This window comes from Anomaloglossus baeobatrachus, chromosome 1, assembly GCF_048569485.1.
Source record: "Anomaloglossus baeobatrachus isolate aAnoBae1 chromosome 1, aAnoBae1.hap1, whole genome shotgun sequence".
Lineage (NCBI taxonomy): Eukaryota > Metazoa > Chordata > Amphibia > Anura > Aromobatidae > Anomaloglossus > Anomaloglossus baeobatrachus.
In genome coordinates, this window is record NC_134353.1 from 338,060,248 (window position 1) to 338,177,160 (window position 116,913).

At 47.2% G+C, this 116,913-nt stretch overlaps 1 protein-coding gene across 1 annotated transcript; it reads left to right on the forward strand.

The window, feature by feature from the left end:
- The first annotated feature begins 17,704 nt into the window (after window positions 1-17,704).
- GSR (glutathione-disulfide reductase) lies at window positions 17,705-73,885 on the forward strand. Its single transcript, XM_075337745.1, has 13 exons — window positions 17,705-18,200; window positions 28,124-28,150; window positions 28,241-28,329; window positions 34,885-34,954; window positions 42,329-42,476; window positions 46,083-46,137; window positions 47,206-47,305; window positions 48,331-48,417; window positions 55,217-55,375; window positions 62,142-62,253; window positions 64,962-65,093; window positions 66,029-66,162; window positions 73,114-73,885. Exons 1-13 carry the CDS (start codon window positions 17,763-17,765, stop codon window positions 73,261-73,263), a joined length of 1,701 nt encoding a protein of 566 aa, XP_075193860.1. The 5' UTR covers window positions 17,705-17,762; the 3' UTR covers window positions 73,264-73,885.
- The last annotated feature ends 43,028 nt before the right edge of the window (window positions 73,886-116,913 follow it).

Genomic DNA, 116,913 nt, shown 5'->3' on the forward strand with positions numbered 1-116,913 from the left:
CCTGATGGATACGGAGCAGGAGTACAATCAGGGACATGGCCCTGCATCATACAGGTACTCTGTGTCCCCGGCAGGCACAGACACACTCCGGGCTGGCTGGGTGTTGTAGTGCGCCGGGGACCGTAACGTTGGAGTTAGTGTTCCTACAGTTTACTGGGGGACTTTGTGTTGTGGGAACGCAGCGCCGACCCCCACTGGACCGGGCGGCGCTGCTGTGACTTGTGGTGCGCCGGGGACACGCCGACCGCGCTTTTACGGCGGCGGCGTTTATAAATCCAGTCCCCGGCTTTTGCGGCCTAGCTCCGCTTCGTTCCCGCCCCCACCCTGTCAATCAGGGTAGGGGAGAGACGCTGTTTCGCAGCAGCGACGAGGGCTGGAGCCTGATTTACATGCTCCAGCCCTCTCACTAGGCACAGAGGGAAGCAGGCTTCCCGCTCTTAGTCAGGAACGCCCAGGGCCCGCCCCCCCTCCTCTCCCAGGACGCCGGCAGCCATTACATGCAGTCTGGCTGGAGGAAGGACGCAAGGCTCTGGGAGACCTGGACTAGGGGGCTTTTGGAGATCACACACCCGCTCTTAAGCGGGCGGTAAGCGGCTTTTCAGCTGGCCCCTCTAGTGCCTCAGTGTGTATTGGTGTACTGTGTCACCAGATATATATATCTAGTTATTTCTTGCACTGTAAGGTCGCTTCCTGGCTGGATACCCCAGATCGCTCTGAGGAAGCAGCAACATGTCATCCACAAAACGCAAGGCTGCCAAGGCTAGGGCTGTGTACACTGCGTGTGCTGCATGTGGGGCTGCTCTACCAGCAGGTTCCAAAGACCCCCATTGTGTGCAATGCTCAGATCCGGTGCTGCTTCGCCAGCCGGAGTCCGGAGGGGTAGTGACCCAGGCTGAGACGCTTGTAAGTCCTGCCCCGGTGTCAGGGACAGACTTTGCAGTTTTTGCTGATGGAATGTCTGTGACTATGGCAAAGATCCTTGAAACTTTGCAATCCATGACTGGGGCTCAGTCTATGGACACGGCGAGGTCTCTGTCCTCTAATCCCCCTCAGTTGGAATTAGTCCAGACTGCAAGGGGGTCCCCGGCTTCCCAGGCTGAGTATTATGACTCAGATGATAGCCCCAGCCACCCTAAGCGAGCTCGCTGGGAAAGACCCTCAACGTCATCACACTGCTCAGGGTCTCAGCGCAATCAGTCGCCCTGTGATGCGTCTGAAGAGAGTGATCAGGAGTCTTATCCTGGAACCCCTCTCAATCTGGATACCCCGGATGGGGACGCCATGGTAAACGATCTTATCTCAGCCATCAATAGACTGTTGGATATTTCTCCCCCAGCTCCTTCTGCAGAGGAGGCAGCAGCAGAGCAGGAGAAGTTTCGTTTCCTCTATCCCAAGCGTAAATTGAGTGCTTTCTTGGATCACTCTGACTTCAGAGAATCAATCCAGAAACACGACGCTCATCCAGAAAGGCGTTTCTCTAAACGTTCTAAGGATACACGTTTTCCTTTCCCCCCTGATGTGGTCAAGCGCTGGACCCAGTGTCCAAAAGTAGACCCCCCGATTTCCAAACTTGCAGCTAGATCCATAGTTGCAGTGGAGGATGGCGCTTCACTTAAGGATGCCAATGACAGACAGATGGACCTTTGGTTAAAATCTGTCTATGAAGCTATCGGCGCGTCGTTTGCTCCAGCATTCGCAGCCGTATGGGCGCTCCAAGCTATTTCAGCTGGTTTAGCAAAAGTGGATGCTATCATACATCCAGCGGCGCCGCAAGTGGCGTCCCTTACCTCGCAGATGTCTGCGTTTGCGTCTTACGCTATCAATGCGGTCCTAGAATCTACCAGCCGCACCTCAATGGCGTCCGCCAATTCGGTAGTTTTGCGCAGAGCCTTGTGGTTAAAGGACTGGAAAGCAGATGCTGGTTCCAAAAAATGTTTAACCAGCTTGCCTTTATCTAGAGATAGACTGTTTGGCGAGCCATTGGCTGACATCATTAAACAGTCCAAGGGTAAAGACTCTTCTTTACCCCAGCCCAGATCAAGCAAACCTCAGCAGAAAAAATGGCAGCAGAGGTTTCAGTCCTTTCGAGGTTCGGGCAAGACACAATTCTCCTCGTCCAAAGGGACTCAGAGGACGCAAAGAGTCTCAGATTCCTGGCGGGCTCACGCACGCCCCAAGAAAGCAAATGGAGGAACCGCTTCCAAAGCGGCTACCTCATGACTTCCAGCCCCCCCCCTCCGCATCTCCGGTTGGGGGCAGGCTCTCCCGCTTTTCCGACATTTGGACGTCACAGGTCAAAGACCGGTGGGTGACAAACATTTTGTCTCGCGGGTACAGAATCGAGTTCAGTTCTCGTCCTCCAGCTCGGTTCTTCAGAACCTCCCCACATCCAGACCGAGCAGATGCCCTGCTGCAGGCGGTGGACTCCCTAAGAGCGGAAGGAGTAGTGGTTCCTGTACCGCCTCAGGAACAAGGGCGAGGGTTTTACTCCAATCTCTTTGTGGTTCCAAAAAAGGACGGCTCGTTCCGTCCTGTTCTGGATCTAAAGCTGCTCAACAAACATGTGCACGCCAGACGGTTCCGGATGGAAACCCTCCGCTCTGTCGTTGCCTCAATGTCTCAAGGAGACTTCCTTGCCTCAATAGACATCAAAGATGCTTATCTCCACGTGCCAATTGCTACAGAACATCAACGTTTTCTACGTTTTGTGATAGGAAACGACCATCTTCAGTTCGTAGCTCTGCCATTCGGTCTGGCGACAGCCCCCCGGGTCTTCACCAAGGTCATGGCGGCGGTGGTAGCAGTCTTGCACTCTCAGGGACACTCGGTGATCCCTTACCTAGACGATCTACTTGTCAAGGCACCCTCTCAAGAGGCATGCCAACTCAGTCTACATGCTACGCTGGAGACTCTACAGACGTTCGGATGGATCATCAACTTTCCAAAGTCGAATCTGTCACCGTCACAGTCGCTAACGTATCTTGGCATGGAGTTTCATACTCGAGCAGCGAGAGTGAAGCTTCCGCTGAACAAGCAGCGGTCCCTACAGACAGGGGTGCAATCCCTCCTTCAAGGCCAGTCGCACCCCTTACGGCGCCTCATGCACTTCCTCGGGAAGATGGTGGCAGCCATGGAAGCAGTTCCCTTTGCGCAGTTTCATCTGCGCCCACTTCAATGGGACATTCTCCGCCAATGGGACGGGAAGTCAACGTCCCTGGACAGGAAAGTCTCTCTTTCCCAGACGGCCAAGGACTCTCTACAATGGTGGCTCCTTCCCACCTCATTGTCTCAGGGAAGATCCTTCCTGCCCCCATCCTGGGCAGTGGTCACGACAGATGCGAGTCTGTCAGGGTGGGGAGCAGTGTTTCTCCACCACAGGGCCCAGGGGACGTGGACTCCGCAGGAGTCCACCCTTCAGATCAATGTTCTGGAAATCAGGGCAGTGTATCTTGCCCTACTGGCCTTCCAACAGTGGCTGGAAGGAAAGCAGATCCGAATCCAGTCGGACAACTCCACAGCGGTGGCATACATCAACCACCAAGGAGGGACGCGCAGTCGGCAAGCATTCCAAGAAGTCCGGCGCATTCTAATGTGGGTGGAGGACACAGCATCCACCATATCCGCGGTTCACATCCCAGGCGTAGAAAATTGGGAAGCAGACTTCCTCAGTCGCCAGGGCATGGACGCAGGGGAGTGGTCCCTTCACCCGGACGTGTTTCAGGAAATCTGTCGCCGATGGGGAGTGCCGGACGTCGACCTAATGGCGTCCCGGCACAACAACAAGGTCCCGGCATTCATGGCGAGGTCGCGCGATCAAAGAGCTCTGGCGGCAGACGCATTAGTTCAAGATTGGTCGCAGTTGCGGCTCCCATACGTCTTCCCGCCTCTGGCACTCTTGCCCAGAGTGTTACGCAAGATCAGATCCGATTGCAGCCGCGTCATACTCGTCGCCCCAGACTGGCCGAGGAGATCGTGGTATCCGGATCTGTGGCATCTCACGGTCGGTCGACCGTGGTCACTGCCAGACCGACCAGACTTACTGTCCCAAGGGCCGTTTTTCCATCAGAATTCTGCGGCCCTGAACCTGACTGTGTGGCCATTGAGTCCTGGATCCTAGCGTCCGCAGGATTATCTCAAGGAGTCGTAGCCACAATGAGACAAGCTAGGAAGTCTACGTCTGCTAAGATCTACCACAGAACGTGGAAGATTTTCTTATCCTGGTGCTCTGCACAGAGAGTATCCCCTTGGCCATTTGCATTGCCCACCTTTCTTTCCTTCCTGCAATCGGGGTTGGAAAAGGGCTTGTCGCTCAGCTCCCTTAAAGGGCAAGTCTCGGCACTATCCGTGTTTTTTCAGAAGCGTCTAGCACGTCTTCCTAAGGTGCGCACGTTCCTGCAGGGGGTCTGTCATATTGTGCCCCCGTACAGGCGGCCGTTAGATCCATGGGATCTGAACAGGGTACTAGTTGCTCTCCAGAAGCCGCCTTTCGAGCCTCTGAAAGAAGTTTCCTTTTCTCGCCTGTCACAGAAAGTGGCGTTTCTTGTTGCGATCACATCGCTTCGGCGAGTGTCGGAGCTGGCAGCTCTGTCATCCAAGGCTCCCTTCCTGGTGTTCCACCAGGACAAGGTAGTGCTGCGCCCCATTCCGGAGTTTCTCCCTAAGGTCGTATCCTCGTTTCATCTTAATCAGGATATATCCTTGCCTTCCTTTTGTCCTCATCCGGTTCACCGGTATGAAAAGGACTTACGTTTGCTAGATCTGGTGAGAGCACTCAGAATCTACATTTCCCGCACGGCGCCCATGCGCCGTTCCGATGCACTTTTTGTCCTTGTCGCTGGTCCGCGCAAGGGGTTGCAGGCTTCTAAAGCCACCCTGGCTCGATGGATCAAAGAACCAATTCTAGAGGCCTACCGTTCTGCGGGGCTTCCGGTTCCTTCAGGGCTAAAAGCCCACTCAACCAGAGCCGTGGGTGCGTCCTGGGCATTACGACACCAGGCTTCGGCTCAACAAGTGTGCCAGGCAGCTACCTGGTCGAGTCTGCACACTTTCACCAAGCATTATCAGGTGCATACCTATGCTTCGGCGGATGCCAGCTTAGGTAGAAGAGTCCTGCAGGCGGCAGTGACACCCCCGTAGGGGAGGGCTGTTTTGCAGCTCTAACATGAGGTATCTCTTTACCCACCCAGGGACAGCTTTTGGACGTCCCAATCGTCTGGGTCTCCCAATAGAGCGCTGAAGAAGAAGGGAATTTTGTTACTTACCGTAAATTCCTTTTCTTCTAGCTCTTATTGGGAGACCCAGCACCCGCCCTGTTGTCCTTCGGGATTTTTTTGTTGTTTGCGGGTACACATGTTGTTCATGTTGAACGGTTTTTCAGTTCTCCGACGTTATTCGGAGTTAATTTGTTTAAACCAGTTATTGGCTTCCTCCTTCTTGCTTTGGCACTAAAACTGGAGAACCCGTGATACCACGGGGGGGTATAGCCAGAGGGGGAGGGGCCTTGCACTTTTTAGTGTAGTGCTTTGTGTGGCCTCCGGAGGGCAGTAGCTATACCCCAATCGTCTGGGTCTCCCAATAAGAGCTAGAAGAAAAGGAATTTACGGTAAGTAACAAAATTCCCTTCTTTCTAGCTTTAAATCACTTTATAGGTACATTTATTTGGGGTGTAAAAACTGAAGGTTATTATAGTAGCTGCACCTCTTCTCCAAATACGATAGGGAAAAGTCCAGGTACAAATCTATATGTTGTAGATCGGTGACCATTTTACTCCACTAAGTTCATTGGAGAAGTCAGTTGGCCACACTCATCACAACTGGTGTTCATGATGGTCTTGATGATGCGCTGTGCTGGAATTAGACGCTGATTCACTAAGAGCCGTAGGCCTCTTCATGAATATAAAGCACCGAAACAGTGGCGTATACCCCGGAGTGCACCTCGCCATAAATCCTACTCCAGTTCCTGCAGGAGTAAGTTTTGTTGCCCAGAAAACAAACGCTGCTGCTCATCACGAATTAGAAGAGCAACAGTCACCACATTCCTGCCCCAACTCCACACACTGGGCAAAAATGACGAGAACACCAAAAAAGTAAAGCTTTGATGAATTTGTTCCAAAATCTGCAACAAATCCCATTTTCTGTACATTAGTCACTGGCACTTTTATGGATAGTTCTATGTATACTTTATTGATTTTTATAACATAAAGTGAAATACTATGGATGGTTCTATGTACAATGTCCTGCAAATGAATGGCGTCTCATCCCATGGGACATCTGCAATGGCCACATGGAACAAGATATAATCACTAGTGATGAGCGAGTACTAAAAAGCTCGGGTGCTCGAGGCTCGGGCCGAGCATCCCAAGATACTCGTGTACTCGGCCCGAGCACCGAGCCCAATGTTATCCTATGGGGGACCCGAGTATTATTCTGAAATGACCACCGGCAGCATGTAGAAACCATAAAACTGTAAATTAAAAAAAAAAACGTGCGTGTGTGTGTAAGCGTGCATATATATATACACGCGGAGTGGAGTGTGGGAGGGGCCGTAGCCGAGCGGGGAAGTGTCGGGCTAAAGGCACGGTCATGCTGTGAGGGCCGGCCAATCACTGCAATTCCACAACAGGGCTGTGGCATTGCAGTGGTCTGCCAGCCAATCCCTGCATAAGGGCTGGCTCTAAAAAGAGCGCCAACATGAAGACCACGAGTACAGCACGAGTATTGCGAGATTACTCGGTCCCCGCCGAGTAGCCCGAGTACAGTGATACTCGTGCGAGTACCGAGTAGTAACAAGCATACTCGCTCATCACTAATAATCACTTGTTCCAGGTTGTACTGGCACTAGAGGACCAGGCTTGGGAGCCACAGAGTACATGGACAGCACATTGATCCATTACAATGTATGAGCTATTAACACGTCCAATGCTTTATGTAGATCTGTGGTCTGTATGAAAAACGTCAGACGTCCTAATCTAGTCTGATTTCTTATTTATGTGAATGGATACACAAAAACGCTGAACAGCACATGGATGCCACCCATGTGCCTTGTTTTTTACAGACCGAGTGTTAGAAAACACTTTTTTTGTGCAAGAGTACGTGAAAAAACGATTTCAAAAGATGGGTTAGTGAATAGGTCCTAGCGAATGACAGACAGTATAGAAATGCCATGCTACAAGATGCTTAGTAATTTAGACCTGCAGGCGCATGGAAAATCACCACATCAATTCATTAGCAACAACTCATATATGATGAGAACAAAGAGGAACGGAGTCTTTAAATTCACTTAATAAAAGAGCCCATACAAGCAAAATTATGAAAATATTAAATATTTTATTAAGGTGCTGTTGGGTACAAAGATATATAAAATACATATGGACCAGAGGGTGCGGTGCTGAAGGGGAAAGAACCCCACGTGTCCCAGAGTGTAAAGAGGAAAAATTCCTCAACCGTGATCTTGAAGGGCTTGTAAGAGGTGACTAATGACCAAGAGCAAGGCTGCGTCATAAGATAGTGGAGACAGGTATACACACAAAATGCAAAAACCTTCCTAAATACAAGCAGCACAACTCACCTCCTCAAATCACTGTTCAGATCACTGCACCACCGGGGTAACCACGAGGGGACCGACGTCCCAACACGTGTTTCGCGTTTAGGGTATGCTTCGTCGGGGGACGGGTAAAAAAGTGTGCAAGTACTGACCTTAAATAGGCACCCAAAGTACCTCAAGAAACCACCCACCATGAGCGCGTCATGCATTTGTGAAGTATTTTGGGGTTTATCTGCTGTTTCCTCTGGAGGGTGGCAGTCTCTGAAGGAGCAAGACTGGATGCATTTGTGAAGTATTTTGGGGTTTATCTGCTGTTTCGGATTGTACTGCGGTGGGCATACCCGCGTGGATATGGGGTGAGCTCTTTCCTGGGCTGGGGATACGGAGGAGCTTTTGCCTACCCTGGTAGTGGGCGGCGCGTTTTGTGCGTGTGTGTGGGGGGGGTGTGATGATGGTGATGGGAGTGGGTGGTATTCTGAGACGCGTCATGGGGCGTGCCTGTTGCTCGGACATCGCTGCGGTGGCGTCCTTAACAGCGGGACCGGAACAATACTGGTGACGTCACAGGAAGTTTTCTTCCGTCCGGTCTTCTCTGTGGACGCTGAACCTGGGCGGATGTCCGGTCTTCAGGGCTCCCTATGATGCGCTCATGGTGGGTGGTTTCTTGAGGTACTTTGGGTGCCTATTTAAGGTCAGTACTTGCACACTTTTTTACTCGTCCCCCGACGAAGCATACCCTAAACGCGAAACACGTGTTGGGACGTCGGTCCCCTCGTGGTTACCCCGGTGGTGCAGTGATCTGAACAGTAATTTGAGGAGGCGAGTTGTGCTGCTTGTATTTAGGAAGGTTTTTGCATTTTGTGTGTATACAAAATAATGACGTCCTATGATATCTTATGATGCAGCCTTGCTCTTGGTCATTAGTCACCTCTTACAAGCCCTTCAAGATCACGGTTGAGGAATTTTTCCTCTTTACACTCTGGGACACGTGGGGTTCTTTCCCCTTCAGCACCGCTCCCTCTGGTCCATATGTATTTTATATATCTTTGTACCCAACAGCACCTTAATAAAATATTTAATATTTTCATAATTTTGCTTGTATGGGCTCTTTTATTAAGTGAATTTAAAGACTCCGTTCCTCTTTGTTCTCAAGATGCTTAGTAAATCTACTTTTGGGCACAGCAATCTGCCCTCCTAGTTGCTTAATAACTTTAACCTTCTAAGTAATCAAAACCAGCAACTCACAAAATTTCCCTGTTCGGTCAGTTTGATACATCCGTGACTCAAAGGTCCAAATAATGGATCGTAACGTACAGAATGACCGCATATCTCCTGATCCAAACCTCATATATGCCTAAGAGACTGTTCGGTTTGGATCAGGAGACCCACGCCAGTCAGTACATGCATGTGTGATGCGGAGCTTGTCCAAGCATGCTTTTATTCTGTAAAGGGAGAGTTATTATTTGTTATTATAGCGCCATTTATCCCATGGCGCTTTACATGTGAAAAATAGGGAGAAGCATTCAGATCATTCAGCGGTATAGTGGACTGAGAGTATGGCAGGTTGTAGGTTTGTCTGAATAGGTGGGTCTTCAGGTACCTTTTGAAGGTTTCGACAGATTTCATCCTTTGCAACGCATATGGTGAAATGTGCAGTAAATCCTGACAATTTGGTACAGATTTCACCTGCAGCAGATGTGGTCCATCTTTTGTATATGAAAAAGTGAAATCCACTGTGCAGGTCAAGTGACAGTGTAGCTCAGCATGCAAATGAGATTGTCAAATTGTAATAAAAGCAAAAGCCACATAAATTGAAATCCCCTCCCCCCACCCAAAAAAAAAAGTAACACCGTAAAAAAGGGCAACACTATTTACCTGCCCAGGGCAATCTTTTTTTGTTTTAATACTTGATTTTTTTGTGAATTTTAATTCACATGTGACTCAAGCAGCAATCCACAGGCTAGCAGAAATTAACTCCAGCAAGCCAGATTACAAACAAGAGCACAGCTGGTCAATGCCTGAGCCTGTCTGTGCAACACAAAAGCAGCATCACGTGGAATGTCTGACTCTGCTATGTGAACAGCGTCAGATGTAGTCCTGACACTCAGTGAGTTTTGAGACAGACACTGTGTGACACTCCCACATCAAAATTCCCAAACCATACCTTTATAGACCTTGCTTTACACACTGGAACAGAAAAAGGCCTTCCCTAAACTGTGCCTACAAAGATGGAGGCAAACAGTTGTCCAATATTTTTGCATACCTAAAGAGGTACTCCCATCTACAAGATCCTATCCCAATATGTAGTAGGTGTAATAATAAGGATATTAGAAAATACCTCAAGTAGAAATGTATAGTTCTTATGAAAAGCTATGTCACTTACTTCATGTGCCGGGCATTACAGTAGCTTAGGTATCCAAGGTAATAGCCATGCATATAGGGACAGATAGGTATTCATGGTTACATCCACTAGCAACTAAGTTACTACCATGCCTGGAGTTAAGTGTCATGGCTAATCAGGAGAACTATACTACATTTCTAATTGGAGGTATTTGCTAATATTCTTATTATTACACCTACAACATATTGAGAGAGAATATAGATGGGAATACCCCTTTAACCCCTTCACCCCAGGACGATTTTCCATTTTTCTTTTTCAGTTTTATCTCCCCTTCTTCCGAGAGCCATAACTTTTATTTTTCCATCAATATTGCCATACAAGGGCTTGTTTTTCTCCGGGACGAATGAAATCATTAGTTTGACCATATAGCACACTGGAAAACAGAAAAAAAATCCAAGTGTGGTGAAATTGCAAAAGAAAAGTGCTATTGCACAATAGTTTTTGGGATATTTTATTCACCTTGTTCACTATATGGTAAAACTGATGTGTTGGTATGATGCCTCAGGTCGGTATGAGTTCGTAGATACCAAACATGTATACTTTTATCTAAGGGGTTTAAAAAAAATATCTTAAGTTTGTCCAATCCACCTGCACCTGTTACGTCCTTAGTCGTAAACAGGTTAAGGCTATGTTCACACTAGAAAAATGATTTTTCTTAAGAAATTTCTTGAGAGTGAAGAATTAGCGCACCTGCGTTAAAAAAAACGCACCAATAACGCAGGTGCGTTTTCGGTGCGTTTTGGTTTTTTCAGATTGGTCCCTGCGTTTTTTAATGCTTTTACAGCAATAAAAGCACGTTGAACATGAAAAAAACAAAATAGATAATATTGATAGATATTTAGGGGAATAGATAGATAAGATAGATAGATAATAGATAAGAGAGGGATAGATATTCCAGCTTTATTTATGATGTTTCTGTTCCCCCCAACCCCCACACACTGCAGTTCTCGCGGCCGGTAATGTGTTCTCATCACCGACCATGAGAAATGACCTGGAGTTAACTGCAGCATCGCTAAGGGAGCTGCATTGTGCACTCGCTCACAGACGACGCGGGACATCGCTGTGGATTATGTCGGAGTTGTGTTCGGGGGTTTAATAAAGTGGTGAAAGAGGGGCTTTTTGTCTTTCATTCAAAATAAAGGATTTTTCGGTGTGTGTGAGTGTTTCTTTACTTTCACTTACAGATTAGTGACGGCGTGTCATAGACACTGCCACTACTAATCTTGGACTTAGCGGCAGCTATTGGTTGCCGTTAACTCCATATTACCCTGATTGCCACCGCATCACGGCAACAGATAGAGCCGGTAACACGCCGGGACTGTCGCATAATGGATGAGACAGTCCAGGGGCAGCTGCGGCCCTGATATTCTGGGCTGCGGGAGGGGGGGGGGCATTAACCCTGCCCTCGCTCTCCCCAGCCTAAGAATACCAGGCCGCCGCTGTGTGCTTACCTGGCTGGATGGTAAAAATACAGCGGAGCCCACGTTTTTTTTTTTTTTTTTAGCATGTACGTTTGATTTCAATGTGTGTGTGCATTATATATGTATGTGTCTGTGTGTGAGTGTGAGATCACTACTTTCTGACAACACTGAAAATGGAGGAACGTCCTCTTCCTCTCTTAGTGACATCACTTCCCTACAAAACGCAGGGCAGGGATGTACACTTTGTCACGAAAAACGCAAAATAACGCAGGAATAACGCACCTAATTTGCTACCTGCGTTATTCCCTCTGGGATTTCATGATTACATTACAGTCAATGGAGTGAATAACGCAGTTAGCTGCGGAAAAAAAGTGACATGCTCATTCTTTTTCTTAAGAAAATTCTTTCAGTAGATTTTCTTAAGAAAAAAACTCAGTGTGCGCACAGCTAATTTTTTTGCCATAGGTTTTGCTAGGGAATGTCTGCAGAAAGGTTACAAGAATTTCTCAAGAAATTTCTGCAGCAAAAACGCACCAAAAACGTGGGTAATAAATGCAGTGTGTGAACATAGCCTAAGCATTGAGCCTCATTCACACGTTAATTTTTCATGTCAACCATGTGTTGTCTGTTTTTTCTGATAGACAGGAGAAAGCAGAGAAACTTTTTCTTTTTATTTTTGTTCCATCAGTGAAAAAAAATTGATGAAACTGACCAAACCTGATGACATTCTCGTGAAAAATACTGATGAAATCCGGACCGTTTTTTTTTTTGAACGTTAACAAAATAATATGATGTCTGAATGAGGCCTTAAAAGGGGTTGTCCAGGATTGTGGTAAAAGTCTGCAGGTAGTCTATGTGACCGCAGACATGTGAAGCCTTCCAGTGTGTGCTGTCAGGATTCTCCGGGATCAGCGAGAACATGAGTGCAAGTATGCGATTTACATACATGCAGTCACGTGCCGGCTAGACGTGTTCTCACCCAATACAAGTAAATTGAGTGATGCTACACGTCTAGTTGGAATGTGAACAGAACTGTGCAAATTGCATACTTTTGGTCACATGACCGCCCGCTCCCAGCACGCTGTGGGGATTCACAAGTCTGCAGACTTGAGTCCTACGCCTGGGCAGCCCCTTTTAAGATTTTCACTCACTGGAACCAAGACCCTTGATAAACAATCACTCAACATTATCCCTCTTCCACCAAACGCTGCAAATGTCTGTAAAGCCAGAGGCAAGACTTTATACACCTGCTGCAATGGGACTGAATGAAACACCTGAATTCAAGGGTTTGTCCATATAGTGTATGCCTCCTGAGCCCCCGTACACATGCACACTGAGCTCAGCCGAGCGAGTATGTGTTCTCTGGGGAGAAGAGAGGAAGGGTCCCCAAACACAATAGTGTCACCTGAACCTCCTGATGGTCTGGCCGACCATGTAATGTGTATAGACTAGTGATGAGCGGCATGGTGGCTCAGTGGTTAGCACTGCAGTCTTGCAGCGCTGGGGTCCTGGGTTCAAATCCCACCAAGGACACCATCTGCAAGGAGTTTGTATGTTCTCCCCGTGTTTGCGTGGGTTTCCTCCGGGTTCTCCGGTTTCCTCCCAAACTCCAAAAGACATACAGATAGGGACTCTAGATTGTGAGCCCCAATGGGGACAGCGTTCCTGATGTATGTAAAGCGCTGCGGAATATGTTAGCGCTATATAAAAAAATAAAGAAAGAGAGATTTGATGAGCGAGCACTACGGTGCCCTGTACTCGTAACGAGCAGTTGGATGTTCAGATGTGGCTTGACTCGTGTACCGAGTATACTGGAAGTCAATAGGGAACTCAAGATTTTTCTAGAAGATCTTCCAGAAAAATGCTTGAGTCTCCATTGACTTCCAACATACTCCGGAATTTGAGTCGCACCCATCTGAGTGTCCAAGTGCACGTTACCAGTACGGAGCACCTAGGCATGATAGTGCTCACTCATCACTAGTTACAAGTACTGAGCACCCGAGCATGGTAGTGCTCACTCATCACTAGTTACAAGTACTGAGCACCTGAGCATGGTAGTGCTCGCTCATCACTAGTTACGAGTACTGAGCACCCGAGCATGGTAGTGCTCGCTCATCACTAGTTACGAGTACTGAGCACCTGAGCATGGTAGTGCCCACTCATGACTAGTTACAAGTACTGAGCAACCTGAGCATGGTAGTGCTCGCTCATGACTTGTTACCAGTACTGAGTAGCTGAGCATGGTAGTGCTCACTCATCACTAGTTACCAGTACTGAGCAACCTGAGCATGGTAGTGCTCGCTCATGACTTGTTACCAGTACTGAGCACCTGAGCATGGTAGTGCCCACTCATCACTAGTTACGAGTACTGAGCAACCTGAGCATGGTAGTGCTCGCTCATGACTTGTTACCAGTACTGAGTAGCTGAGCATGGTAGTGCTCGCTCATTACTAGTTACCGAGTACCTGAGCATGGTAGTGCTCACTCATCACTAGTTACGAGTACTGAGCTCCCGAGCATGGTAGTGCTCGCTCATGACTTGTTACCAGTACTGAGCACCTGAGCATGGTAGTGCCCACTCATCACTAGTTACGAGTACTGAGCAACCTGAGCATGGTAGTGCTCACTCATGACTAGTTACCAGTACTGAGTAGCTGAGCATGGTAATGCTCGCTCATTACTAGTTACCGAGTACCTGAGCATGGTAGTGCTCACTCATCACTAGTTACGAGTACTGAGCTCCCGAGCATGGTAGTGCTCGCTCATGACTTGTTACCAGTACTGAGTAGCTGAGCATGGTAGTGCTCACTCATCACTAGTTACGAGTACTGAGCTCCCGAGCATGGTAGTGCTCGCTCATCACTAGATACAAGTACTGAGCACCCGAGCATGGTAGTGCTCGCTCATGACTTGTTACCAGTACTGAGTAGCTGAGCATGGTAGTGCTCACTCATCACTAGTTACGAGTACCGAGCCCCCGAGCATGGTAGTGCTCACTCATCACTAGTTACGAGTACTGAGCACCTGAGAATGGTAGTGCTCATTCATCACTAGTTACGAGTACCGAGCCCCCGAGCATGGTAGTGCTCGCTCATCACTAGTTACGAGTACCGAGCACCCAAGCATGGTAGTGCTCACTCATCACTAGTTACGTGTATGGAGCACCCAAGCATGGTAGTGCTCGCTCATCACTAGTTACGAGTACTGAGCACCCGAGCATGGTAGTACTCGCTCATCCCTACTTACAAGTATCGAGCCCTTGAGCATGGTAGTGCTCGCTCATCACTAGTTACGAGTACTGAGCATGGTAGGGCTCACTCATCCCTAGTTACAAGTATCGAGCCCTTGAGCATGGTAGTGCTCGCTCATCACTAGTTACGAGTACTGAGCTCCCGAGCATAGTAGTGCTCACTCATCACTAGTTATGTGTATGGAGCACCCAAGCATGGTAGTACTCGCTCATCCCTAGTTACAAGTATCGAGCCCTTGAGCATGGTAGTGCTCACTCATCACTAGTTACGAGTACTGAGCTCCCGAGCATGGTAGTGCTCACTCATCACTAGTTACGTGTATAGCACACCTGACATGGTAGTGCCCACTCATCACTAGTTACGTGTATGGAGCTCCCGAGCAGTTTGAGTCCAAATGCCCAATCCCTTTGTCCTCCCTGCTCCCATAAGAAACACATGAAGGTATAGAGGAGTCGGAATAGCTGTTGGCTCGGCTGGCCACCTTGAAGAATTGCCCACACTTTTCTAACATGAATAATGAATTGCACTCATATGACTGAGCCAGCCCATGGCTTTTTACAATCCCCAATCCCTTGGCCTGGAGAGGCAGGGTTCAGCTGACAGCATTCTGAGGAAATATTCAGACCTCATTTTTGCACCTGTTTTTCCACAGATGTGTGCGTTGTAAACTTCACATTGCTTTGTGTCATATGTCAGTAGCTCCTTCAGGCCTGAAAAGTGGGATTTGGTGGCAACCACCATCAGGACCACTGGCTGTAGTGAAGCAGACCGTCACTTTGCACTCTCTTTCACCTCCATTGCGGCAGTCAGCCTTTTAGAGTTGAGGACAAAGCATGGCTGATGTTTTCAATGTTGCGCGTCAACAATGCATAGGGCCCCTGCGCAGGAACAATGCATAGGGCCCCTGCGCAGGAACAATGCATAGGGCCCCTGCGCAGGAACAATGCATAGGGCCCCTGCGCAGGAACAATGCATAGGGCCCCTGCGCACCAACAATGCATAGGGCCCCTGCGCACCAACAATGCATAGGGCCCCTGCGCACCAACAATGCATAGGGCCCCTGCGCACCAACAATGCAAAGGGCCCCTGCGCACCAACAATGCAAAGGGCCCCTGCGCACCAACAATGCATAGGGCCCCTGCGCACCAACAATGCAAAGGGCCCCTGCGCACCAACAATGCAAAGGGCCCCTGCGCACCAACAATGCATAGGGCCCCTGCGCACCAACAATGCATAGGGCCCCTGCGCACCAACAATGCATAGGGCCCCTGCGCACCAACAATGCATAGGGCCCCTGCGCACCAACAATGCATAGGGCCCCTGCGCACCAACAATGCATAGGGCCCCTGCGCACCAACAATGCATAGGGCCCCTGCGCACCAACAATGCATAGGGCCCCTGCGCACCAACAATGCATAGGGCCCCTGCGCACCAACAATGCATAGGGCCCCTGCGCACCAACAATGCATAGGGCCCCTGCGCACCAACAATGCATAGATCCCCTGCGCACCAACAATGCATAGATCCCCTGCGCACCAACAATGCATAGGGCCCCTGCGCACCAACAATGCATAGGGCCCCTGCGCAGGAACAATTCATAGGGCCCCTGCGCAGGAACAATTCATAGGGCCCCTGCGCAGGAACAATTCATAGGGCCCCTGCGCAGGAACAATTCATAGGGCCCCTGCGCAGGAAGAATGCATAGGGCCCCTGCGCAGGAAGAATGCATAGGGCCCCTGCGCAGGAAGAATGCATAGGGCCCCTGCGCAGGAAGAATGCATAGGGCCCCTGCGCACCAACAATGCATAGGGCCCCTGCGCACCAACAATGCATAGGGCCCCTGCGCACCAACAATGCATAGGGCCCCTGCGCACCAACAATGCATAGGGCCCCTGCGCACCAACAATGCATAGGGCCCCTGCGCACCAACAATGCATAGGGCCCCTGCGCACAAACAATGCATAGGGCCCCTGCGCACCAACAATGCATAGGGCCCCTGCGCACCAACAATGCATAGGGCCCCTGCGCACCAACAATGCATAGGGCCCCTCCGCACCAACAATGCATAGGGCCCCTCCGCACCAACAATGCATAGGGCCCCTCCGCACCAACAATGCATAGGGCCCCTGCGCACCAACATTGCATAGGGCCCCTGCGCACCAACAATACATAGGGCCCCTGCGCACCAACATTGCATAGGGCCCCTGCGCATCAACATTGCATAGGGCCCCTGCGCATCAACATTGCATAGGGCCCCTGCGCATCAACATTACATAGGGCCCCTGCGCATCAACATTACATAGGGCCCCTGCGCATCAACATTACATAGGGCCCCTGCGCATCAACATTACATAGGGCCCCTGCGCATCAACATTACATAGGGCCCCTGCGCATCAACATTACATAGGCCCCCTGCGCATCAACATTACATAGGGCCCCTGCGCATCAACAATACATAGGGCCCCTGCGCATCAACATTACATAGGGCCCCTGCGCATCAACATTACATAGGGCCCCTGCGCATCAACATTACATAGGGCCCCTGCGCATCAACAATACATAGGGCCCCTGCGCATCAACAATACATAGGGCCCCTGCGCATCAACAATACATAGGGCCCCTGCGCATCAACAATACATAGGGCCCCTGCGCATCAACAATACATAGCGCCCCTGCGCATCAACAATACATAGGGCCCCTGCGCATCAACAATACATAGGGCCCCTGCGCATCAACATTACATAGCGCCCCTGCGCATCAACAATACATAGGGCCCCTGCGCATCAACAATACATAGGGCCCCTGCGCATCAACATTACATAGGGCCCCTGCGCATGAATATATAGGGCCCCTGTCACTCCAATAACTCATCATAATCTACTATAGGTGGAAATGGCCCCCTCGCCTCTTGGGCCCCTGTGCTGTTACACCAATGATGCCGGCCCCTGCCAGGTTGTATGGTCTCTGGCAGGCACTATAGACAGGCAGGTCGGGCATATGAATTGGCACTGCCCGATCCTGTCAGGGGCACACAGGGGAGCGATGACCCGGGGTGAGGCTCCCAGCACCAGTCACCGTGACTAAGCAGGGAGCCGCCATCACCTCCTCCCCCACAGCCTGTGCAGTGTGCACCAGGACTTCCGCGTTATGGCATTCGTGCTCCGGAGAGGCCTCGGGTCACCAGTCCTGCTGTGCACACGGTCCCGGGGCAGCAGCCACCCGAGCCCGGTAATCCGCGGCCTCATCCTCCGCAGAGGTCTGCAGGGCGCCGCTGCCTCCGTCCTGCCGGCACACGCCAGCTGCACTGCTTCCCTAAGCAAACGGCTTCTCCATCCCCGGGCACATCTACCAGGGCTAATCCGTGCCGGCTTCACCATGTCCCAGCCCCACACCGCTCCTGAAGGCCCGGAGAGGGCACAGAGCTCGGGGGTTGTGTGCGGGAGTCACCCCAAACGGCGCCCACACTGCTCATATGACTTCCTGGTGATCGGAGGAGGCTCCGGGGGTCTGGCCAGTGCTCGCCGGGCTGCGGAGCTGGGGGCCAGGGCAGCCGTGGTGGAGAGCAACAAGCTGGGAGGCACCTGTGTAAGTATCAACACAGCCGAACCCTGCACCACCTACAGTGAGCCTGTGCACTGGCCACAAACATGTACAGCAGCACTCTGCAGAGCTATGTACAGCAGCACTCTGCAGAGCTATGTACAGCAGCACTCTGCAGAGCTATGTACAGCAGCACTCTGCAGAGCTATGTACAGCAGCACTCTGCAGAGCTATGTACAGCAGCACTCTGCAGAGCTATGTACAGCAGCACTCTGCAGAGCTATGTACAGCAGCACTCTGCAGAGCTATACTATGTACAGCAGCACTCTGCAGAGCTATGTACAACAGCACTCTGCAGAGCTATGTACAGCAGCACTCTGCAGAGCTATGTACAGCAGCATTCTGCAGAGCTATGTACAGCAGCACTCTGCAGAGCTATGTACAGCAGCACTCTGCAGAGCTAATCTATACTACCGTATGTACAGCAGCACTCTGCAGAGCTATGTACAGCTGCACTCTGCAGAGCTATACTATGTTCAGCAGCACTCTGCAGAGCTATGTACAGCAGCACTCTGCAGAGCTATACTATGTTCAGCAGCACTCTGCAGAGCTATGTACAGCAGCACTCTGCAGAGCTATACTATGTACAGCAGCACTATGCAGAGCTATACTACATACAGCAGCACTCTGCAGAGCTATGTACAGCAGCACTCTGCAGAACTATACTACCGTATGTACAGCAGCACTCTGCAGAGCTATGTACAGCTGCACTCTGCAGAGCTATACTATGTACAGCAGCACTCTGCAGAGCTATGTACAGCAGCACTCTGCAGAGCTATACTACCGTATGTACAGCAGCACTCTGCAGAGCTATGTACAGCTGCACTCTGCAGAGCTATACTACGTACAGCAGCACTCTGCAGAGCTATACTATGTACAGCAGCACGCTGCAGAGCTATACTATGTACAGCAGCACTATGCAGAGCTATACTACGTACAGCAGCACTCTGCAGAGCTATGTACAGCAGCACTCTGCAGAGCTATACTACCGTATGTACAGCAGCACTCTGCAGAGCTATGTACAGCTGCACTCTGCAGAGCTATACTATGTACAGCAGCACTCTGCAGAGCTATACTATGTACAGCAGCACTCTGCAGAGCTATGTACAGCAGCACTCTGCAGAGCTATGTACAGCAGCACTCTGCAGAGCTATGTACAGCAGCACTCTGCAGAGCTATGTACAGCAGCACTCTGCAGAGCTATACTACCGTATGTACAGCAGCACTCTGCAGAGCTATGTACAGCTGCACTCTGCAGAGCTATACTACGTACAGCAGCACTCTGCAGAGCTATACTATGTACAGCAGCACTCTGCAGAGCTATGTACAGCAGCACTCTGCAGAGCTATGTACAGCAGCACTCTGCAGAGCTATGTACAGCAGCATTCTGCAGAGCTATGTACAGCAGCATTCTGCAGAGCTATGTACAGCAGCATTCTGCAGAGCTATGTACAGCAGCATTCTGCAGCAGCACTCTGCAGAGCTATGTACAGCAGCATTCTGCAGAGCTATGTACAGCAGCATTCTGCAGAGCTATGTACAGCAGCACTCTGCAGAGCTATGTACAGCAGCACTATGCAGAGCTATGTACAGCAGCATTCTGCAGAGCTATGTACAGTAGCATTCTGCAGAGCTATGTACAGCAGCACTCTGCAGAGCTATGTGCAGCAGCACTCTGCAGAGCTATGTACAGCAACACTCTGCAGAGCTATGTACAGCAGCACTCTGCAGAGCTATGTACAGCAGCATTCTGCAGAGCTATGTACAGCAGCATTCTGCAGAGGTATGTACAGCAGCATTCTGCAGAGCTATGTACAGCAGCATTCTGCAGAGCTATGTACAGCAGCATTCTGCAGAGCTATGTACAGCAGCATTCTGCAGAGCTATGTACAGCAGCATTCTGCAGAGCTATGTACAGCAGCATTCTGCAGCAGCACTCTGCAGAGCTATGTACAGCAGCATTCTGCAGAGCTATGTACAGCAGCACTCTGCAGAGCTATGTACAGCAGCATTCTGCAGAGCTATGTACAGCAGCACTCTGCAGAGCTATGTACAGCAGCACTCTGCAGAGGTATGTACAGCAGCATTCTGCAGAGGTATGTACAGCAGCATTCTGCAGAGCTATGTACAGCAGCATTCTGCAGAGCTATGTACAGCAGCACTCTGCAGAGCTATGTACAGCAGCACTCTGCAGAGCTATGTACAGCAGCACTCTGCAGAGCTATGTACAGCAGCACTCTGCAGAGCTATGTACAGCAGCACTCTGCAGAGCTATACTATGTACAGCAGCACTCTGCAGAGCTATACTACGTACAGCAGCACTCTGCAGAGCTATGTACAGCAGCACTCTGCAGAGCTATGTACAGCAGCACTCTGCAGAGCTAATCTATACTACCGTATGTACAGCAGCACTCTGCAGAGCTATGTACAGCTGCACTCTGCAGAGCTATACTATGTTCAGCAGCACTCTGCAGAGCTATGTACAGCAGCACTCTGCAGAGCTATACTATGTACAGCAGCACTATGCAGAGCTATACTACGTACAGCAGCACTCTGCAGAGCTATGTACAGCAGCACTCTGCAGAGCTATACTACCGTATGTACAGCAGCACTCTGCAGAGCTATGTACAGCTGCACTCTGCAGAGCTATACTATGTACAGCAGCACTCTGCAGAGCTATGTACAGCAGCACTCTGCAGAGCTATACTACCGTATGTACAGCAGCACTCTGCAGAGCTATGTACAGCTGCACTCTGCAGAGCTATACTACGTACAGCAGCACTCTGCAGAGCTATACTATGTACAGCAGCACGCTGCAGAGCTATACTATGTACAGCAGCACTATGCAGAGCTATACTACGTACAGCAGCACTCTGCAGAGCTATGTACAGCAGCACTCTGCAGAGCTATACTACCGTATGTACAGCAGCACTCTGCAGAGCTATGTACAGCTGCACTCTGCAGAGCTATACTATGTACAGCAGCACTCTGCAGAGCTATACTATGTACAGCAGCACTCTGCAGAGCTATGTACAGCAGCACTCTGCAGAGCTATGTACAGCAGCACTCTGCAGAGCTATGTACAGCAGCACTCTGCAGAGCTATGTACAGCAGCACTCTGCAGAGCTATACTACCGTATGTACAGCAGCACTCTGCAGAGCTATGTACAGCTGCACTCTGCAGAGCTATACTACGTACAGCAGCACTCTGCAGAGCTATACTATGTACAGCAGCACTCTGCAGAGCTATGTACAGCAGCACTCTGCAGAGCTATGTACAGCAGCACTCTGCAGAGCTATGTACAGCAGCATTCTGCAGAGCTATGTACAGCAGCATTCTGCAGAGCTATGTACAGCAGCATTCTGCAGCAGCACTCTGCAGAGCTATGTACAGCAGCATTCTGCAGAGCTATGTACAGCAGCATTCTGCAGAGCTATGTACAGCAGCACTCTGCAGAGCTATGTACAGCAGCACTATGCAGAGCTATGTACAGCAGCATTCTGCAGAGCTATGTACAGTAGCATTCTGCAGAGCTATGTACAGCAGCACTCTGCAGAGCTATGTACAGCAGCACTCTGCAGAGCTATGTACAGCAACACTCTGCAGAGCTATGTACAGCAGCACTCTGCAGAGCTATGTACAGCAGCATTCTGCAGAGCTATGTACAGCAGCATTCTGCAGAGGTATGTACAGCAGCATTCTGCAGAGCTATGTACAGCAGCATTCTGCAGAGCTATGTACAGCAGCATTCTGCAGAGCTATGTACAGCAGCATTCTGCAGAGCTATGTACAGCAGCATTCTGCAGAGCTATGTACAGCAGCATTCTGCAGCAGCACTCTGCAGAGCTATGTACAGCAGCATTCTGCAGAGCTATGTACAGCAGCACTCTGCAGAGCTATGTACAGCAGCATTCTGCAGAGCTATGTACAGCAGCACTCTGCAGAGCTATGTACAGCAGCACTCTGCAGAGGTATGTACAGCAGCATTCTGCAGAGGTATGTACAGCAGCATTCTGCAGAGCTATGTACAGCAGCATTCTGCAGAGCTATGTACAGCAGCACTCTGCAGAGCTATGTACAGCAGCACTCTGCAGAGCTATGTACAGCAGCACTCTGCAGAGCTATGTACAGCAGCACTCTGCAGAGCTATGTACAGCAGCACTCTGCAGAGCTATGTACAGCAGCACTCTGCAGAGCTATGTACAGCAGCACTCTGCAGAGCTATGTACAGCAGCACTCTGCAGAGCTATGTACAGCAGCACTCTGCAGAGCTATGTACAGCAGCACTCTGCAGAGCTATGTACAGCAGCACTCTGCAGAGCTATGTACAGCAGCACTCTGCAGAGCTATGTACAGCAGCACTCTGCAGAGCTATGTACAGCAGCACTCTGCAGAGCTATGCTACGTACAGCAGCACTCTGCAGAGCTCTGCTACGTACAGCAGCACTCTGCAGAGCTCTGCTACGTACAGCAGCACTCTGCAGAGCTCTGCTACGTACAGCAGCACTCTGCAGAGCTCTGCTACGTACAGCAGCACTCTGCAGAGCTCTGCTACGTACAGCAGCACTCTGCAGAGCTCTGCTACGTACAGCAGCACTCTGCAGAGCTCTGCTACGTACAACAGCACTCTGCAGAGCTCTGCTACGTACAGCAGCACTCTGCAGAGCTCTGCTACGTACAGCAGCACTCTGCAGAGCTCTGCTACGTACAGCAGCACTCTGCAGAGCTCTGCTACGTACAGCAGCACTTTGCAGAGCTCTGCTACGTACAGCAGCACTCTGCAGAGCTCTGCTACGTACAGCAGCACTGTGCAGAGCTCTGCTATGTACAGCAGCACTCTGCAGAGCTCTGCTACGTACAGCAGCACTCTGCAGAGCTGTACTACGTACAGCAGCACTCTGCAGAGCTCTACTACGTACAGCAGCACTCTGCAGAGCTCTACTATGTACAGCAGCACTCTGCAGAGCTCTACTATGTACAGCAGCACTCTGCAGAGCTCTACTATGTACAGCAGCACTCTACAAAGGGTGAAATATGTACAGCAACATTCTGCAAAGCTATACTATGTACAACATCACTATACAAAGCTATAATATTTACAGCAGCACTCTGCAAAGCTACACTATGTGCAGCAGCACACTACAAAGCTATACTATGTGCAGCAGCACTCTGCAAAGCTATACTATGTGCAGCAGCACTCTGCAAAGCTATACTATGTACAGCAGCACTCTACAAAGGCTGAAATATGTATAGCAGCACTCTCCAAAGGTATAATCTGTGCAGCAGAATTCTGAAAAGCTATACTATGTACAGCAGCACTCTGCAAAGCTATACTATGTACAGCAGCACTCTGCAAAGGCTGAAATATGTACAAAAAGCAGCACTCTACAAAGGGTATAATCTGTGCAGCAGAATTCTGAAAAGCTATACTATGTACAGCAGCACTCTGCAAAGCTATACTATGTACAGCAGCATTCTGCAAAGCTATACTATGTACATCATCACTATACAAAGCTATAATATTTACAGCGGTACTCTACAAAGCTACACTATGTACAGCAGCACTCTGCAAAGCTATACTATGTGCAGCAGCACACTACAAAGCTATACTATGTACAGCAGCACTCTGCAAAGCTATAATATGTATGTAAACATTGAATATAGGAATGTTAGCACTGCATTACTGCTATTAGAGAAAATTAGATACTGGGTTTACAAGCTGGCCAATTTGTGTAAGCCCAACAACCATTGTTAAGGCATATCTCTCATTGTTGGGACTCTATCCTGGTTAAAAAACTTACAAGTAATGACTGAGCACTCCACCCTTCAGCTATGACATTTTCATTTTAGCTGGATTCTTCCTGCCCTTTACTTGAAGGTTTTTTAACAGTCACCTGTCCACCACTGTAGTCTTTTCATCCTTCACTGTCACCTGCCCTCTGCAGCCACCTTATTCTTCACTGTCACCTGCCCTCTGCAGCCTCCTCATTCTTCACTGTCACCTGCCCTCTGCAGCCCCCTCATTCTTCACTGTCACCTGCCCTCTGCAGCCTCCTCATTCTTCACTGTCACCTGCCCTCTGCAGCCCCCTCATTCTTCACTGTCACCTGCCCTCTGCAGCCTCCTCATTCTTCACTGTCACCTGTCCACTGCAGCCACCTTATTCTTCACTGTCACCTGCCCTCTGCAGCCTCCTCATTCTTCACTGTCACCTGCCCTCTGCAGCCTCCTCATTCTTCACTGTCACCTGTCCACTGCAGCCACCTTATTCTTCACTGTCACCTGCCCTCTGCAGCCACCTTATTCTTCACTGTCACCTGCCCTCTGCAGCCTCCTCATTCTTCACTGTCACCTGCCCTCTGCAGCCTCCTCATTCTTCACTGTCACCTGCTCTCTGCAGCCTCCTCATTCTTCACTGTCACCTGTCCACTGCAGCCACCTTATTCTTCACTGTCACCTGTCCACTGCAGCCACCTTATTCTTCACTGTCACCTGTCCACTGCAGCCACCTTATTCTTCACTATCACCTGTCCACTGCAGCCACCTTATTCTTCACTGTCACCTGTCCACTGCAGCCACCTTATTCTTCACTATCACCTGTCCACTGCAGCCACCTTATTCTTCACTGTCACCTGCCCTCTGCAGCCACCTTATTCTTCACTGTCACCTGTCCACTGCAGCCACCTTATTCTTCACTGTCACCTGTCCACTGCAGCCACCTTATTTTTCACTGTCACCTGTCCACTGCAGCCACCTTATTCTTCACTGTCACCTGTCCTCTGCAGCCCCCTCATTCTTCACTGTCACCTGTCCACTGCAGCCACCTTATTCTTCACTGTCACCTGTCCACTGCAGCCACCTTATTCTTCACTGTCACCTGCCCTCTGCAGCCACCTTATTCTTCACTGTCACCTGCCCTCTGCAGCCACCTTATTCTTCACTGTCACCTGTGCACTGTAGCCCCCTCATTCTTCATTTCCACCTGTGCATTGCAGCCCCCTCATTCTTCACTGTCACCTGTGCACTGCAGCTCCCTCATTCTTCACGGTCACCTGTGCACTGCAGCTCCCTCATTCTTCACGGTCACCTGTGCACTGCAGCTCCCTCATTCTTCACGGTCACCTGTGCACTGCAGCTCCCTCATTCTTCACGGTCACCTGTGCACTGCAGCTCCCTCATTCTTCACGGTCACCTGTGCACTGCAGCTCCCTCATTCTTCACTGTCACCTGTGCACTGCAGCCCCCTCATTCTTCACTGTCACCTGTGCACTGCAGCCCCCTCATTCTTCACTGTCACCTGTGCACTGCAGCTCCCTCATTCTTCACGGTCACCTGTGCACTGCAGCTCCCTCATTCTTCACGGTCACCTGTGCACTGCAGCTCCCTCATTCTTCACGGTCACCTGTGCACTGCAGCTCCCTCATTCTTCACTGTCACCTGTGCACTGCAGCCCCCTCATTCTTCACTGTCACCTGTGCACTGAAGCTCCCTCATCCTTCACTGTCACCTGTGCACTGTAGCCCCCTCATTCTTCACTTCCACCTGTACACTGCAGCCCCCTCATTCTTCACTGTCACCTGTGCACTGTAGCCCCCTCATTCTTCACTTCCACCTGTGCACTGTAGCCCCCTCATTCTTCACTTCCACCTGTGCACTGTAGCCCCCTCATTCTTCACTTCCACCTGTGCACTGCAGCCCCCTCATTCTGCACTGTCACCTGTGCACTGTAGCCCCCTCATTCTTCACTGTCACCTGTGCACTGCAGCCCCCTCATTCTTCACTGTCACCTGTGCACTGTAGTCCCCTCATTCTTCACTGTCACCTGTGCACTGCAGCCCCCTCATTCTTCACTGTCACCTGTGCACTGCAGCCCCCTCATTCTTCACTGTCACCTGTGCACTGTAGCTCCCTCATCCTTCACTGTCACCTCTTTGCTGCAGCCCCCTTATTCTTCACTTCCACCTGTGCACTGCAGCCCCCTCATTCTTCACTGTCACCTGTGCACTGCAGCCCCCTCATTCTTCACTGTCACCTGTGCACTGCAGCCCCCTCATTCTGCACTGTCACCTGTGCACTGCAGCCCCCTCATTCTGCACTGTCACCTGTGCACTGTAGCCCCCTCATTCTTCACTGTCACCTGTGCACTGCAGCCCCCTCATTCTTCACTGTCACCTGTGCACTGTAGTCCCCTCATTCTTCACTGTCACCTGTGCACTGTAGCCACCTCATTCTTCACTGTCACCTGTGCACTGTAGTCCCCTCATTCTTCACTGTCACCTGTGCACTGCAGCCCCCTCATTCTTCACTGTCACCTGTGCACTGCAGCCCCCTCATTCTTCACTGTCACCTGTGCACTGCAGCCACCTCATTCTTCACTGTCACCTGTGCACTGAAGCTCCCTCATCCTTCACTGTCACCTCTTTGCTGCAGCCCCCTCATTCTTCACTTCCACCTGTGCACTGCAGCCCCCTCATTCTTCACTGTCACCTGTGCACTGTAGCCCCTTCATTCTTCACTTCCACCTGTGCACTGCAGCCCCCTCATTCTTCACTGTCACCTGTGCACTGTAGCCCCCTCATTCTTCACTTCCACCGGTGCACTGCAGCCCCCTCATTCTTCACTGTCACCTGTACACTGCAGCCCCCTCATTCTTCACTGTAACCTGTGCACTGAAGCTCCCTCATCCTTCACTGTCACCTCTTTGCTGCAGCCCCCTCATTCTTCACTTCCACCTGTGCACTGCAGCCCCCTCATTCTTCACTGTCACCTGTGCACTGTAGCCCCCTCATTCTTCACTTCCACCTGTACACTGCAGCCCCCTCATTCTTCACTGTCACCTCTTTGCTGCAGCCCCCTCATTCTTCACTGCCACTTGTGCACTGCAGCCCCCTCATTCTTCACTGTCACCTGTGCACTGTAGCCCCCTCATTCTGCACTGTCACCTGTGCACTGCAACCCCCGCATTCTGCACTGTCACCTGTCCTTTGCAGCCTCCTCCCTGTCGTTGGAGCAGTACTAGCTTGAATAAAAAGTATCTGGGATTCATGCTATGTGCCGGTAAGAATTAAAGAAATACTCAGGCAAATTAATGTAATGAAGATCAGCACTCTTCAGAAATATTGGCGTATCATGCATAATATCAGCCGTTTCTTACATGATAGCAAATTGTAGAATACATAACTGCAGACACTCCCAGCATCCACCCAGCTTAGTTACACCCCTCAACAAGTCTTTGTTTCAATAAGAACTACCACACCTTATGAGATTTTGGCAGGCCTGAAGACGTTAATTAACCCCTTCCTTACTCTAAGAGTATACAATGTCACCTGTGCGCTGCAGCCTCCTCACTGTAAATGGTCATTTCTATATCTAAGTTTAGGTCACTATTATTGCAGATGTAAACATCTTGTTTAAGGATATGTTCACATGGAGGCGTTTTTTTCTTGCTGTTATTATTCTGCAGAAAATAATCTGTTTTTGTTTTAGTACCAACAAAAGCTATGTGATATCAGAAATCTCATGCACATGCTTTATCTGTGTCTTCCTGACTGAATTTGAGAACTGCAGCGTTTATTAAATTTGCAGCATGTCAATTCTTTCAGTGCTTTTCCCCCTTAGAAAGCAATGAGAATGTGCAGAAAAATGCTGCAAATGGATTTAGTTACTTTTATTGCTGCATATTTTGTAAACTAAATCTATTAAACATGTTCTGTAGACAAATCACACATGTAATCCACCCTAAAAAAACACAATGACAAAAAAGCCTCGAAACCTGCATTTTGAATGTATCGTTTTGATTGCTGAATGTGAACAGAGCCCTAAAACTGTGTTCCTTGATGTTGTGTTGTATACAGATCCTAAAGTATACCAGCATATTGACATTGACACTTTTCTTTTCTTTCTCCAGGTCAATGTTGGATGTGTCCCTAAAAAGGTAAGTTTGATTACTCCAGTCCTAAAGGCGCCCGGACATCTTACCCATTATTCCTTTCTGAAAAATATGATATTCTTATATTCTCACCAGATTATGTGGAACGCTGCAATTCATTCTGAATATATACATGATCATGAAGATTATGGATTTCAAACTTCAGACGTGAAGTTTACCTGGAAGTAAGTAAAACATGTTCTAGTAAGACTGGTTCTTATTCTGAAAAATGGGAAAGCCACTATACATGGAAGTGGGTGAGTTACTACTGTGTTTTTCCAAAAATAAGACACTGTCTTATACTTTTTTTTGCCCTTAAAAGAGCGCTAGGGCTTATTTTTGTAGGAGGTCTTATTCTTGGAGAAACACGGTTGGGGGTAAGTTTACCCCACCAAAAAAAGACACCCCTTCCCCCCCCCCCCTTCCAACGAGACTCATACTTACCAGACCCCGGAAGGCTGAGTGACTCCGAAGTCCTCCCTGTGATCTCCAGCGGCCGCTGCCAGCAAATATGCTGCACGCTGCCTCATGCTGCTGGACAGACACACACACATACTCATAATTAACACCGACACTCATACACACACATCAGATATCACACACACACACACACACACACTCCATCCGACCAGCGGTACAGAGTGCGTCCGTTAGGTTATACCTGTCAGGAGCCCATACATTGTAGCATCTACCCCGGCTGCAGGGATGGGAGGAAGTCACGTGTCCCAGGTCCTTGCGCTCCACTGCACGGTTTCTCAGGATTGGTATCGCTGGATGTGGTGAGCGTGTGTGAGCGATCTGAAGGGTGATTGTGTGTGTGATGTGTGATTGTGTGTGTGATGTATGCGTGGGTGTGATCGCTACAGGTCCTACCGCTCAGCGTCGGGTGAATGTGATTACGGGGTGTTCGCTGTCTATAATGAAATGTCCTGCAGCATCTCTAACTTTTTAGCTGCACGGACACTTCATTATTGAACCGCGACTAGGGCTTATTTTCGGGGGAGGGCTTATATTTAAGCCTTGCTCCAAAAAAAGCTTAAAATTCCTGCAAGGGCTTATTTTTGGGGGAGGTCTTATTTTAGGAAAAACACAGTATATAAATACTAGTGCTGCTAGCCAAATGATCGTGTATGTGCTCTCTATGGAGAGAGGAGAGTAAGCTATTGGCAGATTGTCTCATCTATTAACATGTGCCATCCCATCGCCATTAGAGCTGCTCTGTTCCCAATCAGGTAGAGAGCGGAGCCGGGCAACCCTTTACCTTAGGTTTCTGACTCCATTGCTGACCTGTTTGGTGACATATAATCAGTATTCTTCACAACACCAAATGGTGGCGATGCCCTTCACACTGAGTCTGACATGCCAGCATTGTCCATAATTCCTTATTTTGGAAATATACAAGAAGTCCTAGCCAGTAATGGCGGTGACAATAAACTCTCTGGAATAGACAAAACATATAAGCAGTAGAGCAAGGAAATATAGATATACAGAAAATATCACCCCCAAAAGATTCCCTCCTGACGTGTTTCAGCCTCAATAGGGAGGCATTGTCAGCTAATGAGGTGTAATAGTCCGGGCAGTATACCCCGGCAAAGGCGTCCAGAGTGCTGCTCAGCCTAATAAAATATAGGTGGGAAATGTGTCCAATGTCAGAGACTATATGCTAGCTAATCCCACCTGTTCTGCCGTCTTCCACATAGTAAAGTGTTCAATTGTATACTCACGTATAAATAGTGAGGTAACGATGGGGCATGTTGGCGTCCTTTGGATGCCGCACCCATGACCTTCTTTTAGGGGTATTTTTCCATTGTGTGTGGGTTTCATACTTGGATACTGTCCTTGTTAGGGCGGGAGTTATTACACGGGGCACAATAGGGGATATCACATTCTCTACATTCACCCCTCACGCTTCTGCCACCTGGTTGGTCCATCTCCAGCTCTACATATGGGTTATTTTCCTATACTGGCATCATTGGGTAGCTCATTGATTCATACGGTCCCATTTTAGTCACTTGTTTGTTGGCATCATTATTTCATCCTTGTGAGCACAGCTTTTTTTACTAGCTAATATTAAATAAAAGTTAGATTTCTTTGTCGCTCCATTGGGAGACCCAGACAATTGGGTGTATAGCTTCTGCCTCTGGAGGCCACACAAAGTATTACACTTTAAAAAAGTGTAACACCTCCCCTCTGCCTATACACCCTCCCGTGGACCACGGGCTCCTCAGTTTAGTTTGCCTTATGTGTTTCCTCCTCTGGCGATGCTGCCCAGGGTACTACGCAAGATCAGGTCCGACTGCCGTCGCGCCATTCTCGTCGCTCCAGACTGGCCGAGGAGGTCGTGGTACCCGGATCTGTGGCATCTCACGGTGGGTCAACCGTGGGCACTTCCAGACCGCCCAGACTTGCTGTCACAAGGCCCGTTTTTCCATCTGAATTCTGTGGCCCTCAACCTGACTGTGTGGCCATTGAGTCCTGGCTCCTAGCATCTTCAGGGTTATCTCAGGATGTCATTGCCACCATGAGACAAGCCAGGAAGCCAACGTCCGCCAAGATCTATTACAGGTCTTGGCAAATCTTCTTATCGTGGTGCTCTGATAACGGTTTCCCTCCATGGCCATTTGCCTTACCCACATTCCTTTCATTCCTACAATCTGGAATGGACAAGGGTTTGTCCCTCGGCTCTCTCAAGGGCAAAGTATCGGCGCTCTCCGTGTTTTTTCAAAAGCGTCTAGCCAGGCTTCCGCAGGTCCGCACGTTCCTGCAGGGGGTTTGCCACATGGTCCCACCTTACAAACGTCCGTTGGAACCTTGGGATCTTAACAGCGTCCTAACGGCTCTTCAAAAGCCGCCTTTTGAGCCGCTGCGGGATGTCTCTCTCTCCCGTCTTTCGCAGAAGGTGGCCTTCCTGGTGGCAGTCACATCACTTCGGAGAGTGTCTGAGCTTGCAGCGCTGTCATGCAAAGCTCCCTTCCTGGTTTTCCACCAGGATAAGGTGGTTCTGTGTCCTGTCCCGGAATTTCTCCCTAAGGTGGTATCCCCTTTTCATCTAAATCAGGATATCTCCTTGCCTTCCTTTTGACCTAATCCAATTCACCAGTGTGAAAAGGATTTGCACTCTTTAGATCTAGTGAGAGCACTCCGGTTCTACGTGTCTCGCACGGCGCCCCTGCGCCGTTCAGACGCGCTCTTTGTCCTTGTCGCTGGCCAGCGTAAGGGCTCTCAGGCCTCCAAGTCAACCTTGGCTCGTTGGATCAAGGAACCGATTCTCGAGGCCTACCGTACTTCTGGGCTTCCGCTCCCTTCAGGGCTGAAAGCCCATTCTACCAGAGCCGTAGGTGCGTCCTGGGCTTTGCAGCACCGGGCGACGGCTCAGCAGGTGTGTCAGGCAGCTACGTGGTCTAGTCCAGGGCCGGATTATAGGCAGGGCAGGCGGGGCTCCCGCCCAGGGGCCCCCACCACAAGAGCCTCCAAGGGGGCCCCCACCACCATCTGTCTTCGGCTCCCTGTGTTGGCGGCCCCCATGATCATAGCTGGCTTTATCTATATGTGAGTAGTGCAGTTGCACAGTGTGCCGTCCGCCAGGCTCCAGAGGGGGGCGGTGCAGGGAGACAGATGTCATTTTGATTTTCAGTTTCCTCTCTGCCGCGGCTATCTGCCCGAGAGGATTGTGGGGGCGGGAAATTCATCGTCTCTGATGTGTCAGGGCCATCCTGCTGCTGTGGATGCAGCTAGAGCCTGGACCGTCCATGAGAGATGCAGGCTGTGATAGAAGGACGCGCGGGATGTCAGCTGTGAGAGTAAGGTCACTCAGCAGGGCAGGGGAGGGGGGTGTAGAGAGGGCTACAGTGCTCTCCAAGTAACTCCAAAACAGAGCTATCAGTAAGGGGGAATAAAAGTATATAGCTGTACATGAAAGGTGGAGACAGGGACATTTTATTGCAAGTGGTGTATATTTTGTTCCTGGAGTTTGGGGGGGGGGGGTCATTTTACTGCAAGAGGTGAAGTGTGTATGAACGACCTACATAGGAGCTACATTGCAGTATAGTCCCTGACACCCATCATTGTTTAAACCTACCTACACCTCCTTAATTGCACTATTCCCTTTTCATATAATCAGAATGTAAGCCCCTTCCCTAGATTATAATCATATAATAATGCCACCTCCCCCACTAGATTGTAATCATATAATAATGCCCCCTCCCCCACTAGATTGTAATCATACAATAATGCCCCCTCCGCCACTAGATTATAATCATATAATAATACCCCCTCCCCCACTAGATTGTAATCTAATAATAATGCCCCCTCCCCCACTGGAGTATAATCATAGGATAACACTCCCCTCACCTGGAGAGCAATCATAAAATAATGCCCCCCCCCCTTCCCCTGGAATATAATAGAGTAAAACACCTCACTAATGGAGTATAATCATAAAATAAAGCCCCCTCCCTAGAGTGGAGTATAATCATAGAATAATGTCCCCCATCCCTTTGACTATAATCATTATCCCTTTTTGAGTATATTCATACACTACCTTATTGTGATATAAACGCCTCCTGGAGTATAATTACATACACCCCTTGCAGTAAAATGATGCCCCCCCCCCGGAGTTTAATGTGTTCTTTCCGTGTACATGTGCCAGACGTATTGCTGAGTGCCATTCACTGACAGCTATCAGTTTTGTTATTCATATTGACTTCATAAAATTTTGTCATAGTATTATAGTACTCAAAATTTAACTCCTTCACCCCGATTTTCCGTTTTTTTTTGTTTGTTTTTTCTCCCCTTCTTCTGAGAGCCGTAACTTTTTTATTTTTCCGTCAATCTTGCCATATGAGGGCTTATTTTTTGCGTGACAAATTGTACTTTTGAGTGAAATCATCAGTTTTACCATATATTGTACTAGGAAACAGGGAAAAAAATCCAAGTGCGATAAAATTGCAAAAAAAGTGCAATTGCACGATTGTTTTTGGGTTATTTTATTCACCATGTTCACTATATTGTAAAACTACCATGTCAGTATGATGCCGAGTTCATAAATACCAAACAGGTATACTCTTACTTTTATCTAAGGGGTTAAAAAATTCAGAAGTTTGTTAAAAAAAACATTGTGCTTTTGGTGCCATTTTTTGAAACCCGTAGTGTTCTAATTTTTTGGGATGTGAGGCCCAGTGACTGCTATTTCTTTGCGTCTTGAGCTGGTGTTTTCAATTATACAATTTTTATGAAGTTGCTACTTTTTGATCGCCCGTTATTGGATCTTTTTAAAAATTTTGTGGTGACCCAAAAACATAATTTTGGCATTTGGATTTTTTTACCCGCTACACCATTTACCGATCTGATTAATTGATTTTATATTTTTATTGATCGGGCATTTCTGAACTCTGAGATATCAAATATGTGTATATTTTTTTAACTGTTTTATTTTCAGTGGCGCGAATGAGGCATGATTTGAACTTTTTATTTATTTTTTTACATTTTGTATTTATTTTACTTGTCCCCTTGAGAGCTATAAGGATCAGCAGTCTGATCGCTTGTGCATCCCTGTTGATCAGAGCTGTACAGCTCTGATTAGCAGAAATACAGGATTCCTGTGTGAGTCGGCGCTCTATCGACTGACAGAAAATGTCATGATAGCAACAGGGGTCATTACATGGCCTTCCGCTACCATAGCAACCATCGACTTCCCGTGATCGTGTCAAGGGGCCACCGATGGCGGCAGGGAACAGCGCGATCCTCGATCTTTCTGTGTGTAAGTGGACAGCTGTAAGTTATCCTGGACTGTGTCTGTATTGTAGTACTAGAAATCTGAATGTGGTAGAACAGGATAAGACACATGTTCATTGGATTTATATCTAAATGCTACAGTTCGCGCTTTACTGTTATGGCTAAAAATGTTAACGTTATGGGGCCCCCACCAGATTTTCTACCCAGGGGCCCCCACCAACCTTAATGCGGCCCTGGTCTAGTCTGCACACTTTCACGAAGCACTATCAAGTGCATACCTATGCTTCGGCAGACGCCAGTCTAGGTAGGCGAGTCCTCCAGGCGGCGGTTGCCCACCTGTAAGAGGGGGCCGTTTTTGGCTCTTTTTATTGAGGTATTCTTTTACCCACCCATGGACTGCTCTTGGACGTCCCAATTGTCTGGGTCTCCCAATGGAGCGACAAAGAAAAAGGGAATTTTGTTTACTTACCGTAAATTCCTTTTCTTCTAGCTCCTATTGGGAGACCCAGCACCCGCCCCTGTTCCCTTCGGGCTGTTGTTCTTTTGTGTACACATGTTGTTCATGTTGAATTGTTCTTTTGGTTCATGGTTTCAGTTCTCCGAACATCCTTCGGATTGAATTTACCCTAGACCAATTTATAAGTTTTCTCCTTCCTGCTTTTGCACCAAAACTGAGGAGCCCGTGGTCCACGGGAGGGTGTATAGGCAGAGGGGAGGGGTTACACTTTTTAAAGTGTAATACTTTGTGTGGCCTCCGGAGGCAGTAGCTATACACCCAATTGTCTGGGTCTCCCAATAGGAGCTAGAAGAAAAGGAATTTACGGTAAGTAAACAAAATTCCCTTTTTTAGTACATCTATATATCTTTGCTCTCCTGCTTATGTGTTTTGAGAATTCCTTTTTTTCCATAATAATTGATTAAATTAGAGAATTAATTAGCTTAATTTGATCATATAGGTTTAGTTCTAGGCTTGTCTTATATAAACAAATGGTGTTTTCTGATTTTCCCAGGGTTATAAAAGACAAAAGGGATGCATATGTGAGTCGCCTCAATGACATCTATCAAAATAACCTAAATAAGGTAAGTGCTGTTATTACAGTCCAGTACAGTGGAACCTTGGTTAACGAGAACAATCCGTTCTGGGACTGTGCTTGTTAACCAAGTTACTCGTTCAGCAGAGCAAGATTTCCCATAGGAAATCATTGCAATGCAGACAATTCATTTCACAACTTAATAAATGTCCCATCCTGGTCCCCTATTGAGCCATTCCACACGTGCACACACACACACACGTACACACACGTACACACACGCACACGCACACATTATGCTCACCTTACCTACCGTTCCCTCGCCGGTCTCCTGGGACTTGCTGTTCGCTAGTACAGGCTGTGTATCGGTTTACCATGACGACGAGGGCAGAACTTCCGCACCCAGAGCGTTAACGTCAAAGGCAGGAGCCGGTTGCCTCTGATTGGCCAGCGCGCTGTCTTTGAGTAGCGTCTGACAGCCAAAGTTCCTGCCTTGTCGCCATGCTTGCCAATACACATCCTGGAGCGGCGAACTACAGGACCCAGGAGGTCGGCGATGGAACTGAAGGTACACATAAAATGCTCACCTTCCGTTCCATCACCGGCCTCCTGGATCTTGTAGTTCGGATTCCTCCCTCGTCGCTGAGTCGGCGAACTACAAGAACCATGAGGCCGGCGATGGAACAGAAGGTAAGGTGAGCATAATGCTGTATGTGTGTGCGTGCGTGTTTGTTTGTGTGTGTTTGTGCGTGCTTGTGTGTGTTTGTGTGGACTGCAAGTGCGGGTCAGAGCGCGGTGGATGTACGGAACCGGAAGTGTGTGCGGTGAGGATTTTGCTCGTACAGCAAAGCTTTCTCGTAAACAGTTACAAATTTACAGAAAGCTTTGCTTGTTAAGCGAAATTCTCGTTAACTGGGTTACTCGTTAAGCGAGGTTCCACTGTATTTAGGCCTGATTCTGGTATACAGGAAGCAAATATCAACCGTTTAGAAAATAATGTATGAATTGAACACTTATACCCCCCAGGAGTTTTGGATTTGTAGTAGCAGACGTTTCTGAGAAGGGCAGAAGGGGTTTGAGCTCCTACAAAAGCACTTTTATGCGAGATCTGAATTGTGTTCTGAGATGACGAGCTCATTGTCTTCTATGTGTCAGTTACACATCCAGGCCATCTCTAATTATGTTTAAAAGTGAAGTAGTTTACTAATTGACTCTTGTATAAAATTCCCTAGTGTTACATTGTGATCATCTGTAGTAGGAGAGCAGAACAGACCGGCCCCATCACTAATCCCATTCTGCTAATAAACCTGAACTCAACCCCCATTGCAATTCAGGTTATTAGCAGCGTTTCCAAACTTTCTGCTGTTTATTCTTATTTGTTTAGTTTAGTTTTCTGCAAATTCAACACAAAATGCCACTTTTAATGACTACTGCAGTCTCAACAAGTCCTGACAAAAGTCTTTAGTACTTAGTAGAGCACTCTTAGCTGTTATGATCTGCTGCAAATGTTCTTGAGGAATCTTAAGGCTATGTGCGCACGTTGCGTATTTGCATGCAGTTACGCTGCGATCTGCACCGCAGCGTAACTGCATGCGTCCTGCGTCCCCAGCATAATCTATGAAGATTATGCAGGAGACGTGCGCACGTGGCGTATTAGAGCGCAGCGCTTCGGCTGCTGCCCGAAGCGCGCGTTTTAAGAAGTGACATGTCACTTCTTTCCTGCGCTCTGCATGCATCCCCCGCTCTGGCTATGGGAGGGGCTGCACTCAGAGTGCATGGAATAGACTTTTTTTCTTCATTACGGACTCTTTCTGCAGCGATTTGAAGCGCACGTGTGCTGTTCAAATCGCTGCAGAAATTTCTGCAGGGACAGAACGCTACGTGCGCACATAGCCTAAGGGTGCTTTACACGCTGCGACATCGCTAGCGATCTCGTTAGCGATGTGACACGCCAGATCGCAGATAAGATTTGCCGAGATCGCACATAGGTCATGTTTTGTAGCGCCGGTCACATGTGTGATCTCGGTAAATCATATGTGCGATCTGGCTTGTTACATCGCTAATGAAATCGCTAGCGATGTCGAAGCGTGTAAAGTACCCTTATGTCCATTCCTCGCAGGTAGTTGCCTCCAGTTCACTAATATTCTTGGGTTAGTTTGCAGCAGCCACAGTCTTCAAATTTCACTGAAGATTTTCTATGGGGTTTAAATCAGGCGACTATAATGACCACTCAGGAATCTTCCAGGGCCTCTCTGAAATCAGTCCTCGATGGACTTTGAGGCATCACTTGGGATTATTGTCCTGTTGGAAGGTCCAGTGACATCCAAGCTTCACTTTTCTCGTAGGGATTGCTGATACTTGATTACATCCATCTTGCCCTCCATACAGTGCATGTTCGCAGTGTCAGCCGCCACCATGCTTCACTTTAGACAGGGTCTTCTTTTCAGAGTATGCCACATTCTTCCCTTACCAGACACATCAGTGATCTATAGGACTTAAAAATTCCAGTACTGTTTCATTGCTCCACAGAAGAGAATTTCAAAACTTCTGTGGCTTATATATATGGTTTTGAGGAACCCTGGTGTCTGGATATACATTTTGTATGCAGCAGGTTATAATAGCCAACGAGTGCTTTACTAAATACTAAAGGGAATCTGTCACCAGGTGTTTGCTCCCCCAGTTGAGAGCAGCATAATGTAGAGCCAGAGACCCTGATTCCAGCGATGTGTCTCTTACTGAGCTGTTTGCTGTCATTTCGGTAAAATTAATGTTTTCTCTGCTGCAGATCTAGCAGTTACACAGCGCTCATTAATATGCTGGACTACCTGGCAACACGCCAAGTAGTCCTCTAATGATAATCTACTGCTGATTAATCGTGATTTTATCAAAATTACACTAAGCAGCCCAGTAAGTGACACACTGTTGGAATCAGGATCTCTGCCTCTATATTTTACTGCTCTCAGATTAGGTGACAAAAACCTGGGGACAGATTTCCTTAAAGACGCTTGGAATGAAGGTATGAAAAATCGTGAGACTTCATCAGTAAAAGTGACATTTTGTGATGAATCTGAAATAAACACTTGTTATATTACTTGTGTTGAGCTAGTTATATTGGTCTTGTTTCATTGGTTTATTGCACGCAGCAGAAAGTTTAAGAATATTGTTGTTATAGGGAACCTGTCAGGAGCAATATCCACCCAAAACCACGATCTGTTCTGAGTGCATATTGCTATTCCCTGCCTAACCGTCCCTGTATACACTGGCATAGATAAAGGGATCTTTAGAAAAAGTATTTCTAAAGATCATTTTATTGTATGCTAATGAGTGAGGGGATAGTCCCCTGGGCGTTAGTTCCGTTGCATAGTTGGCCCCATTAGCATGCTAATACACCCCTGTAGCAGAATGGCAGAGAGAACGCGTGCATAACGTGCGTAGGGCAGCGCCACACCGTATTTGTCTAACTATAAGACGCACCCAGGTCTGGACAACAGAAAATAGGGAAAAATGTGAATTTTAAAGTTACTCTGGTGATATAAAGATTGGAGGAGGTAATTTGGTGGTCTACGGTTGTGCTCAATTCTTGGTACTTTAGGGTAGAAGAGGGGAATAATTAATTATTTTAAAGTGGTAGAAGTATATTAGGAGGGTTGTACCAAAAAATAATGGGTATTACAAACTGTGCCCAACAGTGATATAACAAGGGCCCAATACAGTTTGTTTTGTACCAAACGTCATAAAGATGACAGGTCCATTTATTGTGCAATCAGCTATGTGTCCAGTGTATTACATGTGTAATGTCTTACATTTATGTCACTTAAACTCCTTACACATTATTTACCTGGCTGTACACTTTAGTAGAAATTATTCTAATATCCACACTATAAAGTGTTGTGAATATATTTTCCAGTTTAGGGCTCCCTCTTGTGGTCAGTGCTGGCAGTTGACTTGTTGATTGGGAGCCTGACTCCTGTGGAGGACTGGCAAACAGGTCATTCAGATTGGGCCTATATAACTGAGTAGTTTCTCCTGTTCATTGCCGGTGCTCAATGTATCTCCTGTGTGCTAAGGACATTCTGAAACCAGCTCCTCTCTCTACCAGAACTCCTCTTAGATAAGTTGGTCTTTTTACCTCTGCTTATTGTTTCTAGTTTCTTGTACTTTTTTCTGTTTTGATACTAATGCTTGATTCATGATTTTTGCCTGTGTAGAGTTCTTGGTGGCGTTGGATCATTTCCTGCTGGGAGTGTCTGTATACCTAGCTCCATGTTCTGCTATGTATTGTGTTTTGTCATGCTTGGCATTAAATTCAGTCCCTCATCTATATTAGTGTTTTTTTTTTATCCCAGTAGCACCAGAGTACTGATTTAGTGGGGGAGAGCCTGTGTGGGCTCAGGGCTTTTCCATATCAGGCGTGTTGAGATTTATTAGGATTTTTACGACTGCAGACAGTGCTGTTTCCTATCCTTTCCTATATAGATAATTTGGGCCTCATCTTTGCTGAATCTGTTTTCTATCTAAGTATTGTGTTTTCCTATATCACCGTAGTCTTTACATGTGGGGGGCTATCTATATCTTTGTGAACTGCTCCAAGGATGATTAGCTTTTCTAATATTCTCTCTGTAAGAATATTTAGTTCTCCGGCTTTGTCGAGGCGACTAGGTCATCGTAGGCTCATCCCATGGCTACTACTAGTTGTGTGTCAGTATTACGTCTGCAGTTCGTTAAGGTTCCAGCCTCTCTGGTTACTTTTTGGGTTTCCGCATTTTTGTCCTTTTTCTGATCCTCCTCGGTCACTGAATCATAACAATAAAGGATGCCTATTGCCGATCGTAAATGTTACACAGACAGAGAATGGATATACAGATCAGCTTTTGTCTGGGAGACCAAGACTCTTCTCCGAAGTGTAAATCAGCTTGCTATCTACATGTAACAGCTTTATATTTCTCAGCCGGTGCACCAAAGATCCATTCTATTAACCCTCATGTGGACTCCAGCTTTCCCTCACCTGCTAGCAATCTCAGCTCAGTCTCTCCTGCTCAGCATTAATTACACAGATGAAGAGCACTATACAGCTGGATATTTATCCCAGCGATAGGAGCACAGCGCTCATGAATGTTCTGCCCCATGATATACGGACGTAGCAGGGAGGCTGGCACTGCTGACCTTACTAAATGCAGTTTATAAAGATGCACATACACTTTAGCAAGACGTTATCTGATGCCACGTGCACACTATTGAGTATTTGCTGAGGTTTTTATTTTACTTTAGTTATTTGTAAGCCAAAACCAGGAGTGGAACAATCAGAGGAAAACTATAATAGAAACACTGTCACCATTCTTGGTTTTGGCTTACAATTACTGGTGTAAAATATTGAGCAGATACTGAATGTGTGAACGTGGCCTTATAGTCAGAAAAATGTGGAATACAGTGGAACCTCGCTTAACGAGTAACCCACTTAACGAGAATTTCGCTTAACAAGCAAAGCTTTCGGTAAATTTGTAACTCTGTTTACGAGAAAGCTTTGCTGTGCGAGCAAAATCCTCACCGCACACACTTCCGGTTCCGTACATCCACCGCACTCTGACCCGCTCTAGCACTCCACACAAACACACAAGCACGCACAAACACACACGCACGCACACACATACAGTATTATGCTCACCTTATCTTCTGTTCCATCCCTGGCCTCCTGCGTCTTGTAGTTCGCCGGTGCATTGCGACGAGGAAGGAATCCTCGCGGCGAACTACAAGTCCCAGGAGGCTGGCGATGGAACGGAAGGTAAGGTGAGCATAATATGTGTACCTTCAATTCCATTGCCGGCCTCCTGGGTCCTGTAGTTCTGCGCTCCACGCTGTGTATCGGTAACCATCGGCGACGACGCAGGAACTTCCCGTCAGACGCTACTCAAAGGCAGCGCGCTGACCAATCAGAGGCTCCTGCCTTTGACGTCAGCGCTCCGAGTGCGGAAGTTCCTCCCTCGTCGTCATGGTTACTCGATACACAGCCCGTGCTAGAGAACAGCAAGTCCCAGGAGACCGGCGATGGAACGGAAGGTAAGGTGAGCATAATATGTGCGTGTGTTTGTGCATGTGTGGAATGGCACAACAGGGGACTAGGATGGGACATTTAACAAGTTGTGGAACGAATCGTCTGCATTGCAATGATTTCCTATGGGAAATCTTGCTTTGCTGAACGAGTAACTTGGTTAACAAGCACAGTCCCAGAACGAATTGTTCTCGTTAAGCAAGGTTCTACTGTATAAGCTTATCTCGGCATAGGAATATATTTTTTTAATCATGGCCAATTGTCACAATTATTTTTATTCCATGATCTGTTGATTAGCGTGTACTGTACTTTGTTCATGGGAAAACACTTTTTAATTCCGTTTCCATCCTGCCATCTAAGTGGGTTATATTGTAGCAACTAACTTGTAGAATAAAATACACACAGGACTAAAGCAATTTCTAATTGAAGAAACATGCTTTTAAGTTTTGCACAAATGAACCGCTCTTCCACTTGAATGGATTACAATCATCGTGGCCATATTCTGATATCTGGTTCCAAAACACTGAAGCAAGTGGAAGACCCTCTCCTCATTCACATTTGTGGTCTCAGAATGAGATCTTCTGTTAGCACTTATTACCGTGTTCACAAGTTTGGGGCTACTTAGTGGCTACAAAACAAGTTTATTCTTTGAGTCTAGCGTTCTATAATTGGTTATATATTGGTCTGTGATGGAGAGCCAACATCCTATTAATGACCTTCAGGCTCTATTGGAAAGTGATATGTGATGACAAGGCTAAAGGGGGCTTTACACGCTGCGATATCGTTAGTGAATTATCGTCGGGGTCACGGTGTTTGTGATGCACATCCGGAGTCATTAACGATATCGCAGCGTGTGACAAGTACGAGCGACCTTAAAGGATCGCAAAAGCGGTCAAAATGATTTGCCGCGGAGAGGTCGTCCTGAAACCAAAAATCGTTCTCTGATTATTAGCGATGTTGTTCCTCGTTCCTGCAGCACCACACATCGCTGTGTGTAACACCGCAGGAGCGACGAACATCTCCTTACCTGCCTCTACCGGCTATGCGGAAGGAAGGAGGTGGGCGGGATGTTACGTCCCGCTCATCTCCGCCGCTCCGCTTCTATTGGAAGCCCGCCGTGTGACGTCGTTGTGACGCCGCACGAACCGCCCCCTTAGAAAGGAGGCGGTTCGCCGGCCACAGCGACGTCGCTAGGCAGGTACGTAGTATGATGGGTGTAAGCGAGGTTGTGCGCCACGGGCAACGATTTGCCAGTGTCGCACAACCGATGGGGGTGGGTATGATCGCTTGCGATCTCGCTAGCAAGATCTCAGCGTGTAAAGTACCCTTAAGTTCTGCATGGAATCAAATGCTAAATGTGTTGCTTGTTTTACACAGGCCCAAATAGAAATTATCAGAGGTCATGCCACTTTTACATCTGACCCAGAGCCAACATTAGAAGTGAATGGTGAAAAATACACCGCCCCACATATTCTCATTGCCACCGGGGGCAAACCCACAATACCATCAGACACAGAGGTGCCAGGTAAGCAGCTATACATTTAAGTGAGATGTGCACTCTTGCAGCCACTGTTATTCTCCCATTCTTTACTAAAGCACCACTCCACAGGGGTTTTTGTTTTTTTTTGTTGGGGGTTTTTAATTGCTGGAGTGGTTTGTGGGTTGTTTTTTTTGTTTGTTTTTTTGTAAGTGCTGTATTGGTGCTTTAAATCTAAGGGGTACTTTGCACACTACGACATCGCAGGTGCAATGTCGGTGGGGTCAAATCGAAAGTGACGCACATCCGGTGTCGCTCTCGACATCGTAGTGTGTAAACCCTTTTTGATACGATTAACGAACGCAAAAGCGTCGTAATCGTATCATCGGTGTAGTGTCTGACATTTTCATAATTTCGCTGCAGCGACTGTACGATGTTGTTCCTCGTTTCCCTGCGGCAGCACACATCGCTGCGTGAGAAGCCGCAGGAGCGAGGAACATCTCCTACCTGTGTCACCGCGGCTCACGCCGCCTATGCGGAAGGACGGAGGTGGGTGGGATGTTTACGTCCCGCTCATCTCCGCCCCTCCGCTTCTATTGGCCGCCTGCCGTGTGATGTCGCTGTGACGCCGCACGACCCGCCCCCTTAGGAAGGAGGCGGTTCGCCGGCCAGAGCGACGTTGCAGGGCAGGTAAGTGCGTGTGAAGCTGCCGTAGTGATAATGTTCGCTACGGCAGCTATCACAAGATATCGCTGCTGCGACGTGGGTGGGGACTATCGCGCTCGGCATCGCTGCCATCGGCTTGCGATGTCGTAGTGTGCAAAGTACCCCTAAGTCCACTGACCCCCGGTATCATACTTGCCCTTCAACCTTTTCATCCTTTTTCGGCGCTGCTTAAGTCCCGCTTTGCCATCTTGTGCCCATAACATCTGACTGGCCGGAAGTCAGAAGTTATGTCACAAGCTCTCGGTGTAACTCTATACGAACCAGCACAAGACTTGTATCGATTTGTCATCTCCAAAACACTGGAGCTGCTAGCAGGTCAGAAATTGCCGGAAACTGACTGGAATGACTGTGGAAATAATAAAGTCGGCAGCAGGTGAGTATAAGACGGGACTTGCATTAGAAGCCACACTCCAGCGCTGAAATAAAAAACACTGCAGTGGTGCTTTACAAGAATCCTACCATTAGTTTTGTACAGTTGCAGACCTATGAATTTCCATGGGTACAGACTATAAAACCTGCGCATAGTTAGACCCTATATTCATGTGTTACCCCCACCCATCTACGTGTTGCCCATATAGTAGAAGAGGAGCAGATAGAAGTGACACATCGATAAAGTTATAAACAGGGTAGATTATTGGTTGTAACCATGGAAACAATTTTTTTAGGAATGGATTGATTAAAAATAATAAGCATAGGTAGGCTCACCTGTCAGTACCCCCAAGAATCCATACCCTTGATAGATACCATAATAATCAGTGGTCTCTCTGTTCCCTATTGTATCAATCATTAATCAATTAATTAATTGTATCAATGAATCAATTGATTAGTCCTGAACATGAATTCTTGGGGAGCAAGGTGAGAAGAAGCCAGCCGTAGCCCGGCCTCAGCTGAGACTCATACTTCCTGTCTGAATTCTTAAAATGTGTTTTCTCTGAAACACCGTGGTTTGAGTGAAGTATGCAGCACTGCAATAATGCAGCCAGACTGTGTGTCATGCTTGCTGTGGTTCGAGCAGGATTTCACCCACCAAACTATTTATATGTGCATGTAGCTTTTTCAAAGGCAAATCCAGCCATACCTTTACATGGCAGTCCGTTCCTCCATTACTGAGAAATTAGTGTTTGAATTAATATGAAAATTAGGCTTAAAGGGAACCTGTCAGGTAATTTGTGTTCTAACCTAGTAGCAGTGTGATGTGTGGCCTAGTAACCCCCTTCCTACCCATCCCTGTGTTGTAATATTGTGTAATATGCATGTATAAAAATATGTTTTATTACTTACGTGTACCCTATGTAAACGTGCAGGGGCTCTAACCCCATAGGCGTCATATCGCCCTGTGGGCGTTTGCATGTTTTCCGTGGTATCACTCCCTTGTTGGCATCATACCATGGATTCACTTGAGCGACGTCACCGTCAGCTCTTTGAGATCCTGTGCGTGCCCGCTTCTCATTCCTGCAGCCTTGTTATCCGGGTACTTGCTTCTCGTCTTCAGACGCGCACTGCGCATGACCGGAACTGTAGGAGTCTTCTGAGTATGCGCAGTGCACGTCTGAAGACGAGAAGCAAGCACCCGGATAACAAGGCTGCGGGAATGGTAAGTGTGCATGCATGGGATCTCAAGGAGCGATGGTGACGTCGTTCAAGGTAATCCATGGTATCATGCCCACAGGGGTGTGATACCACGGAAAACATGCAAACGCCCACAGGGCGATGCAACGCCCATGGGGCTAGAGCCCCCGCTCATTAACATACGGAACACATAAGTAATAAAGCATATTTGTATACATTCACATTACACACTATTACAACACAGGGATGGGTAGGAAGGGGTTACTAATCCACACATCACACTGTCACTAGGTTAGAACACATAAATTACCTGACAGATTCCCTTTAAGGGCTATGGTAGATCTGAAGCCTCTATCACTCCAGCTCTGTTCCCTGCCCAGTGCCACATCCGACAGCTTGACCGACAGTCTTTGTGCTGTGAGACTTAAGGCAAAGGAGCTGTCAGTTAAGCAGGAGGAGACTGTACTGGGCAAGGAATATAGCTGTAGTGACTAAAGCGGGCTTTACACGCTACAACAAATCTAACGATGTGTCGGCGGGGTCACGTCGTAAGTGACGCACATCCGGCATCGTTAGTGTTGTTGTAGCGTGCGACAGCTACGTGCGATTGCGATTGAACGTAAAATCGTTCATCGCATAGACGTCTTTCATTTCCTTAAAATTGCACGTCCGGTTGTTCAATGATCCCGAGGTAGCACACATCGCAGTGTGTGACACCCTGGGAACGGTGAACAGATCTTACCTGCGTCCCGCGGCTCCCGCCGGCAATGCGGAAGGAAGGAGGTGGGCGGGATGTTTACGTCCCGCTCATCTCCGCCCCTCCGCTTCTATTGGCCGGCTGCCGCGTGACGTCGATGTGACACCGAACGTCCCTCCCACTCCAGGAAGTGGATGTTCGTCGCCCACATCGAGGTCGTATGGAAGGGTAAGTACGTGTGACAGCAAATAATCGTTTATGCGACACGGTCAACAAATTGAACATGCCACACATACGATGGGGGCGGGTGCGATCGCCTACGATATCCTATGTGATATCATAAGGTGTAAAGCAGGCTTAAGGCTTCACATCTACCATAGCCCAGCTAGCCATGTAAAGGTATTGGTGGACTTGTCTATGAAAGAGCTACATGCATATAAATAGCTTGGGGTGTGAAATCCTGCTGACAGATTCCCTTTAATTACAAGTCTCTGAAGCATCAATTTTGTTGCTTGAGAATACCTTGTTGTTTTATTTTTTGTTAATAATGACTTAATAGTTTTGTCAGGCTCCCATTATCTATATTGGAATGCAATGTTTTCAGATTACAAGCCCAATCATAGTCATAGCTGAATACATTGTTTTTATGTTTGTTTTTTCAGGAGCCAGTTTGGGAATAACAAGTGATGGATTTTTTGAGCTGGAAGAGTTACCCAGGTATACATTATTACTACTGAAACTATTAGTGATGTATGGACAACAATCATACTGCAACTCTTAAATACCGCCAATACAAATTTCCAATTATGTGATTAAAAGGATTCCCCAGGGATATAAAAAATAGATAATTAAATGAAATGTTTAAATATATGCAAATGATTTACATAATATCATTAATTAACAAATCGCATTCATTAATCATTGTAGTACATTGAAATGGCTGCCGTGTTGATAAACTGACAAAAACTTGTCCAAGAATGTTAACGCTTGTGAGCATGTGCAGTAAGAAGCTCCACTACTGTGATCTGGAGCTAGCAGACATCAGCTGCTCAGCATTCAGTCAGCGTGGATGGTAGTGTGCGTAGCCTTTTCTTACCTCAGTACCCATGGTATCTCTAGTATTAGCTAGAAATTGGGGACAGCAGTGTGAGAAGCCTCTTCTTACCTCAGTACGCCTGGTATCTATAATATTAGATCAGATAGGCGTGTAGAGCAGTGTGAGCAGCCTCTTCTTACTTGAGCATGCCTGGTATCTCTAGTATTAGATCAGAAAGACCAGGTGAACAGCAGCATGAGCAGCCTCTCCTTACCTCAGTACGTATTCCTATTCTCTCTAGTGTTAGATCAGAGAGACACAGTGAATAGCAATATGAGCAGCCTCTTACCTCAGCACCCTTGGTATATCTGGTATTGGATCAAATGGGATGGACAGCAGTGTAAATAGCCTTTCCTCTGTATGCTTAGTATTTCTAGTATTAGATCAGATAGAAAAGGTGAACAGTAATTTGAGCACCCCTAGTATATCCGGCATTAGATCAGCTAGACATGATGGACAGCAGTGTGAGCAGCCTCTTGAATATGGAATTGGACGAGCAAGGGGACTGGAAAAACAAAACAAAACCCCACTGTCCAGCCATTCTTACACGATTTGTAACATTACATTAGGATGATAGAGGCTGTTGTTTTATCTTCTGCACCTAATTTGAAGTTATTCTAGTCTATCCATTCCACACTGAATCTCGCCATTGCTTTTTGTAATACACTTGTATCATATTCCTCTTCCAGGCGGAGTGTTATTGTTGGTGCTGGGTACATTGCGGTTGAAATAGTTGGGATTCTTTCTGCTTTGGGTTCAAGAGCTGCGTTGCTTATTCGTCAAGATAAGGTATCCCATTTTTTTCTGCATTTTCTAGTTACAAGGGTTACATCCCTGCGGGGCAAATATGCAGCAGATTATATATATGTATGTATGTATGTATGTATATGCGTATATATATTATATTAGTATTTTCCGGCGTATAAGGTGACTTTTTAACCCCTGAAAATCTTTTCAAAAGTCGGGGGTCGTCTTATACAGCGGTGCACGGTGCCGTCATGGCTTTACTGCCATTGTTTACACACAATAAAAGATATTGTCACCTGTCCTCCATGCCCGGGGTGCCTCCAGCTGTTTCTTGCAGTCCGCAGGCACACAGACCCCTCCGTGATAGTGTCCGCTGCACAAAGCAGCCGCTCCAGGATGTTATCATGGCTTTACTGCAGTTGAATGCTTTGTGGCGCTGTAAAGCATTCAACTGCAGTAAAGCTATGAAAACATCCTGTAGCGGCCGCTCTGTACACCGGAAGCGATCACGGAGGGGTCTGTGTTCCTGCGGACTGCAAGAGACAGCTGGAAGCACCGCGGGCACGGAGGACAGGTAAGAATATCTTTCATTGTGTGTAAGTAACGGCATAATAGGGGACAAGAAGGGAACTAGCAGGAGGACATTACTAAACAATGGGGACATTACAGCAGGGGATATTACTAAACAATGGGGACATTACTAAAAAATAGGGACATTACAGCAGGGGACATTACTAAACAATGGGGGCATTTAACTGGAAAAGTTGGGGGTTGTCTTATACGCCGGAAAATACAGTATATACAAAAATGAAAAGCATCGGAAGTGAAGGCTCAAGTCAGAATCCTTTATTTGCCCTTCTATAATGGCAACGTTTCACTTCCTTCTTGGGACATTTACCAAGCAATAACGCCTGACTATGCAGATTTCAGCAGTCTCTTGCACTTCACATATATATTTTACTTTTATTTCATATTGTTTATCTTCTATACATTTGTTGTAGTTTGAGGCCATGATTTAAATCCTGAAAAGGCTGATATAAAGGTGTTTTAATCTGTCATATGTGCAGGTGCTAAGGACATTTGACTCCATGATTAGTGCAAACTGCACAGAAGAGCTTGAAAACGCAGGAGTTGATGTCTGGAAATATGCAGAGGTAATGTAAAGATGCCAGTACTCTCTAGAGCAGGGGTGGGCAATTAATTTTTCCATGGGGCCGCATAAGAAATTGGGATGGTTTTAGAGGGCCGGACTAATATAATTACCACGGTTCTACATCTCTATATATATATATATATATACCGTATTTTTCGCTTTATAAGACGCACTTTTTTTACCCCAAAATTGTGGGGAAAATAGGGGTGCGTCTTACAAAGTGAATGTAACTTACCGGGCAGTGATGCAGCGGTGGAGTGAGTCACAGGAGGCTGGTGCTGGTGCTGCCGCTGGAGCGGAGGCGGCCGCCATGGATCCCGCGGCAATCGGCTGTGGTGGCGGCAGCCATGGATCCCCCGGCAATCGGCTCTGGTGGCGGTGGCGGCCGCCATGGATCCCCCTGCAATCGCTGCGGTGGCGGCCGCCATGGATCCCGCGGCAATCGGCTGCGGTGGCGGCCGCCATGGATCCCCCGGCAATCGGCTGCGGTGGCGGTGGCGGCCGCCATGGATCCCCCGGCAATCGCTGCGGTGGCGGGGGATAGCCGAAATCTTTATCTGCGCCTGCGCTGCCTCCAACGCGACTTCCGGAAAATGGCGGAGGTGACGCAGGCGCAGATGGAGACCTCAGAGAAGCGAGATCTCCATCTGCGCATGCGCTGCCTTCCGTAGCCATTTTCCTGAAGTCCATCGCGTCGGAGGCTACGCAGGCGCAGATAGAGATCGCGGCTCTCGAAGATCGCGATCTGCGCATGCGCGGGCTCCATTTTAGATCTCCGCAGCAGACGGAGACTATCATAAGAAAGAGGAGAGAGAGAAGAACGATTCTCCCTCTCCTCGCTAGGGCTGGATGCTGATTGGTGGAGACAACTTCTGCAGAGCTGCCTCCACCAATCAGTGATCTGAGCCTGACAAAGTGTTGTCAGTTGAACGAAGGGTCCTAATAGGTGAGCAAAAAACACTGAAGGGGAACACAACCCCCATCATCAGCCTTCAGAATATACTGTATCAATCGGTGTATTCTGAAGGATGATGGGGGCTGTAGTCCTTTATTGTAAACACTCCAGGGAGGGACTAATGTAGTGGCCAAAGTGTAAATGTAACTACAACCCCCCTCATCTTTCAGAATACAGCCATGTATGGTATACAGTACATGGGTGTATTCCTAAGGATGAGGGGGGTGGTAGTCCCAGATCCCCATAAAAGTGCATCATGCAGGTCCCCCATAGCCGTGTCATCCACGGATCCCACATAACAGTGCATCATCCACAGGTCCCCATAATAGTGCGTCATCCACAGGTCCCCCATAATAGTGCGTCATCCACATGTCCCCCATAATAGTGAGTCATCCACATGTCCCCCATATTAGTGCGCCATCCACAGGTCCCCCATAGCAGTGCGTTATCCACAGATCCCCCACAGCAGTGTCATCCACAGGTCCCTCATAATAGTGAGTCATCCACATGTCCCCCATAATAGTGCGCCATCCACAGGTCCCCCATAGCAGTGCGTTATCCACAGATCCCCCACAGCAGTGTCATCCACAGGTCGCCCATAGCAGTGAGTCATCCACAGGTCCCCCATAGCAGTGCGTCATCCACAGGTCCCCCATAATAGTGCGTCATCCACATGTCCCCCATAATAGTGCGTCATCCACAGGTCCCCCATAATACAACAATGCTGCTATTGACTCCTGTTGAGTCTAAATTGTTAAAATAATGTTATTTTAATTTTATTAAAATATTCTAGCACACTATTTGGCTCAATTTTTTTTTTTTAATTTTCCTCCTCCAAAACCTAGGTGCGTCTTATAATCAGGTGCGTCTTATAAAGCGAAAAATACGGTATATATATATATATATATATATATATATATATATATATATATATATATATATATATATATATATATATATATATATAAAATGATGTAGAACCGAGTTAGTTATAGTAGTCCGGCATCATATACACATATATGTGTGTGTGTGTGTGTAAGTGTATGTGTGTATACACACACACACAGCCGGGCCTCCTACATAAAAGCACGCATGCGCGCGCGCGCACACACACACACACACACACACACACGCCTACAATACACATGCATACATACACACACACACACACACACAGCCAGGCCTCCTACATGCGCGCGCACACACACACACGCCTCCAACATACACACACACAGCCAGGCCTCCTACATACATACACACACACACCTCCAACATACACACACACACACACACACACAGCCAGGCCTCCTATACACATACATATACACACACACAGCCAGGCCCCCTATACACATGCAAACATACACACACACAGCCAGATCTCCAACATACATACACACACACACACACACACACCTCCAACATACACACACACACAGCCAGGCCTCCTATACACATACATATATACACACACACACAGCCAGGCCCCCTATACACATGCATACATACATATATATATATATATATACATATATATATGTGTGTGTGTGTGTATGTATATATATATATATATATATATATATACACACACACACACACACACACACACACACACACACACACACACACACACACACACACACACACACACACACACACAAGCCTCCTACATACACACACACAGCCAGGCCCCCTATACACATGCATACATACATATATATATACACACACACACACAAGCCTCCTACATACACACACACAGCCAGGCCCCCTATACACATGCATACATACATGTATATACACGCACACACACACACACAAGCCTCCTACATACACACACACAGCCAGGCCTCCTATACACATACATACATACATACATACATACATACATACATACATACATACATACATACATACATACATACACGCACACACATCAACAAAGCACAAACACAGAACCACGTATGTATATTTACCTTAAAAAAAAGTGTGTGTACATGCAGTGGAGCCGGCCTCAGCGGAGAGCAGAAACAGTGCAGGAAGTCAGGAATCAGCTTCTTTGAAGTGAAGCTCCGGCCCCGCCCCCAGGTCTGCTCCGTGTGAGAGGCTGAATGCAGCTTCCGTAGAGCAGTGTGTGTGCAGCTGCCGGCCTCCTGTCACTGCAGACAGGGAGCTTCAGGGCTGGAGCGGCCGCACACACCAATGAGACAGATAGTCGGGCGGCCCCCCTCCCCCCATTGTCCCCGCAGGTTACTAGTAACCACTCACTTCTCCCTTCTTACTGTCCCTCCTCAGGCACCTCCGTATGTGCCCCCCTCTGAGCTGCTTCTCTTTTTCATGCCCAGGCTGCGCCTACGCTGTATTCCTAGGAGCCCCCGCCGCTGCTTCTCTCCGTGCGGCCCCGGCTGCTGCAGCTTCTTCTCCTCCTGCCGGGCGGGAACTTTTCAAATCACACGCGCGCTGTACTGACGACATCAGGATGCGCGTGTGACACACAGAGCATCTGCCGGGCAGGGAACAGAGGAGAGATTCCTGCATGCGTTCCGCTGCCTGCACTGTGCGGCGCTGCAGGATCTGTTTGTTCCCTGCACGGTACGCAGCGTGTGATGACGGCGATCTGACCAGGGACCTCCCCGGAGCCTGGAGCTCCGTCAACAGGTCAGATTGCTCTCATCACTGACCAGCCAGCAAGGACGCCCTGAACCAGGCGGACCGGTCACAGAGAGTAGGCGGGCCGGATGTGGCCCGCGGGCCGCTCCTTGCCCAGGTCTGCTCTAGACTGACCTGCATTATGTCAATCAAAGGGGTTGTATGAGATTAGAGAAAGCACACCAATCCTTCCTGAAAGTTTTGTCTGGTACTGCAGCTCAGTCCCATTGAAGTGAATAGGAGCTGAGTTGCAGTATCCAGGACCGGCCACTAACAGCGCTGTTCGGCTCCACTCACTTACATCTGATTGCTGCAGCTAAAATCAACTCCTTACTGTGTCAACCCCTAGCAAACTAGTTATGACCTATTTTAAGGGTAGAGCATCAATATCTTTAGCCCGTAAAACCACTTTAAGGGCCACTGTGAAAAGAGAGCAGTTGTTGAGGGGTTAAATATGCCCTCAACAGAAATCTAAAACTGTAGTTGATTAATATAGTAATATGGCTGTTGTTAAATAGGGACTTGTATAGAAACCTTCTAGTTACATGGAGAACTTTACATTGTTTGTGTCAAATGCCCTTCACGACTACATTATGGAAAATTGCTTCATATGGCTGCAGCAGGTGTAGGGAGTGGGCATAAAAACTGAGCCCACATCATACCCAGTGGATGCCAGCTCACAGTACGCATCTGTCGGTAACCGCAGCGGGGGGAGGGTATTTTGATAGTTGCTGTTGCCAGTACGTGTGTGTATCGGCGCCCACCAGCCCTTCCCGCAACGCAAGTGTGGGATGACGATGGGTTATCATGGCAGTTTTGGGTCTGCTGAAGTCCCACCTGGTTTCCATATTGGTTCTCCTATTAAATCCAGTCATGGAATCGTAATTTAAATACTGTATTTTTTGGACTATATATCGAACCTTACTATAAGATGCACCCCAGGTTCAGACAACACAAATACTTCCTACTAAATAAACTTATTGGGCAATGTAAAGAAGGGGAAAGGTCAATATCACTCATTTTAATGCATGAGGGTAGTATAGAGAGGTAATAGGTCTATTGTTAGTCTTTCGCTGCAGCATGTGTACTATACACTTTACAGCACCAACATTATGCACTTACTATGTAGCTGTCACATACATAAGGACAGACCCAGGGTCAGCTTTCTCACTTACCATCTGGACCATGCACTTTAAATGTAGGGTTTTTTTTTCTTTGGGCACATTAAGGGTTAATTCCTTTACTGGTGCAGCAGCAGACTTGCTCAGCTGTCAGCACTTAATTCCGTCCAGGATATAAGCCCTCTGCTTCCTGGGTATTGTGCTAGTTATTCTCCAATTAGTTGCCAGCCTGGAAGCAGAGAGGACATGGTGGTTGCTGCTGTGCTGTCTCCTGTGGTTTGTGCAAGGTGAGCGCTTGTTCTACCTCCTTTCCCTTATTATTCCTCACCTGTATTTCCTTGATTGTTCCTGGTGTAGGTTTTTGGTGTGTATGAAGTTCTTTGTTACCCCCTTCTGCTGAGCTGTGTTGGTAGGTTGTTGTGCTCTGTCCGGGTCTATCCCTTGGGTGGTGGGGACACAGTTGTTTAGGACTGGACAGGAGACAGGGACACATTGGAGGCTCGACCCTGACTACCACTAAGTCTACTGTTGGGATAAGGGACAGATTAGGGTCTCTAGTCGTAGGATCACCTTAGGAGCCTTGTACCATCCTATCCTCCCATATGTCCCAGTTTCAGTAGCGTACATATACACAACACTGCAACATTCACAGTACATGCACACACACAGCTCTGCTAGATATATATATATATATATATATATATATATATATATATATATATATATATATATATATATATATATATATATATATATATATATATATATATATATATATATATATATATATACACACACCCACATATCTTTCCTACACACACACACACACACACACTATACACTACCACATTATGAAGTTCCTTTCCAGCAGGTGACTGATTACATGACCTGAAAGTTCCTTCAGCAGGTCAGGATCTACAGCATCTGCAGCTTTAATGATCTGCTGGTTCTGGCCTCTTTCTCTACTGGCTCTCACTGATTAGATAGATCAGTTTTGCTCTGGAGGGGAGATCTCCCAGTGATTGGGAAGGAAGCGGTGTCCATGCTCTCAATCATAGGAGGCTGCCATCAGATTATAAGATGCACACACTTTTTAGCAAGATTTATTTTCTTTCTAGCAAATTAATCCTATAATCCAAAAATAAAGTATATACTGCAAAATATAACATTTAAATCACCACCACCTCTTTTGTTCCCATTTAGGAAATATATAATATATATATATATATATATATACATATAATATATTTATAAAATCCATAAAGGTCCGATCGATCAAGATATAAAATTATTTTAAGCATACGTTAAATACGTAAAAGGAAATAATAGCTGAAACACAAGGACTGCTTTATTTGGTGGCTTTACTATCTACAGAACATGCAATAATAAGCGATCAAAGTGTATCAATGACAAAATGATGTCAATGAAAATGTAAGCTAAGTGCACACAAAACAAGCCCTCGTGACAGTCTACATTTTTTTTTTTACAAATTTTTTATTGGCTATTAAAGATTAAAAAAAAAACCCTCACGTTCAGTATTGCTGTACTCATAATGACCAGTTTTACCATACAGTGAGTATCATAAAGACAAACCTCCTCCGAAGAACTATGCATTTGTTTTGTTCGCCAATTTACCACACTTTTAATTCTTTTTTCGCCATCTTTTGGTTCAGTGAGTTGTAAAATGAATGGTTTCATATAAAACTACAACTCGTCTCATAAAAATCAACCACACGTGCAGCTATCTTGACGTACAAATAATAAAGCGCAAAGAAAACATGGAGGAAAAATGGTCATGAAATTAAACCTTAGTAATAATTGGTGCGGTATATTCAGGCACCATCTATTAGGGCCAAACAGACTATGTAAATGGATTAAATTACACCATTTATCCATTTTGATGGGTTAACTTTAGGGCAAATGATGATTTACACTGATGACAGCGGCTCTATGAGTTCTATGAGCATGAGCTCCCATGATCAGAACATAGATAAGTTATTGCTGATTATCATTATTGCTGGTAGGGTTAACCATCTTACACTTCCATTTTATCTGATGGTTCGATGAAACTACAGGTTAAATCCGTTAAGAAGACAAGTTCGGGTCTAGACATCAATGTAGAATGCTCTGTGCCGGGGCGTAAACCTACCGTGCGAACTATCCAGGACGTTGACTGTCTGCTGTGGGCTATTGGGAGAGACCCCAACACAGAAGATCTGAACCTTGAGAAACTGGTAATATTGTCATCTGACTGTAGAGCTGATATCATATACATTTTCTTTGTCGCTCTATTGGGAGACCCAGACAATTGGGTGTATAGCTACTGCCTCCGGAGGCCACACAAAGTATTACACTTAAAAGTGTAAGGCCCCTCCCCTTCTGCCTATACACCCCCCGTGGGATCACGGGCTCCCCAGTTTTCATGCTTTGTGCGAAGGAGGTCAGACATCCACGCATAGCTCCACTGTTTTAGTCAGCAGCAGCTGCTGACTATGTCGGATGGAAGAAAAGTGGGCCCATATAGGGCCCCCAGCATGCTCCCTTCTCACCCCACTCTTGTCGGCGGTGTTTGTTAAGGTTGAGGTATCCATTGCGGGTACGGAGGCTGGAGCCCACATGCTGCTTTCCTTCCCCATCCCCCTCAGGGCTCTGGGTGAAGTGGGATCTTACCGGTCTCCAGGCACTGAGGCCGTGCTCCATCCACAGACCCGGAGAACCTGCTGGATATGGAGCTGAGTATCGTCAGGGACAGGGCCCTGCTACATTAAGGTACTCTGTGTCCCCGTACAAATCGCGCACACACACACCAGCATGCTGGGTGTGTTAGTGCGCCGGGGACAACAGCGCGGAGCGCTTGTGCTATTACTCACTGCAGCTTAGCTGAGTGAGTTTATGTATTAGGAACTGCCGCGCCGGCCGCTGCTGGCTGTTTTTACACTGTGGCGCGGCTGGGACTTGTGGTGCGCCGGGGACTTCCGCGCTGGCCGTGCTTATACGACGGCCGCGCGTATAAATCGAGTCCCCGGCTTTTGCGGCCTAGTTTCGTTTCGTTCCCGCCCCCAGGCCTGCCAGTCAGGGGAAGGGCGGGACGCTGTTCAGAACGTCAGCGCCGAGGGCTGGAGTCTGCTTAGCATACTCCAGCCCCCTCACTGGGCACAGTGAGACGCCAGTTTCCCGCACTTTGTCTGGGGCATGCCCACGGCCCGCCCCTCTCCACAGGACGCCGGCAGCCATTCCTGTTTGCAGTCTGAGCTGGAGAAGGGAGACAAGCTCTTGGAGACCCAGACACAGGATTCGGGCGACCACACACCCGCTTTTGAGCGGGCGGTAAGCAGCACCTGAGGTGCTGACCCCACTAGTGCCGAAGTGTTCATTTGTACTTTATGCTTGTATGTTATACATTGCACTGTACGGTCGCTATTCTTGGCTATATACCCTCCTAGATGGCTAGACAACAGCATGTCGTCCGCAAAAAGCAAGGGTGCCAAGGCACAGGCTTTCTATGCTGCTTGTACCGCATGTGAGGCTGTTCTACCGGCAGGTTCCACTGACCCCCATTGGGTGCAATGCTCCCCTGTAGCACTTGCTCAGCCGGGGTCTCTGCTAGAGGTGGCCCAAGGAGAACCACCTGTGAACACTGTCCAGGTGACAGGGACGGAGTTTGCAGTTTTTGCTGATAGATTGTCTCTGACTATGACTAAAATCCTAGAGACTTTGCAGTCCAGACCGGTAACTCAGACCATGGGCACTGTTGATTCAATGCTCCCTGGCCCCCCTCATTTGGAACAAATCCGTGCTCCGGGGGGGTCCCATGCATCCCAGGGTGAAGGCTCTGACACGGACGACAGTCCCGGACAGCCTAAGCGAGCTCGCTGGGAGCGGCCCTCGACTTCATCACACTGGTCAGGGTCCCAGCAGGAGGACTCTCTGTATGATGAGGCAGAGGTAGCTGATCAGGATTCTGATCCTGAGACCGCTCTCAATCTGGATACCCCTGATGGTGACGCCATAGTGAATGATCTTATAGCGTCCATCAATGGAATGTTGGATATTTCTCCCTCAGCTCCTCCAGTGGAGGAGTCAGCTTCACAGCAGGAGAAATTCCATTTCAGGTATCCCAAGCGTAAATTGAGTACTTTTCTGGACCACTCTGACTTCAGAGAAGCAGTTCACAAACACCACGCTTATCCAGATAAGCGTTTCTCCAAACGTCTTAAGGATACACGTTATCCCTTTCCCCCTGACGTGGTCAAGTGCTGGACCCAGTGTCCAAAGGTGGATCCTCCAATCTCCAGGCTTGCGACTAGATCCATAGTTGCAGTGGACGATGGGGCTTCACTTAAAGATGCCACTGACAGACAGATGGCGCTCTGGTTGAAATCCATCTATGAAGCTCGGCGCGTCGTTTGCTCCAGCATTCGCAGCTGTATGGGCACTCCAAGCTATTTCAGCTGGTCTTGCGCAGATTGACACTGTCACACGTACATCTGTTCCGCAAGTAGCGTCCTTAACCTCTCAAATGTCTGCATTTGCGTCTTACGCTATTAATGCTGTCCTGGACTCTACGAGCCGTACGGCAGTGGCGTCCGCCAACTCCGTGGTTTTACGCAGAGCCTTGTGGTTAAGGGAAGGGAAGGCAGATTCTGCTTCCAAATAAGTGCTTAACCAGTTTGCCATTTTCTGGTGACAGACTGTTTGGTGAGAGATTGGATGAAATCATTAAACAGTCCAGGGGTAAGGATTCTTCCTTACCCCAGCCCAAACCTAACAAACCCCAACAGAGGAGGGGACAGTCGAGGTTTCGGTCCTTTCGAGGCTCGGGCAGGTCCCAATTCTCCTCGTCCAAAAGGACTCAAAAGGATCGGAGGAGCTCAGATTCTTGGCGGGCTCAGTCACGCCCAAAGAAGGCAGCCGGAGGAACCGCTACCAAGGCGGCTTCCTCATGACTTTCGGCCTCCTCTCTCCGCATCCTCGGTCGGTGGCAGGCTCTCCCGCTTTGGCGACATTTGGCTGCCACAGGTCAAAGACCGTTGGGTGAGAGACATTCTGTCTCACGGGTACAGGATAGAGTTCAGTTCTCGTCCTCCGACTCTATTCTTCAGAACTTCTCCACCTCCCGACCGAGCCGGTGCCCTTCTGCAGGCGGGTGCTCTCTAAAGGCAGAAGGAGTGGTGATCCCTGTTCCTCTTCAGGAGCAAGGTCACGGTTTTTACTCCAATTTGTTGTGGTGCCAAAAAAGGACGGGTCTTTCCGTCCTGTTCTGGACCTAAAACTGCTCAACAAGCATGTGAAAACCAGGCGGTTCCGGATGGAATCCCTCCGCTCCGTCATCGCCTCAATGTCTCAAGGAGATTTCCTAGCATCAATAGACATCATGGATGCTTATCTCCACGTGCCGATTGCTCCAGAGCACCAGCGTTTTTTCTACGCTTCGTTATAGGAGACGAACACCTTCAGTTCGTAGCCCTGCCTTTCGGTCTGGCGACAGCCCCACGGGTCTTCACCAAGGTCATGGCAGCAGTAGTAGCAGTCCTGCACTCTCAGGGTCACTCTGTGATCCCTTACTTGGACGATCTACTTGTCAAGGCACCCTCTCAAGAGGCATGCCAACACAGCCTGAACGTTGCACTGGAGACTCTCCAGAGTTTCGGGTGGATCATCAACTTTTCAAAGTCAAATCTGACCCCGACCCAATCGCTAACATATCTTGGCATGGAGTTTCATACTCTCTCAGCGATAGTGATGCTTCCGCTGAACAAACAGCGTTCACTACAGACAGGGGTGCAATCTCTCCTTCAGGGCCAGTCGCACCCCTTGAGACGCCTCATGCACTTCCTAGGGAAGATGGTAGCAGCAATGGAGGCAGTCCCTTTCGCGCAGTTTCATCTGCGTCCACTACAATGGGACATTCTCCGCCAATGGGACGGGAAGTCGACGTCCCTACACAGGAACGTCTCCCTTTCTCAGGCGGCCAAGGATTCTCTTCAGTAGTGGCTTCTTCCCACCTCATTGTCAAAAGGAAAGCCTTTCCTACCCCCATCCTGGGCGGTGGTCACAACGGACGCGAGTCTGTCAGGGTGGGGAGCAGTTTTTCTCCACCACAGGGCTCAAGGTACGTGGACTCAGCAGGAGTCCACCCTTCAGATCAATGTTCTGGAAATCAGGGCAGTGTATCTTGCCCTACAAGCCTTCCAGCAGTGGCTGGAAGGCAAGCAGTTCCGAATTTCCACCATATCCGCAGTTCACATCCCGGGCGTAGAAAACTGGGAAGCAGATTTTCTCAGTCGCTAGGGCATGGACGCAGGGGAATGGTCTCTTCACCCGGACGTGTTTCAGGAGATCTGTTGCCGCTGGGAGATGCCGGACGTCGACCTAATGGCGTCCCGGCACAACAACAAGGTCCCAACATTCATGGCACGGTCTCAAGATCACGGAGCTCTGGCGGCAGACGCCTTAGTTCAGGATTGGTCGCAGTTTCAACTCCCTTATGTGTTTCCTCCTCTGGCACTGTTGCCCAGAGTGTTACGCAAGATCAGGTCCGACTGCCGCCGCGCCATCCTCGTCGCTCCAGACGGGCCAACGAGGTCGTGGTACCCGGATCTGTGGCATCTCGCGGTAGGCCAACCGTGGGCTCTACCAGACCGACCAGACTTGCTGTCTCAAGGGCCGTTTTTCCATCTGAATTCTGCGGCCCTCAACCTGACGGTGTGGCCATTGAGTCCTGGATCCTAGCATCTGCAGGGTTATCTCAAGAGGTCATTACCACTATGAGACAGGCCAGAAAACCCACATCTGCCAAGATCTACCACAGAACGTGGAGGATATTCTTATCTTGGTGCTCTGCTCAGGGAGTTTCTCCCTGGCCATTTGCCTTGCCTACTTTCTTTCCTTCCTGCAATCCGGTTTGGAAAAAGGTTTGTCGCTCGGCTCCCTTAAGGGACAAATCTCAGCGCTCTCTGTATTTTCTCAGAAGCGCCTAGCAACACTTCCTCAGGTACGCACGTTCCTGCAGGGGGTTTGCCGATTAGTCCCTCCTTACAAACGACTGTTAGAACCCTGTGATTTGAACAGAGTGCTGATGGTTCTTCAGAAACCACCATTCGAGCCTATGAGAGTTTTTTCCCTCTCACGCCTTTCGTAGAAAGTGGTTTTCCTTGTGGCAGTCACTTCACTTCGGAGAGTGTCTGTCCGGGCAGCATTGTCGTGCAAGACCCCCTTCCCGGTGTCTCACCAGGTCAAGGGGTTCTGCGTCCGGTTCCGGAATTTATCTCTAAGGTGGTTTCCCCCCTTTCATCTCAATCAGGGTATCCCCGTACCCTCTGTTTGTCCTCATCCAGTTCACCAATGTGAAAAGGATTTGCACTTGATTAGATCTGGTGAGAGCACTCAGACTCTACATCTATCGTACGGCGCCCCTGCGCCGCTCGGATGCATTCTTGTCCTTGTCGCTAGCCAGCGTAAAGGGTCGCAGGCTTCCAAATCAAGCCCGGCTCGGTGGATCAAGGAACCAATTCTCGAGCTTATCGTTCTGCGGGGCTTACGGTTCCCTCAGGGCTGAAGGCCCATTCTACCAGAGCTGTGGGTGCGTCCTGGGCTTTGAGGCACCAGGCTACGGCTCAGCATGTGTGTCAGGCGGCTACCTGGTCCAGCCTCCACACTTTCACGAAACACTATCAGGTGCATGCCTATGCTTCGGCGGATGCCAGCATAGGCAGACGAGTCCTTCAGGCGGCAGTTGCCCACTTGTAGGAAGGGGCCGTTTTACGGCTCTACTACGAGGTATTATTTACCCACCCAGGGATTGCTTTTGGACATCCCAATTGTCTGGGTCTCCCAATAGAGCGACAAAGAAGAAGGGAATTTTGTTTACTTACCGTAAATTCCTTTTCTTCTAGCTCTAATTGGGAGACCCAGCGCCCGCCCCTGTTTTTTTGTATATACATGTTGTTCATGTTGAATGGTTTCAGTTCTCCGATATTCCTTCGGATTGAATTTGCTTTAAACCAGTTTATTGGCTTTCCTCCTTCTTGCTTTTGCACTAAAACTGAGGAGCCCGTGATCCCACGGGGGGTGTATAGGCAGAAGGGGAGGGGCCTTACACTTTTAAGTGTAATACTTTGTGTGGCCTCCGGAGGCAGTAGCTATACACCCAATTGTCTGGGTCTCCCAATTAGAGCTAGAAGAAAAGGAATTTACGGTAAGTAAACAAAATTCTCTTCTTTATTATATTTTATTTTAAAATATGTTAAATATTGACATTGTGTTGGAATTTTGTGAATATAGAAGAAGCTTATTACATCCTCTTATGTAAGTCTGCATACATATAATCAAAGGGTTAGGAAAAAAAGCGTATAGAAGGATATGTACAATAGATTGATATTTGTGTTAGTATAGGTATAAAGTGTTGTTGAATTTGAATTTATCTGATTACTTCCTTTTTATCAATTCAATTGCAAACTATGTTAGTGCCTTTGATCGACCATTTTCATGGTGGTAGTTATACACAGAAAATAATCATCTATATACCTACAGTAGTGTCCACCAATAGCTAGTCTTTGAAATAATTTCATATAGGAATATTCACCCAATAAGTATATAAATGCCTTTGCGCTCTTATTATGCATTGCTTATATAGCACCATCATATTTTGCAGCACTTTACTGACATTATCATCACTATCCCCATTGGTGCTCACAATCTAAACTCCCTTTCACTATATCCTTGGAGTGTGGGAGGAAGTCGGTGTACTCGGCGGAAACTTACACAAACACGGGAAGAACATACAAACTCCTTGCAGAAGTCCTTGCTCTTCATTTGTGTTCCCTGTATCTATGTGCTTCAGATTAAATTTATACAATCCTATGTGGTCAGTGCCGCAAATGAATTTTCCTATATGAAGTTCTCACTTTATTTTATAAAGTTTATATACAAAAATGTAGAGTTTTTGTTATGTTTTTCTCCCCTCTCACAAATCATTGTCAACACCTTGATTTCTTTCAGGGTCTTGAGTTAGATGAGAAAGCCCATATTGTGGTAGATGAATTCCAGAACACCAGCCGGAAAGGAATATATGCTGTAGGTGATGTGTGTGGTAGAGCACTTTTGACACCAGGTAAACAAATGTAAAATAAAGTTATTAACTTAAAGGGGTTGTCTGGTTAAAACAAGTTCTCAAGGTGTTGATCTCTGGGGATCCACAACGTTAGGCAGAACGGGGAACTTTTATCCCATTTAGAATGAAGCAGTGCACATGCTCAAACTCTGCTCCATTCATTCCCTATGGGGCAGCTCTTGGATATCTCCAGCAGCCCCATAGCGAATGAATTGAGCAGCAGTCGGGCGTCTGACCTGCCACAATGTTTTGCACTGGAGATAAAAATTCCACCATCTGAAGATCGTGTGAGTTAGACCCCTTTCACACATCAGTTTTTTTGCTATCAGTCACAATCCGTTGGCTGAACGGATCCGTCGAAGATTGGGGAAAAACTGATGTGACGGATCCGTCAAAATAAACGGATCCGTCGCATCAGTTTTTTCAGCCCAACAGTGTTTTTACACCCCATCTGAGCATGCTCAGTTAAAAAAAAAACTGAGTGAGTCGCCGGATTCCGTCATTTGACGGATTACGACGGATCCTGCACCCATAGGCTTCCATTATACCAAATGACAGACAGCAACGGATCCGTCGCTGTACGTTTTTTAGACGTAGACAAAAAAAACATTACTTTGTCCATTGTCTCCGTCTGACAAACAATTTTCGACGAATGAAACGTGTGGCAATCCGTCGCTAATACAAGTCTATGAGGAAAAAAATGGATCCAGGGGCATCAGTCGCCGGATCCGTTTTTTTTCAAAATTCGACGGATTGTGACTGATGGCAAAAAACTGATGTGTGAAAGGGGCCTTACAGTGGGGAGACCCCAACTGATCATCAAGTTGTCACCTATTCTGTGGCCAGATGATGACAAAACCTTTGTGCCATGGTAAAAGTAAAAAAATGCTGCAGAAAGCTGTGGCATAGCCTTTAAAGTGCCATGGTTATGACACCGGCACTTTACATGTATTTAGACCGATATCTGGCAGCTAGAATAACTTCACCACTGGATGGAAGACCCAGCTACGTACTTTTTCAGAGACTTCTACAGTGGCCACTATTCTGAATACCCAAGGATTATTTCACATTTTGTCAGATTTATTGCATTTTTTTTTTCTATTTTCACCACCAAAAAGATTAATAATAAGAAAAAGTGTTAATAAACCTGAAGACCCACCTCTTCCGACAAACTTACAACCTTCAATAACCCTCAGAGCAGTACATGACTACGCAACCAGCTGTGTCCTCATCTACCCATCCCTTGTAGACTGTGAGCCCTCACGGGCAGGGTCCTCTCTCCTTCTGTACCAGTCTGTTTTGTACTGTTAATGATTGTTGTACTTGTTTTTATGTATACCCTATTCACTTGTAAAGCGCCATGGAATTAATGGCGCTGTAATAATAATAATGTACCCCAACATGGTGCTATGTGTAAAGTATAAGGCTATGTGTCCATAGGAGAATGTTGCTGCGGATTTTTCTGCATCAAAATTTGCGGCTTTCCCGCAAAATCCGCACCTTTTCAAAGGTGCGGATTTACCGCGGAATTGCCGCGGATTTTGGTGCGGATTTTTTTTTTTTTTTTTTACCAATTTTAAAGCCAAAATCCGCAACAATAATTGACATGTTGCAGATTTTTCCGGATCAAAATCCGCACCAAATCCGCCGCGGAAAAATCCGCAGCATGGGCACAGCATTTCCAAAATGCCATAGAAATGGCTGGGAAGTGCCGCTGCTGCAGAGTTTCGGAAAATCCGCGGCTTTTCCGCGAGAAATCCGCGGCAAAATCCGCGCATTTTCCGCAGCGTGGACACATAGCCTAACTCCTTAAATTGACTAGTTAAAAAAAAGTTGGACTTGAAAACTCAAAAATAAATTAGCCTTTAACCCCTTCCCAACATGTGACATACCTGTAAGTTTAATGTCAGGTGTATGTGTATGGAGCTGGCTAAATTATTCAGCCTGCAACTGCCTCCTAATATAAAAGGAATGGACCCATACATTAAACAGTGTGAAGAGAATCTAAAATGTCAAAATTGCCTTTTTTTCTTTTTTTTTTTTTTTTGCTCAATGAACCTTCCACCAAAATGCAAGAAAAAGCAATGAAAACATGGGCGATGGGTTGTGCCTATAGTTATGGTGCTCTGTTGAAATTCAGGCTGCAGCTGGGCTTCAGGGGAGACTGTGATTTTTACATAACAAATAACAATCAGATGACCGCAGCTTCGCGTCCCCCGAAGTGGGCTTAAAAAAAAAAAAAGAAAAAAGATAAGTTTTAAAAAAATAAATTTTTTTTTTTTACTTCTCTGTTTCCCTAATAAAGATAATACAAAAATACATGTACGATATCGCTGCATCTGTAAAAGTCCGGTCTATCAACATATAAAAGTAATTAACCCGATCAATAAACACCATAAAGAGTAAAAAAATAATGAAAACACAGTATTGCGTTTTCTAGATCACTTCAGTGCTGCAAAAAATGCAAAAGGTCAAATCTCTACTAAAATAGATCAGAAAAAAAAACAACTCTTCTCCCTGTAAATAAATAATAAAAAAATACATTGGTTACATTGGGAAGGGTTAATGCATGCACTATGCACATAACGATGGCTAAGGGGGTAGATCATTAAAAAAATGGTAACTTAAAATGGTTAATACAGTATGTTTTTACATTTGTATTTAACTGAGCGCCAATTTACTTAGCTTATTTGTATTCTGTGCCATAGTCGCCATCGCAGCAGGAAGAAGACTGTCCCACCGATTGTTTGAAGGGCAGGAGGATTCCAAGCTTGACTATAACAACATTCCAACCGTGGTCTTCAGCCATCCCCCTATAGGAACCGTGGGACTTACAGAAGGTGAGAACTGCTCAACAATGGCGGATTGTCTTATTGACAACGATAAAATAAGTATGGAACACGTCTCCGATTTTCTAAGTAAATATATTTCTAAAGGAGCTATTGACATGAATTTCTCACCAGATGTCAGTAACAACCCATCCAACCCACACAGGCAAGGAAATCAAATCATAGATGTCCATAAATTAAATTGTGTGTAATAATGAGAAATGACATAGGGGAAAAGTATTGAACACATTTTGTGGAGGTGGCACTGAGCTATAGCTTGTTTGTTCAAACGTAATAAGAATATCTGTGTATATAACTAAATCAAAATGTAGATGTAGATGCAAAATTATCTGTCTGTCTGTGTAGCAATTGCAAGCCTTTATTGGTGATGACAGCTATAAGATGCCGCCTGTATGGAGAAACTAGTCTCCTGCATCGCTCAGGTGTGATTTTTGTACCATTCTTCCACACAAACACTTCAAATCCTGAAGGTTCTGTGAACTCCTTCTATCCAAATTTTCTATTGGATTCAGGTCAGATGATTGCCTGTGACATTCTAACAACTATATTTTCTTTCTCTGAAACCAATTGAGAGTTTCCTTGGCTGTGTGTTTTGGATCAGTCAGCCACAAAGGCCAAGAAATCAAACCATAAATGTCCATAAATTTAGTGATGTGTAATAATGAGAAATGACACAGGGAAAGAGTATTGAACAGATGAACAAAGTGAGGTGCAAAAATCCATGGAAAGTCATAACATTATCTGAAATCTGTCAGTAAGCTGGTTCAACTGATAAAAAAAATCACTGTAACGTCTGCTACTGTCTAAAAGCAGGAGAGTAGAAACTGTGATTTATTAATCCTACGTTAAATGCATAAAGTAGATTGATCACATACTATAATATACTGTATATAAACACACATATATAATATTTTGTTTTCATATAGAGGAAGCCGTGAAAGCCAAGGGTAGGGAGAATGTAAAGATATATACAACTTCTTTTTCACCAATGTATCACGCTGTAACTAGAAGGAAAACAAAATGTGTCATGAAGCTGGTCTGCGTGGACAAAGAGGAAAAGGTAAGCTTGGGTCTTGAACTGCTTCTTGATTTGAAATTTTGGATTTCCATCAGTAGTCAGGGAAGTCCTGCAGAGGCCAAGTTCATACAAGTGTATAAAAAAAATCGTCCTAGTTTCATTCAGAATAAAACAGAATCCCAATTGTCATCCGTATACCTACATCAGCAGTTATTAATCTACCAGACCAAACAGTATCTTAAAGGGAATCTATCAACAGGTTTTTGCTACCTCATCATGCAGCAACATAATGTAGGCAAAGAAATTCTGAATCCAACGGTGTATCACATAGATTACTGGGTGCAGCCGTTCTCACACAATCAAAGAATTGAGTTGAGCTTAAAGGCTGCTTTACACGTTTCAATATGTCGTGCACATTTGCGATCGCACCCGCCCCCATTGTTTGTGCGGCACGGGCAATTTCTTGCCCGTGTCGCACAATGTTGTAACCCCTGTCACACGTACTTACCTTCCAAACGACCTCGCTGTGGGCGGCAAACATCCACTTCATGAAGGGGAAGGGACGTTTGGCGTCACAGCGACGTCACATAGCAGCCGACCAATCAAAGCGGAGGGGCGGAGATGAGCGGGACGTAAACATCCCGCCCACCTCCTTCCTTCAGCATTGCCGGCGGGACGCAGGTAAGCTGTGTTCATCGTTCCCGGGGTGTCACGCGGAGCGATGTGTGCTGCCTCGGGAACATTGAACAACAGGACGTTCAATTTTTAGAAAATGAGCGACGTGTCAGCGATGAACGAGAGAAGGTGAGTATTTCTGCTCGTTCATAGCTGTCACACGCTACGATATCACTAACTATGCCGGGTGTGCGTCACTTACGACATGACCCCGCCGACATCTCGTTAGATATATCGTAGCGTGTAAAGCCCGCTTTAGTCATGTAGCTGAGCCAAGGGAGCTGTCCTCACCACACCAGGCTCTCCATAGAGATTAAACATTGACAGTGAGGTGTCATTCACAACAGGGGCCATGCCAGACTGCCATATACGTCCTAGCTACACCTAGCAATGTTAAACTAATGGCTTTATTACCTTGTAATTAAGTAAATAATTGCATACACCCAGATTAGAGGCATAGTTGCTTTTTGTTTTCTTTTTCGCTCCTAATTGGGAGACCCAGACAATTGGGTGTATAGCTACTGCCTCCGGAGGCCGCACAAATTACTACACTTAAAAGTGTAAGGCCCCTCCCCTTCTGGCTATACACCCCCCCGTGGGAGCACGGGTCCCTCAGTTTTTGCTTTGTGCGAAGGAGGTCAGACACGCACGCATAGCTCCACTATTTAGTCAGCAGCAGCTGCTGACTATGTCGGATGGAAGAAAAGAGGGCCCATACAGGGCCCCCAGCATGCTCCCTTCTCACCCCACTTTCTGTCGGTGGTGCTTGTTAAGGTTGAGGTACCCATTGCGGGTACGGAGGCTGGAGCCCACATGCTGATTCCTTCCCCATCCCCATTAGGGCTCTGGGCGAAGTGGGATTTTACCGGTCTCCAGGCACTGAGACCGTGCTCCATCCGCAGCCCCTGGAGAAGCCGCTGGATATGGAGCTGAGTATCGTCAGGGACATGGCCCTGCTCCGTCAAGGTACTCTGTGTCCCCGTGCATACGCGCGCACACCGCAGCATTGCTGGGTGTGTTAGTGCGCCGGGGACAACAGCGCTGCTGCGCTTGTGCCATTTCCTCACTTCAGCTTAGCTGAGTGGGTAGACTCAGGGAGAACGGTCGCGCCGGCCGCTGGGACTGCGACGCGGCTGGGACTTGTGGTGCGCCGGGGACTTCCGCGCTGACCGTGCATATATCACGGCCGCGCTTATTACTACAGTCCCCGGCTTTTGCGGCCTAGTTCGTTCGTTCCCGCCTCCGCACCTGCCAGTCAGGAGGAGGGCGGGACGCTGTACAGAGCATCAGCGCTGAGGGCTGGAGTCTTTTTTACATACTCCAGCCCTCACACCAGGCACAGTAGGACGCAGTTTCCCGCACTTTGTTTGTGGCACGCCCACGGTCCGCCCCTCTTCACAGAACGCCGGCAGCCATTCCTGTCTGCACGCTGAGCTGGAGAGGGGAGACGGGGAGACCCAGACACGGGATTCTACGGCCTCATACCCGCTGTTCAGCGGGCGGTAAGCAGCCCTCAAGGGCTCACCCCCACTTGTGCCGTTTGTATACTGAGTATTTTGTGTTTGCAAATACTTTGTACTGTACGGTCGCTGGTGATTCTCGGCTATATACCCTCCTAGATTACAAGGAGGCAACAGCATGTCGTCCGCAAAACGCAAGGGTGCCAAGGCACAGACATTATATGCTGCCTGTACCGCATGTGGGGCTGCTCTACCGGCAGGTTCCACTGACCCCCCATTGTGTGCAGTGCTCGGCCCCTGTGCAACTTGCACAGCCGGGGCCTCTGCTGGACGTGACCCAGAGTGTACCACCTGTGAATGCTGTCCAGGTGACAGGAACGGAGTTTGCAGCTTTTGCTGACAGATTGTCTATGACCATGTCAAAGATTCTTGAAACATTGCAGTCTAGACCAGTAACTCAGACCATGGACACTGTGGCATCATTGCTCCCTGGTCCCCCTCAGCTGGAACACTTCCAAGCTCCGGGGGTGTCACATGCACCCCAGGGTGACGATTCTGACTCAGACAACAGTCCCAGACAACCTAAGCGGGCTCGTTATGAGGGGCCCTCAACTTCGTCTCACTGGTCAGGATCCCAGCGGGACGAATCTATGGGTGATGAGGTGGATGTAACCTGGGACCGCTCTCAATCTGGATACACCGGATGGTGACGCCATAGTGAATGTTCTTATAGCGTCCATCAATAGGATGTTGGATATTTCCCCGCCAGCTCCTCCTGCGGAGGAGGCAGCTTCACAGCAGGAGAAATTCCATTTCAGATATCCCAAGCGTAAATTAAGCACTTTTCTGGACCACTCTGACTTTAGAGATGCAATCCAGAAACACCACGCTTATCCTGAGCAGCGGTTTTCTAAACGGCTTAAAGATACACGCTATCCTTTTCCCCCTGACGTGGTCAAGGGTTGGACCCAGTGTCCCAAGGTGGACCCTCCAATCTCCAGGCTTGCAGCTTGATCTTTAGTTGCAGTAGAAGATGGAGCGGCACTTAAAGATGCCACTGACAGGCAGATGGAGCTCTGGCTGAAATCCATCTATGAAGCTATTGGAGCGTCGTTGGCGCCAGCTTTTGCAGCCGTATGGGCACTCCAAGCCATTTCAGCTGGGCTTATACAAGTCGACTCGGTCACACGTACATCTGCCCCGCAGGTGGCACCATTGACCTCTCAAATGTCTGCATTCGCGTCTTACGCGATTAATGCTGTCCTGGACTCTACGAGCCGTACGGCGGTGGCGTCAGCCAACTCCGTGGTTTTGCGCAGAGCCCTGTGGTTGAGAGAATGGAAGGCAGATTCTGCTTCCAAGAAGTGCTTAACCAGTTTGCCTTTTTCTCGTGACCGATTGTTTGGGGGTCACAGGTCAAAGACCGTTGGGTGAGGGACATTCTGTCTCACGGGTACAGGATAGAGTTCAGCTCTCGTCCTCCAACTCGTTTCTTCAGAACTTCCCCACCGCCCGACCGAGCCGATGCTCTGCTGCAGGCGGTGGCCGCTCTGAAGGCGGAAGGAGTGGTGACTTCCGTTCCTCTTCAGGAACAAGGTCACGGTTTTTACTCCAATCTGTTTGTGGTGCCAAAGAAGGACGGGTCCTTTCGGCCCGTCCTGGATCTAAAGTTGCTCAACAAACACGTAAAAACCAGGAGGTTCCGGATGGAATCTCTACGCTCCGTCATAGCCTCAATGTCTCAAGGAGATTTCTTAGCATCAATAGACATCAAAGATGCTTATCTTCACGTGCCGATTGCGCCAGAGCATCAGCGTTTTCTACGCTTCGTTATAGAAAGCGAACACCTGCAGTTCGTAGCGTTACCTTTCGGGCTGGCAACAGCCCCTCGGGTCTTCACCAAGGTCATGGCAGCAGTAGTAGCTGTCCTGCACTCGCAGGGTCACTCCGTGATCCCGTATTTGGACGATCTACTTATAAAGGCACCCTCTCAAGAGGCATGCCAACACAGTCTGGACGTGGCACTGAAGACTCTCCAGAGTTTCGGGTGGATTATCAACTTTTCAAAGTCAAATCTAACCCCGACCCAATCACTAACATATCTTGGCATGGAGTTTCATACTCTCTCAGCGATAGTGAAGCTTCCACTGGACAAGCAGTGCTCTCTGCAGACAGGGGTGCAATCTCTCCTGCAGAACCAGTCCCACTCCTTGAGGCGCCTCATGCATTTCCTAGGGAAGATGGTGGCAGCAATGGAAGCAGTCCCTTTCGCGCAGTTTCATCTGCGCCCTCTACAATGGGACATTCTCCGCCAATGGGACGGGAAGTCGACGTCCCTCGACAGGGATGTCTCCCTCTCTCAGGCAGCCAAGGACTCTCTCCGATGGTGGCTTCTTCCCACCTCATTGTCAAAAGGAAAGTCGTTCCTACCCCCATCCTGGGCGGTGGTCACGACAGATGCGAGCCTATCAGGGTGGGGAGCAGTGTTTCTTCACCACAGGGCTCAGGGTACGTGGACTCAGAGAGAGTCCACCCTTCAGATCAATGTTCTGGAAATCAGAGCAGTCTATCTTGCTCTGCGAGCCTTCCAACAGTGGCTGGAGGGCAAGCAGATCCGGATTCAGTCGGACAATTCCACAGCGGTGGCGTACATCAACCACCAAGGGGGAACACGCAGTCGGCAAACCTTTCAAGAAGTCCGGCGAATTCTGACGTGGGTGGAAAACACAGCATCCACCATATCCGCAGTTCACATCCCAGGCGTGGAAAACTGGGAAGCATGCCCAGAGTGCTCCGCAAAATCAGGTCCGACTGCCGTTGCGCCATTCTCGTCGCTCCAGACTGGCCAAGGAGGTCGTGGTACCCGGATCTGTGGCATCTCACGGTAGGACAACCGTGGGCGCTACCAGGCCGTCCAGACTTGCTGTCTCAAGGGCCGTTTTTCCATCTGAATTCTGCGGCCCTGAACCTGACTGTGTGGCCATTGAGTCCTGGATCCTAGGGACCTCAGGTTTATCTCATGATGTTGTTGCCACCATGAGACAGGCTAGGAAACCATCCTCCGCCAAGATCTACCACAGAACGTGGAAGATATTCTTATCTTGGTGCTCTGCTCAGGGAGTTTCTCCCTGGCCATTTGCATTGCCTATTTTTCTTTCCTTCCTGCAGTCTGGGTTGGAAAAAGGTTTGTCGCTTAGCTCCCTTAAAGGACAAGTCTCTGCGCTATCCGTATTCTTTCAGAAGCGCCTGGCGCGACTTCCTAAGGTACGCACGTTCCTGCAAGGGGTTTGTCATATCGTTCCCCCTTACAAGCGGCCATTGGAACCCTGGGATCTGAACAAGGTTCTAATTGCTCTCCAGAAGCCACCTTTCGAGCCTATGAAGGAGATTTCCTTTTCTCGGCTTTCACAGAAAGTGGCTTTTCTGGTGGCGGTCACGTCTCTTCGGAGAGTGTCAGAGCTGGCGGCGTTATCTTGCAAATCTCCCTTCCTGGTGTTTCACCAAGACAAGGTAGTACTGCGTCCAATTCCAGAGTTTCTTCCCAAGGTGGTATCTTCCTTTCATCTCAATCAGGATATCACTTTACCATCTTTGTGTCCGCATCCAGTTCACCAATTTGAAAAGGGTTTGCATCTGTTGGACCTGGTGAGAGCACTCAGGATCTACATCTCCCGCACGGCGCCTCTGTGCCGTTCGGATGTACTCTTTATCCTGGTCGCTGGTCAGCATAAAGGGTCGCAAGCTTCCAAATCCACCCTTGCGCGGTGGATCAAGGAACCAATTCTTCACGCCTTCCGTTCTGCTGGGCTTCCGACTCCTTCTGGACTGAAGGCCCATTCTACCAGAGCCGTGGGTGCGTCCTGGGCATTACGGCATCAGGCTACGGCTCAGCAGGTGTGCCAGGCGGCTACCTGGTCGAGTCTGCACACTTTTACCAAGCATTATCAGGTGCATACCTACGCTTCGGCGGATGCCAGCCTAGGTAGACAAGTCCTGCTGGCGGCGGTGGCCCACCTGTAAGAAAGGGCTGCCTGACAGCCCGATCACGAGGTATTCTTTTACCCACCCAGGGACTGCTTTTGGACGTCCCAATTGTCTGGGTCTCCCAATTAGGAGCGAAAAAGAAGAAGGGAATTTTGTTTACTTACCGTAAATTCCTTTTCTTCTAGCTCCAATTGGGAGACCCAGCACCCGCCCTGTTTTTTCTTAGGGTATTTGTTTTTCGGGTGCACATGTTGTTCATGTTGATAAGTTACGTTCTCCGATATTGTTTATCGGATTGAATTTGTTTTTGAAACAGTTATTGGCTTTCCTCCTTCTTGCTTTTGCACTAAAACTGAGGGACCCGTGCTCCCACGGGGGGGTGTATAGCCAGAAGGGGAGGGGCCTTACACTTTTAAGTGTAATACTTTGTGTGGCCTCCGGAGGCAGTAGCTATACACCCAATTGTCTGGGTCTCCCAATTGGAGCTAGAAGAAAAGGAATTTACGGTAAGTAAACAAAATTCCCTTCTTTTGTTTTTTTTTTAAAACCTTACAGCATGCTGTCCTCAGCTTACATAGCAAAAACCTGCTGACCGATTTCCTTTAAATTTTTTTTATTTTTTCCTGTGCAGATTTGGTCCATGAAATCAATGCTCATATACACTGCAGTGCTGTCCTTGTGATGTCATTTTTTTCCACAGACAGCACTCGCACCATAATTACGATTGTGTGAACTTGGCCTCCAGGCCATTACTTCTGCACCAGATACCATGGCAGACAGCCCTATTGTGCTGGCTCTCCGCAGCAGCAGTAGGCCAACACAGTGACATTCTCTGCCTCGTATACATACCTTACATTTGCTCTTTGTCCTTTAGGTGGTAGGGCTTCACATGCAAGGACTGGGATGTGATGAAATGTTGCAAGGATTTGCAGTTGCTATCAAAATGGGAGCCACCAAAAAAGACTTTGATAACACCGTTGCCATTCATCCAACTTCTTCGGAGGAACTGGTCACACTACGCTGAAGTTTTGTGCCTTGAACAGGAGTAGTCATTTGGAGAAAATTATTTTGTCTACCAGAAACTAAAATTCCACATTCACTCCATTCCGATTTATAAGCCTGTTTCTTGCTTCTCTGTACTAGTCCTTTAAGGCTGATTATAACTCTAAAATACATTTAACGGTGCCTTTTCAATAAACGTTTACAGTATTGTAGTCTTTGGTTATAACAAAATCAACCGTGTTAATGCTGGAAGCAATAAATTGTGCTCCCGGGGGTAGTTGAAGTTTTACGTCTGCATTCTGTATGTCTGGAGCATAGAGATACTAGCGGTTTTAAGGATATTGTCATATTAGCACTTTATAGTGGTGATAGCACTGTATATGATTTACTAGGTCCAATATTAACGAACCATGAGCAAGATGCAAGGGTAGGAAGGAAGGACTCCAAAATATGAGCATGGGTAACAAGAGCAAAAGTGATATTATTCAGGATGGTAGTTGCTCGTCCTGTAACTCTATATCAATAACAGTTTCGATCGTAGACTATAATGGATGTGTGAACAAAGCCCATGAGATGACTGCAGGATCTGACTACACTGAATTTGTTTGTAGTCTGTAACCATGGAGACATGTAGGTCTGCATAGGAGATGAATCATTAAAACTGATAATTATTTACAAAGTTGCTTCATATATTTAGATGCGTTGCACCAATAAAAGAAAATGTGCCAACATCTCCCCAAAAATCTGAGAAGGGATACATGTTTAAAGTGACAAGCTTAAAGGCTGATGCAGAAGCAGTGACCGTTCCATGACATTATCTCTTCTGTTATATACCGTGTCACCATAATGACATGACAGGCTCCCTTTGTGGTAACTCAGTCATTCACTATCTAGTTGCCATCATCTTTATTCATGCATATCTAGGGCTAACAAATTATAGCGTAGAAGGGAGCCTGAACCCACAAATGAGGCATTGGCTGTTTCTTGTCTTTTCTGCTTTTTTTACTTTTTATCACTTATGAAAGCAGAAACTTCACGGCAGAGAAGCAGATGCAAAACAGAGGTGTACAATGCATAGACAGCCTAACGCTCCTGTGCATAAACCTCCACTCTCCTAAACATGTTCTTTATTAATAGAGGTCACATGATAGGGTGTCTCTGCAGGTGTTGGCCTCATTCAGGCGTGTGTAATGCCCCCCTGAGGTCCGAGCCGCAGGTCTAGCGCTGTGAACTAATGACATATTAGGGATCTGTGATCCCGTCTATGTTTGTGACTTGGACTGCAGTTGACCAAAAACGTGTATCTGTGATATGGACCCTAAGCTGAGGTCACATTAGAGCCTTAATGTGTGTAGATTGACCATGACAACCACAGTGCAAGTAACAGTATGAAAATACTGTGTATATATAGGCTTCTAAGGGCGGCTTTGCACACTACGACATCGCAGGTGCGATGTCGGTGGGGTCAAATCGAAAGTGACGCACATCCGGCGTCACTTGTGATGTCATAGTGTGTAAATCCTAGATGATACGATGAACGAGCGCAAAAGCGTCGTTATCGTATCATCGCTGCAGCCTCCGACATTTCCATAATGCCGGTGCAGCGACAGGTGCGATGTTGTTCCTCGCTCCTGCGGCAGCGCACATCGCTGTGTGTAAAGCCGCAGGAGCGAGGAACTTCAACTTACCTGCCGCCGGCTGCAATGAGGAAGGAAGGAGGTGGGTGGGATGTTTACATCCTGCTCATCTCCGCCCCTCCGCTTCAATTGGCCGCCTGCCGTGTGACGTCACTGTGACGCCGCACGACCCGCCCCCTAAGAAAGGAGGCGGGTCGCCGGCCAGAGGGACGTCGCACGGCAGGTATGTGCGTGTAAAGCTGCCGTAGCGATAATAATCGCTACGGCAGCTTTCACTAGATATCGAACGTGCGACGGGGGCGGGACTATCGCTGCAGCATCGGTAACACATTGTTACTGATGTCGCAGCGTGCAAAGCCCGCCTTAGGCTCCTAGATACAAGCATAGTTATGATCTACTCTATGTGCGCAACAGTCTGCACCAGTGCCAATTTGGCCTGCATCAGTCTCCTCCTTCTTGTGGATGAGAGGTTGGTGACATTTGCCCTAAGAATTCACTTGTTTTATCAACATGGCCTAAGCTGGGTTTAGATAACTTTTTATAGGGACTGCACATAGACCGATGTAGATCAATTGTGCAGGCGTGATTTTGGATGGAATTGAAGCGTGCAGTAGTCATGGCAGATAGGTCTTTGCACAGCTAGAAGGCAGAAAGACATCCAGCAACCACAATGGAAAAGGATTCTAAAAGCATTAGTATAAAATTTCAAAAGGGAAACAATAAAACTTGACACACCAAGGCAGTGCGTTTTGAACACTTAAGGTACCGTCACACTAAGCAACGCTCCAGCGATCCCACCAGCAACCTGACCTGGCAGGGATCGCTGGAGCGTCGCTACACGGGTTGCTGGTGAGCTGTCACACAGGCAGATCTCACCTGCGACCAGTGACCAGCCCCCAGCCAGCAGCGACGCGTGGAAGCGATGCTGCACTTGGTAACTAAGGTAAATATCGGGTAACCAACCCGATATTTACCTTGGTTACCAGCGCACACCGCTAAGGTAAATATCGGGTAACCAAGGAAAGGACTTCTTGGTTACCCGATATTTACATTGGTTACCAGCATCCGCAGAAGCCGGCTCCCTGCTCACTGCACATTCAGGTGTTGCTGTCTCGCTGTCACACACAGCGATGTGTGCTTCACAGTGGGAGAGCAACAACTAAAAAATGGCCCAGGACATTCAGCAACAATCAACGACCTCACAGCAGGGGCCAGGTTGTTGCTGGATGTCACACACAGCGACATCACTAGCAACATCGCTGCTACGTCACAAAAGTCGTACCTCAGCAGCGATGTTGCTTAGTGAGACGTGGCCTTAAGCCTCCTAATCCTAGCTTTTTCCACTGCGGTTGCTGGATGTTTCTGCCGTCTACCTGATCACTTTAACCCAGGAGCCGGCCCACGGTCTCTAGAAAAAGTCAGCCTGGCTGGACTAATTACTGGTATAGAGAGGTGCTCAGAAGAAAAATAGTAGTCAATATAGAAAAGCAAGCTTCGGCACACTCAAATAAGAAAATATGCAATGAAAAAAAACAAATTTCAGGTGATTTTATTGCAAGGCAAAAAAAGTTAATCAATTATACCAACATTTCAGCTCAGAGCTTTTATCAAAGTAATGCTAACAAAGGTATATGAGGACATAGTCCATACATTAGATGGATCAATTGGACAAAACGTGGTTGTTGGATGATGCCTATTGCTGCAATAATACAAATAGGTGTGAAAAGGAATGGTGATGATGCCAATAGACACTGGCAAAAAATGATGCTGTCCCTGGCAATAGTCCTCAGCGGAGAATGGAGATTTTGGGAGCTGAAGAGCATAAATCGCCTATGGCGTCACAGAGGGGTATTTTAATGCCAACCGTCAATACAGGCTTAATGCAGTAGGGATCCAATGGAAATCCTAATGGTAAGTGTGTAATAGTGAGAATCTCTCCAGGTTGATTGAAGTTCTGGTGGGGATGCTGGCGTTTAAGACTTGCACACCCTGTTCCCCAATGACTCCATTCATAGCCACTTCCAATGGTCTCCTTGAAGCATACCACAGCCTATATGAATGTGGATCTCTGATATGCATTTTATGGTTCAATCAACCTGGAGAGATTCTCACTATTACACACTTACCATTAGGATTTCCAATGGATCCCTACTGCATTAATCCTGTATTGACGGTTGGCATTAAAATACCCCTCTGTGACGCCATAGGCGATTTATGCTCTTCAGCTCCCAAACTCTCCATTCTCCGCTGAGGACTATTCTATAATGGCCCACGGTCGTCTCTGTCTGAACAAACATATATATATATATATAATTGCCTTATTCTGTCTGTCTGTCTGTCTGTCTTGCTCCAAAATTGTGTCATGTGACAGTGTCACCATAAGTGTCATAAAAGTGACAATTGTTGGATTGGCCGTTGGGCTCGGCCTGGCCCCGCCTCCCCCCCACACGGATTGGCTGCTCGCCTCGGCCTGGCCCCGCCCCCCGCATGGATTAGCCGCTCTGGGCTCGGCCTGGCTCCGCCCCCCCGGATTGGCCGCTCGCCTCGGCCTGGCCCCGCCCCCCACATGGATTAGCCGCTCGCCCCGGACCTCCGCACGCAGGGAGCCGGCATACGCTGCGGTTAATAATGAAGTGTCATGCAGCGGTGAAAGTGTTAAAGACACTGGAAGACACTTCATTATAGGCAGCGGGCACCACCAGAATAGAGAAGACAGAAGAAAGACGACCCCGCAGTCATACTCACCACACGGCGACCGAGAGCAAATGAGCGCATCAAGGTCCTGCAGCGGCAGAACACACACACACATCAGATCACACTCACTCACTCTCACACACACCTCACACACACATCAGATCGCATCCACACACTCCCAACATCCAGTGATATCGCTTACTTCTCGGCGGCGATACTGTGCGTGCAGTGACCTTCCAGGACCTGCCAGAAGATCACATGGCCGGAAGCATGTGGTATCTCCGGATGTTGTGAGTGTGTGAGCGCGTATGTGCGATATCGTCAGTGTGTGTGTGCATGTATGCGATCGGATGTGTGCGTGTATGCGATCGGATGTGTGCGTGTGTGCATGTCGGCAGAAGGCAGAGGAGCACGGCGTGCAGCACAGCTGCTGGGACCGCCCACCGGAGGGCACAGGGAGAAGTGGGGTGTGAGTGTATCCGATCAGATGTGTGACTGTGGAGCACGATGGGGAGTGCGCAGCATGGGGGATGGAGCACGATGGGGGGTGCACAGCATGGGGGATGGAGCACGATGGGGGGTGCGCAGCATGGGGGAAGGAGCACGATGGGGGGTGCGCAGCATGGGGGATGGAGCACGATGGGGGGTGTGCAGCATGGGGGGTGCGCAGCATGGGGAATGGAGCACGATGGGGGGTGCGCAGCATGGGGGATGGAGCACGATGGGGGGTGCGCAGCATGGGGGATGGAGCACGATGGGGGTGCACACCTCCCCCCAAAACACACACACAGCGCCACACGCGCACCGCACAACACACCACACACACACTGGGAACCACAAACACCGCCCTACACAGACACCCACACACAGACAAGGCCGCACACACACAACACCCAACACATAAACACCGCGGCATACACAAATATGCGCACATACCGCGCAACACACACACTGCACAAAACATACCTCCCCCAAAACACGCTCTCCACACCCACACAAACCGCACAACACACACAGCACCACACACACAGAATGCTGCAGACACACAGCGCTCCACAAACAACGCAACACACACAACGCCGCTCTCACACACCCCCACACCCAGACAACACCCAGAACATTTACAGCGCCCTACACAAACACTGGCAACTACACACAACAACATCGATATATATAACAAAAAACATACATTAACTACACAATAAATTCTAGAATTTCTAGAATACCCGATGCGTTAGAATCGGGCCACCTTCTAGTATATATATATATATATATATATATGTGTGTATGTATATATATATATATATATATATATATATATATATGTGTGTATGTATATATATATATATATATGTGTATGTATATATATATATATATATGTGTATGTATATATATACAGTTAGGTCCAGAAATATTTGGACAGTGACACAATTTTCGCGAGTTGGGCTTTGCATGCCACCACATTGGATTTGAAATGAAACCTCTACAACAGAATTCAAGTGCAGATTGTAACGTTTAATTTGAAGGTTTGAACAAAAATATCTGATAGAAATTGTAGGAATTGTACACATTTCTTTACAAACACTCCACATTTTAGGAGGTCAAAAGTAATTGGACAAATAAACCAAACCCAAACAAAATTTTTTAGTTTCAATATTTTGTTGCGAATCCTTTGGAGGCAATCACTGCCTTAAGTCTGGAACCCATGGACATCACCAAACGCTGGGTTTCCTCCTTCTTAATGCTTTGCCAGGCCTTTACAGCCGCAGCCTTCAGGTCTTGCTTGTTTGTGGGTCTTTCCGTCTTAAGTCTGGATTTGAGCAAGTGAAATGCATGCTCAATTGGGTTAAGATCTGGTGATTGACTTGGCCATTGCAGATTGTTCCACTTTTTTGCACTCATGAACTCCTGGGTAGCTTTGGCTGTATGCTTGGGGTCATTGTCCATCTGTACTATGAATCGCCGTCCGATCAACTTTGCGGCATTTGGCTGAATCTGGGCTGAAAGTATATCCCGGTACACTTCAGAATTCATCCGGCTACTCTTGTCTGCTGTTATGTCATCAATAAACACAAGTGACCCAGTGCCATTGAAAGCCATGCATGCCCATGCTATCACGTTGCCTCCACCATGTTTTACAGAGGATGTGGTGTGCCTTGGATCATGTGCCGTTCCCTTTCTTCTCCAAACTTTTTTCTTCCCATCATTCTGGTACAGGTTGATCTTGGTCTCATCTGTCCATAGAATACTTTTCCAGAACTGAGCTGGCTTCATGAGGTGTTTTTCAGCAAATTTAACTCTTGCCTGTCTATTTTTGGAATTGATGAATGGTTTGCATCTAGATGTGAACCCTTTGTATTTACTTTCATGGAGTATTCTCTTTACTGTTGACTTAGAGACAGATACACCTACTTCACTGAGAGTGTTCTGGACTTCAGTTGATGTTGTGAACGGGTTCTTCTTCACCAAAGAAAGTATGCGGCGATCATCCACCACTGTTGTCATCCGTGGACGCCCAGGCCTTTTTGAGTTCCCAAGCTCACCAGTCAATTCCTTTTTCCTCAGAATGTACCCGACTGTTGATTTTGCTACTCCAAGCATGTCTGCTATCTCTCTGATGGATTTTTTTCTTTTTTTTCAGCCTCCGGATGTTCTGCTTCACCTCAATTGAGAGTTCCTTAGCCCGCATGTTGTCTGGTCACAGCAACAGCTTCCAAATGCAAAACCACACACCTGTAATCAACCCCAGACCTTTTAACTACTTCATTGATTACAGGTTAACGAGGGAGACGCCTTCAGAGTTAATTGCAGCCCTTAGAGTCCCTTGTCCAATTACTTTTGGTCCCTTGAAAAAGAGGAGGCTATGCATTATAGAGCTATGATTCCTAAACCCTTTCTCCGATTTGGATGTGAAAACTCTCATATTGCAGCTGGGAGTGTGCACTTTCAGCCCATATTATATATATAATTGTATTTCTGAACATGTTTTTGTAAACAGCTAAAATAACAAAACTTGTGTCACTGTCCAAATATTTCTGGACCTAACTGTATATATATATATATATATATATATATATATTTAAATTGCATTATTTTAGCCGTGTATTAAAAAGAAAAGGCAACTCATATTTAATTTTTTTGACAAAACTTTATGTACAAGTGTTGACTACCTCTGTGAGGTCTAGACTAAATCTTACATACACGAGGTGCAAAGGACATTACTAGAACATGGTAATGGGCATGACGGCACTCACTACATTACTACTATTGAAGATAGGAGTGACAGACAGTGTCTTATAATAAGCCTGTGCATTGGCGTGCAGAAGTTCAGCAATGTGCAAAGGAGATCTGGAACGTGTATATAATAAATCTAGCTAATAATACTATTCGATCCGTCTGTTACCGGTTCGACAATTCAATTATGACAATACCTTGTTTAATATAAGCGGCTTTGCAATGCCTTGGAAGAAATCTCATCGGCCAAGCTACAGGAAGACAAGTGCTCTAGATCTCAGTTGTAGAAATATAATATGAAATAACGTGACGATCTGGACAAGGAATGGTGAGCTGCTAAATAATTTCTTTAAAATATTTTTTTTATCTAAGTCACTAAAATACTAAATAAATAAAAAATTAGCCAAGCTTGAGTATTGCAGGATACAGATCTATTTTGGCAAACGTTAAAGACAATCTGGCAGCAGGTTTTTGCTATGTAATCTGAGAGCAGCATTATGTAGGGGCCTAAACCCTGAATCCTGTGATGTATCACTCCCTTTTGTTCCTTGGTGCAGTTTTGATAAAATCACTGCTTTAGGCCCCTTTCACACGTCAGTGATTCTGGTACGCTTGTGCTTTTTTTTATACGTACCAGAATTACTGACATACGCAGACCTATTATAATCAATGGGTCTGCTCACACATCAGTGATTTTTCACTGAACGTGTCTCCGTGCAGCGTACACCCGTGGCCGTGATTCTGCACAGAGACATGTCAGTTTTTGTCTGGCATCACTGATGACCCACGGACCACACTATGGTGTGATCAGTGAAACACGTACGAGAAAATCACGGACATATTAAATATTAAAAATTTTCAACTTACCTTGCCTGCGGTTCGCTCTGGAGCCTCTGCTTTCGGCAGCTCCTGTCTGACTCGTGAATATTCATGAGAGCAGGAAAACCCGACCAGGAAGTATCTGCTGAGAGCGGTGGGCGAACGGTGCAGAGCCAGAGACTTCAGCACCATGGACAGCAGCAGTAAAGGCAGGTGAGTAATGTCCATATGCAATCATGGGATCACGGATTACACATGGACAACCCACGTGTGCCGTGAATCACGGAATACGGAGGGACATGTGCGTGTTTTACACGTTAGTGAAGAACGACAGTGTTTTTCACTGACGTGTGAAACGGGCCTTAAGTGCTGCAGATCTACCAGTTCTCTGAATACCGAGTTCTGCATAACTCTATACATGCCCCTGATTGATAGTTGTGTACACACTGCCTAGTTAGAAAGCTGCCAATCCGTGGTAAGGGTGGGGGTTAGACAGAACAGGAGCACTACATGGCAAAAGACAAGTAGTTCACTAGTGATAATCTGCTGAAAAAACACTCACTTTATTGAAACACAGTGACATATTACTGGAATCAGGGTCTCTTCCTCTAAACCATGCTAATCTCAGATTACATAGCAACAATTTATTGACAGATTCCCTTTGAGAGGGAGCAAGTGAGCGGTGCTGCCATTTTCTATAGATCTAAACTGATATGTTGTTGGATGTACTGATCTATGCAGAATGGCGTCAAAACACGAGATGCTGGAGGTCCATGGATTGCAGGTGAAGAGTGTAGACAACCGTCATTTTTAATAGGGAATACCAGACATCGCTACCTCCACGTTTCCTGAAAAACAAACAAACAAACCTTGTTGAAATGATTTATATTTGACTTCATTATTATTCTAATAATAATATTTATTTCACAATGGCTATGGCCATTTCCTATCTACTGACAAGAGACCGGGGCAGACAGACCGGGAAAGAGAGAGACAGACAGGGAAAGAGGCAAACTGGGAAAGAGGGTGTCTCTGTCTGTCTGACGGGTAAAGAGACAGACAGGGAAAGAGACACACTGACAGAGCGAGAGAGATAGACAGGGAAAGATACAGACAGAGAAACAGACAAACAGGGAAAGAGGCAGGCAAAGAGACAGGCAGTCACACACCCGGATCAGGGAAAGAAACAGACAGGGAGCCAGAGAGAGAGAGACAGGGAGATAGAGACAGACAGATAAGGAGAGAGACAGTTACTATCCTGGGCAACACTGGGTACTACAGCTAGTGTAAAATAAAAACTCTATAGTTATTTTCCTTGTTGCTTCCATGGCTACAGAGACCGCCAGTCTTTACAACCTGACCACCTGCATGGATGTCTTGTTCCATGTGACTGCTGCAGCACTTACATGTGACCATACATCCTTGCAGGACGGGTAGGTTGTATAGGGAGCCTTGGAAGCTCTGAAGGCCGTGTGTTTTTTAAGTATTGGTACTCGGATGTCTTCAGCAGGTACGTTGCACAAGCAAATCTATAATTCATAAGACAGCCCTCTATTACTTTATCATATGATAACTAGATTATGGTGATAAATCAATCCCCAAATTATGAAAACCCTCTTTTGCGCCATCAATTATTTCTAAAAAATCAGGTACCGTAAATAAATGTACATGCTAAAATATACTCACAGCAGAACAGAGGGCAGCCTGTCCAGTTAGCCCAGGCCAACACATCTAATGCACCAACAGGATGCAGACAAACCTCTCAACATAATGGGCACTTCACAGGTGCAAGGTAAATTGTACACTAGTGGCGCGCATAGGGCGCTGTTCACACTTGTATGCGCATGGTGTCAGTCAGCAACCTATTACCACGCCCTTACTATTAGATTAGGCGGGCTACCTGGACACTACTCACTGCAGCGTGTCCCTTGCGTTCTGCAGTGAGTAGTGTCCAGGTAGCCCGCCTAATCTAATAGTAAGGGCGTGGTAATAGGTTGCTGGCTGGACACCATGCGCATACAAGTGTGAACAGTGCCCTATGCGCGCCACTAGTGTGCAATTTACCTTGCACCTGTGAAGTGTCCATCATGTTGAGAGGCTTGTCTGCATCCTGTTTGTGCATTAGATGTGTTGGCCTGGGCTAACTGGACTGGTTGCCCTCTTTTCTGCTGTGAGTATATTTTATAATACATTTTTGGGGGAGTTTTTATCTCCTCTTTTTGTTGCTATGTTTTACATGCTAAAATACATAATGTTAAATGTGGAATTTTGTGCTGCCCTGTGCACAAGGCCTAGCCTTCACATACGACATGTACATATGATGTAACCTTACATGTGAAGTATCTGTTAATGACTTTAGTTCTGGTCTGTTTCCCGGCTGGAGTGTTTTCATCTTTTGAGACTGGCGGCACAGGAGGTGGCGTTTCTAGATCATCCACAATATCAACATCTAGATTCCGACTGACAGCCAAATTGTGCAGAATGCAGCACGCCAGTATAATCTGCGCTCCTTTTTCTGGAGAATACTGTAGAACACCCCCAGATCGATCAAGACATCGGAAGCGACTTTTTAATGACCCAAAAGTGCGTTCAATCACCGAGTAAGCGGCTTTGTGGGCCATGTTGTACTGTTTCTCTACTTTGGTTTTAGGGTCTTTAATTGGGGTCAGCAGCCACTCTGTCAATGGGTACGCATCATCACCTGTGAAATAAATAGGATTTAAAAAATATATCCAGCCATAGAATAAAGATCAGCATGGTAAAGTACAAAATGGTATAAAGTCGCTTTATCATATTTTTGTCTTGTCCTGTCTATGATACTATAGCAATGCAAATCTTGGTGACACCTGAATTTACCCCAAGAGCGCAGCGACAACTCATCAAAGAGGTCACAAAAGATCCCACAACAACATCCAAAGAACAGCAGGCCGCACTTGCCTCAGTTAAAGTCAGTGTTCATGACTCCACCATAAGAATCAGACTGGGTGAAAATGACCTGCATGGCAGTTCCAAGATAAAACCACTGCTGAGCACAAAGAACACTGATGATCCCCAAGACTTTTGCGAAAATACTCTTTGGAGTGATGAGAAAAGAGTTCAAATTGTCTCTCCAGGACTGGAGACAAACTCTAGCGCAGCACCACCTATTGGAAGTAGCGATCCTAAAAGTCAGAAGTGGATTTTTAACAATCCTTTGCATATGACTTAGGATTTTATGCCAGATCAGAATCCCAATTTGCAGACACGGTGTTTCGTGGGTGCTTGCCCCTCATCAGTGCAAAGTATGGGGTGTCTGACCTGGCTCATGAGAAGCTATGTGGGGGGAACACGGGGGAGCACTATTCTCCTTAAGGAGACTTTGCAAGCCAGTCTGGCTGCCAGTAAGGGGACTTATAGCTGCCACGCCTCTCTAGGAAATATTCAAATTGTCTCTCCAGGAAAGGAGACAAACTCTAGCGCAGCACCACCTATTGGAAGTAGCAATCCTAAAAGTCAGAAGTGGATTTTTAACAATCCTTTCCAAAAAAGTTGAACTTTTTGGAAGGTGAGTGTCCCATTAAATATTGCATAGAAATAACACAGTATTTCAGAAAATGATCATACCAACAGTAAAATATAGTGGTGATAGTGTGATGGTCTGGGGCTGTTTTGCTGCTTCAGAATTTGGAAGATTTGCTGGGGTGTAAATGGAACCATGAATTCTGCTGTCTACAATAAAATCCTTAAGGAGAATGTCCAGCCATCTGTTTGTGAACTCAAGCTGAAGCGCACTTGGGTTATGCAGCAAAACAATGATCCAAAACACACCAGCAAGTCCACCTCTGAATGGCCTAAGAAAAACAAAATTAAGATTTTAGAGTGTCCTACTCAAAGTCCTGACCTTAATCCAATTGAGATGCTGTGGCATGACCTTAAAAAGGTGGTTCATGCTCGGAAACCCTCCAATGTGGCTGAATTACAACAATTCTGCAAAGATGAGTGGGCCAAATATTCCTCAAGAGCGTTGTAAAAGACTCATTGCCAGTTATTGCAAACGCTTGATTGCAGTTGCTGCTGCTAAGACTAGACCAACCAGTATTAGGTTTAGGGGACAATCAGTTTTCACACAGGGCCCTGAAGGTTTGGATTTCTTTTTACCTTAATAATAAAGACTTTAATTTATAAACCGCATTTTGTGTTTACTTGTGTTATTTTTGTATCATATTTAAAATTGGTTGGGTATCTGAAACTTATAAGTGCGACAAATGTGTAAAAAAATAAGAAATCAGGAGAGAGGCAAACACTCTTTCACACCACTGTATGTTAAATGTATATGTAGAAATATACGCAGACGTAGGATGATGTATGGCACACATTTCTATATATTTTAAAGGTATACGTCTCCTACAGCATGGGTCTGCAGACATACAAATATGATAGCCTTAATGCAATCATCTGGTACTTCCCCGGTTTACACTGTTGTGCTGCTGAAAACGATTATTTTCACGCCTACACAAACAATCCAAGCAGCTAAGGAACAAGCATTTTGCTGATTCATCAGCTGATCAGCAGCATGTTTACACGAGCCGATAATCTTCTGAATGCTCATTTGCGATTATCTGTGTAAATAGGGCCTTACTCTTAAAGTGAACCTGTCATCTGGTACTTGCTCTCCAATCTGTGGGCAGCAGGTATCAGGCACTGGCTGTATGATCTGAGCCAGGTATATTTGACTCTGAATCACTGCAAGCGTTTCATAGAAAAACATAATTTAATAACCGTCTAGGGAGTGAGCCGCTCGGCAGACTAGCCAGACATACGGGTCCCAGAGGCTTCTCCCTGCTCGCTGATCGTGACTTACAGATCCCTGGTTAGGCCGAGACCTATCAATCTAGAGCAGTTGTCGGAGAGAAGCCGCTGTACACCCCGTCAGAAGTGTACAAAATGGGCTTTTAAAGTATATTTTTTTCTGAAATGCCACAGTGTTTCAGAGTTGAACATACCTGTCTGAGATCATACAGCCAGTGCCTTATACATGCTGCCCACGGATTGGGCAGCGTGTAGCAGCTGTCAGGTTCACTTTAAGGTATATATGACTAGATCCCTCCATTTGGCATTTCCCTTATCTACATGATCACAGGGGATTTTTTTGTCTGTAACAAAGCACTCTGAAATTAGTGAACTCCCGTTACAAGATCAAATAGGGAGGATGACTAATAACCCTTTATAACAAATCCTTCTTTGTCTCTATACCTTAATTCTAAAGCAGATCTGTCACAAGATTCCACAGTAAAGCTGGGTTCACACATGGCGACAGCGATAACGACGTCGCTGTTACGTCACCATTTTCTGTGACGTAACAGCGACCTAGTAAGTCGCTGTTATGATCGCTGCTTAGCTGTCAAACACAGCGACGCAGCAGCGATCATAACGTCGCTACATGTGCAGAGAGCAGGGAGCCGCGCACACCGCTTAGCACTGGCTCCCTGCTCTCCAACCTACAGTACACATCGGGTTAATTAACCCGATGTGTACTGCAGCTACATGTGCAGAGAGCAGGGAGCCGGCACTGGCAGCGTGAGAGCGGCGGAGGCTGGTAACGAAAGTAAACATCGGGTAACCACCTTGGTTACCCGATGTTTACCCTGGTTACAGCTTACCGCAGCTGCCAGATGCCGGCTCCTACTCTCTGCTCGCTTCATTTCGTCGCTCTCTCGCTGTCACACACAGCGATGTGTACGTCACAGCGGGAGAGCGACAATAAAAAAACGAATCAGGGCTGTGTGTAACGAGCAGCGATCTCACAGCAGGGGCCAGATCGCTGCTCAGTGTCACACACAGCGAGATCGCTAATGAGGTCACTGCTGCGTCACCAAAACCGTGACGTAGCAGCAATTTCGGTAGCGATCTCGCTATGTGTGAAGCACCCCTAAGTTAATAAACAGATCTCTTGAACCTGGTAACAATACATGGTACATATGCTTTGAAAATCTCTAAAATACTTTATAAAGTTTAACTCAATCTTCATCCATCTAGCTTGATTGACAGCTCCATAGTGGCCCTCCTCCCTGCTGTGAATTCACACTGCTCAGTACAAACTGCAGCTTTCAGTCTACCTGGTTGCCCAGAGACTGAATACACTTGGGCTAATGCACTATTTCATTCCATACTCATGTCTGTATCCAGCTTGTAGATAAATTCTGATGTAGATATTCATAGGAGGTACACTTGTCTCATCAGGTCTAATAGCTATTTACCCATTTCAAGACCAGGTCTTTTTCCACAGTTTCTGACCAGGCACATTTTGGGGGGGTTCATTCATGTGTTTTAAGGATTTGTAAAAAAAAAAAAATTGTTCTGATATTGAAATTATTATTGTATTTTTTTCATGATAAATGTCAGTGCTTCCTCTACTCTATACAGTGGGGGAAATAAGTATTTGATCCCTTGCTGATTTTGCCCACTGACAAAGACATGAACAGTCTATAATTTTAAGGGTAGGTTAATTTTAACAATTAGAGCTAAAATATCCAAAATAAAATTCAGAAAATCACATTGTATAACTTCTATAACTTTATTTGAATTTTGCAGAGCAAAATAAATATTTGATCCCTCTGGCAAGCAAGACAATACTTGGTGGCAAAACCCTTGTTGGCAAGCAGAGTAGTCAAACATTTTTTTGTAGTTGATGATGAGGTTGAGCACGTCAGGAGGAATTTTGGTCCACTCCTCTTTGCAGATCATCTCTAAATCATTAAAGGGAACCTGTCAGCTGAAATTTTGCACTAAACCTATAAGATTCCCCCTCTGCAGCTCCTGGGCTGCATTCTAGCAAGGTTCCTGTTATTATTGTGCCCCCTTTCTGACCAAAATAAAGACTTTATAAAGTGGTACCTTTTTGTATGCAGATACTGTAAATGGGACACGGGGGCGGGCTCTCTGGTGTCCGTTATTCTGCCTCCTGCCGCTTTAGGCCGTCCCCCATCACTCATTTCCATAGCTGTGGACACCGCCCAGTGCTCCAGAGGTCCCCGCGCATGCCCAGTGCCTATCTCTCGTGGATGAGCACTGTGCCCAGTGTCACCGCTGGTGACGTGTGCGCAGGCTTTAGATTATGGGCGGCGCTTTGATTTTCATTACCAAGTAACCGACCATAATCGCGTGACCGCGCTTTCCCCCTCTGCCTCCTGCGTCTAATCCTGATCGGTGGTGGCCTGCTCCGCGCTCCTCCCATCTATTTCCTGCCTCAGGGCAAGATGGGAAAGAGGTAACGTGGGGCCAGCGCTTGCGCAGAACAGTGGAGGCAGAGGGGAACGCGCGGTCACGCGATTATGGGCGGTTACTTGGTCCCAGATGCCTTGAGATCATTAACAAGTTCTCCCGTGTAGTTTTAGGCTGATCTCTCACCGTCCTCATGATCCTGGATATCCCACGAGGTGAGATTTTGCATGGAGTCCCAGATCGATGTCGATTGACACTCATTTTGTATTTCTTCAATTTTCTTACTATTACACCAACAGTTGTCTCCTTCTCACCCAGCGTCTTACTTATGGTTTCATAGCCCATTCTAGGTCTATGATCTTGTCCCTGACATCCTTAGAAAGCTCTTTGGTCTTGCCCATGTTGTAGAGCAGGGGTCTCAAACTCGGCTGGGTGTATGGGCCGCACAGAGGAGAAAAATAATTTGGGGGGCCGCATTCTTTGCGGGACAAAGTGAGATTTTTTTTGGTACCATATATATTTTTTTTACACACCTTTTGGATCACTGATTTTCAACATTTTTCACTTGTTTATTATAACAAATGTGCACATTCTTTGGTTAAAGGGAACCTGTCATCAGAAATTTTGCTTTAAACCTAAAAGTTTCCCCCTCTGCAGCTCCTGGGCTGCATTCTAGCAAGGTTCCTGTACTTTTTGTGGCCCTTTTTAAACCAAATTAAATACTTTATAAACTTGTACCTTTTGCTATGTAAATTTTGTAAATCATCCATGGGGGCAGGCTCTCTGCTGACCGTTGCTGTTCCTCCAGCAGATTTACGCTGCCCCCCAACGCTGAATTTCATATCTCAGGACGCCGCCCCTGGGCGCCCGTGGTCCCGCGCATGCGCTGTGCGACTGTAGCGTGACTGTGCACTGTGTGACCGCTGGTGACGTTTTGCGCAGGCACGAGGTTATGGGCGGCGCTGTGAGTGTCATCAGCAAGTGCCGCCCATAACCTCGTGACCGCACCTTCCCCTCTTCCTCCAGCGTTCTGCGCAAGCCCTGGCCAGATGACCCAACGTCACCTCTTTCCTATCTTACCCTGCTGCAGGGTAAGATGGGAAGGAGGTGATGTCGGGTCATTTGGCCGGCGAGCGCTTGCGCAGAACGCTGGAGGCAGTGGGGGAAAGCGCGTCCACGAGATTATGGGCGGGCACTTGCGATGCAATCACAGCGCTGCCAATAATCTCGTGCTTGTGACACACGTCACCAGCGATCCTGGCATGGGCGGCACAACGGGCGCAGTGGACGGGTCCTGATGTACGAAATGGAGCGTGGGGGGACGGCGTCAATGTGCTGCAGGAACAGCAACGGTCAGCAGAGAGCCCGCCCCCATGGACGATTTACAAAATTTACACAGCAAAAGGTACAAGTTTATAAAGTATTTAATTTGGTTTAAAAGGGGCCACAAAAAGTACAGGAACCTGCTAGAATGCAGCCCACGAGCTGCAGAAGGGGAAACTTTTAGTTTTCAAGCTAAATTTCTGATGACAGGTTCCCTTTAAATATAAAAAAAAAAAAAAAAAATTTTGATGGTAAAAAAAAAGTCATGTTTTATTTTGTTTTTTTCTTTTACATTTTATCCCTTTCTTGTAACTAATAGTCTTACAATTATCACTATATAGAAATTTTGGCCAACATCTTTTAGTAATGTTCCCCATCTTATAGTAATGTGCCCACCTTGTTCCCATCCTATAGTAATGACCCCAGCCTTGTCCCTATTCTATAGTAATGTCCCCATCCAATAGTATTATGCCCATCCTTGTAATGTCCCCATCTTTTAGTAATGTCCCAAGCCTTGTCCCCATCCTATAGACATGTGCCCACCTTGTCCTTATTCTATAGTAATGTGCCCACCTTGTCCCCATCCTATAGTCATGTGCCCACCTTGTCCCTATTCTATAGTCATGTGCCCACCTTGTCCCCATCCTATAGACATGTGCCCACCTTGTCTCCATCCTATAGTCATGTGCCCACTTTGTCCCCATCCTATAGTCATGTGCCCACCTTGTCCCTATTCTATAGTCATGTGCCCACCTTGTCCCCATCCTATAGTCATGTGCCCACCTTGTCCCCATCCTATAGTCATGTGCCCACCTTGTCCCTATTCTATGGTAATGTGCCCACCTTGTCCCCATCCTATAGACATGTGCCCACCTTGTCCCCATCCTATAGACATGTGCCCACCTTGTCCCTATTCTATAGTAATGTGCCCACCTTGTCCCCATCCTATAGACATGTGCCCACCTTGTCCCTATTCTATAGTAATGTGCCCCCCTTGTCCCTATTCTATAGTAATGTGCCCACCTTGTCCCTATTCTATAGTAATGTGCCCACCTTGTCCCCATCCTATAGACATGTGCCCACCTTGTCCCCATCCTATAGACATGTGCCCACCTTGTCCCTATTCTATAGTAAGGTGCCCACCTTGTCCCCATCCTATAGACATGTGCCCACCTTGTCCCTATTCTATAGTAATGTGCCCACCTTGTCCCCATCCTATAGTCATGTGCCCACCTTGTCCCTATTCTATAGTCATGTGCCCACCTTGTCCCCATCCTATAGACATGTGCCCACCTTGTCCCTATTCTATAGTAATGTGCCCACCTTGTCCCCATCCTATAGTCATGTGCCCACCTTGTCCCTATTCTATAGTAATGTGCCCCCCTTGTCCCCATCCTATAGTCATGTGTCCACCTTGTCCCTATTCTATAGTAATGTGCCCACCTTGTCCCCATCCTATAGACATGTGCCCACCTTGTCCCTATTCTATAGTAATGTGCCCACCTTGTCCCCATCCTATAGACATGTGCCCACCTTGTCCCTATTCTATAGTAAGGTGCCCACCTTGTCCCCATCCTATAGACATGTGCCCACCTTGTCCCCATCCTATAGTAATGTGCCCACCTTGTCCCCATCCTATAGACATGTGCTCACCTTGTCCCCATCCTATAGACATGTGCCCACCTTGTCCCCATCCTATAGTAATGTGCCCACCTTGTCCCCATCCTATAGACATGTGCCCACCTTGTCCCCATCCTATAGTAATGTGCCCACCTTGTCCCTATTCTATAGTCATGTGCCCACCTTGTCCCCATCCTATAGACATGTGCCCACCATGTCCCCATCCTATAGTAATGAGCCCACCTTGTCCCCATCCTATAGTCATGTGCCCACCTTGTCCCCATCCTATAGTAATGTGCCCACCTTGTCCCTATTCTATAGTCATGTGCCCACCTTGTCCCCATCCTATAGACATGTGCCCACCTTGTCCCCATCCTATAGACATGTGCCCACCTTGTCCCTATTCTATAGTAAGGTGCCCACCTTGTCCCCATCCTATAGTCATGTGCCCACCTTGTCCCTATTCTATAGTCATGTGTCCACCTTGTCCCCATCCTATAGACATGTGCCCACCTTGTCCCTATTCTATAGTAATGTGCCCACCTTGTCCCCATCCTATAGTCATGTGCCCACCTTGTCCCTATTCTATAGTAATGTGCCCACCTTGTCCCCATCCTATAGACATGTGCCCACCTTGTTCCCATCCTATAGTAATGTGCCCACCTTGTCCCCATCCTATAGACATGTGCCCACCTTGTCCCCATCCTATAGACATGTGCCCACCTTGTCCCCATCCTATAGACATGTGCCCACCTTGTCCCTATTCTATAGTAATGTCCCCAACCTGTAGTAATGGGTGGTGGGGGCAGTGGCGGTGGCGGCCTGTGAAAGGGGGCGCTATAATTTACCGATCGCTCTCGGCTTCCACCCACGGACGCTGGAGTGAAGCTGAGGGAGCGGTCTCCAGCCCCAGATCCACAGTGATTGGAGAGACCGGCCTTGTGACCGATCTCTCCAATCAGAGCTGGGGGCGGGTGAAACTGAGGTCACCCAGCTCCAGCCAATGATCAGTGCTACAGCTGCACTGATCAGGGCTGGATTTCAATGTTACAGCCATTTTCAATGGCTGAAACATTACAGTGGCTGTGACTGGCTGACGAACGCGCACAGCCAATCACAGCCTCCGTAGGTCCGGGGAGGAGACACCACCCCTCGTGAGACTCCCTCTTCCCCGAATCTAAGGTATATTTGCTATTTGCAATGCAAACAGCGATCGCAGCCACCGGGGCTGCGATTTCACCATGACGTATTGGGTATGTCATGGGTCCTTAAGTACCAAGGAGCCATGACGTACCCCGTACTTCATAGGTCGCTAAGGGGTTAATGTGCCGTCCTTCACATACACAAAAAATAAAAAAAACACCATTCTTCTCCCCTGTCCCGCGTTCCCTCGGCTCCTCACCTCTGCTTCTTTCTGTCTGCAGGCTGTGCCCCGGTGACTGCCCCTGGCAGCGATTTATGTCATGAGTGTTTTGCCAGCGCTGCGCGCGCACAGTCCTTGCCTCTGAGAGCGCAGCGCCGGCTAAACACTCATCTGACAAAGGACAGACAGTGGCTGCGGCCCCTGCACCGGCCGTGATAGTGAACAGTGAAACGGGCCTTGGGGCCGCACGAAGCAGCCTGACGGGCCGCATGCGGCCCGCGGGCCGCGTGTTTGAGACCCCTGTTGTAGAGGTTAGAGTCTGATTGATTTAGTCTGTGGACAAGGAGTCTTTTATACAGGTGATAATTTAAGACAGCTGTCTAATGCAGGTAACGAGTTGATTAGGAGCGTCTAACTGGTTTGTAGGACCCAGAACTCGTAATGGTTGGTAGGGGATCAAATAATTATTTCTCTCTGCAAAATGCATATAAATTTCTATAATTTATACAATGTGATTTTCTGGATTTTATTTTTTATATTCTCTCACTGTTAAAATTAACCTACCGTTAAAATTATAAATGTTCATGTCTTTGTCAGTGGGCAAACGTACAAAATTAACAAGGGATCAAATACTTATTTCCCCCACTGTACATAGCACTTGTTCAGCACTGTATTTACAGCGATTGGGTAAGCAGAGACAGTAATAAACCTTCCCTGCCTTCTCTGTGGAGAGTCTGGCTGTGCATATTAGAATGTCACTCCAGAATAGAATGCAACCTGCCAAGACTTTTAACGTCTATGGGCAGTCTGGAAGTAGACTGCCCATGCTAATTAATCAGATACTTGCTATTACTACTCCAAACTTTGCATCACAGCAAACTGACCAGAGTAGCCACAATTTCAGCTACTTTAGATTTCATTACACAGTTAATACTATAAAAACATAGTGAGGAGCGAGACGCAGCTGCAATTTTCCTCTGTAAGATTGGAGGAGGAGTAGACGTGGGCAGACATTTGCTTGTCTCAGCATGTTGAGAGGACCAGGAAGATCCCACCCTGTGTCCTTGTTTCAACTCAGGAGCTTTGGTTTCCTAGGTGGGTATTAGCCCTGGTTCAGACCATACAATTATTTTGTCCGTACAAAATGTTCAATTATATCTTTCATTAGTCTTTTAAGACAAACTCTGGAAATGAAGTCTACTCACCCAAAATCCATCCCTCGGGAAGGTTTCCGGAAGCCAAAATTGTATGCAAACTGGAATGTTTTAAGATATAGGCATCATGGGTGGATCCAGGGTATCCTGCTACCAAATTAAGAATTCTCATGTCAGAGTCACATACCATCTGGACATTTAGCGAGTGGAAATTCTTACTGTTTCTGTAAATATCTTCTGTTGGAGGTGACAGAGCAACATGTGTACAGTCAATTATTCCCATGACTTTAGGAAAAGATGACATTTTATAAAAGCCATCCTTCACTGTTTGTATAGCTGCTTTATCTGATGGGAAAACAATATAATGTGGCGTTAACTTGTTTATGGCCTTCAGGACCTGTGTTAAATGGCGGCTGAAACTAGGCTGGGATATGCCAGAGAGAGCCGACACTGTGCCCTGAAACGATGCAGAAGAAAAGTAATGGAGAGCACTAAGCAGTTTCACCATTCCTGGTACGGCATGATTTCTTTCACAGTTAGGCTCTATGTCCTGCTGAATCTGTTCATACAACTCAAGGATCACCTCAGTACTGAAGCGATACCTAGATCTAACTTCTTCTTCATTTAATCCAAAAAGGGATATCCTTGGTCTAAAAATGCGTTCTCTGATCTTCTGGTTGGGATTGGAGTCCTGCTGTAATAGTTTTTGCTGTGCACTCTTTTCATGTATGTGAAACATGGCATGAAGATCCATCACAGACCTAAAAAAGATAAAGAAGTAAACAACATAAAACCAAAGATCACAAACAATCCATAGAGTGCATAGGCACAACAATGTACAGTATATTGATTATATATTTCTTTATACAGTGTGTCCACCCATATCCTGTCCACCGCCATTAACTTGAGAACGGGGGAAGCTATAGGCATAGAAGTGGTGTCTAGGTATAGTAAAGTCGCCATTCGCTACGCAATGAAACCACCTGGTATAGCGCCACCTGGTGGAAAACAACAGAGTTATCATTTTTATCTCGAAAACGGAACGAGATAGAGAAAAAAAGTGAATTAAAAAATTGTAGGGCATCATGAATTCCATACGAATCAACACCTTGCATACAGAAATGCTATGATATGAAACCCATGACAACCCCAAAACATTGAATGCTGGTCACGCATATGGTGCTCATTCAACATTGATGCTCAAAGTGGCCACGGTCAGCTGCAATGCACATCTGGACTCTGTATCTTGCTGCACGTTGTGCAATATGGTATCTTGCTGCACGTTGTGCAATATGGTAGGTGACACGTTTGCACAAGCATCTGTGATACGTCGTCTTAGGTCCTGCAATGTTGGTGGAGGGGTCGCATACACCTGCTATTTGATGTGACTCCCAGAAAGAAGTCCAATGGGGTCAGGACAGGTCAGGTGAGCGTGGAGGCCACTCCACACAGCCACCATACCGAATGACTTGTAGGAAGGTCTGCATGAGGTATCGCTTCATGTCCACAGCCTTGTGAGTTTTACACGTTCTAATCATAGCATTTCTGTATGCAAAGTGTAGATTCGTATTGAATTGATGATGGCCTACAACTTTGTAATTCACTTTTTTCTCTATCTCGTTCCGTTTTCGAGATAAAAATGCTAACTCCGCTGTTTTCCACCAGGTGGCGCTATAGGTAGTTTCATTGCATAGTGCATGTCTACTTTACTATACCTAGACACCACATCTATGCCTATAGCTGCCGCCGTTCTCATGGTAATGGCGGCGGACAGGATATGGTATGGGTGGATACATTGTATAACGAAGGTGGGAACAATATACTATTCTAATATTTCCCAAATTCAATTCTCTCCTTCTACAGATAGTCAGAATCAAATTAAGTTAATCTGCAATTATACATTTCTCCAGTATAACTAATTTTAGAAAAGTCTGATTGCAGCGGCAGATAATGATTTGACCTTTCTCTCTTGTCTGAGCTGAGCAGCTAAGTGTGTTTTACATGGACTGACTAGCGGCACAAATCAACCACCAATCGGTAAACCTTCTCAGATTGACTGTTTACACAGGCAGACCAAAACTACCAAAGCTTGCACTCCTAGGAGCTGTAGGTGTCCCGAAAAGGCACCGATTGAATAGAAATAACCCAAAAAAGAAATTTGTGCGAGAATAAAATTAAGCATACATTTAGAATGTCGGCGCTATATAAATAAATAATTATTATTACACTTATTTAAAAATACGAATGTACAAAATGATCCCGGCAGTACAAACAAGAACTAAAATTTTTGGCTAAGCAAACATGGGAACCTCATCAATACAAAATACACATAGTAAAGGTAAGTATGAATCAGTATTCATTAATAGATATAGTAACATGCAAATGTTTGGGCCCCCCTAGTTAAAATTACTGCTATTGTGAATAGTTTGACTATATGCACACGTTGCTTTTTTGCTGCTTTTTCCCTGTGTTTTTGTGGCGCCCCTGACCTGGTCAGGCACCACAGAGTATTGCACCCATGCGGGGACAATGCTTCCAGGTAATTTCCAAAGGCCAGGATGAGGTGCACACACAAACATATAGTGACCAGGCCTCCCACATTACCAGAGGGGACCCTTGGGTAGCCAGAAGGGGTTAACTTTCAATTCCCAGCTGGGGGTGTGTTCAGGGGCTGGTTGCTAGGAAGCAGGGCAGAGAGAGAGAGGAAGAGGGGAGTCTGGAGGAAGAAGTTGAAGTGTGTGGAAGGGAGCAGAGGAGCTCTCGTGTCAGACAGGTCCTGAGGAGTGCAGTAGCTGAAAGCGGGGGAGAAAGGAGTACCGTGGGTCGGCCTGAAAATCATCCAGAGAGAAGGGTGGCTGAGTACGGAGATCCCGGTATCCGAGCACACAAGGGGAACTAGGTCCCCAGTACAGGCAGCAGATCATCCAGAGCTGCTTAACCTACAGGTGGGGGGGGGGTACTTCATGCCCTCACCACGACTACACAGAGCTTGAGCCAAGCAGCAATCACCAGGCCCATAAGGGGACAGGGCCAGAAGCCATCCCACCAAGGCCACGCTGCCGGCAGACGAGCCAGAGAGAGGGGAGCAGGGTGGTAACAGCTTCCCTGGAGGGGTCCTACCACGCTTCAAGCAAAGGATCCTCCTAAAACAGAAAGAGTGCAAGGAAGGCGAGTGGACAGCTACCCTCAGAACGGCCTCCTGGAATTCCTGGTTCAACCTGGTTATCACAGTGTCGCCCGGGCATCTCACCGTGACCTCCAAACAGTGAGTAAACACGTTGAAAGACTTCTTGGACTGTGTTTGAGTCATTCTGCGACCTGTGGTCCCACACACATACACCGGGGCCTGGGGCTTGCCTCACTCTCAGGGGGCTAATATACTGACTGCACCCACCATCAGCCCCAGGCATCCCTTAATCTGCAGTGGCGGTCCCCGCTGACCGCAATACTGAGAGTGGCGTCACGACAATCCTAAAAGAAGGTTCCCTACCTGTGACCAGACTGTTCCATCCACGTGGAGTCCCTGAAGGTACTGCACCGACACATACTAGCGGGGCTTCACAACTTCTGGCGTCACGAACAGGATAGGAGGGGCAGTGAGTCAGTTAGGGCAGAACTCCATAGGGCTCAGTGAGGAGCAGACCTGTGGGGCTGTTGCTGTCTAACAGCGCCCGCGCAGTGGCTACTGACGGGGGAGAACGGTCAACTAGGAGGGCTACCCGAAATCCATCTTCAGCTAAAGAGAGAGCACGGAGTGGGAAGTAAGGAGACTGCTAGAGAGTACCAGGCCCAAACGGGCGGCAGATCCCGAAGCGGAGATAGATCCAGCTGAGTGGAGTCCCTGAAGGTAATGCACCGACACAACACCTGTGGGGCTTCACATTTTTCCTTGCAGATTTTAATCAATACTGCAAGAAAAACACATGCCAGCAAGGTCTATGGGAATCCTGACTTGCTGTGCACATGCTGCTTCTTTTTTCCTTGCAGATTTTGTTGCTGAAAAAAGCAGTATGTCAATTGTTGCAGTGTTTTAATCACTACAGTGGATTACATCTGTACAGTTCGCCTCACTCAGCATGCATTAGGCATGGTGTATGAGGCAATCCGTAGCTCAGTAACCCTGAGTTATCATGATGATGACCCAGGGTTGCCATGGTCACAACCGGATCCCCGTGATCACATTACAGGGACTAGATCGCCAGGGAGAGGTAAGCGATCCCTCTCCGTGCCTCCTGAATGTTGCGATCGCATTGATTGCAGCATTCAGGGAGTTAAACTGCTGGGAGCAGTATCATCAGCCGGAGGCTGGCAGCGATCACGGTGGTACAGAGCCTGAACCCCCGCGATCGCCATGACTAAAAACAAAAGGCAGAAAAAAAGCATGAAAAAATGCCTGTGAAAAAACGCACAAACGCGATAAAAATGCGCATTTTTTTCAGCTGCTTTTTTCCTGCCAAAAGATGCTCTTTTGTGTGCAGAAAAGCTGCACACAAAAAACATGTGCAAATAGCTTTAAACAAGTTGAAGATGAAATGATCTGTAAAAGCCATAAAGTTAAAGATGACACATTTCCTTTGTATTTTAGCCCAAAAAAATATTTTCACCTTTTACATTTTTAAATTAACAGAAAAAGAAAATGGACTGATGCAAAAGTTTCAGCACCCTGCAGTACCTAATAGTATCCCCTTTGGAAAGTATCACAGCTTCTAAGCGCTTTTTGTAGCCAGCCAAGAGACTTTCAAATCTTGCATGCACTGGTCTTTTGAGGTCTAGCCACAGATTTCAATGATGTTCAGATCAGGGCACTGTGAGGGCCATTGTAAAATCTTCATCTTGCACTTTTGAGGTACTCTATTGTAGATTTTGATGTGTTTAGGATCAATATGCATTTGTAGTAGCCATCCTCTTTTCAACTTCAGCTTCTTTACAGATTGTGTTGTTTGCATCAAGAATTTGCTGAATTTTCATTGAATCCATTCTTCCCGCTACCCATGAAATGTTTCCCATACTATTGGTTACATCACAACCCTAAAGCATGATTCATCCACCCCCATGCTTAATGATTGGGGTTATGTTCGTTTCCTGAAATTTTGTGCCCTTATTTCTCCACACATATCTTTGATCAGTGTCCAAAGAGTTCTATTTTAACCTCATCGGTCCACAGGACTTGTTTCCAAGATGCATCAGGCTTGTTTAGATGTTTTTTTGCATACTACTGACTCTCAATTTTATGGTGAGGATGCAGGAGATATTTTTTTCTAATGACTCTTCCATGAAGGCCATATTTGTGCAGGTGTCTCTGAACAGTAGAACAATGTACCACAAGTCCAGAGTCTGCTAAATCTTCCTGAAGGTCTTTTGCAGTCAACTGGAGTTCTGATTTGCTTGATTTGTAGCAATCCTACAAGCAGCTCTCACAGAAATGTTTTTATAAAAAAAGCTGAAGTTGAAAAGAGGATGACTTCTACAAATGGTTAATGATCCTAAACACACGGCAAAATCCACAACAGGCTACCTCAAAAGGCGCCAGCTCAAAGGTTTATAATGACCCTCACAGTCACCCTGATCTGAACATGATTGAAAGTCAGTGTCTAGACTTCAAAAGAGCAGTGCATGGAAGACGACCCAGGAATCTCACAGAACTGGAAGACTTTTCCAAGGAAGAATGGATGAAAATCCCTGAAACAAGAATTGAAAGATTCTCTCCAAAAAAGCGTTTACAAGCTGTAATACTTTCCAGGGGGGATGCTACTAGGTACTAACCATGCAGGGTGCTGAAACTTTTGCATCAACCCATTTTCCTTTTCTGTTAATTTAAAAATGTAAAAGATGATTTTTTATTTTTGCCTATAACACAAAGGAAATGTGTCATCTTTAACCTTATGGCTTTTACAGATGACGTCATCTTCAACTTGTTCAACTGGCTCCAAAAAGCGTTTACAAGCTGTGATACTTGCCAAAGAGGGGTGCTACTATGTACTAACCATGCAGGGTGCCCGAACGTTTCCTTTTTTGTTAATTTAAAAATGTAAAAGATGAAAATATTTGGGGCAGGGTCAGAGGCGTATCAAGGGGGGGCTGGCGGGACATCTGCCCCGGGCGCAGTGTATGGGGGGGCGCTGTCAGGCCGACTGATGCAGCACTCCGAGTCTCTCTGGCGGCCAGGGCCAGCCTCAGCGCTTGGCTGTCAGCAAGGGCGGTGATGTATGCTGCTGCCCCCACACCAAGTTCCGGGGACCGCAGAGCTCCTGCTGGCAGCCTCACTTCCCTGGTTTGCTGGCTGTTAACTCCTCACTTGCACGGAGCTTTCACTGCTGCGTGCAGGGTCTGTTTGTCTGTGGGCAGAGCTAGCACTCACTGTGCACTGTGCTCCCCGTCCAACAAATGAAGGTAGATGCTAAAATGTACGGGCTCCTTCCAGGTATGACTTAATCACGCCCACTAACATGGAAGAAGCCCATACATTCTAGGCTCAAACCACAGAGGAGCCGAAGCATCTACATACCGCTGAGCTGTATGTCATTCTTCCCACCCCAGAGCTGTATACCCGAAGTACTATCTTTCCCACACACCCCAGTGCTGTATACCCCCAGTACTATTTGCCCCACGCACCCCAGAGCTGTATACCCCCAGTACTATTTGCCCCACGCACCCCAGAGCTATATACCCCAAGTACTATTTGCCCCACACACCCCAGAGCTGTATACCCCCAGTACTATTTGCCCCACGCACCCCAGAGCTGTATACCCCCAGTACTATCTGTCCCATGCACCCCAGAGCTGTATACCCCCAGTACTATTTTCCCCACGCACCCCAGTGGTGTATACCCCCAGTACTATCTGTCCTACACACCCCAGTGCTGTATACCCCCAGTACTATCTGTCCCACGTACCCCAGAGCTGTATACTCCTAGAACTGTTTGTCCCCACCACCCCAGAGCTGTATACCCCAAGAACTGGTTGTTCCCACCACCCCAGAGCTGTATATCCCCAGAACTGTCTGTTCACTGACCCCAGTACTATACACCCCCCAGAAGTGTCTGACTCTCCACTCCAGTGCGCTATACCCCCAGAGCTGTATGTCCCCCCCACCCCAGTGCGGTATACCACCCCACAGCTGTATACCCCCCAGAGCTGTATCTCCCCCACCCCAGTGCTGTACACCCTAAGAGCTGTTTGTCCCCCCACCCCAGTGCTGTTTGCCACTTTAGAGCTGTATGCCCCCCTCTGGAGCTGTACGTGCCCCAATTGCTGTATGTCTCCAGTATCTCCTATGATGTATATAGCAGTGTCAGTATGCTCTGTGTGCAGTCATGTCTGTTAGCCATGGCCATCAATAAGCGCGGCACAGCCACATGCACAGGAGGAGATGGATGGGAGACAAGCTGGTGTGGTGAGTGAGGCTGCTGCCGGCTTCCCCTTATTAATATCTCTAATGTGTCTGTGTGTGCGCATGTATGATGTGTATCTATGTATGTCAGTGTATATGACTGTGTATAGATTTGTCTATTTAGATGCATTCTTGTGAATTTATTTTTAAATATGAATATGTGCGTTTCTATGTGTGTATGGGGCCGACTGAGACTCTTTTGCCCGGGGCCCACAAAAACCTGGAGCCAGCCCTGGATGTACTGGAAGTTGAAAGTTCATGCAATACAAATATGTATGGATCTGACCTGACATTACAATTGATGTACCATGTACTGCTTGTGGTTCTGATTATGTATTTCTGTACCAATGAGGGTTTTGATGCTGTATTTCTGAACTGATGGGGTTATTTGGATGTATTTCTGTGCTGCTGGTGGTTTTGATGATGAATTTCTGTATTGCTGGTGGTTGTGATGCTGTGTTTTTGTACTGTAGGGTTTTAGAATTATGTATTTCTGTACCTCTGGTGGTTCTGGTGCTGTTATTAGCTCTGATCCTGTACACAAGTAACAATTCATAAATTGTAAGATTGGACAACCCCTTTACTTAGAATTGGGATACACTGCTTAATTGTATAAGTAAAGGGCTTGTCTAAGTTTGAGATGAAATTCTACAATGTTTCTAGGTGACTTCAGGCCTCTGAATTCTCACAATGCATGCTCTGCACACTTTTATGATTCTCTGGTGCCAGTGGCAATAGTGGACGGTCATGTGAGCGCAAGTATGAGATTTTTATATTTCTGGCCACATTCTGATTTGACGTGTCCAGCCTCACTCAATTCATTTTGAGCGAGGGCACGCATGTCTAGTCAGCACGTCACCATATATATGTGAATCACATACTTGCAGTTTCATAACCATCCACTCTGACCATCGGCACCAGAGAATACTGACAGCAGGCAGTGTGTGCACTGTGAGAATTCAGAAGTCTGCAGTCACATAGTGCAGATTTTCATCTCAAACCTGGACAACCCCATTACTTATAAAATTAAGCAGTGTAGCCCAATCATAACAGCATGTAATATACTCCCTGTCAGGATTCAGCTCTGCGTTTGGTTCCAGCAGTCATCATTTGGCCACTCCACTCATATGTGATTTTCATACTTGCATTTGACAACTGGCTTTTCTTCATATGTTTCTCTTTGAACATTAAGAGAATTAAATTATTAAGAGCACCTTGTCATCACATGACTGAGTATGCAAATCACATATGAATGATTGGTCACATGGGGGGTCGCCAAACTGAAGTCTTGCCCCGGATGCCAGAAAGCCTAGATACACCTCTGGGGAGGGGCCCTAAAATACAAAGGAAATGTGTCATCTGTAACTTCGACTTGCTTAATTGTTCACAATAACAGTAATTTTGCATAGAGAACCTCTGGAGGTACAGTCGAACCTTAGATAAGGTTCAGTTTATGACCTTGACTTGAACTGAACCTCGATGGAAGTCAGTAATTGTGCATTTCATGGCTCTACCCAGATGCTGCCAGCCATAAGCAGAACACTTCCACGGGAGGGTAAGCAGTAGAGATGAGCGAACCGGTCCCGGTTCGGCTCGAGGCGGTTCGCCGAACGGGGGGTCTGGCTCGAGTTCGGCTCGTCGAACGTTCGACGAACCGAACTAGAACCAATAGGCTATAATGGGAGGCAATCACAAACACATAAAAATGCATTATAAATGTACACAAACAGTTAATAAACATTGCCATAACACTTACCGGTCCTCGCGATCCCTTCTGCACTCTGTCTCCTGCCGCTATTCCATCCGATGATCGCTGAATCCTCCCGGTGACCTGCACTGCCAGCAGAGAAGCAGGACCTATCGTGACGTCAAAATAGCCATGTGACCAGTCACGTGGCTATTATCTCATTGGCTACAGACTGGTCACATGACTATGACACGTCATGTAGGACCTGCGAGTGCATCTCTCCGGTACACGGTGCACATATGTGTATCGCCGTGTACCGGCGACATGCTCTAGCACACGGTCGACTCCCCGTTCCGTTAGGGACCGGCTGACACAGCCGGTCATTAACGGAGATCACCGTTGCCATAGCAACGCAGTTAGCGGTGACGTCACCGCTAACCGCGGCTCCGGGAGCACCGTTGCTATGGTAACGCGTCTGTCAGCGTTACCGCTAGCAGCCAGCAGTGATCACTCACGGAGTGAAGGCTGCACGCTGCTTCCCGATTGTAGTGAGCATTGTAGTTAGGATGGAGGTTCCCCAGCCCCAAGTGATGCCCCTCACTACAATCGTCACTACTACTACACTAGAAAGAAAGAAGACAGAAGAGCAGGATCGTGGAGGGCTGACAGGGGTAATAAAGATGGAGTCTCTAATGTGTCTGTGTATTTATTTCTATTAAAGTATTTTTTCTCTGTGTGGTGTCTTTTTTTAACCCTTTATTGGAGATTCTTAATGGCCGGGTCAAACGTGCCTGACATTAAGAATCTCTGGCTTAATACTGGCTGGTAAAACAAAGCCAGTATTAACTCATGATTACCCAACAAGCCACCCGGCTCCAGGGCTGTTGGAAGAGTTGGATACAGCGCCAGATGATGGCGCTTCTATGAGAGCGCCATTTTCTGGGACGGCTGCGGACTGAAATCCGCAGCAGAGGCGCCCACAAACCTCGGGCTAACCTGTGCTGCGGATTCCAATCCCCAGCTGCCTAGTTGTACCCGGCTGGACACAAAAATAGGGCGAAGCCCACGTCATTTGTTTTTTAATTATTTCATGAAATAAGTGAAATAATTAAAAAAAACGGGCTTCCCTATATTTTTGGTTCCCAGCCGGGTACAAATAGGCAACTGGGGGTTGGAGGCAGCCCGTGGCTGCCAGCTGTACCTGGCTAGCATACAAAAATATGGCGAAGCCCACGTCATTTTTTTGGTGGGCAAAAAACTTCTGCATACAGTCCTGGATGGAGTATGCTGAGCCTTGTAGTTCTGCAGCTGCTGTCTGCTCTTCTCCATACAGACAGACAGCAGCTGCAGAACTATAAGGCTCAGCATACTCCATCCAGGACTGTATGCAGAAGTTTTTTGCCCCCTGAAAAAATTATGTGGCTTCGCCATATTTTTGTATGCTAGCCAGGTACAGCAGGCAGGTACGGCTGCCCCCAACCCCCAGTTGCCTATTTGTACCCGGCTGGGAACCAAAAATAAAGGGAAGCCCTTTTTTTATTATTTCATGAATTTCATGAAATAATTAGAAAACAAATGACGTAGGCTTTGCCCCATTTTTGTGTCCAGCCAGGTACAACTAGGCAGCTGGGGATTGGAATCCGCACCACCGGTTGGCCTGAGCTTTCTGGGCCCCACTGCTGCGAATTGCAGTCTGCAGCCACCTCAGAAAATGGCATTTTCATAGAAGCGCCATCTTCTGGCGCTGTATCCAACTCTTCCAGCACCTGCCTGCTATACCTGGCTAGCATACAAAAATATGGCGAAGCTCACGTCCTTTTTTTGTAGCTTTTTGGCAAAAAAAAAAAAAAAAAATGCTTCCCTGGATTTTCCATTGCCAGTGAAGGTAACACCAAGCAGTGGGGGTTAGCAGCCAGTAGCTGCTTGGATTACCCTTAGCTAGCAATACAAAAAATGCAGTGGGAGCTAACATATATTTTTTTTAATTATTTATTTAAATAACTAAAAATAAAATGGGCTTCCCTGTATTTTGATTGCTGGACATCACAGTGCTGTAAAAATAAATCTTTAAAAAAATGACGTAGCGCTCCGCGGTATTTTTGATTCTCAGCGCAGATAAAGCAGACAGCTATGGGTTGCCACCCCCATCTGCCTGCCGTTACCTTGGTTGGCAATCAAAATACAGGGAAGCCCATTAATTTTTTCTATTTAAAAAATAGTTAAAAAAAAAAAATTACGTTGGGTCCCCCCATTTTTGATAGCCAGCTAGGGTAAAGCAGACGGCTGTAGCCTGAAAACCACAGCTGGCAGCTTTACCGTGGTTGGGGATCCAATGTGGAGGTCCCCTCAGGCTCTTTTTTATAATTATTTTATAAATATTAATAATTACACAATAAAAGTAGGGGACCCCCCAAATTGGATCACCAGCCAAGGTAAAGCGGACAGCTGTGGTCTGGTATTCTCAGGGTGGGAAGGTCCATAGTTATTGGGCCTTCACAGCCTAAAAATAGCAGGCCGCAGGCACCCCAGACGTGGCGCATCCACTAGATGCGCCAATCCTGGCGCTTCACCCCAGCTCATCCCGTGCCCTGGTGCAGTGGCAAACGGGGTAATAAATCGGGTTGATACTAGCTGTAAAGTCACCTGAGATCAAGCCCAGCAGTTTGTGATGTCATGGCGTCTATTAGATACCCAACATCATAAACTGTCAGTACTAACAAAAACAAAAAATCGACAAAAGAAATTTATTTGAAAAAACAGTCCCCAAAACATTTCCTCTTTCACCAATTTATTGTAAGAAAAAAAATAAAGGGGTCCCACGACGACTCTGGACCGTCTAGAATATGGGGGGGAGACACTCAGGGAACGTATCCCCCATTTTCTAGGAGTGCGGACCCTTCATGTGAGGAGTGTGGGTGCAATGAATCTGCACTCACTCTCCCCGGGTCCACAGCAGCAGAGTCCATGTCGTAATGGTTGCTACCAAAGCTGCAATGCCCTGCTCATGAGGTAAGGGCATGCCTAATCAGGAGAACTACTGTAGAGGAAGCTCTGCTCACTGGTATATAGGTGCTCAGAGGTAATAATAGATAAAATTAGTGAGTAACCTCGGCACTCTATATCTCCCAGACTAAGTCAGTAAGTCACAATGGATAGTAATGCAAAATCACTCTTTATTGGTCCGTATTAAGAAAATTTTTTTTTCATAAGCATATATGTTTTTGTCCAAAACAAGTTACAAATGACGTTTCGGCCTGAGCCTTCGTCAGATTGGACTTATCTGCATGTAATCATGAAAAATGACAATAATCAGTATCACATAAGAGTGAGAGAACAATAACATAAACTCGAACAATGTAGAGGTACAATTGGGATGCAGCAAAAAAATTGCAACACAGCAAGAAATGAAACACATGATACAAATGTCATAATACAGTACAAGGACAATATAGTAATGACAAATATGGGGTCAGAGTAGACTTAGACAGCTCTGGTACGAAAGAGATGTCAATCATAAAGTAACATGTGCAGTAGGTGTAGAGCTACACTATGCATGGCAGAGCTAATGGGTAGACCGACCATAGAAAAAGTAGAGAAAAAGTGGAGAAAAAGTGGAGAATAAGTGGAACATAAGAGGAGAAAAAGTGGAGAAAAAGTGGAGAAAAAAGTGGAGAAAAAGTGGAGAAAAAGTGGAGAAAAAGTGGAGAAAAAGTGGAGATTAAGAGGAGAAAAAGTGGAGAAAAAAGTGGAGAAAAAAGTGGAGAAAAAGTGGAGCATAAGAGGAGAAAAAGTGGAGAAAAAGTGGAGAAAAAAGTGGAGAAAAAGTGGAGCATAAGAGGAGAAAAAGTGGAGATTAAGAGGAGAAAAAGTGGAGAAAAAGTGGAGAAAAAGTGGAGAAAAAGTGGAGCATAAGAGGAGAAAAAGTGGAGAAAAAAGTGAAGAAAAAGTGGAGAAAAAGTGGAGCATAAGAGGAGAAAAAGTGGAGAAAAAGTGGAGAAAAAGTGGAGAAAAAGTGGAGCATAAGAGGAGAAAAAGTGGAGAAAAAGTGGAGAAAAAGTGGAGCATAAGAGGAGAAAAAGTGGAGAAAAAGTGGAGAAAAAGTGGAGAAAAAGTGGAGCATAAGAGGAGAAAAAGTGGAGAAAAAGTGGAGAAAAAGTGGAGAATAAGTGGAACATAAGAGGAGAAAAAGTGGAGAAAAAGTGGAGAAAAAAGTGGAGAAAAAGTGGAGAAAAAGTGGAGAAAAAGTGGAGAAAAAGTGGAGAAAAAGTGGAGATTAAGAGGAGAAAAAGTGGAGAAAAAAGTGGAGAAAAAGTGGAGATTAAGAGGAGAAAAAGTGGAGAAAAAGTGGAGAAAAAGTGGAGAAAAAGTGGAGCATAAGAGGAGAAAAAGTGGAGAAAAAAGTGAAGAAAAAGTGGAGAAAAAGTGGAGCATAAGAGGAGAAAAAGTGGAGAAAAAGTGGAGAAAAAGTGGAGAAAAAGTGGAGAAAAAGTGGAGCATAAGAGGAGAAAAAGTGGAGAAAAAAGTGGAGAGAACGTGGAGAAAAAGTGGAGAAAAAGTGGAGCATAAGAGGAGAAAAAGTGGAGAAAAAGTGGAGAAAAAGTGGAGAAAAAGTGGAGCATAAGAGGAGAAAAAGTGGAGAAAAAAGTGGAGAAAACGTGGAGAAAAAGTGGAGAAAAAGTGGAGAAAAAGTGGAGCATAAGAGGAGAAAAAGTGGAGAAAAAGTGGAGAAAAAGTGGAGCATAAGAGGAGAAAAAGTGGAGAAAAAAGTGGAGAAAAAGTGGAGAAAAAGTGGAGAAAAAGTGGAGCATAAGTGGAGAAAAAGTGGAGAAAAAGTGGAGAAAAAGTGGAGAAAAAGTGGAGCATAAGAGGAGAAAAAGTGGAGAAAAAAGTGGAGAGAACGTGGAGAAAAAGTGGAGAAAAAGTGGAGCATAAGAGGAGAAAAAGTGGAGAAAAAGTGGAGAAAAAGTGGAGCATAAGAGGAGAAAAAGTGGAGAAAAAAGTGGAGAAAAAGTGGAGAAAAAGTGGAGCATAAGAGGAGAAAAAGTGGAGATTAAGAGGAGAAAAAGTGGAGAAAAAGTGGAGAAAAAGTGGAGAAAAAGTGGAGAAAAAGTGGAGAAAAAGTGGAGAAAAAAATGGAGAAAAAGTGGAGAAAAAGTGGAGAGAAAGTGGAGAAAAAAATGGAGAAAAAGTGGAACACCCTTTGGTACCTTTCATGTGGCACTAAGGGGTGCTTAGCTTTGTATTTAGCCAAAAAAATGAAAAAAAAATGACATAGGGTTCCCCCTAGTTTTGTAGCCAGCTAGGGTAAAGCAGACGGCTGCAGCCTGCAGACCACAGCTGGCAACCTCACCTTGGCTGGTAATCCAAAACTGAGGGCACCCCACGCTGTTATTTTAAATTAAATAAATAATTAAAAAAAAAAACACGTAGGGGTCCCCCAAAATTGGATCACCAGCCAAGGTAAAGCAGACAGCTGGGGCCTGATATTCTCAGACTAGGGAGGTCCATGGTTATTGGAATCTCCCCAGCCTAAAAATAGCAGGCCGCAGCCGCCCCAGAAGTGGCGCATCCATTAGATGCGCCAATCCTGGTGCTTCGCCCCAGCTCATCCCGCGCCCTGGTGCGGTGGCAAACGGGGTAATATTTGGGGTTAATACCAGATGTGTAATGTCACCTGGCACCAAGCCCTGGGGTTGGTGAGGTCAGGCGTCTATCAGATACCCGACATCACCAACCCAGTCAGTAATAAAAAAAAATAGACGACAAACACATTTTTATTTGAAAAAACACTCCCCAAAACATTCCCTCTTTAACCAATTTATTAGATTGAAAAACAAATCCAGGTCTGGTGTAATCCAAGGGGTTGCCATGACGATCCACACTGTCCCAGTCAATGAAGAGCAGGATGTTCCCCATTGACTGGGAGAGCAGTGCAGTGACCTGAGCTAACATCAATGGGTCAGCCCAGGTCACTGCAGGGGGGTGACAAGTGCTGCTGTCAGCGAGGTACATTACCTGCGCTGATCTCCAGCACACTGACAGCCCCTGTCACTGAGGTCAATGACCGGCGCCTTCACAGCAAGTATCGCGAGAGGTCCGTGACGTCACCGCTAGTCAGTCTCGGGTCGGAAGCGATAGGTGATGTGACAAGCGGCGGCCATGGAGGACAGTGACAGCGCTGAGGTCGGGATGGCGGGACTTCATCACCGCAGGTAAGCCGAGCGAGCGAGCGAGCGGGCGGGCGGGGGGGGATGGGGGGGATGGGGGGGGATGGGGGGGGGGGATGTGTGTGTGTGTGTGTGTTTGTGTATGTATGTGTACATGCCGCGGGCAGGAGGGGGCGGAGCGAGCTGAGCGGGAAAGTGTGGGCTTCCTGCACGTAACTAAGATAAACATCGGGTTACTAACCAAAGCGCTTTGCTTGGATACCCGATGTTTATCTTGGTTACCAGCTTGTGGCAGGCTGCCAGCGATGGCTCCTGCACACTGTAGCTGTAAAAAGCCCTGCTTTTTGCTGCTAGAACCGTTCTCGAACGTATCTAGAACTATCGAGCTTTTGCAAAAAGCTCGAGTTCTAGTTCGATCTAGAACATGCCCCAAAATCACTCGAGCCGCGAACTGGAGAACCACGAACCACGAACCGCGCTCAACTCTAGTAAGCAGGTTTTTCAATTTTTTGTTTGTGTGCACATTACATCTGATCATGCTGTTGTTACCCCCAGTGCGAGCCATTCAAAGACTGCACGTGGCTCACACAGGGCTGAGCAGCACCCATACCCAAGCACAGCGCTGCTCGCTTGAGTGGTTTGCACTCGTAATTTACTCGAACTTCGAACCCAAACTCTGTTTTTTTGGAAGTCGGTTTCTGAACCTGAACTCCGGACATTGAACGTCAGGTTTGTTCATCGCTATCTGTCACCAGGATTTTGTACCCCATGTGAGAGCAGTATAATGTAGAGACAGAGACCCTGAATCTAGTGATGTGTCACTTATTGGGGTGTTTGCTGTCATTTTGAGAAAATCAATGTTTTCTCTGCTGCAGATCTAGCAGTTAGGGCAGTGTCACACCTGCGTAAGGCTTCTGATATGAGAGCGTCGGATGCGATATGCTAATGACCCTCGGCTCAGGCTCTGCTGCGAGCGTGAGCTGAGTGTCATGCGACTGTGGTCCATTCCTGACAGCGGATCACAGTTGCGGAAGAGAGGGAGGGATTAATCCCCCCATCTCCTCCATTGTCAGCCTGTGCGTATATCACACTGCACTTGGATGACATCTGAGTGCTGTCCGATGTTTCTCTCACACCCATAGACTTGTATGGGTGAGAGTGACACGGCTCTCACAGACAATCGCAGCATGCTGCAATTTTTCCACAGTCCGATTAGGGATGAGGAAAAACTCACAGATGTGAGCTGCAGCATTGTCTTACATAGGTACGAGTGCAATGCGAGTCATATGCAAGTGTGACTCTGCCCTTATACAGAGCTCATGCATATGTGGACTACCTGGCAGCACGCCAAGTAGTCCTCTAATGATTAAACAGTGAGCAGCCTAGTAAGTGACACACCGTTGGAATCAGAGTTTCTGCCCCCATGCTCTGACACCTGCCCTTGACCAGTATTATATTGCCAACAGTCTATGATAAAGAAGCTGATCTGTGGTATCATACCAGACAGGCTAGCGTTCACCACCATAGTGCATCAGTGAGCCTTTTGTGCTCCTGACCCTGGTTCACCACTTGTCCTTCCATAGACAATCTTTTGCAGAATCTAACCAATGAATAGTGGAATCACTTCAAGAATACTGCCATTTTAGGGATGCTCAAACCCATTTGTTTACTTATCACAATTGGGTCTCTGCCAGAAGTTGTTCAGATCCTTATACTTTCCCATTGTTCCTGCTTCCAACACATCAACTTCAAGAACTGACGGTCAACATGTTTCTTAATATAGCCCACCTGGTGACCAGTGCCATATAATCAATATTATTCACCTCCCCCCACTTATTGTCACGACTGACTGGTAAATTAAAGGCATTGTCCAGTCTAAAATGATAAGCTTGTAGCAGTGGCGTAACTAGAGTTTGATGGGCCCTGGTGCAAACTTTGGACCGGGGCCCCCCTCCATGTACACAACACTTAGGGTACGGGATAATGATGCTGACACTTGGCTTTTACCCACAGCAACCAGATTTCCCATGATCTAAAATCCCTCTATCAGCACCCTGCTTTCCCATGCTCTGTCATACATCTTTCCCTCAGCACCCAGCTTTCCCATATCAGAGCATGGGAAAGCTGGGTGCTGAGAGATGTATAGCAGATCATGGGAAAGCTGGGTGCTGAGAGATGTATAGCAGAGCATGGGAAAGCTGGGTGCTGAGAGATGTACAGCAGAGCATGGGAAAGCTGGGTGCTGAGAGATGTATAGCAGAGCATGGGAAAGCTGGGTGCTGAGAGATGTATAGCAGAGCATGGGAAAGCTGGGTGCTGAGAGATGTATAGCAGAGCATGGGAAAGCTGGGTGCTGAGAGATGTATAGCAGAGCATGGGAAAGCTGGGTGCTGAGAGATGTATAGCAGAGCATGGGAAAGCTGGGTGCTGAGAGATGTATAGCAGAGCATGGGAAAGCTGGGTGCTGAGAGATGTATAGCAGAGCATGGGAAAGAGCCCTTTTCCCTCAGCACAAAACATTCCCATCCCATACTTGTATCTTTTTCCTCCCTCATATATAGTTCTCCAAATACTATAATGGCCCCCACATAGCCTTCCATATAGTATAAAGGGTCCCACATAACCCTTTATATATTAGAATGCACCCCCATAGTCCTCCATATATTATAATGCATTTCCCATAGTTCTCCATATTTTATACTGCACCACAGTCCCCCATGTTTTATAATGCACCCCCACAGACCATGTGTAAGGTAGCCTCCATAGTCCTCCATATATTATAATGTAGCCCCCATAGTCCTATATGTATTATAATGCAGCCCCATAGACCTCCATGTATAATGCGCTGCTATAGTCTATGTATAAGGTGTCCTTCATGTTTATTATGCAGTCCCATAGACCTCCATGTATCATGCAGCCAGCACCCCCAGGCCTCCATGTATTATGCAGCCAGTCCCACCAGGGCCTCCATGTGTCATGCAGCCAGCCCCACCAAATGTCATGCAGCCAGCCCCCCCAGGACCTCCATGTGTCATGCAGCCATCCCCCCCAGGGCCTCCATGTGTCATGCAGCCAGCCCCCCCCAGGGCCTCCATGTGTCATGCAGCCAGCCCCCCCAGGGCCTCCATGTGTCATGCAGCCAGCCCCCCCAGGGCCTCCATGTGTCATGCAGCCAGCCCCCCCAGGGCCTCCATGTGTCATGCAGCCAGCCCCCCCAGGGCCTCCATGTGTCATGCAGCCAGCCCCCAGGACCTCCATGTGTCATGCAGCCAGCCCTCCCAGGGCCTCCATGTGTCATGCAGCCAGCCCCCCCAGGGCCTCCATGTGTCATGCAGCCAGCCCCCCCAGGGCCTCCATGTGTCATGCAGCCAGCCCTCCCAGGGCCTCCATGTGTCATGCAGCCAGTCCCCCCAGGGCCTCCATGTGTCATGCAGCCAGCCCCCCCAGGGCCTCCATGTGTCATGCAGCCAGCCCTCCCAGGGCCTCCATGTGTCATGCAGCCAGTCCCCCCAGGGCCTCCATGTGTCATGCAGCCAGCCCTCCCAGGGCCTCCATGTGTCATGCAGCCAGTCCCCCCAGGGCCTCCATGTGTCATGCAGCCAGCCCCCCCAGGGCCTCCATGTGTCAGGCAGCCAGCCCCCAGGGCTTCTATGTGTAATGCAGCCTGCCAGCCAGCCCCACCAGGGCCTCCATGTATCATGCAGGCAGCTTCTCCGGGCCTATATGTGTCATGCAGCCAGCAAAATAAAAAAACAAGTACCTCTCAGCTCCTTCTGACGCCTGCGACTGCGGTAGTTATGCCCCTGCCCCCATATGTCACACACCCTGCTCCCTATACAGCCTGCACCCCCATATCACACACACACCCTGACCCACATATCTCACCCTGCCCGTACCCCAACTTACCCCTCTCAAACACTCTGCACCCTTCACATGCTTCTGTCACAGTCTGCAGCCCTCATATCCCACTCACCCTGCAGCCCCTCCCCTCATGTCCCCTCTTTTCTCATTACCACTCATGTGTTCGAAGTATCTTCTGATGCTTTCTCCCCGGCATCCTGTGTCTCCTCCCACACAGTCACATGGGCGTGACATCATCGCAGGTCCTGGTAGGGATGGTTTCCGTCTGCCGTGCAGGAGCACTTCTCCTCTGCAGCAGGTCAGGAACGCCTGGTGGCCTCTCCAGGTCAGGGGCCCCTCTGCCCCCTGCAGACACTGGGCCCCCCTGACTCACAGGCCGGCCCCCTAACGGTCGCGCAGTCGGCCACTACATAGTGGCACTACACATAGGGGCCCGGCAGCCGGCTCTGCAGAGCAGCTGCCGGGCCCCTATAACCCTCCGGGCCCGGTCGCAGTGGCGACCTCTGCGACCGCGATCGTTATGCCCCTGGCTTGTAGTCACGTTATGTGACTGCAGACTTATGAATCCTCCCATCGCACACACTGTGCACTGCGAGGATTCACCTGTTTCTGAGGTGGGAACAGCAGTCCATGACCGGAATGGTGAGATATTCATGTTACTGGTCAGAAGCCGACTAGTGAGCTCGGCCTCGCTCTATACAAGTGTATGGAGTGGACTTGTCCGACAAGTGGGCAAGGCTATACAATGGGCACAGCCTTGGTCAATACATTTGTATGGAGTGAGGTCGCGCCCACTAGTTGGGTTGTGGCTGAAACATGAACATTACACAAGAGCAGTTACATGACCGCCGTTCCCGACTCAGAAACGGAGGAATCCTGGCAGAGTACAGTGTGCGCTGGGAGGATTCATAAGTCTGTTGTCACATAGAGTGACTGCAGACTTATCCCTTTAGCCCAGACAACCCCTTTTAACTAATATGTAGTGACAGTAAATTTTGACTAAATCTTAAAATAATTACCCCAGGTTTAAGTGAGAACTGAGCAGTTAGGAACCAAACCACCTTTAAGGAATAACCTTCGTTTTATTTATATTTTTCATAAATGAATACTGCTCTTGAAAATACGTAACTGTGTAATATACCTATCAGAGAGGTTTGCTTCTTTCTCCTCCTGTATTTGATTATTCACTCTCAATTCATGCCTAAAATCTATATTCATTAAAGGCAGATTTTCCCATTGCTGAGATTTTGTCTGTGGAAAAGAAAGCGCACATAGGGTCTTACCCGGTATGAGATTTTACAAATAATGTGCCAAAGGCACACTCACCTGCTGAAGTTGTGACAGGCACAACTCCTTGATGGCTATATATCAAAAGTGGTCAGCAGCAGCCCCGAAAAAAAATGGTGAACAATAAGGATAAAAAAGAATCAGTTTCAATGCTGCGCTAGAAACCACATGAATCCATAGATGGGTATTAAAAAAAATAAAGAAAAGGTTTTTAATACACATCTATGGATTCATGTGGTTGTTAGTGCAGTATTGAACCTGATCCCATTGCTGAGATAGCAGATGACAGTTGGTTCTTCTAATATGCTATGTAGAATTACTCACAGCATGTTGGGCTGCAGTGTGTACATCGCCCAGGCCAAAAGCTAATGCTCTACCAGGATACAGCTAAACCCCCACTAATGTGGAAGCGTCACAGGTGTAGGAGAAGCAGATCACACACACACCTCCATGGAATGGAGGGGAGGCGAATGCTAGATGATAAAACTGCACACTAGTGGCTTGCATAGAGCGCTGTTCACATGCAGATGGCACAGTCACAAACCCGCAGCCTATTAGGTGACGCCCTTCTATTAGATCAGGCGGGCTGCCAAGCCGTACCCCACTGTGTGTCATGCACGGACAGACACTCTACAATGCAAGGCCCAACAGAAAGGGGCCTGGCTGTATCCTGTACAAATAAAAAAATATGAGGTTTTTGTTGGTATTTATGGCCATAAAACGTAAGCCTACACCCTCGTCACGGGACCTCATGTCTGTAGTTCCCTACACTAAATATAAAAATAGCAACAAAAAGAGGACAATGTCCTCCAAAAATATTCTATGTAGAGGAGACATTCTGTTGCAAGTTACATACAATTTTATGAGGACCAAATGCCATCTCCTGTCTCAGCAATGGGAAAATTTACCGAAGACAGATTCTACCGGTAAATTGAGAATTATGAGAATAAATGATCAGTCCTGGAGGAGAAAGAAGCAGATTTGTCTGATACAATATATTGCAAAGTTTCTTATTTTAATGTGTACATGTGCAATACAAGGTCATATTGTGGTACCGTGTTAGTATTTCAATTGATTTTTCTGGCTATGTCCCAAGAATGACAAAAGTATTTTAGGAGTGATACCTTTATGTTTAGCCTATAAAGGTATCACTCCTAAAATACTTTTGTCATCCTTGGGACATAGTATTTCAATGTGTACATGTATAATATATACATTTCAACGATATTACTCTTTAAGTTAACATTTCTTCATCTGACCTGTCTTTGGAACATCATAGATTAATATTATGGCTATACTCACATGTGCTAGCCTGGTGATTAGAACAACATTGAATGAAATAGACAGTTACTAATATACCGTAACCCAAAAAATAATATACGCACACTAGCCAGCGGCAAGTAATTTGTTTTCTTTTCCTCTCCCTCTTACATGCATGCCTGCAAAATGGACTAAATCATCCTAGTGTTCACAGCTCAGTGCATCATATATAGATTACATAATGCTGGCTCTGAAAAAGAAAAAATGACTGTAAAACTATTTCGAGAAGCGATAACAAAGCCGGCATGAAGTTATTTTGTCCTGGCCTTATGCATGCTACTGGTACTGCTGCTGTGAGGACAAAGGAATGATTGCACAGGGAGGTAATCCATGCAGGCTGCTCCCCACCGCCTATGTACAAGCCTACAAGCATGCACGCCTGACACAAACAAATACAACCGTGTGTAGACTGTTGTGTTACCACCTGCTCAGACCCAGGAACGCTGAAATCTTTCACTTCCTCTCATCTCATTTCCCCTCCGTTAGTCCCACCCTCTAATACAGCCTTCTTCGGATTTAACCCTGCATTTTCTTTAGCCCATCTAAAATTTACCTCCGGTATCTTCCCAATCTTTTAAATTTGCATTCGATGATTTTTAGCCAAACTGCAAGTATTAATAACCTAAAAATGCAAAAAATAAGATATATTATTATTATTTATTATTATAGCGCCATCAATTCCATGGCACTTTACATGGGAAAGGGGTATACATAATAGGGACAAGTACAATAATCATAAACAGTACAAGGCACAGACAGGTACAGGAGGATAGAGGTCCCTGCCCGCGAGGGCTCACAGTCTACGAGGGATGAGTGAGGATACAGTAGGTGAGGGTAGAGCTGATTGTGCGGCGCTGTATCATACTGAGGGTTACGGCAGGTTGTAGGCTTGTCGGAAGAGGTGGGTCTTCAGGTTC

What these genes read in the sequence shown, in the direction of transcription:
- GSR (XM_075337745.1), top strand. Translation starts at nt 17,763, where the DNA reads ATGGCATTCGTGCTCCGGAGAGGCCTCGGGTCACCAGTCCTGCTGTGC. An exon ending in TAGAGCACTTTTGACACCAG is followed by an intron (nt 62,254 to 64,961) that starts GTAAACAAATGT and finishes TCTGTGCCATAG; the next exon opens with TCGCCATCGCAGCAGGAAGA. An exon ending in AACCGTGGGACTTACAGAAG is followed by an intron (nt 65,094 to 66,028) that starts GTGAGAACTGCT and finishes GTTTTCATATAG; the next exon opens with AGGAAGCCGTGAAAGCCAAG.